Source organism: Columba livia, chromosome 4, assembly GCF_036013475.1.
Source record: "Columba livia isolate bColLiv1 breed racing homer chromosome 4, bColLiv1.pat.W.v2, whole genome shotgun sequence".
NCBI classification, from domain to species: domain Eukaryota; kingdom Metazoa; phylum Chordata; class Aves; order Columbiformes; family Columbidae; genus Columba; species Columba livia.
In genome coordinates, this window is record NC_088605.1 from 60,209,224 (window position 1) to 60,353,402 (window position 144,179).

Consider the following 144,179-nt stretch of genomic DNA (forward strand, 5'->3'; position numbering starts at 1 on the left):
ATCTGCCTGAAGATACAGAAATAAGAACAAAATAATGAAATTCGGTAGTATGTGATCAGTGACCCAAACAGCATAATTCATTGCTCTTTTTAAAGTAAAAGAAAAAATAATCCTTTGTGTATTTCAGAGCAAGGCATATTGCCTACGGAAAAAGAAAATACAGAAAGTGCTCAATGCTTTACTTTGCTATGGCATATTTACTGTTATAATAACGAACAATTCCAATTGTCATCTGATGTATTTTCTAGCTATTCACCTTTTATATACATAAATCTTCAAGAATAAATTCAGAAAAGTAAGAAAGAAGTAGCAATGTTTTGTTTTGTTGTTTTTTTTTTTTTTAATGTTGCACTTGGTTTGAATGGATCCCATTACAAAATAAGGTCCATACATTGCACGTTTTGAACTACATCCTAGGCTGATCATCTTTATTTCAAAGAAATGGAGAAGAGCATAGAAATGTGTGCAAGAGTGATTGATTTGATAATTCGTAGGGAAACTATTCTTTTACACATTCCTCATGTAAGAAACCCCAAACTTGAAACAGTTGCAATACAATGACATTTCTTCATATAAAAAAAATTTCACATTTTAAATTAGCTTAATTTTTCTATAGAAGATATTCTTCCACTTCTGTTCCTTATGATGCTTATATAAATGCAGGTAAAACTGAATTACTCTGTCTTGAGAAGGCCAAGACTGAGTAGCCAGCAAAACAAATGACTAATGTTTAATCAATTCCAAAGAAACTGAGATAAAGCTGCTATAGGATTATGTATTTATTTGTACAGTTTATTATGTTCCTGGCCCAAAGTGTTTTGCTGAGCACTGACATGTTGGGTTACTTGTGTAGTAGAGCATGTGTTCGTTTCCTACAGCTCTGGTAATCATAAAATGGAAGAGGTCTATAAAACAGTAAAGTTATTCCTTCCAGGTGAGGATTGTTTCCCAGGGCAGATGTTACACTTGGTTATGGTATTTAATATCTTATTCCTTTACAGTTTTTGAAAGCTTTACTGCACTCACAACTTCTTCACTGAAGAAGAAAAGACAAACACAATCCATACTTCTCCTGCTTAATTAACTTCCCACATAAAGAACCCAAAAAGATTTACATTCTGTCCTCAATTACACCCAAACTTCCAGTTAACTTAAAAACAAATACTCAGGAGAGAATGAAAGATCCAGGGCAGGGAGGTTGGAACTTGATGGTCTCTGAGGTCCTTTCCAACCCAAACCATTCTATGATTCTATGATTACTTCTTGAAATTTAATTGTTACACATACAAGTAGTTAATCCTAATGGACATCTGAAGGGTAAAGGACTATATGCTGACACTTGAAGTGTCAGACCTTGAGGGTATAAAATGAAAATATGATTCTGTCCTTCCTTGGGAGACAACACACACATGCAATCCTTTTTGTGTGTGTGTGTGTTGTGCTCAGAACAAAATAAGTGATTTTTATGTTTGAGTTCTAATGTCCAAGGCTAAATTTATAGGACTGACAGTTGCTATAGATGTAGTGCTGTTTGTGGAATGATCAAACTTCTTCTGGAAACTGCTGACATAGATTTCTAGCTCAACAGTTTCTGAAGTCAATTTTCTGAGTAAAGTCTCAACATAAGTGCCAGAGCCATTAAGTAACTTCCAAAGAGATTTTATCCTGCAATGTTTTTTTTTTTTTTTTTTACAGTTTGGAGACATTCTGAAGTAAATGACATCTAGGTTTTACATAACATCACATCCAAAACACATTCTCTGAAAACGGACAAGCACTACCTAGAAGAAACAAATACAGGGGATGGACCTTTTGTTCGTCAGTCATTAATAACTTTGACTTCAAAACTCAATTATTTTCTTAAAAATAGAGACACATGCTGCTCCAATAAAGATCCTCAAGTAAGCCCTTCTTAACCGTTCCTACCCCCACTAGCACTTAAAGTGTATAGAAATGAAGTTCCTTCACGCCAGAGACAGAACATCAGCAAAACCTTTTGTGTTGAAGTCACCAGTTACAAAATGTTTTCTTTTTAAAGAACATCCAAGTATAACAACAGTCTCTTCTCAATAGGTTAAGTGATCTTTTTCTCGTTTGAAAGACTTTACTTAATCACATATTTTTAAAAGGTGGTTTGCTGTTTTCCAGTATTTGTTTATAGGGACTTTTGCAGGAAACTTTTTAGTATTTTGTTTTGGTGGTGATGTACTTTTTTTGTTGTTGTTGTTTTTTCTTCCAGAAGGCTTTAAATGTGAGGTCTTGTAAATTAACCTGTATTTTCATAAAGTGGTACACAGGATTGCAGGGCTATTTTAAAAGTGAGGTATAATGATCTATAGCTCTGAACTTAAGAAACTGACATGCATTAGGAATTAAAAAAAATAAAGCTGTTGTTTACACTTAATTATCCACAGATACTGAAATACAGGCTTCAGACAAGTTTTTTTAAAGTTCCATTCTGCAGCACAAGCATTTATTTACATTTTCTTGTCACATATTTTTTAGTATTATTGATAATATATTTTTCCTAGATATGTAAAATATAACTGAACCTTGAATATATATGCCTGAAAAAGCATTCTGACAGCAAATAATCATTATAAATAGTGCATTGGTGGGCCTCACTTGATGCTGAATAGTATCAGACTGTTTATATTCAACAAATAAGAATAAGATACTAGTTCCTGATACAGGAGGGCATTCCTTGTGAAGGTGGCTTTGCAAACAGAGCCGCCTGGTCCCCGACTGATTTTGTAGTGTGGAGCTCTACCGCTGTCTGACCATACACCAGCTCGGTCACCACTGGCCCATGGATCTCCACCCAGCCCTTCACTGGACAGTGGGAATTTGCCCTTTGCCTCTTTGGCTGGGATTCATTTGCTCAAGCGTAGACCTCTACGGTGTGTCTCCATCTGAAGAAACTGCTAGACTCCATTTGCTGTCAATGGGAAAAAGGATGAATGTCTGGGGCATCTTGTTTTGAAGGCAGACAGGTGAAACAGTTCAGATGACCCCAGCCCTAAAAATACCTTTTTCTCTGTTGTCTATTAACAGAGCCTATGGTGCAGTCTACAGTTAAATGATGCGAAGCCTTCCTTATGTGACCTGTTTAGTCATTTAAACCTAAATTATGGCAAATAAATATATTTTTTGGGGAACTTCATAATGGTCATAAACCCAGAAGCAACACTAGCATGAGGACCAGAATGCTGTGAGTACGTATATTCCCATACCTAAGGTCCAGGCTTACTTGAAAATGTTTGCCTTGCTGAGCTTATCATCTTGTATAAAATAGTAATACGGTTTTTTAATTGCAAATAATTTTGTGCTCCCCAAAAGCTAAACCAGGAGTACAGCCACAGTCCTACAAGCAACAGACCACAAAGGTATGGCAGATCTTATTTAATTTTCACTGGCTTTACTGGAAAATGTGGTGACCATTGAAGATAACTTGATACAAAACCTGACATGTTCATTCTGATTTTCATGTGTGTCACTGTCTATATCTACAGGACAATAGGATATAAATTACTATGGTAGCTATTTCTGAGTGTACCCTTATTTGGTAAACACAATATTTGATCTCTCTCTCCCTTCACTTCCTTTGAAAGTGTGTGTATGTCACTGATTACAAATAGCTTCACCTAAAGAAAGAGGTTGAGGAGTACTCTGTTTTGAGAAGTTTCTGTGAAATAAGATTTGTGTCTGTATGATATCATTCACATTATAATGCAGAAGCAGTCTGAAACCTTCCATCCAATTTAAGTGATACCTGTAATAGAAGTTGTCAGTTTGGTCATTGGAATCTAAGTCACGCAGGATGAAAACACGGTAAAATGGTGAACTAACATAGCTGCTTGGGACTGTGAGAAGGAAAAAATAATAAGAGATCATGGGATCAGAGTTGGCTAGCTGTGACTGAAAATTAGAAGCATTGAGCACTGTGTGGTTTCTTTAGTGTAAATGGAATGAAAGCAATTTAGAAAGCTCAACAAGTCTGTCTCCCTGTTGCTCTTTGTAATTCAAAGCCAGTGTCTTTGCTGGTAATTTCTGCCAGAGTCTCCTGAAACCCCAATAGTTAGGAAGAACAATTCTGTTTGTTTTCCTAACTCTATTATTTCTTTCTTCTTACTCATGAACACGAGTCATGGTTCATTTTAGAGAGTAAATGCAATTTGAATGTTATAAGCAGTGACATCTGTGTAACTTGCAGAGGACTCTGAATCATGCCCTGGAGTCACAGGTGGGTCCCCTTTCAAGGAAGAGACCCTGGGCCTGGGGTGAAGGAATGTTGCACAGTTTCTGGCTAGTTGGGGTGCTTGTATGTCCTTTTCTTGGAGATGGGATGCAGTGTGACCATGGGCATGGAAGCTGCAATTTGGTTCTTTAAATTATGCCTTGTTCTGAAGCACTGTGCAATGTGATCTGTCCCAGTCTTGTCTGCTTGATACATAAATTTGAGAATTAAAGATACTTGATCTCAAGGGTGGGCGGTCTAATTTCCACTACTTAAATGCTGCATGCCTTTTTGATATATTGTATTAGACAACTGCAAGAAAGGGAAATCTGACCTTTTCCTAAAATAAAATACTGGTGTCCCAGTGGGCTGTGATAGATGATGCAGTGGTGGTATCAGGAGTAGTACTGCTACAAGGAGTGTTCTTACAAGATTACAATTTGTAGGCAGTGAGAGACAGACAAAAAAGAAGTGATTCAGCTACTTAACTGTAGTAGACACCTGTACCTGTTGATTTAACCTCTGTAGGGTTGGCAGATGTGATACAGGAGCTATGGGATACCTGTACCCACCTGGCACAACAGCTGAGGCAGGAAGATACCTGAAAGCATTGCAGATGGACTAGACATCAGTGCCTAGGCATGTGAATCCCTCTTAAAGTGGTGAGAATTCAAGCGACCTCCTGGTCCTCCTCCTGCTTCATTAACCTCCTTAGTACAACAGGTCGTGCTCTCCTCTTCCCTTACTGGTACTTTATTTCTGCTAGCACTTTTTTTAAAAAGGCAGCAAGGCCAAATTTGGGAATAACGTTTTGGCTGTCACCATTATAGCTGGGTTGACATACTCGGAACTCATAATTTCTGTAATTAATAGAAAATTTTAATGTTGTATTGGTTTTCAGTCCACGTAGAGGGGATATATGCTCTTTAAATTGTTCTGTGGCTTTTCTTAAGGTGAGTGTAAGTGAATAAACAGGAAAACATCACAGTAAGGTTTCCCAAAGTTATCTAAACAAGTGACTCTTTGATTGCATGGTGTATCAAATCTGCCTTATAAAATGACAGACAATACAGCTGATAAAAATGTAAAAGCTCTGGTACAGAGCTTAAGGTCATATGTTACCTTAGTACCTACACAGTAGTTAGCTACTGATGAAGAACTACTGTCAGCCACAGAGGGGGAGTGATTTTTTAAGTGTGTGGTTGATGTAATAATTTATACCTTTGAGTAGTCAAAGCAAATAATTCTGTTTTGCTTTCAGAGAAAACACATGTAATCTTATGCCCATTTTCAAATCAATTATTTTATATCTAAATAAAAAGAGCAAACATATTGCTTCCCTAGATAAAACATCGTTTTACCTCTCAGGCCAAGATGAACGTGCAGAAGAAAATGGGAGATGAGAGCTGCTAATGCAGCACTTAATTTCCAGCAGTGCCTTAAGTGATAAGGATTTAATCTTGCAGAACTCTGAAAAGCTGGGTGAAGTTTTTCAGTGAAAATGTGGGACAGAGGAGAATCTGTGACATAAATAATTCCTGGTTTTGGACAAACCCTTATTGTGAGGACTCCTGCAAGGTGCAATATGGCCTAAAGTCATCATACAGGAAATTTCAATGTCTGAGGGTCTTGTGAAAATATGGTTAGAAACTCGCTTCCAGAGCTAGTAAGGAAAGGCAGAACTACTCAGGTATGAGAATATGACTTGGAATAATACCTCAATAATTCTGCTTGCTGATTAGGTGTGCATTTATTGTCAATTGTTGTTGTGCTGCCTTTTTTTTACCGCAAAACCTTCTTTGTACTTCCTAGCTTTTCTTTTTAATTACTTATTTTCTTTGGTCCTAACATGTAGGAGAATTAAATAAGACTCTCCAGGCTGCTAGTAAGATCAAAATCTGTAAAATGAAATGAAAGATGGAAGCGAAACTTTGTTTGAACATTAAACGAAGAAAAATAATTACGATGAAGATCATAATAATCAGATGAGTCCTCAATTACTGCAAGAATTTGGCAATGAAACTATAAAAAGGAAAAAAAAAAATCCACCCTAGTATTTCTCATTTTAATCAAACTGCGTTGTTTTTAAGTGCTGCCATAAATTGAACCACAAGGTTTATAAATCCTGACTTTAGGCCTAAGTCTGATTTCAGATCAGAAGGTGTTATGTCCACACAGGTTTCCATGGATTTATTTCAGAATAACTCTGATGTGGGAAATGAATTTCTGCCTCTGATGTAGACCAAAACAAATACAATACAAAGAAAGTAGCATTTTAAAGAAAGCAGCTGCAGAACAACAGAATATCAGTAAGCCTGGATTTTGGGTGCTGCAGTTAAACTTCTTCACTTTTTGTACCTTTTTTTAGTGTGTCTATGGTGATATTTGGTTGCTTGATAGAAGGGAGTTTGTAGACGTGAATAATCTGTGAAGCCACTGGAACTGAGATGTGCTAGGAGCTCATAAACTCTTCTGCCTGGGGCCCAAGAAAGGCTCTCTGTAAAATACGATAGGCAACATTAAGAAAAAAAATTACAGTAATATTTAATGCAAGTTATGCTATTAGGATATATTTTTTTTTCTCTTATTGAAAAGCTTTGAATTCACAAAAATTAAAGTTGTCCCCAGGACAGTTTGAAGATAATAAATAAAGTCATTCCTTCAAGTGTTTATGGTGTCTCTCAAGAGAAAAAACTTCACATTGCTGTGCTTATTTAAGGTACTGAGTCTCCATGGCACATGGAAAGACTGAGCTATGCAAAGCTAACTTGGGCCACCCCTGAAATGAAGCAGTCCCTTTAGAGTATGCGACTGCAATGACAAGTTTCATGAAGGAAACTGAGGAGGTAGGAAGGGAGGAGAGCAGAGTGGCCCGCAGGAGCTGCCAGTCTTTGAACCACAATTACCTGAGTAGAAATTGAATTAGGGTGCTGTCACTGACAGAGTTGATTTTATAAAGTTGCTACTCAATCTTGGATCCTAACTGGACTCCGAATTTGGAATACCAGCTATTTTATGTAATGCCTATGATGTCCTTTTTTGGAATAATCCTTGGTGGTGGCTTTGGGATGGGAAAGTACTCCTAAAGCAGTTGGTGCTCTCAGATAGTTCATGTAGACAATAGAGAGCTTCGGTTTTCTCTCTTAATGAGACATAATCCTTTCTCTTATTTCCATAGTAAAAAAACTGCCTCTGTGACAGTGAGAAGATGTTGTTGGTAACTCTACAAGAGTTGGTGGAATGCAGGAAGGTTATCTCTTGACTCACCACATCCCTCAGGTATGCAGGCAGCATTTTTTCAAAACTGCTCCTGTGCTGTAATCAGCATGTTTGCGGCCTTGCAGAAAGAAGGGAGGCATACGTGCTTGTTCATCTTCAACAGGCTTTCATTTTTGCAGTAAGAAAAGAAATCTTACTGGGCCCAAATTACCATCTTTGGACACCACGAAATCTCTAGGCAATTCACTTGTTAAATAAACCCTTCAATGAGTATACATAGAGGTTGCTTTTTTTCTGCAGATATGAGACTAGTGACATTTAGGCCAGTTAGAGACCTTTGTTTTAGGGAAAACATATTTCTCTTATTTTCCACAGGGATTTTGTTGTATTTATGCAATAATTTTTACTCACATAAAACTACCTTTAGTTTTACGCCATTTTAATTATTACTTTCTATTATAAACCTGTTAACAGAAACCTTAGACCTGTACAGCCTCCTCTATATTTGTGCATTTGGGAATAACTGGAATTTTACCACCTTTTTCTGCTGGATTGTAAAAGTGACATATCTTTTCCTTGCATCAGTGCTGCAAAAGCATATTATAACTGAGGTGCAACTGCAGACTAGAGTAGTGACTTCATACTGGCCCTCAACTCCTGTTATGTTACCAGAAGAATAATGCAATTGAACTATAATATGATTTTGGAAAGTTATCAGTGGGGTTAGAGGGAGACCAGATCTATTTTGACTACTGTGTAACTTTCAGAGATATTATGCACATGGCAGAAAGCTATTAACAGGTTATACAAGCTGTGGAATGTATTTTAAAGCAAAGCTGACTGTATAATTATTTAGCTTTGATGAAGCTGCTGATGGTGTCAGCTGTCTAGCACTAATCTCAACACTATGTTGAAGCAGAATGTAGATTGCTTTATTTTTCCATTGTCCCACAGCTAGAAGTACTGATGCCAGTGTTGCCTGATAACACTGTTAACACAAAAAATCACTGCCTGCCACAGTAGAAATAATAATTAAAAAAAAAAAGGCACAGCCAAGTGTATTAGAGACTTCTTGTCCAAAGCTATCCACAGGACACAAGATTAGATATGTCATGTCCTTATGGCAAAGGCTGTGCTTTAGCAGTTTCTTATTCAGCAAAACAGCATCAGCACTTCCTGCCATAGCAGCAAGGTGACTGCAAGGCTTAGTCTTTAGCTCTGGTTATTCATATGTGTCTAAAGATTCCATTGCATGATGGATTTTTCCGTATTTTTATTACTGGAGCTATTACAGTTTTAAAGTTGCTGAAGGTTTCAACCTTAGTTGCAGCCTAAGCTGATCCTGTCTCTTTGTATTCTATTCTGATATTATTTTCCTCTTCTTTTTGCATAGTGCTGGGTTTGGGGAGGTGATTTGAAGTAGGAAAAGATCAAGAGCTGGGAATGTGACTGTGACAATGAAATGTTCTTAAAATTTCCTCCTACTATACTATAAATTAGTGAAGACTTTTCTATGAAAAAGAAAATATTAATCTTAAAGAAAATGAAGTGGAGGTAAAACTAAAAAATACCCCATGTTTTATACCTATAAAGATGACAAATATTTCAGTAACACCTTCAATTTGATTTTAAGTATGCTCAAGTGTGTGGTGGACAAAGTGCTAACAGCAAAGTCAGAACAGGTAGAAATGTTCTTCATGGTTCTCAAATCTTTTTGACCCTAACATTCATGACATGCAAGGATATGCAATTTTTCAGAAACAAGATCTAAGTATGAGGCAGCTGTCAGGGGAGAGTGAGGAATGCAGGCATGTATTGTGCTATGCTCCAACCTTATAAAATGTCCATTTCCCACACTCATTCATACAGAGAGTTTTCAGCAGAAGTAGTACAGAAGTGATACATTGAACTGTAGACTTTAAGTGGAAAGTGCTATCTGCTGGTATGTTCTATATGTTTTTGTTAAAGTAAAATTCAAGTACAGGAAGAACCAATTTTTAAACAGAGGATCTATTAAAAAAAGGATTAATAAGGCATGAGAGTTGTCTCATCTTCTGTTAGGTATTTGGAGTCACACATGCTATCCTTAGGGGAAAATGAAACAAAAGTACATTTTTAACATTAAAATCCTGCTAGCCCTGTGCAAGTGACAGGACTCAAGAAGATGTGCTGTCTGGTCAGCAACTTAGTTAACAAAGTGCTACTTGCTGTTCAGATACCACTGTTGTCTCAGACCCTATGTGCACATGTGCAACTCCTCTGAAGCCAGTGGCGTTCGCACTGAATTCAGATGTAATTGGTGGTTCTGAGCACGATGGACTGGGGAGAGCAGAGCTGTTAAAAGAAATGGAGCCAAAAACTCTTTTCAAAGCTGTAAGCTGGGCAATGTGCGATTGCATATATGAGATCGAAACATTAGCTATAGTGTTGAAATGGAACTCCAGGTCTTCATAAAGCTGCAAATGGTAGTAAAAAATGTATTTTTGGAGATGTTCAGGAAGAACATTCTACAGCATGTCATTGAATATTCTTCCTCTGACATCTATGTATTGAGTAAAAGTCCCCACTATTGCTCTTCCTCAGTAACTGTGTAATTTTTCTCCTTTATTTTGTCCTGAGATGTTGCAACTGTAGTAATTCACGAGATATCTCTGTTCATAGACGGCCTTTGGTTAGACTTAGTTTTGTTTGGCACTGTATTGCCCCATACTTTAGTATAACTATGGCTTTAGATTTTTTTTTTTCCTCATAATTCTTAACACTTTACTGCCACCAGCAATTTTTGCCTGTTTTACCCCGTTTCCCACTTTGTCAACGAACACAACAAAGAGCATTAGTGTTGTTACAATTCCATTGAGTGCAGTGTAACTTAATGCTCTTCTGCCTTAAAAACTGCTCTCTTTCAGTTTTTAATCTGTAACAGAACTTTTTTTTCTTAATTACTGAACTTACTTTTTTTGCATTGAATGTGAAACATCAGAAAAAATATTTTTGAAACTCTGAATCTACATTCCAGCTTCTATTTTAATAATTTCTTGCAGTTGGACGAGAAATCTTATGCTCAGAAATTTCTAGTGAAAATTCTCATGTAGGCATTTTCATGCTGTCTACAGTTCAAATGGTTGCCATCCTACTAATCTTAAGTAGTGTAGAGTTGTGTGTATAATATGTATACGCTGTATAAAGTACCAAGAATCAAACATTTTGTTAGGATTTTGTGCGCATGTTAGGTTCATACTCTAAAAACAAAACACAGAGAAGACTAACTGCAACAAACTTATTATCGCAGTGTCTACTCACAGGAGTAAAAACCTTGCAGTTTTCTGATACATTACAATGTTTCTCACTGTCACCTCTTGTTTTTCTGAATAAATCTAGATACTATTGTGGAACATCTTAGAAAGCTGGGCTGTTTTCCAACGCTACCTGCTCCTTTTCTCAACTAGGGTGGTGACCTGCAGCAATAAGGTGTTACTTCTGTGATTCCTTTTCTGTTCCCAGGGTCTGCTCATCCCAAGTATGAGCAAATTGTGCCTAGCCATGCTTATACAAGTAATGATATATTTTTTGCTATTCAGGGACTGCTTCTTGCATTTTTCTGCTTGCAACAAGACTTTCTGGCAAATTTTGTCTGTTGCTATGCCATAATAATACATAGTGTTACTTTTGTATAGATAGAAAGAAGTTTGAGGTGGGTTGGATCAAGTACAATAATACCTTCACACACATTGGAGTACACACAATTACTTTAACTGATAGTTAACATCCATGGGAAAACCTTTTCCTAGAGAGATGTAGCTTCAAAATAACCAGTGACCTCTGACTCTTCATCTGGCTGTGCTTGGTTTAAAGCTGGGCTGTGTAATGCTAGATAAGCAGAGGAACTACATCACCTTTTGTTGTGAGAGCTTTTTGTGGCCCAGAAGGATTATATGAATGTGTCTGAAAAGCTGAGAAGATCAGGAACAGGTCAAAAAGACAACCATAGGAGGAGCAAATGATGCAATTTTTTTCAAGTTTGTCTGTTCCCCTGAAAAAGTGTGCCCTCAAAATCCTCTTTTCCACTTTTTCCAGCATTATTTCATCAGTTTTCAACATTTTATCTACCCAAAGTTGTGTCTGTGGCAGTATATTTGACAGACTACTGGCTTTACTTTATGTGTTGTTACTTGAATGACTGGTCATGTTGTTTTTGTTTGACCCTGGATTGCTGTAAAGATGCCTTGCAGCAGATACGCTCTGCTGTGAGTTTACCCCACGTAGATGACTCCTTTTAGCCTGCTTGAGTGTTATGGGGTACTTCATCTGGTAAAAACCTCCATCTGCCACCTCCTCTTCTGAAGCAGCTTGCAATTTATCCCCTTTGTTGATGCACATACACACACATCTTAAATGGGTTGGTAGGTAATCATTATCTTGAAGTGGCAGGTGGTAATTGCTGTATTAAAATTCTGTGGAGCTTATTTGCCATGCAGGACTGCAGCAGCATTGTATATACCTTGCCAGCAAGTTGATTAGAGATGCCTTAGGCATCATCTTTTCCAATTTAAAAAAAAAAAAAAAAAAAAAAAAATTAATCACGCTTAGTTTTCATATTAACTTATAATAGGGCGAGGGGTGAGAACGAGACAGTTCTTGCAGCATGCTCTGCATGTTTTGTGTCTTTCTGTGAGCCCAGCCTAACCTCTGTCTGTTTCTGATGACCCATACCTGAAAGAAGAAAAGGAGAAGTAGTGTAATGAATCCACCTTCTCCAGGCAGGTTTTCTATTCTCCATAGAAAAGATGTAAATGAAAAAAAAAAAAATTATCAGAATTACTGAGCGTTCATGCTGACCTTGCTAGCACTAGAATGGTTATGGTAACATAGATTAGCATATGTCGTGATGTTGACATGGTGAAGGTGGAGGTGCTGTCTAACAGAGGTACAGAGTATTTGCATAATACAAAAAAAAAAAGATAAATGACGTAACCTAAGCCTACAAAAGTACTCATCTGTTAGTGAGTCTGTTTCTACACCAGGGATTTTGGTATCTTTATTTGGGTTGACAAAGTGATTTATTCTCCCTTCCACTGCTAACTGGTGTAGTAGCAATGGCAAACCTTGTTGTATAACCAGTGTCCTCTTAAAAGTACAGGAATTACAGCTGTCTGAGGAGCCAATTTTGCGCATTAACCATACTTGTGGTAAGAGACAGAGGCTAGCATGGGCTTTGGTAGTCACCCATCTTTACATAACCGATTGCAACAATTTTACTGAAGCAGTGATGATCTTGCTCAGCTTCCCATGTTACGAGGAAGTCTTTGGTTCTGGTCCGCCATCGGGGCTGGATGAGGAAGCATGTTGTACCTTGCAGCTTTGTTTTCCATAACATTGGGTCCACCTGGGTTTTGGGGACTGAGTTTTGTTGATGTGTTTATATTACAGGTGGGAGAGATGCCTGCCACGTCAGAGAACTGGTGTGGATGGGCAGTGGCACCAGAGCAGCCACAGCAGCGTGAATACCCAGGGTGAGATGTCTGTGCATGCCTGTGTGGTCCAAGGCATTTCTGTTGTGTAGGTTGGTTTGCATCTGTAAATTAAAGACATAATCCCTGCCTTTAACTGTTTTCAATCTAAATCCTGCTGGAATACATGTGAGTATTTAGCAGACTCAAGTATAGGAGTCACTGGGTAGGTTGTGAGACTTGCGATGTTCACTGTGAGTACGAGAAAAAGGGGAAGTGGCAGGTGGGGAAAAGAGAAGTCTGAGGATCCTTCTGTTGTCTGCAGTCACTTGGAAGATATAAATGGCTTTCCTCATTTCAAAAATAAAGTGAAAAATTCCCTATTGTTTGTTACTCACATGGGGGAAGTTTTGAGAATATTACCAAAATTTTACATTAGGAAGCTGTATATGTTCTCTAAAAGAAACCCATTGCTGCTTGTAATTCAGTGGTCTGTTATGATTTCACAGCAAACAGTGATGCTGCAAGCACAAGATGGTGTCAAAAGTTATGAAAAAAGCAATAGACACAATTGACATGCAATTGACTGGTTATACTGAACCCAACAGACAAAGAGGGGTAGACTGCTTTCTAGTTAAAACAGAACAAAGTGCTTGATAGCCATGTAAAAATAAAATGATCAGTACCATCAGCGTCTCTGCAGTTAGGCGCTGAGATGAGTCAGTGATTATTTTAACGCATGAGATCCTGGAATAAGTTTAGTTAAATCACATAGACTCAGCCATGCATTTCTTTCTGCAGTGCAAAAAGTTGGTAACAACCGCTTTCGCTTTTCTTTCATGCAGCTTGCGTTGTATGATAAATTAATTTACTATGTTCCTGATTACTACTGCTAGCTGGTAGAGTTACTTTTGCAGTGGAGGTTGTCTATATTATAAGGGTCAGCATTTTCCTCATGGTTCATGACAGGGATTGTCTTGCAGCCAACACACATTTCTGTGAACGACTGGATGCAAAAAGCTTCTTGTGGCCCTTCTTCCCTGTCCCCTCCTAAGAGAACATGAAGCTGAATTTCTCTTCCATTTAATTTGTTTTCTCTGTTTTTCACATGTAACCTATGTACTGGGAGTAACAGTAGAGTTACAAGTTTTGGTGTACAAATGTTATTTGCTTCAAAATGAGGATCTGCCAAACTTAATTTGATCCATGAAATGTCTGAATGCCTTTTTTTTTTTTTTTTTTTTTTTTAATTTGCTCTTGAACTTATATTGAAAAAAATAATGGCTGATGATCATAGAATGTTTTGGGTTGGAAGGGACCTTAATGATCATCTAGTTCCAACCCCCTTGTCATGGGTAAGGACACCTTCCACTAGACCAGGTTGCTCAAAGCCCCATCCAACCTGGCCTTGGACACTTCCAGGGATGGAGCATCCACAAATTCTCTGGGCAACCTGTTCCAGTGCCTCACGACCCTCATAATATAGAATTTCTTTCTTACGCCTAATCTAAATCTACCTTCTTTCAGTTTAAAGCCATTACCCCTTGTCCTATTGCTACATGTGTAAAACATTTGTAAAAGGTCTCTCTCCAGCTCTCTTGTAGGTTCCCTTTAGGTACAGAAAGGCTGCTATAAGGTCTCCCCAGAGCATTCTCTTCTCTAGGCTGAACAACCCCAACTCTCTCAGCCTCTCCTCATCAGAGAGGTGCTTCAGTTTTTGTGCACCTTCTCTGGACTCACTCCAACAGGTCCATGTCCTTCTTCTGTTGGAGGCTGGATGCAGGACACCAGGTGAGGTCTCACCAGAGTGGAGTAGAGAGGCAGAATCACCTCCTTGACCTGCTGGTCATACTTCTTTTGATGCAGCCCAGAATACGGTTGGCTTTCTGGGCTGCAAGTGCACATTGCTGGTCAATGTTAATCTCCTAAAATGTTCCTTTTTATGTCTAGAAACTTCTACCTGAATAATCAGGAGTTTAAGATCTATGTGAGAAGGGTATTATGTGGTTGTTAGGGTCTGAAACATAGATAAACTATCTGGTGTAAGGTAATTAAACAAAAAGATATAGGAATTAATAAGAAATGAAACAACTACAGTGGAAAAAATCCTGTTTGTTTTATTCTGACAGCCAAATTTACCCCATTTTTGGAGCCATATCTGAAGGCAGAGTTGGCCCAAATCAGGTTTACTTTGCTTGCAAGCAGGTGTTAGAGGAAGGTATTGCACCCGAGCATTTGTCTGTGTCCTGGTTTTGCTAAAAACAAGTTTCTCTTTTAGTGAATTTTGCCTGTCAGCTAAAGCCTTCATATTAACTGCATTTTCCTGGAGAACCAGACACATGTTTTGGTAAACCTAGCAATGGAATGCAAACTTAATGATAAGCACAGATGGACATCTTGCGAGAGGGGCGACGAGAAGAAAGAGACCAAGAAACTGACCAACTGGGTATAACATTCCATTCACGTGAATACTTCATATAAAAGTGGGAGATCACGAGGATCTCGTGTTGCTTTTCCCTTTTCCCTTCTGCTTATGGCCGACATTAGAAGAGGACCTTGCTAGTCGTCCCTGCGAACTGAGGCCTAATGAGAGACTGAATCCAGCTCCTATTGGCTGCGGAGTCTAATCCAGGACTTTGGGTGCCGGCTCTGCAGTTGCTGAGACTTTCAAGATTGGTTTTGTATATTTTGTATTATTTTCTCTATTCTTATTAGTAGCATTAGTAAAACATCTTTAATTTTTTTCCAACTCTCTTCACTCTGTGCTTCTTTTCCTCCCAATTGCCTCTCCTTAGTGAAAAGGGGGGAGAGGGAGGGGGAAGTGTGGGGAGGGGGGGAGAGGGGGTTAACAATACATCTGCCAGGGTTTTATTGTCACCCCGCAATCTTAACCCTCGACAGTCTGTTATTTTATAGAGATCAGTCTATCACTGTAAGAACATACCACTTCTTCCTAAGTACAGCTCAGACTGGCTCTGCCAACTTTGTACTTCAAGACAGTTTTGCTAAAAGAAGTGATATACTTCTTGTTTGATGGTTTTGTGGGGGAATTAGTCTGAAATATTTAAGCATTATGAAGCTTTCTGACCTAACTGAACAGTCTAAGAGTCCCAGGGGTCTCCTTTACCTTTGGCTTTTTTTTCTACCTGGAGAAAACTTAATGTAACAGTTACAATGTGCTATAATCTGTCTCTCAGAGGTCCCATTCCAAAATTTATCTTCCTTATCTTTGGCATGTATATCTGACCACTACTTCCCAAAGGGAAATGTTGAGATGCTCATAGTTAAAGTGCGTACAGATGTCAAATTACTTTTGTGAATGATATTCGACAACTTTCACGGAAAAGATAATCCTATGTTAGAAATTACTGAAGATCAATATTTGGTTTAATTTTTCTTTTTCTTTTTTTTTCTTTTAATGTCTTTCCTTAAAGCTGTTGAAAAATTGAAAAATACAGCTTAGAAAACTTCACTGTAAACTGAAAACAAAGTATTTGAAGAACATAGTATTTTTTAAAAAATATGAGTGAATGATCTAAAACAAATGAAAGAATTTCAAGCAAAAATAAAGAAAATGTATATATATATATATATATATATATATATATATTTACTTTTCTCTTCCAGAGTTGAAGTATTTCTGAAGATGGTTTATGCAAATTCATAGTGGTGATGTGTTCTGGGAATTAAAATAGTGATAATTCAGATGTATCATTTGTATCAAGACATCTTGGAACTACAGCTGTAGTCAACTCTTTGTGGCTTGTAGTCAGATGGCATTTGTTGTTGAACAGTGTTTGCCAGGCTTTGTAGAACTGCTGCAGTGGTGGCATTGAGCTAGCACACAACGGTTAATGAAGTAACCAGAAATGGTATCTTTGTCAAAAGAAATGTTCCTAGAAGAGGAAGATGAATAATATTGCCTCAGTGTTAACCCCAGATCTCCAGTCCCACTTTTTTCTACTGGAAAAAAAACTTTGTATTTTTTTCTTTCCCTTAATTTTAGTTGAGAGTGCACCGAGGGAATGCATCAGGTTATCATGGACAGACTTCAACATGAAGAAGTATACAACTAATTGATTAAACTATTCCAACCTGGAAAAATGATGCCATCTGTTAGTTAAAATGTTTGTTTCTTCAATTTTCTTGCCATACTCAGCCAACATACTGTGCTTGAATCATATTTCTAGAACTGGACCAAGCTGTGATGCCATTAATGTTTTGGAGATGCAGATGCAGGTGAGACCTGGCCGGCTGATGGGACAAGGCTGCACAGCGTCCCAAAGCTGTGTTGCTGCCTTCTGCCTTGGTGGAGCTGTCACTCTGTGAAGGCTGACACTTAGCGTTCGTTAGTCACCCAAAGTATTTCTATTTTATTTCTGTCTACAAGAGCTTTGAATGCTAACCCAAAGATGTTTTTTCTGACTGAATCAGTTTTCTTGATATACATACTGGGGACAGGAGAGAATGCAGAGATAAGCTTACAACAGCTGAATTGTGTAAATGAACAGTTGTGACCCTCAGCTGTTCCAGTAGTTCTGTGATTCAATACTATCTGCTTCAAGTGAGATTTACTACACAGTCTGCATCCACAGAGTTTGTAGCTAGAATTTCATTGTGCTAGATGCATCTGCTAAATGACTCCCAGTTTCCTTTATATGTTATTCCAAAAGGGTAAAATGGGAAAACACACAGACCAGAAGAGGAAAAAAAAAAGAAAAGAAAAAAGTGGGGGGGGAGGTTCTTGCAGGACAGAAAGAAAGAAGGATTAAAAATATGGAAAGAAGGAAATTGGCATTTGCTGTTTCACTGTTCATGTTCATCCTCTTTAACACACCACACACATGACTCCAGCTGAAAAACCTCTCACATTTTTCTATCCGCTGTGGAGCAGCGAGCTTAGTGACAGTCATAAGAACCTTTAAGAATCTTTAAGCAGTTTCTAGCCCCTCTCCATGTCGTGCTTTGGCTCAGTAGTCTGGCAGACCAATACCGCTTAGAATTCTAGGACCAAATGATAAATACTAACTCTGCTTCTATGTATTTCAAATAGTCTGCAGTATCGTGACTTCTGGCTCAAAATGACATGTCAGGAATTGATGATGTTTGGATTTTAATGCAATTTTGAAAAGAGACTTAAACAGTATTTTTATTTCCTAAGTCAAATTTAAAAATTTGTAGCATATGTCATGAAACATTCCCTGGAATTATCCTGATTTTGACTGTTGAGATATTTCAGAGGAGCTACTACAAGTTTTGAAAGGACAAAGCAGAACATAAATCTGAATACTTTCCCTCTTGAATGACCTTAGAGGTAATAAATAAAAAAAGATGTGGTACGATAGATCATTTTGTCTCTTGCATTGTCAAAGTTGGAATAGATTTGTACACCATTGTTTGCCGTACTTATCCAGATTAAGTTATGTCTCAAGGAGCTGGATTTTACTGCCTTATATGCCAAGACCTACAGACAGGGTTATTTCAGTTGAGGTTTGTTTGTGGTTTTTTGTTTGTTGGTCTGGGTTTTTTTTGGAGTTGTTTGGTTTTTTGTTTGTTTGTTTTTATTGTTACTGGGAGTTATCTTAAATGGATTATCAGGAAATGTGGGTTGATTGAGTACACTTTCACAAATAATTGTGGCTTGTATGGCCTGACAGTATGGCAAAACTGTGTGACGATGGGTTTAGACCTTAAAATAGGATTTTTACATTTGACAAATCACAAAAAAAACGAAGAGCTAGAAAAGAAAGAAAACGGCCAGGCTTGGTTTTTTTTCCCACTGCTATTTTTTTCTATATAATCTAAGCATAAGAACTGAAAAGAACAGCTGACTGCCTGAAATGCTACTGTACACTGAGTTTGAGTGGAGTTTATTTTTGTCTCTTTGGTATCACATTGTCTTTGTTTTGCCTAATTTTTTTAACACAGTGATACTGCTGAACTTTACTGATGATACCTTCCATATTATAAGAAACAACATATGTAACTCTCTACAAACACCAAACAAGTCATTTAGTTCTTACAGGTCTCATCAATGAAGAGAGCCTGGATTTGCTGTGTATAAAAGTTTCAGTTGGATTGGTTGCAAATAAACATTGTAAACCTATAGAAATTAAATGAGGGGCGAAAGACAGACAATACATCTGAAAAGATATATTTTATATGATGATTGTTGGATGAAGTGTCATGAATATATATGTGGATGTATTTTGTCATACCAAGGTACTATCCTTAAATCAAACTTTGATTAGTTGATGGTGATAGACCCTTCTTCCCACTTGATTTACAGATCCTAACTAGTATTAAAGAGTGCAATAACAATTTTAATACTGTGTGTTATAAATATAAGTGGGTCAGCTATCGTTTCATGCATAGCTTCTTTATTAATTCAAAATGTCAACTGTAAAATTGATATGTGCATATAATTTTTTTTTTTCCTTGTAAAATGATGTAGTGACAGTGGTTAAAAAGCATCCTGGAAAGTGAGACATCATAAAGAGAGCGAAAGCCCTTTGGGAACGTGACCCTGAGAAGTCTGGGAATCTGGTCAGCAAACCCTACTGGGACTAAAATTCTGATGGCAGGTAGTAAAACTCAGCACAAATGTTGAATTGTATTTGAAATTATTTTTCTTTTAAATGAAGTAATAGGGAAGCAGTGTATGACTGCACTTAAATAAACCTTTCACCAGGTGATATTTGAAAGATAAAACTTCTGAAGAGACAAGACAATGTGTGAATGGAAGCAGCCAGGCAGGCTGGGGGAGTGGCCATCCATTTCTGCACACAACTGCATTTTCAACATAATTAGCTGTCTAATTGAGCATTATAATTTAACTGACACATTTAAACATGTGATTTATTTAAATGCACACTGCTTGTAATCTGTTTATAACGTTTTGCTCTTCAGAATGGTGTCAGATTAGAAGATGAAAGTATCCTTCTAATGCGCAGAAAAAGAACCAAAAAGAATACATTGAAGAGCTCCGAACACGAACAAACTTCTGTATTTTCAAATCAGAAGAAGAGAACAGAGGCAGAAAAGCCATGAACATAAAGTGCTGAGGATGATTGTAAGCAGCATCTTAATTTTAAATACCAGAGAGGTTGTACTACACTTCATGTTATCAGGGTATTGGGCAAAGCTGACTAGTTTACCTGGCAGCTAGGTAGGAAGGAGATTTTGGTAAGCAACAGGTTGAAACTGCACATCTGTCTCATCTGGAGGAAAGAAGCATCCCTTTCTCAACATGCTAGATACTGCCAAAAGATCCAATTCAGTTTGCTCAGAAACAGCTGAAAATGTTTAACCCAGGTACTTCCCTTACAATCTGACGCATTTTTGTGTCTGCAGGGGGAGGTTTTGGACCTGAGGTTGATGGGCTGCACCACAAGGCGATCCCTTACATAGGGATCTTTTAACTTCTGCACTAGTGATGCTGGGATGGTCCTGGCATCTGCATGCCATTTTGTCTGCTCTTTCTGTTTTGCAGTTCTTTTAGCACTGCCTCGGGTATGGCTGGCTCTTTTCATATATGAACAGGGAGAAGGGCAAATAACCATTAGGCTTTGTCAAAATACACAGAGAGTAGCTTGTTAACTGGTTGCAGAGGCATCGACGCTTGCATACTTCCTGGTGTGCCAAAATGTTCACTCTTTGGGTGATAGGTAAAGCACCTGGACATTTATTTTCAAGGAAAAAACAAACTGATGCATACTTGGTTTTGTTCCCAGAATATATTTTTTAACATTCAGGCTTTATTTGCTGAACAAAATAGCTACAGGTTTCCTTTTAACCCAGTAAACTTTTGTACTGCTACACCTCATTATATGTTTTGTGGGGATGAATTTTGAATCTGCTGCTTCAATTATAGAAGCTGCCAACAGGCGTATGAAAATCCACAATATAGAGGCTGAAGCATGCCTGCTTTTTAGCTTTGGAATGACTTTTGCATACTCTGACAGTTTTCCCTTATAAATGAATTCAGTGATAGCTACAGTTACAGAACACAAGAAAACTAATGCAAAATTTTACTGCCAAAATAGGAAAGAAAACTACATTTTCAAACCAGAGGATGGTACAGTTCCTGGCTTTTCTCTCCATCTTCGTCTCCACTCTCTGCCCTCCCTAGTCACTTCATAATTATCAAAAATGGAGAAGAGGAACTGAATGCAAGACCATGCAAGAAGAAATAAAAATGTACAGGTCTTTTACTACAAGGAGTTGCAGCTTTATTTCTGGCAAGGCATATTATGATTTTTATATCACTTGTGTTTATTATGCTCAGCACAGCATAAGAGTTGATGAGAAAAGTTCTGCCCTGTTGTATGTCAGACTAAGAGTTTTAGCTTTGGTGTTTAGCCTAAGTTATTACAAATTGCATTTGCATTGTTTGTTTAAATCAAAAGAATATGTACTAAGCGGATGATATATTGGACTGTTTGGAGTGGGAAAATTACTTCATTTTCAGATTGAACAAGATGAATTCACTTATTAGGAGATCCTGAAGCTTATAAAGATGAGGTTTTTTTATACCTGGACAGGTAAGGCTGGGGTAGGATAAACTCGCCAGATAAAATTAAAACAGAGTATGTAAAAAGCTCTCCCAAATTTTGGGGAGACTCATCTGTCACTGTGGCTCCACTATGTTGGTGCATAGGTTCCTAAACACATGGGTTGCATGTGTCTGCCGTGCAGAAGAGGAAAGGGAACTCCAAAGACTGGACTTTGTCCTCTTCATGGGTAGATGGAGAGTTGGGAAGATGCACAGTGGCTCAGAGCATCACTTCTCATTTCCAGTTCTCCAACAGAGTAATTGGCAGGAGGCTGAATTTCTATTTTGTCACCCAGTGTGTTCAAAATAGCTTTTGTCAGGAGAAGCAATGTTAGAAATATAATGCAAAATACCTTCTATCAAATAAAATTCCTTACTACTTTGACCTTTCAGTCCTTTGCACTGTACTTCGTAGTGATATGCTTCATTCTGTGAAGATTAGTGAAGCCAGCTGTATGAAGAACAAAGCCCATCAAAAACTCTCTACTTTGGCTACAGGATTCGGAAGGGCAGGACCTACTGAGTTTGGGGCACAGCTTCCATCTGCTGTCTTGGTGGATGCCCTCTGCCAGGCAGCTGCTCTAACTGGCTGCTCACAATCTCAGCCAAACTTGTCACTGTATATGAATTCCTCCAAATACCCCAGCAGGTTTAAAAAACCAAACCAAACAAGAAACTGGCTTCTTTTTCTTAGGCATACAGGTAGGAATCAGAGAATCAGTGGAATTACTCCCAAATTACCCATAACAGAATGGTTCCCATTCTAATGATATTGCTTGTTCTTGCTGTATTGTCTAGAGAAAACTAGAAATTACTGTATTTCTACAAAGTCGAGTTGACTCTGCACTAGAGGGCGGTTGATGTGGCAGCACCCAGACCAACTTAAGAAATTGCACCAATGCCTAAAGGCAATCTGGTAACTGGTGTTTGCTCACTGAGGTTTCTGCTCGATTGTGCACTGGTGTGGGCACACAGGGCTGGCTCAGCCGGCTGGTCAGGTCCTCCTTCAAGGTACCACACTGGCATAGCCTGAGGGGCAGGCAGGACAATAAAAAGCTCTGGGATCAAGTGCTTTGCTTGGTACAGGCTTAACTGAGCTATCTGGGTTAATGATCGGTACCTGGATCAAAGAATGAATTATTCATTGAGATTCACTGAGACCTGGGCATTCATTGCCCCCTGGAAATGGATGTGGAAAAATAAGAGGAAATTCTGAATGGCTCCTACATTAGCTCAGAATTTAAAGAATGTACTTTAAGTTGGAGAAAAGGTGAGAAATAAAAATGAAAATAAAGCAACAACTAATGGCAAAAATATCCCTCAGTACAATCATATGTGAGGAGGTGCCTTTAAATCTATGTTGTTTCCAGAAAAACAAATTGGGATATTTTTCTTAGTTTTTCTGAAAGAGTTTAATAAATTTAAGTTAATTAATTATTAATAAAATATATACTCAGATGATTAACTTGTTCTTTCTGCTTAGAGTGTACTTTCATCCAAATAAACATTTATTCTAATTTTTTGTTTATATTAAAAATAAACAAAATCTTACATTGTGTAACTCAAATACAAATTGATCCTGGAGTAGGTCAGGTTTCCCTTTACTTAAATTTCTGTGGTACTTTGACCTATTCTCCAGTAAATGTTCATATTATTTATGGTGCAGCATCTTTCTGTATTCCCTCTTCAAGCCTTCTTTATGCAGAAGGAGTACCTTTTACAGGGATGTATTGTGCTACTCAAAAATGGCCACAGTTAACTTCATGAACTGCTTTTACTGAAGTACAATTTGTACATTGACTCATAAAGCTGATGACCAGAGATATCTATATACTCAGGACTGCGTATTTCAGAGGAAGGTCCCTTCTGTGGTTGACAGGTTGTGCACTGGACAGGATTTGCCTTTGCCATAGAGACAACTGACTATACACATTTCCTACTCTGCGCATTGGCTCCAAGTTTCAGTGGAGTGTGTGTGAGAGCTGTGGGAATCTTTGTCCCATCGAACCTCTATCTGCCACCCTCCCTACAAGGAAGGGCCTGGACTCTCTGGAAAAGTGTGAGCAATACTGATTATATGTTTATTTTAAGGCAAGAGTCTTCAAAGTGTGTTCTTTATAGAGTCCTCCCAATCTCCTCCTGGAAGTGCAAACAAGATACTAACAAAGAAAAATAAAACACTGCTGTTAGTGTCCATTTCATTTTAAAAGAGACTATGATAAAAGTTGAGGCATTTTGTAGCAGAGCTTTCTTAATCTTCGAACTAGATTAAGCGTGAGGGGGTGGAAAAAGGCCAGAATTGGTGCATTTACACAGAGGTGGTTGAGCTGTTTGTTGTTCATATGCTTATGTGTGAAGAATGAATTTGAAATTTACTTAGAAATTCATGTCACTGCTCTTTGTTGTCCTGGAGGTTTGACTTCTAAGGCTCAGGATAACTTGTACCTCCCTGCAAATGTGATGAGGGGGAAGAGGGCAGATTTCTGATGTAGTAGCTGATTTGCACAAAAATTTAAAGACTAGGATAGACAAGACAGATACCCTTACCATACCCACACACTGCCTGCATCTGCTTAATATTGGCTTCATGCTCTTCTTACCAAATGTCACAAAACATGATAAGATTACTACACTTTAATAGATGGTGTCTCTGAAGAATGTATTGTGAACGTGGAAAAGAGGGACTTTGCTTTCAAAGAAGAAACAAAGGCTGACCTCAGCACCTCTCTGTTGAAATGTGGGAATAGTATATGGAGCTGCATTGGTACAAACTGCTGAAGCACCTTGGCAGTGCTCCAAATGAGTGCTCCTACTGATGGAGTTTTTAATACTTCAAGAACACATAGTGTGTGCATTTAGATGCCAATAAAATGATTTCCTGTGGGATCCACAGGCTGCATTTCTATGCTAAGTTACGATGACAGTGTGAGTGACCACCAGCCACCAGTGAAGCATTTCTGCACACATGCACAGAGCAGAGCTTTGGCTTTTCTGCAACTTAATCCCTTCCTGTGGTAAACTCTGTCATCCTTGCTTCTGTCTGTCCCTCTCAACGCTCACATCGTGTCATTGCTGTTGGTAGTAAAGAAGCCCTAAACACCTGGGAGTTTATTGACTGGAACCTGACCTAATTGTGTTCATGACCTGCAAGAGGCCATAGCCAAGACTAGTCTGGTCTCCAGACAAAAAGCTACATTAAACAAACCAAAAGAGAAATCCATGGCTGTAACTATTGCTGCATCTGGCAATTGAGAGCAGAATGAGAAGGGAACTAAAAATCCCATTGCAATTACTGTTGGGTGAGAGTGTAGTTTTCTCTTTCAGAAAATCAAATAAATTTGAATGTATGCCCTATGTAGTCAATGTTGTATGCAACAGGAGGGGAATGAGTCTGCAAAGCCTGCCAGGAAAAGAGGGTGACCTTCCGTTAAGGGTGAGAATAAGAAACTGGAGTTCAGACTGAGGCAAGTGATCTGAAAGAGTTCCCAATGGAGCAGTTAGTAAATTAAAGCTTCGTCTAAATTCTTGGAATTACCCTTTCGAAGGTAGAAAGATTGGTAGAAAGATCTTGTAGAAAGATTTGATTCAGAGTGGAAAAACATGATTTGCACAAAGTTAAGGGCCTGGCAAAACAGAGGAGTAAAGTAAATGCCTCAGGATCCTATTTTTTGTACACATGATACTATGTAAAAGGTATTAAAAAATACTATTAAAATGCACAGGGAGTAATTAAATAGCTAAACATAAATGTGTTAATCTAGGCAGCTGTTTTATCAATTTTTCACATTATAAGTTTTTTATCTAGTGTGAAAAATTTTCATCAGGAAGATGAAGAAATGAGCTGTGAAAGAAAACGTTCTCGGTGCTAATTCTGTCTTGATTTTTTAGAAGTCCTAAGTTTTTCAGAAATGCTGATTAATTCTATTCACATGCCCAGCCTAGCCTGAGACAGCCCAAGTAAAATCCTGACTCTCTGAACCTGACAGGAATGTTGCCATTGTGCCAGGTATCTGGCACAGGCAATTTTGATGGAAATTTACCCTGAGGTCTTGATTTCTTGAAAGCCCTGGGGTATCTCAGTGTTTGTATCCAAAAGCTGAGCAAGAATAACGTAGTGACTCTGAAAATTGTTGCCTCATTCTGCTGATGAGAAATGCAAACACAGAAAACTCAAGAATAATATTTGTGTACAGCATTGCTCAAGTTATGATTGCATATATCCTGAACATGAAAGTGAGATGGTGTAAAACACAATCATGTTTTCACATACACATGGCTTCAGTAAGAATTAGCTTTCTCTCATTTGGAGCTTTCTTGCTTGGTACCAAGTGCTAATATTTCTGCTCCATTTAAAAACAAACAAATCATAAAAATGTCAAACAGTTCAGTTGAAAACATCATGCCTTTTGAAACAAAGCTTAAATAGTGAGAAAAATAGGAGGGATTTCTGAAATCCTTTTTTTTCTCTTCCAGCTGGAAACTGACTGGCAGCTATCAGCAAATTTGGAACAGGAAAACTTTCAGAAGCATTTGCCTTCTAAACTGCTATCGCTGTCTGCAGTCATCTAGGAACCAGACTTCTATTTGCCGACCGCATACGCATTTTGTTGGAAGCATTTTGCTGGAAATACAAGAAATAACATTTGAATTGCTTTTGGATTTCTTTGAGGATTTTGTCTTATTTTTAAGGCCTCTGAGCTGGACATTATTTCATTCTCTCTTATTTTTTGTTTTTCTTCTTAGTATCTTCTTTGTATCCAGCACAAAGCAGAATGCAAAATAATTAGGCAAGTAATCAGTGAGCCTCTGAGTAAAAAATAATATCCCCCAACATTCTCAGTAATTCCATTTTTAACTAAAACTTTGACCTAGAGACAATAACAAATTGTTGTAGTCCTCTCACAGTTCTAGTTTTTCAGTATAACTTAAAAAACTATTCCCACTTAATTCGCAATGACACCTTAAATTGCTTACTGATTTATTTTCTCCCCCCCCCCCCCCCCCCCGCCCCTTAACACTGGTTAAACTATTTCTTAACACTATGAAACGAGCAGAAAATCCCTAGTCAAAAGTTCTCAATGCTAAATTATCTATATGGAACAAATACTTTTAGATTTTTTGCCCTTCTCTGACATTTGAAACCAGACTACCACCTTCCTACAGGGCTGCTTTCTGAAGCTCACAAACAGTTTGGGATTATACAGAGAAGGCTCAGTTTGGTTTCCTAAACAACATTTTCATGCCATGCCACCCACACAGGAGAGACTGGGGCTTTCCTCGCCTCTTCAGTCTCAATATACTTCCTTTTTTATTCCTCTGTCTCCAGTCAGTGTGGCAATGTGTGGCCTGAAGGGTTGTCCTGTGACTCTTTGGATTTACTTGATGCAATAAGCTGATATGCAAATGCCTGGAAGGATTGTCAAGGTATGCTTGCTACACCTAGAAATTAAGGAGGATTTGTGGGCTTGGGAAGGGGAAACTCAAGTTCGGACTTGAATTTTAGGTCCTCCACTTTGCTGTGTGTATGTTGTAGCATTTCCATAAAGGAGAATGCTCTGTGTGTGTTTTGTAGGATTCCTCAGGGAAATACCTGAATTGTAAGTTCATAATGGGAGATACAGCTGTGTCTAGGTATTTGGCACAAGCTCTACTGATGTGAAAAATGAGAGTGCCCTAATATCAGGCATTTTTAGCCTGTGAAACACTGTGGTTCTGCTATTTCATGTGATGCTCGAGTATTTCATTTGCTGGAGTAATGCAGTGCAGCTGACAGGTTATTACAGATGTTGTGAAAAGTCCCAGGTCCTGGTGGTGACAGCCCAGGGGTGGCGGCAGACAAGCGTCACTGGGAGCAGTGTCCTTCAGCTGCCGGTTTGGCCCTTTGCAGGTTGTAGGTGTCGGAGGCCCCGCGGAGCTCGGCTGATAAGGGTTTCTGTTTGAAACAGCAGATAGGTAGTTCAGCGCTGATGGTGAGATTCAAACGGAAACCATTTCACAGTGATGACCTTGGTTATGCTTTAAGATTTTTGCTCAGGAGAAAATGTCTCTGAATTGGGAAAAAAAAGAACGACTGAAGCGAAACAATAAAGGGCTGTCCACAATGCCAGCTGCCATTAGAGGCTGAAAGTTTATTTTCAGAGCATCGTTTTTAGAGACATTGCTTCAAATAATTTCATCGATCTAAAGAAAATGGCAGCTTATACCTTTTTGTTCTGTTTTCAGAGTGGATTTTTATGGAAGAACAGGGCTCTTCTTAATGCTGGACAGATTACGCCCTGTGCTTTCAGAAGAGCTCTCTGAAAAGACACTGAACATTGCGTATTGTGGTTGCATAGTGATACAGTCATTGCTGTGTGATAATAATTCAAATGAAAGCAGCTGGTGGGCTACAAACAATCAGAATGGATTTCATGAGTATGCTGTATGATGTGGGGCAGCAGACAGTAATGGGCCCTTACCAGCTTCATTCCCTCCTTGGAACAGGGCTCAGGTGATAGAGAATTCTCACCAAATTTCCAGAAAGTAATAAATAATCGCTCAAAACCAGATAAGTATTCCCTATCCTGGGTAGAGCTGGTAGCTGGAAGTAAGGTTTGAAAAAGTGATCTTACTTTTTTAATTTTTAGTGGATAACATTGAGAAGTAGTTAATGCAACAGTAATCACTACAAATAGTGTGATCAGTAGCAAGCTGCTAGTAGGTAGGAAAAAAGTTTTCTACATCCAGTCTTCCTTAATTCCCGCCTTAGAAATTTCACAAGGAATTTCACGTGCTCTCAAGCTTTACATGCATGATATCCCTACACCACAGAAGAACCAAGCACCCTTTTTCCTGCATGCGAGAGCATTAATAGCCATGTCTAGTGGGCAAATATGAGTCATAGAATATGGACCCAGGATGCATTATTCTGGCTAGTGGACACATGAAATTTGAAAGGCATTATACTGTCCGGTGTTTTTACTGAGTAGCTGATGCAGACAGCTGGATTGCTGGGAGCTGCCTCTGGTTTGTCTGGGAGGTTACTGAGCTTCTGATTTGATCTTGGAGCCATCTTCCTGTGTAAATAAAGGGTAAGCATTAGTTAGACTGATTACCTTAAAGTATTAGATGTTTTAAGATGTCATGTGTTTCTTCATTAAACAGCCTTTGAAAATTAAAATAAAGGTCATCAGCCCAACCCAGTTCTGTGGTTAATGCCTTTTCCTGGTTTGCTTTGATCTAGTTAGTTACTTCAGGCATTTATAATTTTATTGGGGGGCAGCCTCTGAAATTTACATCAAGGGAAAATAATTCTGCATAGCACACCACCTACTCGTGGCTTTGCCTGTAGCTGGTGCTGTGAAAACTGGCTTGGTTTGGACTGTGCAGAGGCAAGAGGAGGTCCTGCCCTCAGTTGGGCTGTGCGGTCACCTGTGGGGGACAGTCAGTTCCCTGAAAGGTTGGACACGTGGTGCAGTGTCAACAGGAGTATGAGCTACTCAGAGAAGTGAGGGACCAGCTGCTGTGCACATCAGCAGACAGAGGAAGAAGTAGGATGTGTTCAGAAAACAGGCAAGCACTACCAGTATGTAGTCAAAAGCTACAATCTCTTTTGGTTTTACCTGTGTGCATTTAAACCAGATAAGCTTTTTTTTATTATTATTAAAAAAAAATAAAAAAATAATTTTTATTAATTCCTTTATCTCAGTGCAGGTTATTGCAGGTGAGTTATAACTGGAAACATGAGCCCTTAAAAACACTGAAGTTTCACAGCTGTAGTGTCTTGATACTCCAGAATCTCCTGTTTCTCAAAGAAATTTGAAAGCAGTGTTGTACCCTGAGCTCAGTGCCTGCTTTACAAATGATAAAATGTTTTAACTGCTATCTTTTTTTTTCCTCAACCCTGGGTCCTAATTAAGCAGTACGTGTAAGAGCAGTAACTGCAGTAATCGTTTCTCTTTGCACTGATCTAATCTGAAGCCACGAGCAGCTGCAATAGTTATGCTACAAAAGATTTTTCCCCTTTGGCGTATCTTGCACAGGCTGTCCCTCAATTAGGTTACAAGTACTTGAAGGCTATTGATTTTAGTTTTGTTTTATGAGAATGCTCTTATTTTTAACACTTTAATTTCTCAGGTTCGAATTTGAATGAAGAGATAGTGAAACAAAAGTATATAAGCATCTGATTACCTGTTTATCTGGTTAGGGCAGCCCTACAATAACATGAAAAGCCCTTTCTGATTCCAGAGCTGGAGATCCCGTGCTCTGCGCTGTTGTCCTCCTCCCTCCAGATCCTACACAAGATGTGGCTATAAATGTTAATAGCATTTTTTAAGGAAGTGTCGTTGCCACGTTGCTTACCAACATCCCAGAAACACACTGCCTGTATGAAAATTACTGTACTGTGGAAATAACCCAGGGTTTTCATTAGGTTGATTTGGGTGTGTTGCTAGGCAACACAGGGTAACGAGGTGTATTTATGTATGTATTCTTTAGGTAGCTACAGGCAGTCCCTATAGAGATTTCCAGGTAAATACTGTAGATTTGAGAGAGGCTGATCAACTGACACCAGAAGTTAAGCCCTGCAAACTTAACTTTCATTAAGAGGAGTTTTTCAAGCAAGAAATTGGATTAGACCCAGGGATGACGTATCCTGTTTGATTTCTTTTCCCCTTGAACTCTGACAAGCTTTGTGTTTAGGCAGGCTTTTGTTTCTGATTCCAAGTTGCTTTAAAACATTTGGGAGTGTGTCTCGGAGTGTCGAGGGCCATGTGCTTAGCTTGATTGGCTCGGTTTGCTTGCGAGTACTTTGTTCTTCCCACCACGCTCAGGTCGGTTGTGCAACATGCCCCTACTGTTAAAAAAAAAAAAAAAAAAAAGAGAGAGAGAGAGAGGGAGAGAGAAATGCTGAGTAATGCCAGAGGTTTCTCAAATGGCTGATGCAAACCTGGAGAATTTGCATCATCATTCAGCTGGAGTAACTTGGTATGACAAGAGCTTAAATACAAGTCCACGCGGAAGCTGAGCTGGTTTCCAATGCTGGGGCAGTACCAGCTCGCAGTGTGAAAGCGCAGGTGTTCCTGAGCAGTGCTCTGATAGCAGCCAAGGCTGAAACACTTTCGTAGCCTGCTACCTGTGTGTAGGAGCAGCTGGAAAGATAAGAGAGGGCAGAGAAAAGAGACTAAGTAGTTGGCTACACAGAGAGGAGAAAAACCTTGAGTTTCTGCTGCAAACTTTTTTGCCAGCACTTGCTGTGGCACTGAAACATGTTGAGGAAAGCTGCTGTGACCACCGTCTCTAATGGAAGCTACTTGCAGGGGGAATCTAATGGCAGGTTGCCCGCTATGGACAGTGGACAGCCAGCCCAGGAGGGAAAAGTTGTGCTGAAGAAGAAAGTGACTCTTTTGAGGGGCATATCCATCATAATTGGCACTATCATTGGAGCTGGCATCTTCATCTCTCCCAAAGGCATCCTGAAGAACACGGGCAGTGTAGGCATGTCCTTGATTCTCTGGACAGCATGCGGTATCCTCTCGCTCTTTGGTAAGTTGCTTAAAAGTTTCTAATTGGTCCAGAAGGGTGGCTGGTGGTTTATTATTATTATTATTATTTGTCTAATTTTGCCATTGGATATGAAGGCACAGTGTGGAGCCGGAGGACCAATAAGGCTACAGAAGTTTTTTGCTGTGTAATAGGTTGAGTGGAGGGCATAGAGGTACACAACCCCTGTCCCCCAGTGCCTGGTCTGTAAAAACCAGAAATATAAATTATTGTTTCTTATGGGTCCCTAAAGGAACAGGAGAAGTAAATGTCCATTTTATGCCATATAGCATGCTGTATGTATAATGTTTTTCTGTAAGAGGTAGTTTATGGTTTGCTTGTAAGGACACTGGCAGCCAGGGATGCGGGTCACCCTGTTTGAACACCAATGAAATGTTTAGACAGCTCGACTTAGTTCCCCAGAGGCTAGATCAGGGTCTGAGAGGAATAATTCCCACTGAATGTAAACTGTATTGACATGAAAAAGAGCAAAATAATAATGCTAATAACCCCTCTCCCCAGTCTTGTATTACTGCTCCTCACTTTATTCCCCGCTCATGATGCTGCTTTGAAAGACTGAGCCACAAAAAACAGTGCGAAGGAAACAAATTTGTAATGAGAGTTTCATTACTGGCCTGCCTATTGTGACAGTTTTTACTAATTTTTTGTATTCTTGACGCGTATTAAGTTCTGAAGAATGTCAGGTTTTTTGTTCTGTATACAAAACCCCCATTCAGAGTAAAAAAACCCACCCTGGCCTCTGTGGGACAGAGGGTCCATTGACCTACTTAATAAGTTAATCTCGAAGAAGCTGAAGAACTAACATGAATATTGGCTTTATTTAAAACAGAAACAACTTGTTCTCTGGCAGGAGGTAAAGAGGCCAAGCATGGACTAACACGTGTCTGCTTAACAGGTGAAACATGCAAATGCCACCCTGGGTAAATCGGCTCTGAGCTTAAAAGAAACACTGACTATTTACAGGATAAGCCCACCCTAGCCAAACAGAGATTGCAAGAAAGCTAGGACCTGTTTTAGTCAAATGTTAAATAACCATAGTGCAGCATAATCTGTTGTACAATCGTGGAAGTCCTGTCTGTAACCAAAATTCCCCTGGAAAGAAAGACCTCAAATACAATTTGTAACCCTGTCAGAAGACATTGGTCTTTAGATGTAGTAAAACCAGAATTTGCTTGTCATTGCAATTTTTGCTTTAACTTCAATAGTAAGAATTTTCTGACTGTGAAATAAAGCCTGTACAAAAAAAAAAATTAAAAATCTGTCTTTTATCAGACAGGCTTTCAATGTCATTTTCCAGATCTCAAGGTGTGAAGAACTGTGTAATTTGGCAGGGCAACACATACTATCTCTTTTTCTAAAGGGACCAGTTACAGTTATTTTTTTAATCATTTTAATGCCATGGGTGATTTTAATTCTCCAAATTACTTAATTATAGTAAAATCTCATGTAAAGATCGCTTAAGGTCTTATTGAGGCTGTGCGCATGACAGGTATCGAAACACAATTTCATTTCATCTTGAACCTCAACAGAGGAGGATGGGAAGAGGAAACCCATCAGTAGCTGTTTTTTTAATGTGACTGTAAGAATTCCTTTAAGTACATTTTCAGGTAAGCCGAAGAATAGCGGATAAGAGCTGCCACACTTTTGCAAAACCCCAAACAAAGCAAATGAACAAGGGTGGAATTTGTCATAATGTGGTACAGCTTGAATGGGCTTGTGCATGCTATGTAGTTTGGACAACTGTGGTTTTAATCTTAAAGTGTTGCAGCATAAAGGCATGCAGGGATCAGAGCCCAGGCATGTTCATATATGTCGCTGATCTTGCCATGTGGTGTTAACAAACTTTGTTACTGTTTTCCTGTGGCTTCACAGACTCTCTTCAAAGGGCTCGCCTCCATTTACAGGACATGGTACATCTCTTCTCTACTGATGCTGTCCATCCATGGAGCTGAGAACTTGCTGGCTTTGTGGCTGGGTGACAGCTCATTTAAGCAGCAGTAACAGATGGTCCATGGGTGAAGAAGGCTTTGAGTAGGTCCTCATGGTTGCGGCACACTGTTGTCTGCTGTGTGATGGCAGAGGCAACCTTGGGGAGCTCTGAGAGCTGTTACCTGCTGGGAATGCCACTAGCATTTGCTCCAAAGGGGCCTGAACCACTTCTGCATGAACTTGTCACACCTAATACAGTGAGGTGATGATGATTTTGTTTTTCTTTTAGCCAGTGAAGTGAGCCTCCTTCTATGAAAACCATGAAGTTGCCTGTATTCAAGGCAATGTAGAAATGGGGAGCTGCGGTAGCTGGTGTGACACAGCACTTTGTTGTCCCTCTTCATGAGATATGGATGAGTAATGAAACATGTTGATAACAAATAGTTTGTTCGGTGGCTTGCACGTAAATATAACTGGGTATATGTAGAGTTTGGTTAACTGCAGGTCTAGCTGAATGACTTAAAACTTAGAAAATTGCTTGAAAAAAGGTGATTAAAATGTATCAAAAGTAGTTGTGGTACCACAGCAGCTCCATTGTTTAGCTTACAAATGTTTTGAAAGTTATTTCTGTATATGTCTTGTGATGCCACAGTTTAATTCTCACAGGTGCCCTCTGCTATGCTGAACTAGGAACATGCATTAAGAAATCTGGTGGTCACTACACCTATATCCTGGAGGCCTTTGGCCCATTACCTGCTTTTGTGAGAATGTGGGTTGAATTACTCGTCATTCGGTAAGTGTATTGTGGCTTTTCTATGCTTCTTTTCTGAGAGCAATACACTTTTCAGTCATAAAGAAAAATCTCCAACATCTGATGTGCAAAATAGATCAAATATATCTTGATGAATTAGCTGTGTTCTTTTAGTATGGTTGCTTCAGAGAATTTAAGAATGCCATTTTACTCATCACTATTGAAACATTCAAAAAGTCATTTGTGCGTATATGGGGGGGGGGAGGGAAGATTCTAAGAAAACTGCCTGACACAATTCAGCTACTTGCTTTAATTTTACGAAGCTTACTGTATCCATTAATGTCACTAATAATGCTAATACCCATGCCTATATACAGTATAGTGGAAGAAGGAAGTCACCTTTACTTTTTTCAGTCTTGGAACTAGCTTTTGGAATGGTTGCTGTTGTGTGTGGGTACAGGAATAACTCCTGGTGAAGCTCTTGCCTAGTAGCTTTTAGGTTTGTGGGCATAATTTGTTCTCTGTATGTCAGTTCAGGTCCCCATTTTTTGTTTGTGTGGGGTGTTGAAGAACCTACCTCTTGATTACTATGTAAAGAATTAATTGACCAAACAAATCAACATTAGGTCTTTACATATCTAAAATATCCAAATTATTCTTTTGGTATGTAAACCTGTGGTTCTTGCAGCCTGTGGCATTGTATAGGTCAATTACAATAAGAAGATGCCAGATCATCAAACCATATTAAATGAGTTTTCAAAATGTAAATGGATCTTTGTATCAAACTCTTTTATTTATTAATTTATTTATTTATTTATTTATTTATTTATTTTACAGTACTGCTGAGGCTGGAAAGCTTATTAATGTAGGACAGGGCAGCTCACTTACGCAAAATGACTTTGGGCACACTCCATTCCAGCCTAAGGCTAGTGAACACTCCTTTCCCCTTTCCTCCAGAATCAGCAGATTAGTCACAAAAGCAAAAGCCTCATTTCCAATCACAACAATGTTTACATAATATTGACGAGTTCTAGCACAGACGAGTTTAAAAGCACTGACAGTGCCGAGTCATTATGAAACCGTAAATTCTTATCTTGTTTCCGGAGGAAATAATAGTGAATGTCAGATGGTCCCTTACATCCTCCCCACCCACATGTAACCTTCGAATTAACTGTGTAATTTCCATCAAACGTGATGAAAGAACAGATGTCTTAACTGTATTAACTTTTTTGCCAAAAAGGAAAACCAGAAGGAGGAAACAGACCTATATTTTCACTGCGAGAAGCACAGTGCTGTGAACATAGCTATATATCATCACACATCACAAAATCACAGAATATTAGGGATTGGAAGGGACCTCGAAAGATCATCTAGTCCAATCCCCCTGCCGGAGCAGGAACACCTAGATGAGGTTACACAGGAATGTGTCCAGGCGGGTTCTGAATGTCTCTAGAGAAGGAGACTCCACAACCTCCTTGGGCAGCCTTTTCCAGGGTTCTGTCACCCTCACTGTGAACAAGTTTCTTCTCATATTTAACTGGAACCTCTTGTGTTCCAGTTTGAACCCATTACCCCTTGTCTTACCGTTGGTTGTCACCGAGAAGAGCCTGGCTCCATCCTCGTGACACTCAAACTTTACATATTTATAAACTTTAATGAGATCACCCCTCATTCTCCTCCAAGCTAAAGAGCCCCGGCTCCCTCAGCCTTTCCTCATAAGGGAGATGCTCCACTCCCTTAATCATCTTCGTGGCTCTGTGCTGGACTCTCTCCAGCAGTTCCCTGTCCTTCTTGAACTGAGGGGCCCAGAACTGGACACAATATTTGAGATGTGGTCTCCCCAGGACAGAGTAGAAGTGAGGAAGAACCACTCTCAACCTACTAACCACTGCCCTTCTAATACACCACATCATATAATTGACAGAAGAGATAAGTGTTAGAAATCCCCCTCTTAACCTACACCTTACTAGACAGGGGGACCTTATTAACCTAAGAACAAATACCCACAAGAAACCAGGCCACATAAATTCCTCTGAAAGGTGTTGGTTTTTTTTTTGTGTGTGTGTGTGAGGTGCTTCTTTTTTTTTTTTACTTATGACACTGTCTCAGGAGTGCCACGAAAACACTCTTAGTCATCATGATCTGCCCCACACCCAGAAAATAATCATCTTGCATGGGAAGAAACATCAGTGGATTCTTTAATCATCAAATCTGAGAAGCAGCAAGAGAGTTGAACTTGTTACAACTTGTGATAATCAGAGCAGTGCTGCCAAACCTCTGTGCAGAGTTTTATATCTGACTCCTGCATCGGTAAACTAATTGGCTACTGCTATCAAAGAAATTGAGACCTAATACGTATCTAGGGTTTTTTTGGCGGGTGAAGTTGCACAAACACTTCTCAGCTAAGCCATTTTTTCCTCTGAAATATTGCAGGATTATCACACCCATCGGCTGGTGGAGCAGCCACAACCAAAACAAACATTTCCTACTCTCATATGTCTTTCAGCCATCATTTTACAGTCTCGGACACACTTAACTCTGCCCGTATACTGGTTACACTCTGCCAGCATCACGTGCTGTTTAGAAGTGCCTTACACTGTGATATTCCTCATCCAGTACAAGCATGAAATTTTTTCTTCCCAAAAGTCAGGTTGTGGGTATATTACAGACTTTTTTTAGGAAAAAAAAAAAAGAGCCAAGTTTCAAACAAGTGTAGATGGCTGTGTGAACGTGTTGCCTGTAGTGCATAACTATGGTGGTTGTTAACCCAGGTTGGGTAAGAGTGTGCTGCCAAATAAGTGACTCACTCACCTGTGGTATGTGCTGACGGCACTATACCTGCTCTTTTACCACTGGCTTTTTGTGCTCCTTGCCTTTAAATGAAAACTGCTAATTCACTTTATTGTCTGCTCCTCAACACACAGCTGTTAGGGGGCTGCCAGTCAAAAACAAAATACCCCATTCCTTCAACTTCCACCTCAATTGATCCACTACACTGCCAGCAACATCTCCCCTCAAATGTGGGACTATGAGAGGTACTTATTAGAGGTATAATTTAGGACCCATGTTTTTAAAAATAGTGGTGTGGATAGCAGTGACTGCCTCTTTAAAAAGGCCTTTCTTAAAATGTCAGGGAAAAATCCAAGTTCTGGTAGAAGGGACTGAGGAAAAAAAATCTGGGCAAGCTCCAAATATCTGATCTTTCGTCTGATCTAGGACACTTCAAACTGCTTTTGGCATGCTGCAATATTTAAAAGCCAGAAGCCTTGTGATCATCTTATGTAAATTAGAAATATTGCACCAATGTAAAGTCAGTAAATATACATGTAGATCTAGTGCAGAGGATATTCGGTCTTTGAGCAAAGGCTAAAGTTGCAAAGCTAGTTGTTTGCCAGTGCAAGAAACAGTCCTTGTGCATTGAGGATGCATGAGCAACAGCCCTCATTTGTCCACACAGAAACTTTCTGAGGAAGATACTTCTGTTCTTTGCTTCTCTGCAGTTTGCTCCAACACAATGTGTGACATTTTGGTTGAGTCATAAAGCTAAGAAAGCGGGTTTTCTTCAGAGGGTGAAACTCTGTTGTGGAAAATTCCTTTGTCATTTGATGGAGAATAATAACTTCTCTGCAGAATTTTTACACTGTTCTGTAGCATTTTAGCAACTATAGTTTTGTTAACATTCTATAGGGTGAGGTATTTCATGTACCAAAAGCATTATTTTATTAAATGCTGTAGATTTTTTTTTTTTTTTTTTAATGACAAATTTGCATGGACTTGTTTAACTCAAAAATCCTGTGAGGCAGAATCTTATGCCCGTTTCTCCTTATTGTGCATGAGCTTGCAATGAAGAACAGATGCTACCAGCTGTCCTAAGAAGGGCGAGAGTGTTCTCTCAAACCAAATGTGAACAGATCACTGGAGCTGTTACATGCAGACAGCATCTGATTTTGAGGCACAGGGTAATTTGCTGTTAATATGTGTCAGTGCTAAGGCTTCTGGCAGACTTCTAGCTTGCCTCAAAGAGAAAGATTGTGTTAATTTTATAGGTATTCCAAATTTGTAGATTCAACAACTGCATGCCTGCCTTTCTTCACATTTATCTGTTTCATAGTAGGTACTTTCTGTACCTTAAGGATTTTTGCTCTCACTTACAGTGCTGGGAAGTTGTTAGTCAATAAAACGAACAAATATTTTAAAAATTCTGTTTGCATTTTAGAAAAACCCATTTTCATTCATTTTTTTGTTTGCATTGCCTGAGACTTTAGTAACAGCCTTGGGTAGGTGTTTGATACTTATTTCAGTAAAGCAGAGTTCTCAGCTTGACTGAAATTAATTTGCTTGTGTCTGTGAAGGCAGAGATATACTTGGCCACTAAAATTCAGTCTATAACAACTTTTACTCAGGGTTTTGCTCATATAATCTAATTCTGGCTACTTTCACTTCAAGTGACTAAATGAAGATTTCCATTGATACCATTCCTTTCTGTTTATGATTGCTTCACAACATGAAAGTTGTGAGACTGATCCTGGTAAGATGTGTTGCTGAGCAAAGCTGAACTGCTTGTGGTTCCTAGCTCTCTTCAGAAATCATGGTCCATGTCAGCATATTTATAAGCAGGCACCAAAATTAAATACGTTTCAAGTTCTGTGATAGCAAAGTTACAGCAGAATCCCGTATGAATCTTGTTTATGTACTATTGCAGATTAATTTTGTGATTTATTCTTTGTTGTTTTGTTTTTACTCTAGCCCTGCTGCCACAGCAGTGATATCATTGGCATTTGGACGTTACATTTTGGAACCTTTCTTTATGCACTGTGAAATCCCAGAACTTGCGATTAAACTTATTACAGCTGTTGGCATCAGTAAGTATCCAATTTTAGGTTTCAGGGAAGGCTAGAGGTGATGTAATTGAAAAGGAAAAAAAAAAAAGGTAATAGCACGCGGAACAGGTAGTCATTTGATGTGAATCATTACAGATTGACTGTGCATAAAGTGCCAAGGGCATCAGCATGACTTTTTGCCTGGATGTGTGTTTGTGAACATATGCAGTAGTAAAGGAATAGCAGACTTCATTAATGACAGGGAAAATCTATTGCTGAGCCTGACTCTGCCACCTGAATTAATGGTGAAACTCTCATTACTTTTGTAGAAGCAATTTCAGGCTCTAAGAGATGGTGAGCCAGTGCCAGAGATATGGAAGAATGATTACCTGATTTTAAGTGCTTTGCTCTACCTCTGCTTTAGGATGCAATTGAGTGCCAAGTATGATGCCATGAAGAAATGTAGCTGTCTCGAGCGCAGCACAGGCAACATGAGATCATATTCGCTAGTCCCACTCTGTCCTGCATAGCAATAAAACTTATCTAGGCAGTTGCATTTCAGGGAGCAGGAACCCAGCTGGAGAGTTTGGGAACAGTGTGTACAGTTTGGGGAATCATAGAATAGTTTGGGCTGGAAGGCACCTTCAAAGACCATCTAGTTCAACCCCCCTGCAATGATCTTCAACCAGATCAGGTTGCTCAGAGCCTCATCCAGCCTGTCCTTGAATGTCTCCAGGGATGGGGCATCTACTACCTCTCTGGGCAACCTGTGCCAGTGTTTTACCGCCCTCATTGTGAAAATGAATGTCTGTCACTAATCGCTTGTCTTACTCTTACTAACTTTGCAATTAGTGTAAAAGGGACCATTGAGAGTTACAGAGAGCCAATAATTGTCCATGGAAAGAGAGAGGCTATTCTGAGACCAGGAGCTTTACGGTGTACCTGGGCTGGTGTGGGAGGCTGCATGAAGCAGGAAAGCACAAATCTGGATACGAATGGGACTCTGGAGCTGTGTGGTTGTAGCACTCGAGGCATGTTTCCAGTTCTGCGTGGTCACTGGGAATGATGCTCCTGGCACACATGCACACCAACCTGCATTCAGCTGTGCTGGGGGGTGAGTGCAGAGTAGACTTGAGTTATTAGTAACAGATTGTTCCTTTCAGCACGGTCAGTGCACATATCAGAAACAAAAGGACTGGAAAAAAGGAATTAAGACATGCAAAACAATCAAAGGCACATGGGAGACCGCTTTAGTTTTGCACAATGATAGGTTCAGATTACTTTTTGTTTCTTTGGGGTAGAGAATTCAATTAACATTGAAATTTCTAGTCTTCAGGTTACTGCGGCTTTTGGTAGGAGCTCTCTTGATAAGAGTTCCCTTCTTGCCGGGAGTGTTAAAAAATCAGTATGTGACCGCATTTCTTTCCAACTTAATTATGCACAAACTATAGGTTTCATAGGAATAATTGAATTAAGGCATGAATTTTGAGGTCAATGACTTTTTATAGCTACATCTGTCTAAAATATTTCAGTGCAAGATAAGGGTGAAACAGATGTTCAGTAACTTCAAGGTCACTGAGACAGAAGGAATGTTAAGTGAGGACTCCATCAAAGCGTTTTGTTAAGTGCATGTGATTCAAACACAATAAGTGAACAATTTGAAATAGATTTTTATTGCTTTCAATTTAATTAAAAAGCCAGGACTTCACAAAGTAATTAAATAAAGAAGTAGTGTTGCAGGGGGGGTGGAGTTATGCTGAAATAATTACAGCCTAAAGGGAAAGAGGAGCTCACAGCAGACTGTTCCTATGGTGACTGCGGGTCTGTGAAGCACAGGTAGCATGAGCTGTCATTTCACTGAAAGACAGGATTCTTGTAGAAAGTTTGTGATGGTGAATGGGACAATGCTGTGGAAAACAGTGACACGTCAGACTGAGGCTTTATCTTTATTCTTTGTAGCATTCTCTGCAGCGGAGTTTCATTTGTAGTAGCTTTTGATCATATGCTACACTTCAGCTAGAGGATCCGAGAGCATATGACTGCTATTCCTGTATGGCAGGAATTAGCTGTTGTGGTAATTGCTGTGCATGTTCTGTATAGTGCATGTAGGCAGAGTGATAGGCGAGATTTAGGTGGTTTTGAGCTGAACAGACACACTGGAGCCCTGAAGTACTTACAGTCCAATTTAACATTGCCAAAGGTAGTGTTTAGTTCCACTGAAAATTTTAAGTTAATCAGGAAGTGAACTGACGTGCCTTTTGTCTTCTGATCCACTCCCAGTCCCTTCTCCCTCCTACGCCTGACAACATGATGCTCACTGCAGATCTGTCCTCATTGCATGGGTGAAAGGAAGAGCTGTTAAACTCAGTCCTTGGATGAGACTTTGTTCTGTGATTTTACCTTGTCATTTCATACTAGAAAGTGCAGGAAGAGATTTTGAGAAATCTCCAAGTGATCCCCTGCCCCCAAACACAGTCAGTATATTGAAACAATTTCTGACAGATGTGAGTCTAAACTGATACTAAAACCTCCAGCGAGGGAATTTCTAAAGCTTCACCTAATACTACAGCCCAGCTTTTCCTATCCTTGTCACAAGAAAGGTTTTTGTTCATTTGTTTTTCCTTCCTCTTTCCACCTAAACCTCATTTTCTGCAATTTAAGTGTGCTATTAAAAGATTGCATGAGATTAATGGAACCAGGATTATGATGGGGAGTGGCAGGTACTGTTGCTCATCTACCAGCTGCAAACAAGTACTAACTCATAAAGGGGCTACAGCCCATTCTGCTCCCCACCATTCTCCCTCAGTACCTCTGTTGGAAAGGAACAAGGGTCCTGAGGAGGAGATGCAGATCAAATCAGAGCTAAAATTGAACTACCAGAGATGGTGACCTTCCAAAAAACCTCATTCTTGGTTTATCATTTATAGGAAAATGCATGTGCTAGGCACAAAATTCCCCTTAAAATAACATCTGTTCTGAGCAATTTTGAACAACCTATAGAGGCAAATTTTCTGTTCCATGATACGGTGCACTTTTTTATTTCTTGTCTTAAAGAAAAAAATAAAAAAAAACAAAAAACAAATTAAAAAAGCAAAACCAACCAAAAAGTCTAAATATTTCGATTGCTCAGTGGAGAGAAAGATACTTGTTGTTGGGTGGAGGTTCTCATCAGATACCCCAGCTTTCTGAGCCTCTGTGCAGAAAAAGCTACATGTTCTTTTCAAACCTAGAAATCACTTTAATTCACTTGGTATTTTTCAAGTGAATCTTTGTCAGAAAAAAAGCTAGGCAAATGTAGGATATGTGTATCTCAGTTTATCTGTCAGTCTGCCATAAACTTCTTCTAAACTCCGTCAATTTTACTGGACCTTAGAGAAGAGCAGACATCTTAAAGATGTCTAACTACTACAATTTTTATGAAAATAGGTGGCCAGGTAGAGGATAAAGAACCTGCATGTGACCTAGTATAGGAAAGCACAGAAGAAGAAAATGCAGAAGAAAAATGCTGACAGGAGATGAGGCCTTCTGAATGCCCAGCTTTGCTTGGGCTGGACACAACAGCCTCAGGACACAAAGCAGAAGGGGTGCAGACCTCCTCTGTTCTGATGCTGAAAATGGTCTTTTTAGGAGAAAGAGTTAAAAATTCATGTATCTCTTTAAATGAAAGCTTGTAGACTCCTCCATATTTATTGTTTCTTCCAATGAAGAAATATGTTATCACCATTGTGCAGCGTGGCAGTAAGCAGTGAAAAAAATCCAAACAAACAAAAAAACCCCTCTGTATTTATATATTGCTTTATTTGTACCTTTTGATTCTTCTCCTAATGGTAAGCTCAACTATAGTGTTAACTGGAAGCGTTAGATTTTACTGTGCAAAAGTACTGAACTGTACTATCGATATATAACCTGAATAGATATGCAATCTTAACTGAGCATGTTCTAATATTTTCACTTGGCCTCCATATCAGAAAGCAGATAATCAGGTTTCAGCTATTAAGAACTGTGAGAACTGGAAGCAGGTTACCAACTCACAGGCATTTTAGAAGTTTTTACACTCATTTATGCATATTTTGGGCAGTTCATGCCACAATGATGTTTATTTTCCCCCTTTATATGGAGGTCTGCGAAAAAAAAGCCAAATGCCCCAAACTACAGCTATTAGAGAGAGGCAATCTTATACTTGAAAACCAATCCATCAGTGCTTGCTGGCAGATGCTCTAGACCACAGGTTTATAACCATAAATCTGATGTGTATGTGAGTCTATAGTTAGTTGTCTTTTTTTTTTTTTTTCCCCCCCATCATGGCAAATGTTACAGACATTCTTTCTACTGCTGACAGTTTTCAAACAAGCAGTTTAAATTAAGACATTTCTTGACTTGCAGGGGTAGCAAAAACTGCTCTGGTGGCTGCTTTTGTGCCTCCCATGACTTTGTTTTAATTGATGCATTTAATTGATGCATTAGAATCCGCAAATTGAGGGTATTTTTTGCTTTGTGTGAATGCCTTGACCCTAAAAGCTCGACAAGTTAGAGGAGGACTGTTTCCTTGGTTTCCTGCTGAGGCATTAGTACATATATTCCTGAAAAGTAGGCCAAGATGTAATGCTTACTGCTGCTTCTCCCATTAGATTTTGTTATCCATTTAAAGCTGTGGCTGTGTGAAGGAAAGAGACAGTGAAAAGCAACATGTTTGGTATTACCATTGTGTTTTTTTGTTCAAGAAGCCCATTCATCTCACTTTTAGTTAGTTAGTCTTTTCTCCTCCTAAAGTTAGTGGAGGAAGAGGTAAAGCAACTTCCTGAAAGCAACTCACCTCATCTGAGATAGGTACCTGAGAGAGGTGTTAGTACTCATCATCTGAAGGTAACTGTGTCTTCACTGAGCATTTAGCCACACTAGATGCCTGACTTCTAGTTAGCAAATTTGGGGATAAGTCCTACTTTCACTGCACTTTTGTTTGGGAATTATCTGAGTCCTCCTGATCTTCGTGGTCATCCTGCATCAAACATCTGCAACCAGCTTCTTGAAGCATCTCCATATGACCTTATTCCTAGAAGAGCAGTGTTAAATAATGACCACAGTCCAGATATGATTTCTGTCTGAATCCTGGCACAGTTGTCATATTATTTTTCTGCTCTTTCACAGCTTTCATCTTGGCTCCTCTTCTTCCTTGCCTTTCATTATCCAGTTGCTAACACAACCAGTATGGGGCTGGTACATGATAGAAGTATAAGCCCCACACTCATTATGCACATACAGGTGTTAGGACTAGATATTATGACTACAAATTCTCACAGCCTATTCAGTCTAATAAAAACAAAATTTTAAAAAATATCAAGTTGTTCTTGACTCTTCTAAGAATTTAAGTCTCAGCCCTGTAATCTGAACTACTACAACTGTGCAGTTGCCCAGTTCTGCAAGGGACTCCACTTTTATAGAGGACCATCAGAGCTCATGGCATGTGCATGGGACTCACTGCAGGTATAGTGTCCCTTCAGCCTCTCAGTTAAATTAAGGTCCTTGCTTTTGCTATTTGATTAGAAAGAATCAGATGAAACATTTTATTTGCTTGACCTCGCAGTTAAGGTTGGAGAAAGCTTAGCACAACCTGCTCACAAGCAGGTCATCTTCATTTAAAATAGAACCTTTTCAAGCCAGTGTGATTCTTACACAGATTTGTGGTTTGTGATTAACATGTGGCTGGCCAGCAAGGAAGGTTATGAGTTTCTGTGTGAGTTGCTATTATTGCTCGTACTAGTTTTCCATCCAGTGAGATTCTCACAGGTGTGTCAGGAAGGTGATATGGATGCATTAAAAAGCCTCGAGGAGGGCTCTCTGCAGGAAGGATGCTCACATTACCAGGCGAAAAGTGACCTGAGTAAGTTAATAGACTATTTGCTGCAGTGAGCTTGAACTCTGAATAAGCTAGATGTCTAATAGCGGATATTTTCTGACACATCTTCCTTGACATTTTGTAATGGCCTAGTCCCTGTCTGGGCCTTATTGTCTGGGGAAAAAAAACCCCACGATATATACTGAACTTTCCATGAAATTTTCAATAAGCTAGTGCTTGTTTATGGCACTGGATTTAATTTACAACGTCAACACTGTTGGTCAAATAAGTATTTTAAATATATTCTGCTTAAATAACTGTCGTTAACCCTTTTTCACTTTTTGCCTAGTAATGAAATCATAGGAAAATAAGGGGAACCTCAATCAGCACTAATATTCGACAGCAACCTAAAGGGACATTTCAACATTTTAAAAGGTGAAGTTATGTTGGGGGTGTTATTAGGACAATAGAATAACGAATCAAGCCCCTGGGATTTTCTGTCTCCTGCCAAGTATATGCATACACAGTAGAAATAAAGCAAAAAATGAGTATTTGGATCTCAAGTGATACTTTGCAGAAGTCAGGGAGATTTCTTTGTGACTCAGAAAACAATACCTCAGTTTCAAAATATGTCAAAGTGCAGAAAAGGAAAAACATTTTGATCTTTAAGATCTTTTTTGGTGGGAAAATGTACATTAAGTGATGTTGCAAGTTTATGTTGACTTTAGTAAATTGTCCGTTTGCATGTGGGGCCCTCTCTTTCCCAAATAAAAAATTCAGGAAAATACTTTTCATATTTTTTCTGGAATTTTTACTTTAATTTAAAAGATCTAAAAATCTATTGGAATGTAAATTACCAGGCATTGCCTGCCTTTTTGCCTAAACCAAAACTACCTTTGGTTTAAGCTGAGAAGAAATTTTTAGGATACATTTTTTGGCCTTGCTGGTGGACACAATCTGTACAAAAGGCATGGGATAAATCAGCTGGTTTTGCTGCTGGAAAGCTTGTACCATGCCAAGCTTATAGTGCTAGCTAATAAAAAGTAGCTCCCAGACACTCATGGGAAATAGCCACTTGTGCTTTTTATGTGTCCCATGGTGTGTGGAAATGGTTGATGATACAGATAAACTTTTGAAGTAAGGGAGGACTGTGATGAGCAGCTAATTAATTAACTCCATAGGATGACAAGAGAGAGAAGATTATTGAGCAGGCTTCTCTTACCACGTTCACTTTCCTCTGTAGCAGAGTGGAGAAAAAGAGCATTTTATCTGATGAAATGACTAACATTTTCTATTCTTTGAGTAAATACTATTTTGTTTTTAATATCTAAACTCCTTTCTTGATTCTGTTTTGCCAGGATAATTGTTTATATAAGCTAGAATAACTGACCTATTGTTACGCTGTTAGTGCTGTAGTAAAGGCCAGAGAATGCCCTTCCTGACCCAGCAAGCCCAGCAGGTGGGATGTAAAAGCAGTTTTTGCTTATGTCTCTACCTGTTGGTGAGGCACAGACCTGGGCTTTGTTTCCAAGAAGTAAAAATCCTCTGTTTCTTCACCAGTTTCCAACAAGGAGAAGCACATTATTTGCCCTCTGGCCCTCCTGCATCTCTGGTGATACAGCTGTAAGGGAGCAGAAGGAGCAAAAAAGAGGAGTGGGTGTAAATAAAGTAGTGAGTGACAAATGTATGCAGGGCCTAAATGGAGGTGAGAAAGTTTAATGTGACTGTTAATTGTTATTGTGTTCTGAAAATGCAAATCTCTAATCCAGCCAGCACTGATACAGAAATCTGGAGTGACAAAGCTTGGGTAATTAATGTATTTCATCCAAGGCAGGGTGCTGCCAGCCTATGATCTACTAAGACTTAAAAACTCCATGTAACCAAAGTTGTAATGTGGTGCAGAGGCACTGAGGCTGAGAATAGAGAGATGGATGGGCCACACTGTGTGTCAGACAGGTGCTCAACTCAAATGTTTCGTGCAGTGTCTGGAAGGGGAATACGACAAGTGGGAGGGCAACAGCTGGAGAAGGTTATCAGGGTGTATTTCATTTAATGCATCAGGTTCTATTATTCATGCAGGCCTCTCTGCTGGTAGAGAGTTTTGTGGCAATTTAGCAGCACAAGGATTTATTTCTGACTTTTCTTTTTCCTCTTGCAGCGCTGGTGATGGTCCTGAATAGCACGAGTGTCAGCTGGAGTGCCCGCATTCAGATTTTCCTTACCTTTTGCAAGCTTGTAGCAATTCTGATAATTATAGTCCCTGGAGTTATCCAGCTAATTAAAGGTACGAAATGAAAAGTAAATGCTTTTAAAGTACTTTTATCTTTACCCTCCCAAGTCTTTCCCCACCTGCCTCCAGCAAATAATGCTTATAGCAGCAAAATCTCTTAATTAGTCTGTGCTTGTTTAACTGAAGCTCTGTACTGTCATGTAATTGATTAGAAGTGGAACTGCACTGGGATGAACTGGTATTTCCTTCAGCATGCCAATGAGTCTATTCAGATCAGACCCAGGTTTTCAAATGAGCAATGAGATTGTTCTTCTCTGTTAGTTGCCTTTGGTGTGAACTTTGTGAAAGGGGCAGGATTGGTTTTAATGATAGATGAGCATACCCTTCCCCAAAGCACAGGTCTAGTCCAGGCAGAATATGTCTCCTTTAACCAGGCTAGTGCCTGGTTCTGTTGGGTACCCGATATGTGGTGATGGAGGGGGTTTAGAGTTGGGGAATATATATGAAAGAAACAGTATTATGGATGCTGTTCTGCCACTTTGGTGATGTAAACTGTGAAGTTAAAGGTGCTGTGCTGGCAAGAGAAATGGTAGTTAGCTGTTGCTTTCATGGGCTTCCTGCCTGCAAGTACTGGATGCTCAAGCTGCATGTGTGTTTCAATTTCAGGTGAAAAACTAAAGCATACTGCTAAAGGCAATAGTCTGGTGCTAACCTAAGAGTAGGAAGAGAAAGCAGATATAAAGCTACTAGAGAGTGTTCAGAGGGGGGCCATGAAGTTGATGAAGAGTTAAGAGGGGAAGATGTGTGAGAGAAGCAGCTAAAGTCACTGGGTTTGTTCAGCCTGGAGGAGCCTGAGGGGGGACTTCATCACAGTCTACAGCTTCCTCACAAGGTGAGGAGTAAGGGCAGACACTGATCTCTCCTCTCTGCCGAACCGATGATAGAACCCAAGAAAATGACAAGAACATGTGCCAGGGCAGGTTTAGGTTGGACATCAGGAAAAGGTTCTTCATCCAGAGGGTGGTGGAGCACTGGAACAGGATCCCCAGGGAGGTGTCACAGCCCCAAGCCTGACAGTGTTCAAGAAGAGACTGGGCAATAGCCTCAGACACATGGTGTGAACTTTGGAGTTGTCATATGCAGGGACGGGAGCTGGACACAATGATCCTTTGGGTCCCTTCCAACTCAGGACATCCTACAATTCTATTAAGTGTTCGGAAGGCCAGAATTACTCTACAGACTTTGTCAGTGTTGCTGCATAAGCGAGGACCTTGAAAACACACCCTTGTTCTTTGTAGCTGCACCCAGCAGGGACATGGCTGTGCAGGCCTTTCCTTGGCTCTCTGGAAGTTGTTTGGCTGAGGCCATACTGGCAGAGAGACTCTTTACCGACGTATGCTCAGCTACCTGAAGAGCCTCTTCTGTTGCAGCCCTGTCAGCCACGAATGTGAAATGGTAACAAGCCCCAGCTCACTCTGGTTACAATAGCACTAGACAATAACTACACAAAGCACAAGGAGCCATTCAGCACTGCCGATCGAAAAGGGGTAACACTTTTTAATGAATTGGTGGCAGATTTTATCTAACAAAAATTATCACAGTTGTTGGCTTGGTCCCTGGGGATGCTCTTTTATGATGCTTCACAAAGGCTCCCATCTGAGTCACCAGCACAGTATTAGGCTCTGCGGTGAGCTCAGAGTTTCTCAGTGCAGACGGTTTCTGTGCTAAGCAACATACTCTGAAATAAAAGTTCTCCTGTGTAGCGCTCTGCTGATTCATTATTCTGTTTTCATGTTTTTCACTTCCTGTCTGGCAGTTGCAATATTCTTCCCTCACCTCCTTTCATGTGCAAGATTTCTCTCCATTCCCATTTGTCACATTTTTCCTAGACCTTTGGAGCACCCCAGGCCCAGGTTTGGGTGGGTTTTGCTGCCCTTAAATAGCTCAGATAGTGTCCCTGATTCCCCACTGGGACCTTCTTCTGGTCATAGCTCTTCCCTTAACCAAAAAGACTCTGCTTTGGTGTGAAATTTTACCCAGTAAAAACCAAGTAAACTGTAAAGGATTAATTCTGCTCCTTTCTGCTCCTTTTCTGTGGAGGATCATTGCTCCTTGGGAAATATGGGAGGTTCTAGGGAGGTCTTATAAACCGCAAAGCACCTTGTAAATGAATAAGAGCATAACACAGCTCTTATACATTTGCATTTATAGATGTGTAATTCCTAGTGTAATATCAATACAGTACTGGCTATAATGTGGTACATAGTTACTAGATTTTTCAGCGGCAGAAAGGCTTAAGATGCTGTGTTTGTCTACCTTAAAATTGTTGCTTGTGAGTGAAATGAGAGCTGTGTTCCTTCTGATTAAAATGTTAAGCAAGTGAAATTTTCCACAGCAGAAACTACAGACCTCACACTACTCTTTCATATTGATGTAAGTCACTGCTGGAGATGACAGTGCAGTAAGTGTCATGAACCTCAGAATGCTTTGAAAAAAAGGAATAGGTCAAATTCTGCTATTGCATGACTAGGGATGCCACAAAACCTTTTACAATTGCTGGTATTTATGGCTGCAAGGTTTGGATCAGAAATTCAGGTCAAGGGCAGAACTTGAAGTCAGTCAGCTGTAGGGTGATTAAATGTTCCATGGTGCGATATGTTTATTTGTTTTGAAGTGGTAGGTGACCAAAGAGGTTAATTTTCAATATTGTTTTTTGTTGATGTTGCAGGAGAAACACAGCACTTTAAAAATGCCTTTGCGGGGAATGATGCCAGTGTTATGGGGTTACCACTTGCTTTCTATTCAGGAATGTACGCCTATTCAGGCTGGTAAGTTGTTGAAACCTATAAGTATTAATCCTGAAAACAGACACTAATATGCTCTAACAAAGATATTTATTTATATGAAGAAGTGAGTAGCACATTCTACATCTTGTGCCGTTGCACCATGCAGTAAGCATTAGGTACATCTCACTACTGTTCTGTATGCAAGTAGTTATTCTGCAAGCAGCTCTACAAAGGAAAGATTTTTTTTCTTCTGCAATAGGTAAGCATTCACTGAACATTAAAAAAAAAAAAAAAGTCAGATTTTAATTTCTGTTATTAAGAGTAGATATAAAGGTAACAAGAAAAGAATGTTCTTAAATTTTCATTAGGCATTTTGATATAAAACGATAAAAAGGACAATAAAGCCTTAATGTTTGCTGACCAAGTTAGTAACTACGTAAAAAGCAAGTCTGTGTACCGCTACAAAGTTGTGGGTCTCCATCCCACTTGTGTGGACCTCGGCCTTTGCTTTGTAAAAACAGCTTTTGAAAAATAAGAAGCAAACTATAATACCTTCAGTAGAGACCACAAAACAAGGTAAAAACTAGATTCTTGCACCTTTTGCTCTGACAGAATTGGACCTCACTTAACAAAAAGTGCAACTGGCTTCTATAGAAGTAAAGTGCTATTGACTGTGAGCAAAGGTACAAGATTCTGACTTCCAGTATCCTGCTCAGAACTTCCTTTCAACTTCTTTCCCTCTCCCCCACCAAAGTACACAGCAGTGGGTTTGAAAGGTGCTGCCGCACTTCCAATCTACCTCACGATTTATTCATTCTTAGCAAGGGCTCCACATCGCACAGTGCCAACCTGCTCTTGCGGCAGCAACGTGTGGGGGGAAAAAGAGTACAATGCAGAGAGCGGGCTTATTTTGAGATAGCTTTGTCTGCAGGTCTTCCCTTTCCCTTCCATAGCCTCACAGGCAGGCAAGTTCTTTACTTTGCACAAAAGGCGAGGGCTGAGAGATAAGGGGTTTATTTATTTAATTCTGAGGCACAATGGGCTGAGCATTTGAGTTTTCTGCCGCTCTGGAACTCCCTGGTTGCAGGGGCATTATAAACAGGCACACTGAAGTATTGAACAGAACTTTTATATTAAATGGTGGGGGGCAAAACCCAAGAGAGTCCAAAGCCTTTATCTGTGATAGATACATAAGAAAAGAGCCTGGTATTTTGAAGCCTCAAAGAAATGGAACTCATTATGCAGGCAGTCTTTGCCTTCTTCCTACTCTCTCATATAACCACTTCTGTCTCTCATATCTATGTGATGGTTTCTCACTTTTAAAATATTACCCTGACTGTACATTTTTGTATGAAGGCAAATTTAAAAGCTCTTTAATATTATTCATCACCAAGGCCAAGCGTTTACCGTAAAATGCTGCATCAAAAGTAGTTATTCTGTTGCTTCTTTCCCATTTCCTCCCATTTTCCACCTAATATTCCAAACCCCGACAATAAAAATAATCTCTGCTTTTCCTTTACACCTTCTGAGTTTTATTTCAAGGTTCTTATTTGCTACTTATAAAATAAATTAGCAGGAAAATATCTAATTTGACTAGTGGTTCTTCTCAGCTGCCTATTTGTCACCAACCAGAATTGATTGCCTCAGAGCACAGAATAGCAGACACTTAAGTGGAGTGTCAATACCTTTGCACTATCAGTTTCATGGGCCTAAATCAGCCCAATAAGCTGAATGTGAAGGTGTGTTGCAAGTCTTGGTGCTGTGTCCCAGAACTCAGGTAGAATTTTATGTATAGCCTATAAGACTATGAGCTTTTAATGATACAGCTTTAAAAAACAAAACAAAGGTAGTATTACTTATATGCGTGGATTCACCCTGCAAAGAGCAAGTATAGGCTATTTGGTATGTAAAACACTGTGTGAAAAAGGACAAGTAGAGAAAAGAATGCAAGGAAGCATGCCTTTGCATCAATAAAAGGACTGATTCAGGGCTGTCAAATTGTTTCTGTCCAGAAGCAGGACTAAGACCAGAAGGAAGCAGCTGAATGCCTTACTTGTCAGAAGCCTTTGAACTATCCCAAGCCCCTGTTTTGTGCTCTGTGCTCTAGCAGGTTTAGAAACAAATACTGAGGTGGTTGTGAAAGGTGGTAAATCCAGCTCTATGGAATTTCATGCTTGGTCACAAAATCACATTTTTCAAAAGTGTGAGCCCGTGTTGAGCCATTCTGCTAACCCAGATCTGGTCCAAGACTTGTGATAGAGAACAGTTACCAGATTTTCTACCAGATCAGGTATCACTTGTTTATTCACTGTAGCACCTTTGGGTCAGATATAATTTCTCTTCCTGTATCTGTCCTAAAATTAGAAAGCCAGCAAAAGCACTGCATTGACTGCTCTGTTTAATTAGCCGGGATGTGACTTTGTGCCTGTATCTGAGCCAGGCACATCCGTGTGCTCCAGCAATGCACAGACCTAGTGCTAATAAATGCAGAACAGTGGGTTCAGTGACCTGAAGCTTACGGTTGCTTTGTGTGCAGGGCTACGCCTGGTGAGGAGTTCCTATTAATTCCTGTACGCAGCTGGCTCTTGCACGCTGCTGGAATACGACTGGAGTGCAACCTGTACTGGAGGTTGTGCAAGGGCACACAGGATTAGCAGCCTGGGTTTATAATCATATGCAACATGCTAGTGTCAAATCTTTGGTTTTAGGAGGGGTTTTGTTGAGGCTTCGTTTATTTTTATTGTTGAGAAGTCCTTGCAGAGTACCCTGATGAGAATTTTTGTGAGTATAACCTGAAATCATAAAAGGCTACAGCCACAAATGGAATATGAGACTTGAGGGTGCATGTGTGTTTGTTTATAGGATTAGGGTAAGCCATTATTTGCCTTGGATGTCAGTGGAAAGAAAAAAAATAAATCCACACTGACATTATGGCTTTTGTCTTTTTTTTCTGCTCTGCTGTGTTTTCTGAGAATTCAAAAGCAGGCATCCTTTTCCGAGTGTGGGGATGAGAGAAGGTTAAATCTCACACTCTACTTGCTCCAAACATGGGTCTGCAAAGTCTGCTATAATTAACAGCATTATTTAACTAAAAGCACCTTCTTGATTCTAACAAACCCTTATAATATATTTTATAACTCTTTTCTAGGTTTTACCTCAATTTTGTTACTGAAGAAGTGGAAAACCCTGAAAAGTATGTACCTAATGTTTTTCTTGACTTTTGAAAAAAGATCGTAGAATTTTAAGAGCTATAAAAGTAGTGCTTTTCAGAAATTCTGCATGCTGGTCAAGTTGCTTGCTTTCCAGCAGATCTGGTATCTATTTGAATTGCAACTGCCTGAAGATTTGCTGGTTTTGCCCTGTCATGACCTTGTTATGCATTCTGCTTTTATGTGCACAGTAAACTAAGGAGATCTCCAGGGCTCTGATTCTCCCCCTCAGGATACAAGTATCAGTGGCTCCTTTCAGTGGAAGTTACTGGTATCCTGTCAGGGAAATCTTGCCTAAGAAACTTATCTGCTGAAATATTTGGCAGTTTTGCTATGTTTAAATATTAATCAAATACTTAGCTCTAGTTGTTTTAGATGTGTCAGAGTTGCAGGGTCTTGAATACACATAGCACAGCATCCGATCCAATTAAGCCTTATGGAGAATATTGGCGGAAATACATTTCAAACCCAAGATGAATACTCTTACATCACCTGCCTGTAAAGTATGGAAAAAAAAGCTGTCCTGTTACATAGAGTTTGATTACACGGATCTGTTTTGATAGACGTGTCTTGGTACATGTGGCCAGTAATAAAACAATAATGACCTTTTCTAAAAATTAAAGAAAATATGCCTTGTCTAATCAAATTTTGTTCTTTGAGAAAATTAACAATTTATTCTGTTAAAAATTACTGGATAGATTTTTTTTTTTTTTTTTTTTTTTTAATAAGATACCTGTCTGGATAAAAAAAATAACCTACTCTTTAAAAAGATCCCCAGCACAGTACTCTCAGAGAATATGAAGCTATATATCTGAGACATGTAAAGAAAGAAAACAAGCCTAAACAGCTATTGGTGGGGAGCATACGGATGGATTTTAGTTGGTTTCTTGAAAGTCTGAACCAACCCTGGTACTTTTAGTTATTTTCATCAGAGACCTGAAAGTACGTATAAAGAAACTGATGATAAAACATGAAGATGGCAGAAAGACTGATGGATTTCCATTGTTTCAGTGCTTTCAGGTGTCTTGAGTGTTAACAGGCTCTTTACTGTGATCATATATACCAATAAACATGTGACTGAAAGCTGAATCCAAACAAATGCAGGTAGAAAAGACAGCATTAATATTTATCAAGGTGTTTGATCATTAGCATGGGTACCTATGTAAAATTGGGTTCTTCATTGATAGTCTTCAGTACGGATGGAATACCTTTTTAGAATTTAGTAAAACATAAGTTACTTGGCTCAGTGAAGAGCAGCCGGCTAGCGCTTCCCAGTTCTGTGACACACAGGGACTCAGGCTAGATGACCTAATAGTGAATTTGGGTTTAATTACTAAGGATTTGTGTGCTTTATAAAGTTAGGGGAGGCAGACACTTAGGAAAAAAAAAAAGGTTTGAAAAATTCTTGTAGGGTAGACTGACTTGAAAAGAAACGTTAAACTAAATAAAGAAGGGAAGTGATTCTTGTCCATGATTTTGACTGCTTCAGGAAATTCTGGAGAGACGAATTAGGAAACAGAGTCCTGTTGATGTGATCAAAAGTATTTGCTAGAAGCAATATAATTCATAAATTATCATGTGGTTACCATGAATACTGTGTGATGTTTTTGAACATGAACATGTCTACCACCCTTTGGGACTTTTTGTACACTTACATAATTCTGCAGTCTTCTGAACTGCATGGTGATTAACTGAAATTATTGGTATTTTTCATTACAACTATTTTGGTTTATGTTGATTTTTTTTTCTTGTGGTTTGAGTCAGAGGAGTGCATATTTTCAAACTCGTTGCCCTCTGCTGCGTAGGATAGAAAGACATAGTTCCTTATTTATTTTTTTTTAACTAAGCACCCATTGAAGCATATTGTATCACAGGTAAGGAAAGTGGCGTGGGTTAGATTTGGGGGATTTAATTGCAGCTGGGATGTGAGAGAGCAAGACAATCTTTCTGCCCCAATCTCAGGAGGGCTTATCTGTTCTCCAGGTTATCCTTGGAGAGCTGCTGAAGTTAATTGTGCTGCCAGTGAGAATGCAGGATGCGGGGGCGAGCCATGTAGCCTGGCTTGTTTGGTGTATTCTAGGGCTGCTCTAGAAAAAAACATCTCAGTGTTATACACGCAGTGTTGTCACAATGCTGTTAAGGTTTCCCTTCATCACTCTTCTTCTTGGGGTTGTGCTCTTTGAGAGAATGAGAAAGAAAGATGCTCAATATTTACAGCAGGGTGTCTGGGATCAGAGTATCAGGTAAAAACATACAGTTAGAAGAAATGTTGCTAAATAAGCGGCAGGTGATAGCAGGGTGAGTGGACTGCTGCCTGCTGTGCTGACAGAGACCTCTGCACCACCTGCAAATGGGGATTCTGGACTCCATTAATGTGAAACAAGCAATTAAATGAAACAGTTGGAATAATTTTTTATCCAGTTGCCACCTGTAAAAGGCTCTGTTGGAAAGCTGTCCTGCTGAATGGGGTCCTGTACCACCACTGTTTTCAAAGACACAAGCCAAGGGAGTGGTGTGGACTAATCCCAGGGGCAACTGTCTTGTCTCCCACCAAAACTCAGTGCAGGCATTAGGTAAACCTCTCACCATCCCGCTCTTGTAGGCATTTAGTAGAATTCAACTGCTTTTTATTACTTTTTTTTTTTCTCACCTAAAATGCTGACTTTCATTCTTGTTGCATGCCTTATGTTAAAGGTTGTGTATAGTGCTGCAGAGACACTAGGTAGTGGTTTTTAAAAAGGAAGAGGGAAGTGTAGTTTTGAACAACTTATAGTTGGTAACAGCTCTAGATGTGCAATTTGTAATGTTTGTCAGTGGTTAAGGATGCAAATTATTTACAATGACAGAGGTGAACACAGTGATGCCTTATGCATTGTGCATGCCAAGGTAAATGTTTGTCTGAGAATCAGTCACAGTTGCCTATTTCCAGGTGTGCAGCAGCTTTTAAAGTAACTGACAGCTGGTGCTGAGATGAATGATCCACAATGTCCCCACCTTAACCAGCCTTCTGCAAACCTGCAGTCAAGTGCACTGAATGGCTTGTGGGGAGAATAAACAGTTACATCAGGGGGAATGCAGAAATGCTCTATCAGAGACCTGACTTTAAGCTCCTTTTTATCTGGTGAGTCCTGGACTGCCTCTCTGCTCTTGTGGTATCATGGAGGGTGAGAGAGAGATGGATCAGGGCCCTAGAATATACCCTGCAATGCACAGGAAGATGGAAACTTCTGCTTTTAGAAACTGTTTTTCTTCAGATAGGGATTGCTTTGTTTGCCGTGCTGTGTGCAGCACCAGGGGAGCTTGCTGGAGCATAGCAAGTGCCATTGGAAATGCAGGAGGGAGGCAGGGGAAGGGGGGATGCCCGTGACCTTGCCCAGTTGAAAGCCGCCTTTGTGCTCCTGCAAAGTGGCTGCTTGTACAGGCAGAAAGGGCTCCTGAAGGCTGTGGGAGTCTGTGTAGGTGCAGCAGCCTGCCTAGGTGCAATAAATTGCAGATTTCGGTCTATAAATAGGATAAATGTTATGGGCCTGAGGCACTGAGATAGATAAGTGATATGGAATCCCAGATAGAGAAAGCTGACACAGAGACAGTGGAAATGAGCCAAGTGGAGAGGAAGCATGTTTTAAGTTACAGAAGGGAGAATGGAAAAAAGAAGAAAAAAAAATCAGAAAGTGAATACTATTACTTTTTGAACAGATTTTTGGAAGCAGTGCTGATTCTCACTTTGGAAATGTCACAGGCCCTTCTTTTGTATAAGAAAAAGGACATTATTATAACCCCAGTTATCATAGGATGTAAAAGTAGCTGTTTCTGTCTCCTGCTAAACCCCCTTTTGATGTCTCATTTTTAAGCCTGGACTCATTTCTTTATTCTTCTTTGTTGGAAGTGCCTCCCCCATAGAGCATTAGTAGGACCTGAAGCAACATGAACTTGATGTTTGTTTACAAGGAGCTGTGGTTGCAGTGTTCAGCTGTTTTAATGTACTTTTTTTTTAAAGGTGCCTGAAATAATTTTCTTATTGAGAACATGTGGTACAGTGTTGAAATATAGTAACAAATCTGTTTTTCACTTTTTAAAATTATGCTTTGCATATGTATGCCAGGTCAGAAGTGATTGCTGTTTGAAATAAAATACCTGAATAATCCTTGAAGCAGAGCTTCACTAAAATAACCTCATGCGGCCACATCACGTGCAGCTTTGATCTTTTTTATTTTGTTACATTATAAGGATCAGCTCTACTCAAACTGAGGTTGGATTGTATTGTCTAAATAATAAGTGAATGACAGAACAGCCAGGTCTCTGAGAGAGAATTTGTCACCTGAAAATTGACAGAAACCCTGTTGCCTGGAGCAGTAAATGTAGAGCACTGGGAATCAAGCGTGTTGAACTTTCTAACTCATTACTTATACATAGTCTTTGGGCTCATCTGTATTCTGGAGTGTCCACTCTGTGCTCTCAAGAAACAGAATAAGCTTTTCCAATTGAGACCCTAAAAGCAGCTTGTGCCCAAACAGCACGTCCCTCCTCCCTTCCGAGGTGGAGCGGAGTCCAGCATCAGTGCTCTAGTTTGTCAGGAATTTTGATGGACTCCAGATGAGAAAATAACACAGGAGTGTTTTTACATTACAGCAATGTCTTCAAAGCCTCACCAGAGTCAGGGCCAGGTTGGGTCAGATACTGGCCAAAGAGAACCGTGTTTTAAAAAAATTGTGTCCAACATCCTCAGTACGAGCCTGAAGACTTCACAATATAAAGATTAGGCTCTTGGTAGAAGAGAAAAAAAAATTGTAATTTCGCTTTAAGAGAAGACTTGATTTCTAGGAAGTCTCCGATCAAGTGGGCAACTAGAGGTGTTAATTCACAGTCCTTCTTTATCTCAAAATCATATTATTTCTTGGGTAGTGTAAGTTTTTGTTAGTGTCGTTGAACTTAGAAAATGTTTTTCCTTTAGTGGTCTTCAATTTCAGTCACATAAAATGAGAAATAGGAGATTTTTAAAGGACGTGGAGTCAAAATATTTCACAGCAAAAAGCTGGATTCTTTTGTGGTTAACTATAAGCTATTATCTGACATAATCTTTTTTCTTGTGTGTGTGGTGTTAGTGTTTTGGTAGAGTTTTGGGGTTTTTTTGTTGTGTTTTTTTTTTTTTCTTTTTCATTTTTCTTCTTTTCCCCTCCTTCCCTTATTGGGCCATTTCATTTGCAAATATTCTGTTTCTGTTTGTAAAATAACTTTGGTCCAGCCCAGGCAATCTATCATTGTTTAAAAAGTTACACAGTGCAAAGAACATATTATTGAGATGTATAGTGTTTATAAGCCTGGTCTCAGATTGATAAATCATGTCTTGTGTAGTTGAAAAGCCAAGAAATGAATTGCTTTGCTTTGACCTTGGGGTCTGAGATTAGTCAGTTTGTCTATTAGATTTTTCCAGTGTTCTTCTCACTTCATTTATTCCTACTTTTCTAAGGAGCTAAGAAGCAGTAGGTGCATAACAAGTCACCACAGCTTGATGTCATCAGACATTTTGTAAAATCAGGGTACCAAAAAGTTTGATATAATCTGTTCCTATATTTGGTTTAAATAATGTGAGTGTCATATCTAATTAATTTAATATGTACCACTCATTTGTACCAATTAAAGTTTTAAGCCACATTTTGCATGTGTGAGGAATAAGAGAAATGTGGTATTAGAGTTTTTTTCAGGGTGTCTAAGCATCATAGAGATGCAGATGGAGGGGAGGGGAATGACAGCTAAGGCACTAAAACTCTTCCAGCTCCCTACTTGTTTGTACCAGTCTGATTTTTGGCACTGTGCATTAGGATACACTCCCACTTCCAAAAACAATCAGAAACTTGAATTGCACAGTTGCTCACTACCAATCTAGACCAGGACTACTTATTCCTAGTAATCATAACAATGAAAAAATATTTTTAGTGTTGAGGATTCAAGCCTTTGCCATTTCTGCCTCTCTGCCTCTTTGTTCATTTTTGTTATCTTATAATTTAATGACAAGGTCTTCTCTGAAGACGAATATTAATACAGATATTGGTTGTCTTAGGGACCAGAAAATGAATAAAGTCAGAAGTTTATCTCCCTATGGCTATGCTGTCTATCATTTCAAACACATCTCATCGCTGTTATTTATTTTGGAAAGACAGATGATGTAGTTGAAGCACTGAACTACAACCCAGGAGATCTAGCTTAGGCACAAACCTGCTGTGACAACGGAGGGTGGGTTACTTAATCTTTTCTCCACCTGTTTTGTTCCTTTCTCTCCTCCTCTTCTTTGCTCTGTCTACTTTATGAAGCAGGGAGATACGACCTCTTGGCTTAATTTTTGGAGTATTTATGTCCTTTCAAGGTTGGGAGTAAGCCATGGGCTATGAGGAACCAGAAAAAGTTTATTTTTATTTAAAAATCTAAGTTGCCTGTTCCTTGAACTGAAGGCTTTAGCAGATTTATTTAACACTGGGTGTGGCTTCTTCAGGTCCCACTCCTGTAAAGGCTCATATGGTGTCCATGAAACAGGGAAGCTTGTGAAGGTCCCTACACAAACCTGCGAGTAACTAGCACCTGGGGGTGTTCCCAATGGGGATGCAATCTTATTTCACAGAATCACAGACTGTTAGGTTCAATCCCCTGCTGAAGCAGGAACACCTAAATGAGGTTACACAGGAATGTGTCTGGGCGGGTTTTGAATGTCTCCAGAGAAGGAGACTCCACAACCTCCCTGGGTAGTCTGTTCCAGTGTTCTGTCACCTTCACTGTGAGCACGTTTCTTCTCATTTTTAAGTGGAACCTCCTGTGTTCCACTTTGAACCCATTGCCCCTAGTCTTATCATTGGTTGTCACTGAGAAGAGCCTGGCTCCATCCTCCTGACACTCACCCTTTACATATTTATAAACATTAATGAGTAACCCCTCAGTCTCCTCTTCTCCAAGCTGAAGAGACCCAGCTCCCTCAGTCTTTCCTCATAAGGGAGATGTTCCACTCTCTTAATCACCTCCGTTGTCCTGTGCTGGACTGTCTCCAGCATTTCCCTGTCCTTCTTGAACTGAGCGACCCAGAACTGGACACAATATTCCAGATGTGGTCTCACCAGGGCAGAGTAGAGGGACAGGAGAACCTCTCTGACCTACTAACCACAGACCTTCTAATACACCCCAGGATGCCATTGGCCTTTCTGGCCACAAGGGCCCAGTGCTGGGTCATGGTCATCCTGCTGTCCACCAGTACCCTCAGGTCCATTTCCCCTACTCTGCTCTCCAACAGGTCATTCGCCAACTTATACTGGAACCTGAGGTTGTTGTTGCCCAGATGTAAGACTCTACACTTGTCCTTGTTATATTTCATTAAATTTTTCCTCACCCAGCTCTCCAGCCTGTCTGGGTCCCTGGATGGCAGCACAGCCTTCTGGCGTGTCAGCCACTCCTCCCAGCTTGGTGTCATCAGCAAACTTGCTGACAGTGTGCTCTACTCCCTCATCCGAGTCACTGATGAATATATTTTATTTCATATATATATATATATATATATATATATATATATATATATATATATAATATTTCCAAATAAACTTTGGTCAAGCCTTTCTCAAGAAGTAGCTGGGCATAAACACAGTTCCTCCCTTTTAAGTCTCTGACACTGGATGCAGGTATCCTGCCTAGAGATGGGCAGAACAGCTTCAGTACAGGAGTCTGAAGTCTTTCTGGTGTTACTTTGTTCCACTTACTTGTAAAAGATACATTTGACTCCAATTCATTTTCTTTGTGTCAGGCTACAGTGCCAAATTATAGGATTACATTGTGATACATTATGTGAAGATAATCAAAAGAGACAAACGTTAACCTTTCAAATATTTTGCAAAGCCTGTTTGCTCATGTGAATTCATCAGATTACCTTAAAGGGAAAATCAGGTCATTTAAGTGAGCATTTGCATTTTTTCTTCAATATATTGTTTGTGTCTTGAGTTATTTTTCTATATGAGTACCTATTTGCCATCATAGAATGAGCATGTTCTAGTTACTCCCCCCTCATTTTTATGTGCCATTTTAATAGAAATCTTATTCTTTTCTACATTTTGCTGTATCTAACAGCATAACAGGCTACCTAAATTCCCCCAGTTACCTGTTAAGCATCTCAGAAGATGAGGTGTTCAGACACTGGTGAACCTAACATTGCTTTCCACAGTTTAACTGTGTCCTGTGTGAGGGATAAAGTGACAGAATCACAATCATGTCTTCAGAACTATAAAATCCCTTGATAGGCAGCTGAATCTGACAACTAAAGAAAATAATTTACTAGATCAAATATACTTAAACAAAACTGAGCATGGGTTTTGCTGTTTGTAAATTTTACAAAAAAAGTATTTAATTAAGAATGTAATTCAGTAGTACTTGTGTATGTTTGAGAGGGACAAAAAAAGACTATTAATAGCTCGTAGCAGGAGAGCTGGTTCGCCAGCATGAAACTGTCATCAATAAAATGAGCTTTCCTTTATTTTTGCTTTCTCATTAACCTTATTAACTACTTACTGCTTGCTTGCCTCACATTGTCAACTCATTCATTATAGTTTTTTATAAATGACTGATAATTCATTTCTGAAACTATGTATTTCAGTCTTGGATGCATGTTTTTAGGTGTGTTCAGATTTTTGAAATCTCAATCTGGGAACTAATTTTTTGCACTTCCCTAAAAAAAAAAATAATAAATAATGTTTTAATTAAAGGATGCTGCTGCTTCTCTTGCTGCAAACTGAGAGTTCTCTTATGAGTGGGATCCAAATGTTTTGCGTTGCTTTTCTTTTACTTATTATCTTTTTTTTTTTTTTTTTTTCACTAAAATGTCTACTTTGGGAGACTTCAATTGACCTGTGTTTTGGGACACAGGGGTTTCCCAAACTGTCACTTGAAGGCCACAGGTACAACATCAGGCTGAGAAATGCTTGACAAAATATTATGTAGGAGGCAATGCAGTCATTAGCTGTGACATGATACGCTTCATAAATACGACTTGCTGGTAGGAAGGAGTAATTATTACTAAATTTTGCACCTGATCTCAGCTGACTTTTGCTGATAGTTTGGGGCAGCTGGGATTGAAGACCAGGTGGAGAAATATTGAAAATAGACTTTGGCCAGCTACAATCTCAGCTTAGACATAGTAGTGTTGCAGTCAGATTTTTTGTTTTGTTTTCTCAACGCTTCCTAATGGGGATGCCAGGAAATCAATAAGGAATAATGTGCTTTCATAAAAAGCCACCAGGCTTCCTTCAGGACACATTGCTTTTGCTGCTGCACTGTCCTGCAGCTCAGTGAGTGGAATTTTTCTAGTCACATGCTGGAGCAGCAGATGCTGTAGTAGGTTCAGCTGAGTTCTGGCTCCAGCTTCTCCCGCTCCCTCCCTTCTCCATCCCACTCCCTCTGAGACATGCTGCAAATGCCCTAACCTTGACAATCTGTTGGTTCTGTCAAGGATGGATGCAATTAAGCAAGCTACATGTGAGGCATGCAAACATTTGAAGGGCTGCAACTTGCTGGTGAGCCATACATGGGACCTGTTGGTGAGAGGATTTGGTGAGGGTCACTGAATCCACAAAACATTTCCAGCTAGCTGGATTAAACAAAGGAAACTGATTTTAACTATGTTAGCAGCTTGAGTTACAACAGGGAAAAGTTCAGGATGGAACTGAAATTCGGTAACCCACATGAAAATCCAAGTAGTTGCATTCTTTTTTTTTTTTTTTTAACTCCAATTACATTGAACTAGATTTATAGATTTGATAATGTAGATTACCCTGTACTCTTGCAGTGTAAACGTATCTTTGGCCTTGTAATTTTTGAGAGCTCCAGCACACTGACTACCATACATAATATCACTAAGGATGTGGATTCAGTCCTTTAATTCTTATTTTCCCTATTCTACACAAAATCCTCTTATGACACCTAGGTTTTCCTTGCCTTCTGGGATCAATGGGTCCATATCAACAGTGGTGCTGTGTTGTAAGAGAGAGGAAACTGAAAACACACCCGGAAAATACGGTGTACTATTCAGTTTGAGTCTGGAGTGACCCAAAGCAAGCGTGCAGAAAGCCACTGTGCAGACTCGAATCCCCTGCCTTGTCTTTGACACGTGCACTCTGTGTCTGTACATTGCTTTGAGTTCACCAGAGCGGTCTGTGCAGACAGCGAAGGGGCTGGGAAGATGACTCACAGCATGAATTCACCTGTCATCTGGAATAGGAATCACTGGGAGTAAAGGCTTCAACAGCAGGGACAGCAAAAAGGCTGCAGGTTTCACTGGGCACTCCTCCTACCCCTGCAGACAGTTTCAGAGGTGGCTGCTGTATGTGCATCATGCTTGCCCAGGGGCTGCATGTTTTCCTTAAGCATGTAATTGGGGACTGACCTAATGGATACTATCACAATTTATGGTGTCCAGGAATGTGTGCATTACACACTTCCAACACATATTAATATTTCTTTTCCTTTTTCCCTTGTGCAGTTTCTTTTTTTGTCCCCTCCTGTGGTGCAAATCCAACACCATGAGAGAGAGAGAGAGAGATAGAGAGAGAGTATTTTTGGGTGCAGTTTGCAGTCGCTGGTATCTTTGTCATTGGAAACTGCTTTCTAAACATAAATTTAGCTTTGAATTGGTTCAGCTAACTTCCAGTCTTTTTATTTCCTGCTTCTACTTCATTATCTTTCTATTTTAATCATGTAAAAAAAACCCCAAGTGTTGTTCTGTTTAGAAATTGACTGCAGTGAAGACCTACCTGTGACAGGGTTTGAACTGATTTGCCAGTCAATATGTGTAAATTAGAAGAGAGACTGATATAATCTATACCGTCTGTAAAGATTTCAAAGATGTACCTTGATCATTAATTAAGACAATAAGGATGTCTCATAAAATTACAATTGAGGAGACTAATAATTCACTATCAAATGAAGACAGGCAAGGTCACTTGTATAATTACTTATTCTAACATTTATATTCCTTGCATAAAATGCTCTTACACAAAAGTGGAGCTGATGGCTATGGAAATACTCAGGATGAGGAAATGCAGATTTCATACCTAAGCTTTGAGGCCACACTAGCTGCTTGTTCTGTTTAAGCTTTTTAGTATGATTTATTATTTCATACATTCAAAGTTAACTTAGAGCACATGCCTGGAATGGGTGTTTAAGGAAGAGTGAAAAAATGGAAGCACAAAAACAAATGCTGCAGAGGCAGCGTTAGATCAGTATTGCTGGGCTTGGTTTTAGTTCTGGATATGTATATTGAAATTAATAGGGCTATTACTATTATTTTTCTCCTAATTATCTGCTCTAGAAGCTGATTCTGATTCCTTTTATATCTCAAGAATGTAATAGCGATATTGCAAAGATGCTAGCACAGAAACCAGGAAGGTAGTCAGCTATCTGAAAAATCAAAGATGTTCAGCAAACGTAGCTGGAGGATGGAGGGAAAAAGAGAGAGGAAACGATAAATTGCAAAGGTAGAGGCCGTAATGCCCCACTGACATATGCCAGGAGACAGGGCTGGTAGTGGTTCTGTTCCTGTACATGCTGTTAGGAGGAGCAAAGTAAGGCAGGACAGGAGGGCAGACTGCCTGCCTGCTGATCTCTGTGCTAAGCCCCTGCCCACATTAAGGAAATACTTCAGAAGCCATTGCTTTGATATGTGTGTTTCTGTTTACATTGACTCAGGGTTTAAGATAAAAGGCACAACTTGAAATGAAAGTGACTGAATGAGATCTCTCAGAATTTTGGAAGCACTCGAAACTTTTTGAAGATCATTTGTAGTTCTGCAGACGCATCGCTGGGGCAGGCTCCCACGGAAGTAGAGATCTCTGCTAGAGGAGAGAGGTTCCTGTGGGACCACTAGCAGGAGGGAGGGGTGAGCAGGCATGTGGGCTGCCGTGGTGCACAGCCTTTTTCTGGTCCTAATGTAGTAGAGAAAGGGGGTCTGGGCTAATCTCTTCTGCAGGGCACAAGGCTATTTCAGCTTTTGGTTTTAACAAGTGACTATCCTTGTCAATGTAATGCTGATGATGTAAGGTGTCATAAACTAAGTACAGGGTTATTGCTCAGAGTGTACATAGAAGAGACAAACATCTACATGGAAGTGAACACTTAAGAGGTAAAACCTCAGCCAAGTTTCTTATCCTCTGCCAAGCCCATGGCACCTCTTCTGAGGAAGCAAAGTTCAGGGAGCTCAGCTGGGGCTTCCTGCCCTCCCTTCTCCTCCTCCACACCCTGCTGGAGTGCTGAAAACCCCGCAGGTCTGCAGGAGCTGGCTGGCTGTCACAGAGACTTGCAGCACCTCTGACCCTGAGAGTTTCACATAGCTGTGGTGGCTCCGAGGGGTAAGGATGTGATAAGTGTGAGTGCTGTCTTCGGCCTGGGATAGTGGCTGACCTGGCTGGTCTCTGTGGTGGCTGTGGTGTTTGCATTGTGCAGCATCACACCCCTACAGAGCAGGTTGCTTGTTTCAAGCTCTTGTGGCTCAGTTTGCTCTCTGATGTGATAACCTGCTGAGTGCAAGTTGTGTTTGCTTTGCTTTTTTTTTTCTTTTTTGTTTGTTATGTGAATCATTGTTACTATGAATCAGCCTTGCTAAGGAGGTAAAACAAACGTTCACTCACAGTCTCCCTGGGTAGTTGGCAAAATCCTAATCTGCTTTAGCAGCAGGCTAATGTAGTGTAATAACAAAGCAATGTAACCTCCTAAGTTTCCACTACCCTGCGTTATTCTTCATTTTCACCACTTCAGCACCCAAAATATAGGTGAGCCTATTTTAACATCTATGTCTCTTGCACCAAGGGACATAGCACTACCAGTATGGAAGGGTGACAGTATCCTCTTTATGGGAACTCTGAGCTGCTCAGCAGAATATTAATTGCAGGAATAAAAAAATGTCTTGTGAGACTGATGTACTGCCAAAACTCCAGAGCTCTAAAATGTACTGTGTTTTACATTTTAATTCTTTTTTGGTGGTTCACAAGCAGGTGGCCTGACTCAATTTACTGACAAAGAGGTGAGACAGCAGTGCATTGATGGTAGAGAGAAAAGTGAGTAAAGTCACCAGATCAGTTATAGGCAAGTGGAGAAAGAAAGAAAAAAATTGTCCAAGTAGGAATCACATAAAGCTGTGTCTACACACTTACAGCATCAGCCACAGCACCAAGTCCTTCATGCCAAACGTGCTGGGCCAAATCAATGAACGTTTTCTCTGCGTAAGAATTACTGGTTCTCAAACCAGTTTTTCATTTAACTATGATGTATTGTCTCTTTGTATGCTAATGTAATGCATGAAAACCCTGATTGTACTGATAACTGCTAACAGCTGGGCCAGGTAACAGAATGTGTGAAATGTGCTTTTTGACAAGCAGCACAATCACTGCAACTCCCCAGAGACCTTGGGCCCTGGGGGTGATGTACTCTTTGTGAAATGAGGGTGTGGCGAGGTGATGCCAACTTCACCCTTGGTGCTGGCATGGCACCAATCATCTGCAGGACGCACCTGGGGTGGCCAAGCCCACCAGGGTACCCTTCACATCTAGAAAGAAATTGTGCATGTTTTATGCTACTTTTGGTGTTCATACTGCTCTGCAGTGTAGGTAAAGCTCTCGTGGGTTTTCCCCTTCACACTTCAAAACAGGATCCTGGTTTCCTCTGACGTTGGTGCTTTTATTTCCTTATTTACCAACGCTTGGGCATTAGCCAGAGGGGCGGTGATTCTGAGCACTCACCTTAATGTTTTGGTCTGAGATTTAAATTCCAAATAGCATGGAAATCTCACTGCAAATTGCAGAAGAAACCAAGAAAGTCCTTACAAAATTGCATAGGTGCAGATAAGTCTTTGTTCATGGGTGCTGTCACTGTAGGTCACATCTTGTTTGTAGAAAAATAAGGGAGTTTCACAGCTATTTTTCCCGTGAATTGTAAAAGCAAGCCAACACCCACTAGCTGTGGGTAGTTACACATGACAGAGATTGCCTGTTTATTTCACAGTTTGATGTTCTGATCCATACTGTGGAGCATCCTTTCTTGGTTGCAAAAGATCTAGAGCCTCTTTGTGCCCGTTTCTTTCCTTTTCCCTTTCATGCTGAACCTCAAAAATGACGAAGTGCAGAGTGCTAAGCCACCATTATGTGAGCATGGTGTTATACCAGAAGTGGGAGCAGCATCTTGCGTGACATTAACAGCAACCTTTTACTAGAGCACCATCTAAAACTTGTGGAGGCTTACACTGGCAGCTAAATGACAGAGAAATGGGAGAACAAAATGCAAATAAAGAAAGGGACTTGATGTTCTTTATTGTACTTATGTGCATCAGATTGGAGTTTTATAACTGCACTAACAGTTATTATCATGTGCTGAGTTATTAAAGGTACTTATCCTTTAGAACAGCGTGGTCAAAATGTCAATAGCAATGTATTGTCATACACAAGAAAAGAGATCTATTTCACTTGTCTCAGCTAGTAGAATAAATTATTCAACTTTTACACTGTCTTTTTGGATGAGACATTCAATGGGGTTGTTTTATTTGATTGCTCATCTTTAATAAGTAGTGAAATTGCAGACTTGTATTTAAGATATGTAATAGTTGTCTCTAAACAAGACAATTTGGCTTCGTGTATCTTTCCTGTAGATGATCATATCCCTTTCTGTGTGATTACAGAATTTCTATCAAAGGAGGCTATAGGCTGTTCTCATCCAGTGAGCGTTCAGATTCATAATCCCCTACACACCCCTTCCCTACATGATAGCTATTTTATGTGTGTGCTTATGGGTTTACCAGTGTTCTGAAAGTGGGTCATTACAGTGTAGTGTGTACTTTGATATTTGGCTGTGTGTTGGAATTTTAAATACGCAGTGACAGTGATATTTTATTTAAGGAAAGAATATTGTTGACTAACAGCCCATAAGGGTTTTCAATCATTTAAATTACAGTACAGCCTATGTCCATGAACTGTAAACTAAGAGGATTTGTATAAGATTACAATGGCTCCAGAGGAGCTGTGAAGTGAATAATCTGCATTTTACAAGTTGCACTGCTGTGGTCTATTATGTCAATCCTCATTCACTTGTAAAACTTGTTGAGCAAGTACTGTTATTTGCATCTTCACCTTGTCATTATGTTTTGTTCATCACAAAAAAAAGGGACTATAGAATAACAATGGTATTTAATTTTTTGAAGTGTGATGGAATGAAATGTCCCTTAGAAGGGTAGTTTTGATATCATCATTTGAAAAGATCTAACAGCAATAAAGAGACCTCCTCCATAGATAACGAGAATAGATAGAGAAATAGGAGCACTGTAGTGTGACAAGAGGTTTAACTTCCGTGTGGGGCCATTTTTGAGAATGAAGAATGAGATTCATTTTACAGTGAAGGAATGACAGACATTTTGATTTTTTAATATCTATTTATTACAGGGAAAAAAAAAAACGGCTGCTAGGCAAAACCAGATAAAAGTAAAGATTTATCTACAAAGAACATGGAAGACCATGAAATTTCTTTTCCTTAGGCAAAACTTCATTAAGTGATGAGCTTCTTGTGGGTCTAAGGATAAAATATTTCTACAGATGTGAAAAATAAGTTGAAACACTTTAGCATTCTTGCTTGGTGCTTGTGAAGGCCACAAGGAGACTCTTTCTTAGGCACAGGCTATCCCAGACACAAGTAAGTCCCAACTGTGGTCCCTCTGGGCACAACGTTGATTGTTATCAGAGTCAAGATCCTGCCCTAGAGCAGCTGCCCCTGGACCATGATAAGTTACATATTTTCTCTTCTCCTAAGAAAATAATTTCCCCTGCAGTGGCCCAAATCCTGCCATCTGCTTTGCGTTTACTTTGGTTACTAGAACAGGCCTTGTAAGCACTTTTGATGAGCTAGTACATAAATTTGTCCTTTTCCACAGAATTGGTGTTTTCTCTAGGCTTATGTTGAGGGGCAAGTGCCAGGGTGGCTGGTACTGGACAGCGTGTGATGGAGTGCCAGGGTGTAAGGCTTTTGATGGCATCGTTAAATGTTAGAATAAGAGACCGTGCAGTAAGTTCTGTGTAAACCATCATTATCACTCTGATTTTAGCATAAAAGAGTACTGCAGACGGTACACTGTACAATGTGCAATGGCAAAGATGAGTCAGTCTTAAAATACTATGTCTCATTGACCATCCTGTCTGAAATAATTGCAAAAGATGAATAATTCTTTCTACCTCATACCACTATCCAATCTAAAATACCTTGAAGGAACTTGATTTATAGAAAGGTTTCAGCACTAACTCTCTAAGGCTTACATTTAAAATTTCTCAGATTGGACACAGCCTTACCAGAGATTTTGAAATTTTTTTTATATTTCTCTTCATGGCATCACTTTATCACTTTTTATTATATAAAAAAAAAATCCCCTCTGCATGTGATTGTAGTTCAATTATTAGGAAGTTTTAGTGAGAATATATTTCAGCTTACTGGTGTTTCTTTTTTTTCAAAACAGTAGAGATAACAAAATAGAAAAAGTTGATATTCCCATTTGAACTCCATTCAGGCACCACCAGTTACAGCACACTGCAAAGGCATATATCAGCTCACACTTGGAGCTTTCTGGATTTCTCTTCTGTCAGAACTCAATCGTTTCTTATTGCTATTTCAGTGTGCTCTATGGCCTGTCCCACATCAGTAGCCAGGCTGTCCTTAGCAAGAGCCTCACTTCTCGCTTTCTGCAGAGAAAATTATTTATCTGCTGGACAGCCCCCTTCATGGCAGTGCAGTATTGTTAAGACATCTCCTTTTAATTTTGTTTCAACCCTTTCATATCTGTTAAAATGCCAGTGTTTCAAGGCACCCACAGTTACCATTTTCCTCATTTTGAATTCCTTCAGAAGAGGACCCTTTCTTGGAAAATGATATTTTAGTTTCCATGGTGCTCTTTGTAACAAGTAGCTGCTCTTTTCATCACCAAATGGTGCAATTTCCATTCATGCTGAAATATCAATGGTAACATACAGCAGCAAATTGTTCCTTTATGATCCTTGGCATTGTGGAAACTCTCCTGCTCAAAATTAAATGTCAAGGAATTTAACAAGTATGAAAAATCTGACTCCTTTTATGCATGCACACTGAGACACATGCTCCTACCTCCATCTCTCTGTGCACCTAAGCACTTGTCTTCCCTTGTTACCATAAGGAGTCATTAATATGCTGCCAGTAATGCCTCCTAAAAAGTTCAGATGTGGGGCCAAGGGGGTGATTTTCCCTCCTGCACCCTTGGCACATGCTGAGCAAGTTGTTTTGTATTCTGGCCACTTGTTCCCAGGCTCTGAACTTGAGCAGCTCATTTTGGGAATGATAGCAGCCTCACCAGTCTGCTCCCTTGCATTACTCAAAATGTCTCTTTGCTATTTGCCTTGCCGTAAATCAGAAACATACGTCCTCGATATAGACAACAGAAATACGTATAGATCAAGGCAGAGTTTCACTTCCACCCTGACTCTGCTGCCTGCAAACACCTGGGTGCCTGCAGTGGTCTGGGAAGGCTGGTGTGACACGCAGCATGGGCTTGGGTGGGATTTCTTTTGTAACCACTGTAATCTCTTTTCCTGGCAGTGACATTATTGGTATGTGGTAGCTGTTGGTTTAGGTTTCTCAGCTATGACTCCTGATCCATTCCTGGCAGTGACATTATTGGTATGTGGTAGCTGCTGGCTTAGGTTTCTCAGTTTTGACTCCTGATCCATTCATTTCCCACCTCAGGTTCCCTTATTTATACTGGTAAATATTCCCCCCTGGCTCCTGCCAGCACTCTGCTGACTGCTGTCTCTGTGCTTCACGGGACAGTGGCCATGCAGGACAGCATCTCTGCCTGCTGGTGAGTCTGCAGGGAACTTCAGGAGACTCTGTCTTTCCTATGAAAATTGATTTTGCCCAGGGAAATTAGACCCTGTTCATGAATCAGGTGCTCAGAGAATGAATAATTTCAAATTCCCAGGAGAGACTCCTGCAATAAATAAAACTACTAATATACAATTACATCTTCACACCCTTTTTACGTTTATTTTTAGTCTGAAAGTGAGGTGGGTGTCTGTGCAGAGCAGTTGAGAGGAAGCTAGGCCTGTGCTAAATCAGGCAGCTTGGAGGAAATGCTTTGAGTCTCTCCTCTGCCCCACTCCCCTTCATTTCCATGTATGAGTTTGATGCAGGCAGGTGTTTTTGTTTTTACAGCCCCATGTCAGGTTTGTGGTTATAGCTTCCTGCCTCCAAGCAAGCACCGTGATTTACGATTGCTTCTCACCGTAATCTACCCTACTGGCAGAGCTGTGAATGCTTCCAGCAAACAGGCCTCAGAAGAAAATAAAATGCTGGAGCCTGTGAAAGAGCAGAGGTGCTCCCTTCATCTCCTGGCTGAGCATGAGCTAGTAAGCAATAAAAGTAAAATCTGAGTTTTTGCATCTCTGGTGGAAAAGGTCAAAAATTCCTAGAGTACATGAAAGTTTCCCACAAATGAAACAAATAGAGAATGTAAAAATGCTCATGGTAGGTAGAAGCATAGAAGTCATTCATCAAACCCAGGAGTGACAATATATTTGTATTTGAATTCTCTGAACGTAGATTATACTGCTTTTTAATAGGCAAGCTTTTGTGAAAGAGAGCAGCAGATACCATTTTAATTACAGATGCAACCAAAGCCACACCTTTATTGCAATATACTAGATAAGTGAGCATCTTCATCTGAGCATCCCCACTGTCGTTTCAGGTTCTGAAACACCAAATGCAGATCCTTTGCTAGAGATCCTGCTCGGCTGCTGACCACATTTCCAGACAGCTGACTTTTCAAGTCATCCTGGCTCTCTGATGCACATCTGAGTTCCCAGGGCCAGCCTAGCTCCCAGGGGTGGCTGGGCCTGACTATTACAATGGGAAAGAAAAGTCAGCTTAGGTCCTTGGGACCTTTACATCCTTGGGAGGGATGTGACCTGGAGTGAAGTTACAGTGCAAAATAAAAGCCAAGTCTGTTTATACATCTGTTGGCAGCAGTCATAAACTTTGTGCCATGAGGTTGCAAATGAGATAATGGGAAGATGTTAGATACTGGCACTTGAGACGGATGTGTGGAAATGGTTTATCAAAGAGTTGACTGAGAAGTGACATGAGATGATTTATTAATATATCTTATGTTTTAAGTCTGTGTTCCATTTCTTCTTTTAAAGTGATATTTTTTAAAATTAAGCCCCCATTTTACTTGCATTTCTTATTGTTCCAGCAGCTATGTGTGCTGCCTCTTGTGCTCACTTTCTGGTTCCTATCAGTGCTCACGTGCTTACTGTACAAGAAATGTGCATAGTTAAGCAGAGACAGTGTGCCTAATATTTAGTGCTGTAACATCAAAAGTCCTTTGTGGATTTAGCTGTCACCTTTAATACCTGCTGTGTTGGCGTAGTTTTCTTTCGGAATGCCAGGAGTGCTGTCCACTCTTTCTGAAAAGGCTCAGGATCCAGCTGGAACGTGAGAAGTGTCCCTACCTGGTAGTCCAAGTTTCAGAGGAATCAATTCCGCTCTTCAAAGAGAGGTGTTTCATAAAAGGCATTGACTTGACAAATTAAGACTTTGGGCCCTGACATAAATGAATGCGGTGCTCTGGTGAGATCTGGCTAGCCAGCCTGAGTCAGTACATGATGTGACTGCAGCCAGGTTCACATCTCTATTAAAATAAAACAAATTGCCTTGCAAGCCTAACGATTACCCTTAGTCTCTCAAGGGCTGTGGACAGATCTGATTCTGCTTGGGACTTCAGCTAGGAGTGTTTGGCTAGAATGAGATGTTATGGATCAGTGTTACCCTGTGAAACTGGTACCTTTCTAGGTCTTAATTTTTAGCCAAGAAAGTATTTACACTAATTCACTTTTTAGGAAACCCTGCTGGAAAGGGTATTTAAAATATGTGAGAAGTTAATAAAATCTACTACCCTTCCCTGCAACCTTCTAATTCAGTTTGACCCTTTAAAGTCAGTTGGTCATAGTGGACTCCTTCTATAAACTGTAACCAATTATAAACCAAACCAGTGAAGTCAAACACTAGGAAGAAAACAAGTAGTTAGACACAGCGTAAGCCTTTTTCTTCTCCTGCTAGGAGAGAAGGTTTTAAAATGCAGACTGTGGCCTGATTCCTCACTCTGTTATCCCAGTGTCATGCTGTTGTGTCGACGCTGATGTCAGAGGTACAGAACCAGTGCATCGGAATGGAGAAAGAAGCCCTTTAATGCTCACTCCAGCAATAACATCCGTGGACTGTGTGGTGGCATAAATGAGAGCACAGCTTAATAGCTAGTCTTTTTTTTTTTTTTTTTTCCCCCAATTCATTTCTGTCCTGGAAAATCACAGTCAAAAGGAGATGAAGAGAAGTTGCATTACTTAATAGTGTCTGAGCTGCAAACCCACGAACAGCAGCTCCGGGCTGGAACATAAGGGTGGAACATATTGGGAGGCAACAAAGGGGGAGAAGCGGTGATCTGCTGAGGAGAACCTTTGCTGTGATAGACAAAATAATAATAGCTCATTGCTGAAATCAGTCATTGCTAACACTCCTGTTAACATTCACAAATAGGTGGATTTGAGATGTGCTGTGATGATTCCCATCCCTTTTGCCTCTCTGTTCCTGGCTTTGATTCTGTGCTGGGGGGTGGCCTCCTTTTGAGTTTTGCATCCTCCTTTTCTCATAACAGATGGGTGAGATTGTGTATTTTCACACATTGACATAGTGAGAACCATTGTATCCCTTCAATGTAACAGGCTGGTCTGTTGGCTGCTTTTCACATGAAAAACATGCATCAGAGATAAGTAAGTTTATATCAAAACATCCTGCTTTGCTGTCCAGGGTTTGGGATTGCTACAACTCACGAAATGACCACCTGGGAATGGTGAGAGATGTAGGCTGGGCTCTGGAATGTGGCACTTACTAAGCCAAACCTGGACGTCTTCTTGTCTTGCACTGAAGTCCTGGGAATACGAAATTTCCAGGGCTCTGTTGCTGCTTTCTGTATTGTATTTGCTTATTTTTTTTCCAGTATAAGGTTATTCTGACTTCTTCTGCCAAACTTTGGCCCTATGGACAGCACAATGGATGATTAGATTTTTTAAGAATGCCAAAATCTGGAAATAGTTCATTTGGAAAATTGCTTAACAGATTGCAAATGGTGAATAAATTATTGCACAGAGGGACTTTTGAAAAGGATCCTCCTGTGGGGGTAAATTTTCAACTAAGGAAATATAGCATATACAGGTCATGTTCACAGAAACCAAGCAAATAATTGCCTGGAAACCATGTGAGGGAGTTAAGACTTTTCTTCTTTTTTTTTTTTTCCCCTTTAATTTAAATGTAACAAAGTATATTTTACAATTCCTATAACACAGTAAAAATGTGGTTTATCTCATCTAATTTTACCATTAAGTAATTGATTTTCTTAGAACTTCTTACTGATATTCCTGGCTGGGTCCCATTGGCACAGCTTTTCCTAGGGCAGTCTACTCAGCCTGAGCCTTTGTAAAACCTGGATTTAAAATGGACACAAGGAAAATATTTTGGCACAGCTTCTAAACAACAAAGGATGTGGTGACAATGTATTTTATATTTGAGAACTCAGCTGACTCAGTGGGGCATATTTGACTGTGTGCTTGTTGTTTTGTGGAAAGAACAGCCTGCAGTGGTCACAGCTCTCAGCGCTCACTGTTTGCTGTTATAAAAGTTGTCATTAAACTGGGATATGAGCTGTAGACTTCTGGGAACGTTCCTTGGTTGATTTGCTGATGTTGTTCTTCTTATCCCCAGGTTCTTGCTCTGAGTTTGTTTTCCTTTTTCCTTTTTTTGTCTCCTCCTCATTGCCCTCTGCCTTCCCCTGGGTCAGCCCCATGTTTTTTCTTTCAAAAATATTAACATTTTTAGGAAGTAGTGCAGTACCAGAGCAGATTATAAGACCTGTGGTTCTGCAACACTGAAGGTCAAATCCAAAACCCAGTGGATATCCTTATTAACTGAATGCTGTGTCCTGGCTTTGGAGTCCTTTACAGGCCCTAGAAGGAGAAAGTTTCCTTCTAAGCCATATACAGCACAATTTGGCAATGCATTTCAGCCTTCTATAGTCAGAAGATGGACTAACTCTATTCCTAATGCTGAGTTTCTCTGTGGTGGTAGACTCACTAGTGACTTTTTTTTCTGTTAAGAACAAGGTAGATGTGCTCTTAGTTTAAGCTGTTGTGATTCTTCATTGCAATTGCAGAGATTCGGCTTTGAATTGTAGCTGGGAATGGGTAAATCTTAAAATGTGTGGAGATTCATTCAACTCAATTGTAAACAACAATCAGATGCTTAGAAGCCATCCTAATTGTCTCTCATCTGATTTTATAATGACTTTTAAATTATGTTGTCAATATTTTCCTGATTCAGGTTTCCTCATATTTTTTTTTCTTTTGATACTGATTTTCTTCAAAGTTCTGGGAGAAGAGATGAATATTACAAAAGTCTTTCCTGGCAGTGGCTTGCCTTTCTACCAGAGGAGCAGCCTGCTTAAATATTGTCTTGGGGGTAATGCATGAGACAATTCCAAATCATTGTATAGGTTTGAGGCTGATGTCAGCACCTCAAGGTCTGCTCACAAAAACAGCTGATTTGAAAATAATTTTTCTTGATTTTGAAATCTGTTGAGATTTCACTCTGAGATGAAATGCAAAAGGAAAGCGCTACCCTACAGTAACCACTAGTCACTTCAATTCCAGTTCAAGCCCTGGGCCTGCTTTAAGTAAATAAAATATTACAGTCTTCCATGCCTGAGCACACATGATGCTATGGCTTTTAAGCTATCAGCTATTCTGAGGTCTTTGCTGGTTGGATGAGATTTCTGTCTTTGTTCTAAGACTCTTTTCCTAAGAAATATTCTACTGAAATGGTCAAGTTTCCCGTCAAAAGTTTTAGCTTTGGTGAAGCAAAATCTTAGAGTGAAAAATATTTTTTTTTCTTGAATTTTCTGACTACCTGTAGTCTAAAACTCTTGGCTAGCTGTGTGCCAGTTGTGGATTTGCGTTATATCAGAAACATGACTTATCACTGTGTTAACACCCCATGTTGTGTTTGATTCATAGGATGCAGAAGTGAAAGGTGAAATCTGCATTGATAGAGGTAATTTAATGGAGAGTAGAACTTAGCTAAGTTTTTATTTTTCTGATTTGGAAGTCTAGGAGAATATCTAAACCACAAGAAAACTGGTACAGCGATCCTCCAAGGAAAGGATGTAATCCAGTGGTATTACAGTTTTTATTACAGTGCAGTGACTGTAGTTCATAGCAGAGAGTTTGATAATGGTATCCTGTTACAAATTGGGAACTGCCTCTTAAATTTGATGGATAGAAAAGACATGATTAAAGCTTTCATTTAGTACTTTTACATATGGTTCCTACCTATCCGTCTGTGCTTTCAGATGATTCAAGGACCAAGTGTAGATCTGGACTGAAGTGTCAGTGAGAAATGAACCATACTGTATTACTCATCCCTGGAATCTTGAAGCTGGCTTTTCATTTTTGTCTAAATCTGTCACTGCCTAATCAGCAGCACTGTGAGAGGCTGTGTGCAGATGTATGGCAGGCTTCTGAAGGCTGCCCCTGCCGAGAGACAAAAGGAGGTGCAACCTGGCCACTTGTTTTGCTCAGAAGACGAGGATTTGGGAGCTCAGAAGCCACAGCAACCCTTGTGCTGCTCCAGGCATGAGCTAAGATCTGTGGGCTTTTTAATGAATAGTACTTGCTGACTAGTTCCAGCTTGGTGGGTTTTTTGGTTTGGTTTGTGTTTGGTTTTTTTTTTGTTTGTTTGTTTGTTTGTTTGTTTTATCTCTTACTCTCCAAGGGGGCTAGTGCTTTTGAGCATAACAAGGCAGGACTCACAGTGCTAAAAATGGTCACGTTTGGAAGCATGTTTTGGTGTGTGTGTTTGTTTGTTTGTTTTTAATTATTATTTTTGTTTTCCACGCCCTTAGTTTTGATCCAATGTTTTCTTTTAGAAGAAATTAGACTAGGATTTAAATTAGAAGTTAATAAAGCAAGTAGGTGTTTGGTAAGAGTTTGAATGGACAATGATAGTTTGCTAATTTTAACAATGTGGTTTCATTCATTCAAATGGCATTTGTGAAAATATTACAAATTTGCTATTTTTGGCAGGCAACATTTTTTTTTAAGTTGGAGTAATTCTGATTTATCCCATAGTTTGGTGAGTGAAGCATTCATCCGTGGGGCAGAAAATATAATTAAAATCTCTGTTCTGAGAGGCTTTGAAACCACCTATTCCTACCTTAAATCAGATGCTAGGTGAATTGAACTCAATTTACACCCAGGTCAGGTAAGAAGCTTAACCATACTGGTTGTAAAATATCTGGCAACTGAACTACGAAAAAGGTCTTTTGCACAGGCATATTATCAACACACAGTTCTGCAGTATTTCTTGCGTCAGTAACATTGTGGTATTTTCAGCACTTGTATTCTGGGCTGTTTGCTTTGATCCTTGCTGTTGCATTCTCCATCAACGAGCACATCCCACCAGCTAGGGAGTTAGTCAGGGCCCCAGGCTTTACAGTATCCAGGGAGCGACTGGACAACACCCTCAGACACATGATGTGAACTGTGGGGTTGTCAGATGCAGAGGCAGGAGGTGAACTCAGTGATCCTTGTGGGTCCATTCCAACTCAGGACATTCTATGCTTCTAGCTGACTGGCTGCCCTCCTCCTTGTGCTTGAAGTAGCTGTGGGTTAATGCAGTATCATCGTGTCTGCCCAGATTTGGTGCTGCAATACAGCATAATCCTCTTGCCAGCCTGTGTGTCTAGGTTAATCACAGTATTTGACACCATAGTTTCTAAGGTGGGCAAGATGTGTGACAGTGATACTGTCCTGCTTTTTTAATGTATTTAGTCTTGGTTTAGAGTTTCTTTTCAGCTCCATACAGGCATTCCTTTCAGCGGTGCCCAACGATAGGATGAGGGGCAACAGTCACAGACTGAAGCGTAGGATGTTCCATCTGAACATGAGGAAAATCTGCTTTACTTTGAGAGTGACAGAGCACTGGAACAGGCTGCCCAGAGTGGCTATGGAGTTTCCTTCACTGGAGATGTTCAAGACTTGCCTGGACACACTCTAGGTGAACCTGCTTTAGCACGTGGGTTGGACTGGATGGTCTCCAGACATCCCCTCCAACCCTAACTATTCTATTATTCCAACGAAATGGATTTCTTCAAGTAATAAGGACCTGTAGTGAAGAGGATCCTTAAGTTCTGACCCAGCTGTGTTTCTTTGAGGAAAAAAACAAAACAAAAACCACAACAAAACACAAAACCAACCAATGAACCAACCAACTAACCAAAAAAAAACTACAAAAACAAACCAAAACCAAACCAACAAACCAAACCAAAAACAACAACAACCCAAACCAAACAAAGCTCAAACAGAAAAGAATGTATCTTTGGGTTGGTTTTCAAAACACCCTGTCCTTTGAGGGCTGTGGTCATAGTCTCTTCTGGGACACCAGAATTCCTCAGTCTGTCTCTCTTTTCTCCCACCTGAGAGGGTGACCTTCACAACAAAGCTCTCTAAATATAGCAACCTTCACATCTCTTCAAAAGCAATCTTAATACAGATAGCTGGAGAGTAGTGCCTGTGAAGCAGCAGCTCTGAGCTCTCCTCAGAGGGAGTGCACATACCATGTCTTTCCCACTGCAACTCTCAGCCTCGGAATTAAAGGACCAAGCAATAGTTTCAGATCTGAGTCTCTTCTTGGTGTGATGCAGACATTAATGATATCAAGCAAGGATATAAACTGGAAAGAGAGTAGCGTAACACTTCAGCGTACAGTTTTGGTTCCTATCTTGAGCATTTGCCTGCAGTGCGGCTTCAGACAAATTCACTGTGCCTCTATTCCTCTTCTTTAAAATAGAAAGAATTTTGCTTTTCTGCTTTACCAACTGGTGGGACATGCTATATAAAATTTCAGCATTATTATTTATTTGTATTTTGTTCTGTCTTTTAGCCAAGATGTAGGGGTTTTGTGATGTTCAATACTATTTGTGCTGTGCTTACACTATGAATTTGTGCTGTTCTTATTTCTGTGTCATATTCTGCCCTTATGTATCCCTGGATAGTGGGAGAGATAATTTGGGTATAGTGAGGTGTGCGAGGGAAGGATTGCACAGGGGACAAAAGGTCAGAATTTCATATTTTAGGCATTTTGGAGCCTAGGGGAAAGTGTTGAACCACCTCCAGGTGGGAAGTTATTGAATGCCAGGAGGTATGTTGGAGATGCCACTGTGATTGCTCTCCTGGTAGGCAGAGCTACATCACCAGTATCTATCATCTGCCTTATTGCTGGTTCAAGCACTGCTGATAGCTGCTGCACTCCTGTTGGGCTCAGCTTGAAAGCCAATATGGACAGGCAGCTCAAATGGGCCTTACTTCTTGTATGCAAAGCATGGGGACCACAACCTCTTGGCGTCTGTAAAGGATTCCTCCCTCAAATTGGTTTCTCGTCTCTTCATTATAAACCTATTTGCTTTGTTGAGATGGTTTCGTTTAGATGTGTTATTTTTACTGGTAGTTTCTAATTGTGATATTTCGGGATCACCAAATGTGCAGTCACCATCATTAGTGGCTCCTTCTTATGTTATTTGTTTCATGTTCAGGGAATAGCAACCAGATTGCAAAATAATGAGCTACCTTGTGTATTTCAGAAATATACCCCTCGCAATATGCATTTCAATGATTATCGTCACAGTTGGCTATGTGTTAACAAACGTGGCTTATTTCACTACAATCAGTGCTGGGGAATTGCTGCTTTCAAAAGCTGTAGCAGTGGTAAGTTATGGAAGAATAATACAAAGCTATATCCCTGCTGCAGTTGTGTTTGTTGATATATTCTTTTTTTTTTTTTTTTTTTTTCCAGGGGAAAAAAATGGGGGGACACATCCAATCAGGCTTTTCTATGGCTTCTTTTTTACACAAAATATTAGCATCCTTGTGAAATTAGTCTGATTTTAAATTGATGAGTGGGATTGCACTTAAGGCCATTCACAGCATTTGTAATGCAATATTAGACCATATTTATATATCTGATATAACAAAGTCGATAGAACTTAATTTTTATAGCCAAGTACATACTTGAAAATTTTTTTGCTAAATTATAGGCTGAACTCCTGGGAAACAGATAACACAGATACCTGTGGAAGGGGGAGGTCTGAACTATTTTTTGTAGCCGGAAGCAGTAATGCTGTCTCTGCGCAACATGCATCCCAAATACTTAGGACGGGGTTTGCTGTGAATACTGGAGTTTATTTGGGAACAAGTTGCAAGGCAACCTGCCTTGGAAATACTACTTTGATTGTTCTTCCTGAATTGTGGTGATGACACTGATTTTTATATTTATGATATCTAATTCTCAGTAAGGAAATAAAAATTTCCATTTGATTTCCAGTCATGACAGTGCCCATGGCTATTTCTGTTGATGTGGCATTTAAAAAATGACCAAATTCTGTAGCTTGTAGGAGATTTAGAAAAAGAACATTTTGAAAACATCAAGAAAATTGTGTGTGTCTCTTGTGGTGCCCCGAACTCCCAATTAAGACTCCTCTGGTAACCTACAGTAATAAAGCATGAATTGATGGACTATACCTCTCGGTAGCACCAACCGAGTAAAATGAAGGCTGTAGAAAATAACATGGAGTATGCAAATCACACCTTTGATCCATTCAGATTGAGTCTTCTTTTTGGACTCATAGTTATCCAAACTGACATAAATCAGGGCCTAATCCCACCTCCACAGCATTGCCTCAACTGGAGATCTTCTAGGTGCAGTCAGGAGTATGGGTGGGAGACCTTGTCTGCAGTAGCCTTGGTATCACAAAATAGGAAGAGACAAATGCACAGCCCATCTTTCAATGAGGGATGCAGAAAAGGAGTATAAACAAAACTTAAAATATTTATTAATAATTTGTTAATAGAGTCAAGTTGCTTTCCTGTTTCATGAAAAATCTCTGTGTGTTTCTCTCTCCTCTAACAGACCTTTGCTGAACGACTAATGGGAGACTTTTCTTTAGCTGTACCAGTACTTGTTGCTCTCTCCTGCTTTGGATCGATGAATGGCGGCATTTTTGCAGTCTCCAGGTGAGCATTGCTGGGGCTGAAGGACATGGGATATACACTCAAGGAAGCAGGGGGAAGAGAGAGTAGGATTCATTCCTTTAGTAGGAAATGAAAAATTACTATAATGTTTGCCAGGTGTGGGGCTTTTTCTCACTTTCTTCCTGTTGGGTTTAGTATCCTGTTATTAAAACCCTTCATTTTGGAAATGGATCCCCCTGAACATAGCACTTAATTAATAGCTGCTTTGTTCATGTAAAGAGGGGAAATCTGAGAGAAAATATTGACTAATATCAAACCACTGATCACAGTGTAAGGTAAGGAGGGGACATGTTCAGAGATGACTTTGATTTCTGCGTATGGGCTTCTCCTGCTGTCTTTTCGTGCAGAATACCTCAAACAAGCCTAAGAAGTGCTGCTGTGCTCTGTGACTTTCATGAGATGCTTTGCCTAGTCACAGTAATGAGCACATTTAAAGTCTGTCCACATTTATTTCCCACCAGGATGTTCTTCGTTGCATCCCGCGAGGGTCACCTTCCGGAAATTCTCTCCATGATTCATGTCCGCAAGCACACTCCTCTGCCAGCTGTCATTGTTTTGGTAAATCATACAAACAAATGTTCCTGCACAAGAATTCTTATTACAGGCTTGCTCTGGAGGATTCAAGCAGAATTTGAGCACTGCTTGAGTCTCATTTATTAATGTGTATGTGGGCTTTGGGCAGGGCAGAGGACAGTAAAGAAAGGAATGAGGTTTGGGAGTTGTTCTTTTTCTATCATCTCCTTCATGCTATCTTGTCGGGTAGCACTTGACTGCCTATCACTGCAACCTAATTCATGTCTTATTGCCCTTTATTTCTAAGGACCTGCTAGTGATGAGCTAGTTGCCTTTCAGAGAAACAAATTCCAGCCAAACAAACAAATAAAAAAGTGGTACATTTAACTGAAAGTGCAGCTAAACACCAGCATCTGGGAGCACCCTAAAGGCTCATTATACTGCCTTATATTGAAAAATGCAAACAATTATACACTAAGACAATGGAAGGGAAACCCTCAGCAGTGCAGTGTAGCAGTGATTAAAAAGTGAGGGAATGTGTGTCTGGGCAATAGTCTGTGAATCGTCTAAGGAAAACCACCAGTATTGTAGTAGAAATCCTATTACTGACTTGTAAAATAGTGGCAGAGCTAAATGTTGGCCATATGTTTGCATTGTAGACTAATTTGTGTGGCAAAATGTTAGGACAAAATGTCAAAAGGCAGACCTCAAATCTTGGTTTGCACAGTCCCAAAGAGATTTCAACTTAACATGCAGTCTTCATGACCGCAGGTGTTCAGCTCCTCTTCTGGGACCAGTGACTGTAATGTATCCGGGCAGACCTCTGCATCTATGGGGAGTTCCAACCAAAGCAGAAGACGTGTGCATCTATGGATGTACGCTAGTAAGACCAGGTGCTTCTACTGGAATTTAAGTCTGTTTTTGCTATAGATGCTTATGAGTTCACTGCTGAAGTGCCAGCTGAAGTGTCGAATTTATATATACACATACAACTGGGGGCATTCATATTTTGAAAACTAGGCAATGTGATTATGGTAAAAAGTTTTAATGGAATTAATTTTATACAAGCATTTACTTTGCTTCTTTTTTTCTCTTTGGGTTGAAGTAGTCATACCTTTGGGGTAAAAATATTGACTGTTTTCTGTGGAACGAAATGCACTGAATGCACTAATGTTATTTTTTCTGAAAGACACTTTCTGGTATTGCATCTTGTCCTGTTAGACTAATGCATTGATTTTCTTTGAAAGAGTCTGATTCTTGTATGAAGATGGCTTTCTTTCAGATAGTAATTTTTTTTTTCTTGCCTTAGAGGAGTAGTTGCAGAATATATTGTGTCTAAGGCTTGTTAAATACAATTGGACTTTTAGGAATTAAGAAATCTGTTTATGTATTTATGTCCTGATATTTGATAATGTGTGTGCAGCACTCTGAGAAGTAATGCAATCCGATTGTAACTCTCTTTTCATTTTTTTCTTGATAGCTCTCCTTTGCTGTCTGTGGTTCTTCCTTGTATTATCATGCTTATAACTAAGATTTTAAACGTTTAGGGGGCAAGTGTATCTAGACAAAATCTTGTCCAGTATAATTCAGTGGTAAAATTTCCTTCGACCTTTACAGAGAAAGAGGTTGCTTTATATCTCTGTGTAAAGAACCAGGCACTTTATAAGTCATTAGAGATTGGAAGCCAGAGATCCATATTTGAAATATTGATCTTTCTTGTCCAAATCCATGCTGTCTTCACTGATTGTTTGTTTGGTTTTTAAGAAGAATAAAAAATAAAACAACAAGAAAAAACCTTTTTACTGCCTCACAGAAACCTCGTGTCTCAGAACACCTTTTTAATGAGGAAATCTGTTTATTCTAGTGTCCACTCTCCTTGCTGTTCAGTAGTCACCTGACTAACAGCTAAATGTTTCTCTCTGCTTAGAAATGTTTGCATTTCCAATGTGCAGTGAGTCTACACCCTCCAAGCCTGAAAAGCACACTGCAAATATAAGCCAGTCTGCCCAGCTGTCATCCCATGGTGTGTAGCTAACCCCTACGGTGCCTTCTTTGTTAAGTTCCCCCCTTGCACCCTTTTTCTTCTTCCACAAGACACCTGGAATCTTTTACTGTCATATGACCAGATGTGTCCAAAATTTAGCTGCTCTTGTCATTTGCATCAGTGATGAGTGAGTAAAACTGGCTTGAGCTAACATATTTGTCAGGTCCCATGTGAATGGTGCCTAGGGTGCTCAGGCATTTTGGTAATGCCATGAGCTGCATGCCTGTGTGTTTATCTGAGTCACAGGGGACAGATATGTACAGATCACATATGGCCATCCAGGACAGACATGTATTAACCTAACGGGACCTCAGAGGACAGCTAGGTATGGATTACACACCTGATTGCATGACAAAGTCAGGCCTGAAGTCTGTGGCCCTCAGGTGTCCCTGCGAAAGGCTGTGCCACCTGTCCCCATGGAAAGATTTGTCATCACTGCTGTAAAATAATAGAGATCAATTCACTAAATCCCTCTTATGCTCTGAATTTCTATTGCAGCATCCTCTCACAATGATAATGTTATTCAACGGGGATCTCTACAGCCTTCTAAATTTCCTCAGTTTTGCCAGGTGGCTTTTTATTGGACTGGCTGTTGCTGGGTTGATTTATCTCAGATATAAACGTCCTGATATGCCTCGTCCATTCAAGGTAACCTCCTCTTTTTACTGTTTTACACGAATCCCCCTCCATTGTATCTATTGTGTACTCAGACAGTAAAGGAACATTTTCTGCTGTACAAAGCTAAGCTCTTTTTTGAGAAAAATTGAGTTAATGGAAAATAATATTTCGCACTGAAGGGTCTCCTTGTGTTTTCCTGCAAGCTCCCCAGAGCCACCCCAGCTGTGGCATCTTCTGAAAGATGATTCTTGTCCGTTCCCTGGTGCCTGTGGGACAGCGCCTGAAACTGCTGTGCCAGAGTAGAAGTTTTTGCTCAGTTTTGCATGTCTGTCACGTTGAGGCAGTGTGGTGCAAGCTGTGTGAAAACACCTCTACTCCTATGTAGATGCATGGGCTTCAAACTGTAAATATCAGGGTTATGTGTGCCAACCTAATTTTCAGCCAGTCCTCTATTTAATGTCTACTTTGATAAAGATCTTACTAATTTTACCACCAGAATTCATATCAGGCATAAGCATTAATATTAAATGTTTATTTAATTGCCTATCAAATACAGAATATGCCAATTTGTTGTGCAAATAAGTTACCAGTGCTATTATTGTGGTATTTGGAACTTGCAATTGATTTGCAGAGGCAGTTATTTTGAACCCAGTAAGAAAATGCTAATAGTCTGGCCCATTGAACAGTAGCTGTTTTGGCCTTGGTTTTGCCACTCTTTTTGCTTATTTTAAGTAGCATCTTACAAAGTAAGTTGTTCCATAGTGTGTCCAGAAATATAACATCTACCATGGAAAAAAATGAAGTCATTTATCCCTATTTATATATTGCCAAGAAGCCTATTTTATGAAAAACTAAGAATGTGTGCTGTTGCATTCTTGTAGGTATGTCTGTAAATAAAAAGGTCAATAGCACAATCAATTTTTACTTTATGGGAAAAAAAAAAAAAGCTTCAACAGTGTACAAAAGAGGAACAGTATTGCTTCAAGGCACAAAAGGAGGAGAATAATCCCCAAGGAATTCTCCGATTCTCTGTTACACCAAACATCTCACAAGCCATGACAGTAGGTGTTTCCCTCAGAGAGGTGCTAACATAGTGATTGCACTGGTGTTCTTGAAAATTGAGAAAATTTATTTGATATTGTTATTTTTTTGTACTTTCAACAATGACGCTGATAAACCTATCAGCCATACAGTCAAAAAGTGCTCTTTCAGTAGCTATCAGTTGCATAATGCTATCAAATATCTTTATCACGGGTCAAATTGGTGTTTAATTTGCTCTCTTCTTGCCAGATTTTGATTTTTACCTTAGGAAAAAAATCAATATGTTCTTAATAGCTTTAAAAGGTGACTTGAGCTCCTGGTTGTGTTTTAAAATGTTTTCTAATAGGTAATTATCAAAGAGGAAATCTATACCGCAGTTAGTGCTGCTTACTTATCTACTAGAGGATTAGAGAAAGGACTTTTGTAATGTAATGTATTTACAGCCCTCACAGTTTAAAAGATGTAAAACGCTGTAGTGTTTACTGTGTAATTAAAAGACTCCTGTGGTACTTACTGTATAGCACTCTGTGTAGCTTGGTTTCTGTGGTCACTGTCATCTTGTGTGCATGTTGTAGATACCCTTATTTCTCCAGAAGTATTCTGTACTGCTGGCTTTTATCCAATTTACATTTCATGGAACATTAAATGCCATTGTCATTCAATAACAAGGTCAGTGTAAAGTAAGATCTCCGTGTGGTTATGTTTCAGGTGCCTCTATTTATTCCAGCATTGTTTTCCTTCACCTGCCTCTTTATGGTTGCACTGTCACTTTACTCTGATCCAGTGAATACAGGGATTGGATTTGCAATAACCCTGACTGGAGTTCCTGCCTACTACCTCTTTATTGTATGGGACAAGAAGCCAAAGTGGTTCAGAAAGCTCCTAGGTAAGTCCCAATGGGATTCCTCTCCTTTGTGCTGACTCCAAGAATTTCTCAGGGCTCCCTGTGTTGTGAGATGCTCCCAATCGATCCTCTCAGCTGCTCTGATTTGGGGATGACAATGCAAGTTTCTTTTCGGTGCATGTGATTGCATTGTGCTGCCAGTTACAATCAATGTCTGCTAACTAACAAGATACATTTACAGCTAAAATGATTGACTTTGAATGACCAGATGCCTGTCCCTACTGCCTCATTCTCCCTTCCCTCCCCTACAAACATCTAATTCCTTTTGAATCACCCATCTCCCTCCCCTGGCTCTTGATGTATGCTGATAGAGAAAGCATTTCACTCCTAGGAGAATTGGTTTGGAAACTTGAACATCATAGTTTTGATGACAGAATGGGCTTGGTGCACCCTGCTGAGATGATGTGTCTGTGGACCACTGAGGAGTATCTGGAATGGGACAGGCTCAGGCAGGCTTGGTGTGGGGATATTGTCCTCAGTGGTAGCTCCTGACAAAATGAGAGCAAAATACACTGTCTGACACACCTTGGTGGAAATTATTCCTGTGCTTCATGAAAAACGACTCAGAGGGACATGGCTGTAGTATTTCATACCTGAAACACACTGAGAATAATTTTTATGCCATTTCTGAAAGTTTTTGAAAGCATTTGTCGAAGTTCTGATATGTTGGAGAAGTGGTATTTGGAGCATTTCAATTAGAAAGAAGTCAGTATCATTTATTACAGCTCCCTGTTCTACTCTTTTTTTTTTTTTTTTTAATTACTCATTATGATATGAACTTTCTAAAATTGAGGTAATTTTAAAAACCTGAAACAAGATTATAGGCAAAATATTTGAGGAATGATGGATAATTTATTTAAAAAAAAAAAAGGCAAAAGAAAACCTCAAATCATGAAAGTTTTAAGCTAAAAATAGTATATTTGTATAGGTGCTGAATTAAAAACACACATTGTCTTCTGTGCTTCAGTCTTAAGGGATGATTTAAAATGAGCTGCTCACAAAAGAATGAGCTTTTCTATATATATATTATACAATACCTTTTATATGTACTTTCTATATATATGTAAATATCGGTTATATAGTTATACCCTATACCCTAGGATCTGTGAATTTGCCTCTCGATTCATGCTGGAAAGTCCATAGACAATAGAGCAGAAAGTATTTAAGGAAAAGATGTTAGTTTAAGACTAGCATACTCTGGTCTTCTTAATTTTGTTTCGATAAAGTTATAAATTACTTGCAATGTCCTGGGAATGGGTAGAAAGCTCCAGTGCAGATGAAAACACTTGTATGCAAAAAGACATTCTATTAAATAGTTGGGTTTTGTCTGTTTATAATTTCTCAGCCTTGACATTTAGGGAGTAGGATATTTTTCCTTATCAAACCCAGGAGATTTTTGGCATTTTCTGTGAAGTCTCAGAGGTTTTGCAATACAGTTACTTGAATCTCTGGCCACAGGATGCCAGTATTGAACTACGTTACTTGGATGAGAGAAAAAAATATTCTCTTTAAGGTAGACTGGGTAGATGTCAAGCTTTTTCTGCCAGCTGTGACAACGAAGGTGAATCTTCTAGCTTTTCAGATAATATAAAATTCTCCTCCTAGAAAGGAGGCCTGGTGCCTGTGTAATACAAATGGATGGATACAGTGTACTGGTTTGCAGGGAAAAGCAGCGGATGCCAATCAGTGGGTGAAACAGCTGCCTGCTTTGCAATTATTATTCCCAAAATAACAACAGTAATGACAGAAAACTGATGTTGACAATTTTGAGGTGGAGCAAAGTGGAGATTTCCTTGTTAAACGAAAAAGTACATTTTTTTTTTTTTTACCTCAGAAGAAGCAATAAACCTTCTGCGTGGAGTCATTAAACTGGCATTTTTTTGTGAGTGTTAAGGGAGCTCCTCTGTATAGCCTGAGAGCATTTTTGAAAGGCATTGAATGAGGATAAATTCACTTACGGTACCTCTGTGAGATATAGAAAAGTCAAGTCATTGGGCAGCTGCAAGCTTGATATTCTAACCTTGAAACAATAATTGTAATTTACCAGAGGTAGTTTTTTGCCAGATTAACTGGGTAACTTTATTTGAGAAGATAACTGATTTTTTTAGACAAAAGAGAGTGTGGTAGATCTAATCTACTTAGATTTCAACAAAGCACTTTGTGTAGTACCACACAGGGAGTCAAAGCCTATTAGGCTGAACACAGCATCATGCAAAAAAGTCTATTCCCAGGCTGCTTCATTTGCGCAGCTCAGTGCAGGAACAGAACCATGTGGGACCCTCTTTACCCATTTGCAAAGTCACCTTACTGGGGAACTTGACTTGCTCAGCTACCCAGGCATGCTTCGGAGATGAGAGATTACTGCTGCTTGTAAACCCTACATGAAACATGTGCTACTTAAGTAAAGGACAGTGCTTATCCAAAACCACATGGTTACAGACCAGGCCCACATAAGATTAGGCTGGATACTCAGAATAGGTTTTGTAAGGATCAGAGGAGAGGGATGTTGAACAGCTAGTATGAGCAGTGGGGTAAAAGACCCAGCCTGAAGGTGAGTAACAGTTATGAAAGGGGTTTCAGGCTCCTTACAGTAGCAGAGCCCTTGAACGGTTTGCCAAAGAAAGCCTCTCTAAACCTGGGTGTCCTTTTTCTGTACATTTTGACTATCCTTAATGGCATTTACATTGCCCATTCTCCTTACCAAATGACTGTATGGAACAAAAGGTAGCTTTGTAGATTTGGGGGTTAATAAGGGTCTGGGTGGTATTTTGTAGATAGAATCACATTTTGTTCTCTCCTCTTCCAAAGAAATTTTGCTGTAGCACCAGATGTGCTGGGACAAATAATTTTCAGCTAGTGCAGGCTTCATTTGACCTCTGCTTTCTTGCTTTTTGTAGAGCTAATGTGAAAATGAAAAAAGTCAAGCCTAGCAAATCCTATGAAGCAGATCAGTGTGTAAAAGGATGCGGCACCAGCATGAGAATGCTATTTGGTCTTCCTCAGCTGAAAACCCAACCTTAGACTCATATTTAAAACATCTGTTTCTTTACAGTGGATTGAATTGTGAGGAGCTTAAAAGTTGAATTCTGCTTTCTTCATAATCTGAGCCCATGCTGGAAAAGAGATCTGTTTATAAATACAAAATATCTCTTTCACGGTTATTTAAAAACACCAGAGGATTATATTTGTTCTCTCAGGACATAGTGTTATATGCTCAGCCTGATTCTCTTTGTCCAGTTTGTGAGTTTGGGATCCACAGGAAATCATTTCAGCATTTTGCTACCAGAGATTTAACACCCCGTGTTATACGTATGTAGTAAATTACTGTTTTCTTTTATCACCCAAGCTTTATGTGGTGCCTATGTAGACACCATATCTGGGTTTTTTACAAAGGTTGTCTCCTGGGACCTATTTACAGAGAATTCTTCTCTTGAAAGGGAAAATTAGGGTTTTGGGGATTGAGGGAAGTTGTCTTTACTGTCATGGTGTCTTGTCTTGTTACAAATGTGAAGCTGGTCCTGTAACTCCAGGTACATACTGCTCAAAGCAGACAATGCAGACATACTGACTGAAGCCAGATTGGAACACTTGCCAGGGGAAGACACTTCATTCCCTGCTTTATCCCGTATATATTGCAATCAAAAAAACAAGAAAACATCCCAGCCCCCCAGCTTGTTTGGTGGCTCCTGCATGGCTTCATCCCAGCACATAGCAAAACTACCATAAGGAAATGCAGTAGTGGCAGACACCTTCTGCTGCAGTGAGTGCCAGGTCTTGCCGCAGGTGGCTCGATCCAGTTAGTCAAACTGGATTTTAAAATCACAGCCAGCTCTTGAGAGGCCCAGGCTTTCCCTCTGCTTCCATGCCCTTTTCCAACAGTTGCTACACCATAGGTCAGCTTGACAGAAAGCCTGTTCTTCCTCCTTTGCTCAGCCTCAAACCTAGAAGGGGTGGGGCGGCAGAGGCGAGCTCCCACTGGCTTCCTGCTGCTGACTTTCCTCACCCCAGCTGTGCTCAGCCCAGCTCTGAAGTCCCCGCTGTGAGCAGGGGAGGGAAATGTGGCCCCTGATGCCTCTCAACCTCTCTGACCCCATCAGTTTGCAGTCTAAGGGCAACCTGGCTTTGCACTGAACTGGTGACCTCCAGAGAGAAGAGCAAAAGATGGCAGGGTCTGCCTTAGACAGGAGAGCAGGAAAGTAGTTTTGGTTCATATGTTTTGTGAGTTGCACATTTTACCCTCCCAGCTTTACACTGGTGTAGATGCTGACATGTAGTGCTAGACAAGAAAAATCAGAACTTTCTGTTGCAACTCCTGTTTCTTTAAAATAGTTTGCTGATGACACTAAGCTGGGAAGAGTGGCTGACATGCCAGAAGGCTGTGCTGCCATCCAGCTGGACCTGGACAGGCTGGAGAGTTGGGCGAGGAATAACCTAATGAAATTTAAGAAGGGAAAGTGTAGAGTCCTGCATCTGGGCAGGAACAACCCCAAGTTCCAGTATAGGTTGGGAAATTACATATTAGAGAGCAGTGCAGGGGAAAGGGACCTGGGGATCCTGGTGGACAACAGGATGACCATGAGCCAGCACTGTGCCCTTGTGGCCAGGAAGGCCAATGGCATCCTGGGGTGTATTACAAGGGGGGTGGTTAGTAGATCGAGAGAGGTCCTCCTTCCCCTCTACTCTGCCCTGGTGAGACCACATCTGAAATATTGTGTCCAGTTCTGGGCCCCTCAGTTCCAGAAGGACAGGGAAATGCTGGAGAGGGTCCAGTGTAGGGCAATGAAGATGATTAAGGGAGTGGAGCACCTCCCTTATGAAGAAAGGCTGAGGGAGCTGGGTCTCTTTAGTTTGGAGAAGAGGAGACTAAGGGGGGACCTTATTAATGTTTATAAATATATAAAGAGTGAGTGCCATGAGGATGGAGCCAGGCTCTCCTCGGTGGCAAACAATGATAGGACAAGGGGTAATGGGATCAAGCTGAAACACAAGAGGTTCCACTTAAATTTGAGAAAAAACTTCTTCTCAGTAAGGGTGACAGAGCACTGGAACAGGCTGCCCATGGGGGTTGTGGAGGCTCCTTCTCTGGAGACATTCAAAACCTGCCTGGACATGTTCCTGTGTGACCTCACTTAGGCGTTCCTGCTCCAGCAGGGGGATTGGACTAGAGGATGTTTTGAGGTCCCTTCCAAACCCAAACATACTGTGATACTGTGATGAAAAAAAAAAAAAAAAAGGTGGCAAGAAAAAGATGTGGTAAGAGAATGCTCTTTTCTTATTCTGTATGTAAATTGACTGTGCCATTTATTAATCAGTACCTTAAACAGAAAACCAGCAAAAACACCATAAAGAAATGAATGTCCAGAGTAACAAGAAGACAGCATGATATTACTTTGGATGTGTGACCTACTTAGACCTATGAAGCTTTATAATCATTGTTTCCTTTGATTTTTTTTTTTTTTTCTTATTTTGCTTAGGCAGATCTTGGCACAGCTGAATTAACTTTTTTTGAACTCTCTCAGACTTTTATTTCAACATTGCAACTTTGTTAAAACTAAGCAGTTGTGCAGGTTACTCATGTTTTAAGATAGCCTCTAAATACATGCAGACCTTTATTCAACAACTTTATAACTACATACCCTTCTGCTATTATTGTATATGCATATCTTTGGGTCAGAGGCAAAGAAAACATAGTTAAAAAGAAAAAAAAAAAAAAAGTCAGACATTTAAATAATATGTGCACCTGGTATAAATGACCCCTGTGAACTGTATGTGCAGGCAGGCTGTATGGCAGCTAAGATAATTTTCCTGCCTGTTTCTGCCTTCTCCTCCACTCACTCTCAAATTTCCCATGTGTTTGTGTTTTATCTTTGCAGACAGAGTAACTGAAATACTGCAAATCCTCTTGGAAGTCATCCCACCAGAGGAAGACCAGAAATCATGATCTTCACGTACAGCATTTAGCGTGTTGTTTCTTTTCAACCTGAGGAAGAGAATAGGGAGATTTCTTCCATCACCTAATGCTCTGCAAACTGGAAAACAAGTCACAGCTGAGATGGTTACTCAGCAAGTCAGTTGCCAGAACTGTATTTTATGATGTTGCAAAATCTTTTTTAATGTGGTTGGTTTATATGTAGAAAACAAGAACTTATGCTTTGAGAGAACTCATCACTATTTCTTTTATTACAGTGTCATATTTTAACAAACCATAGGTTCATCAAACTAGGATTTTGGTCGCGTTGTCACTGAAAATAGATTTAAGCAACGTGTGAGTAATAGTCAGGTGTACTATGAAGAATGTATCCTGCTTGCTGTCCCCGAAGAACCCAGCTCTCACCAGAGGAAGGGTGAGATAAAGCTGCTGAGTTTCACTTACTAATGTTCTTTGAATCACTTCATTTGGAAGCCCAGTTTGACTTCTTTTGGCTTGCTGGGAGCACCAACAGACTGTTGCAGAAACACAGCGGTTTCCACACCTTGTGGTGGCAAGTTCAAGGTTACTTTATTCCAGAGGTGTTGTATGATAGCTGACACGAGCATCTTCTGAGAATTCATATTTCTGCCAGTGGGGCAAGAAGATTTTAGCCTGATGGCAGTAATTTCATAGGGTAATTTTGTAGTTTCTACCAGTCTGGAAATGATTACGATCTTTACTAATGTTTCTTTGTATATGTGTGTATAAGAAATACAGCAACTGAGTAATCACCTTCAAAAGATTCAAAACATTTGAATGTGACCTCCATTGCTGTATGAATATTTTCTATCTGGAAGCATATGGACCTGCAGTTATCTGTCAGGTAAACCTGACTTCAAGGTTTTATATCATTCTTGGGCAGAAATGAATAACAGTCACTGGTTATATAATCAGTGTGAGTACTGTATGGACATGGCGATAAATGCAGGACCATTTTATGAACAAGATATAAGGCAAGCTACAACAGATTTGTTGATTTGAGTAGGCTATGTGCCTAATCTGTGGGCTTTTCATTCAAGCACACTCCAATTAATTGGACTTTGAAATACCAAGGAACAGGTGCTCTACCAGTGTTGTCTTCCCAATTTTATCTCAACTGAAACAGAGAAAGGCTATCAAAACTGATAATATCAAACAACAAATGTTGTTTGAGCTGAGATTTGGCTCAAGTATGAGCTGAAGTTTTGCCCTTTTTTTAAAAGATATTTTTAGATAAAGAAATTTTTTAATGCTTAAAAATTCAGTTTTATATTGTTAGTGAAAGACTACTCAACCTTAAGATTAAGGTTCGTTATGACTCTTTTAAGAATATAATGCCTAAATATTGAATGCACTACTTTTTGAGCTGTTTTCTATCAGCAAGCAATGAAAAGTTTTATGAAACTGAGCAACATTACGCTTCCTAAATTGGGAGAAAAGCACAACTAGTAGCCAGACCACTACAGTAAAGGGAGACTGTGTATTATATGTGTGCTGTATATATACAGAATATCTACTGTTTTAAGGGTGTACAGTACAATGTCATAAAATTTATATGTTCTCCTTCCTTGTATTTCTATGGCGGAATTTCATAGAAGTAGGGAAATGGGAGTATGATTATGTAGAAGAGCAGTAATTTAAGACACAGAGAACATTTTGCGAATGAATTTTCTTTATAAGTTTTCTGTTTACACTAACTTAAAGTGTTTATTTGGAACTTTTTTAGGCACACATTTTGAGAGAGATTTTTATGCTGACCGTGCACATGTTTAATTAGTTATTTACATTTGGGTCAGAAGTCTGCTTTTGAGGTCCTCTTCTGCCACCCCAGTACCACTGGGGTTTTGCCTGTGTCGTCACGGACCATCTTCAGAGTATAGACACTGCATTTTCCTCTGATAAAAATAAACTGCATGATGCCCTCCAGGAGCACACCTGACTGACTCATCCGCTGATGGTTGCTGAGTGCCTGGGATCCCACCAGTGCTGGTCCAAAGCAAAACCTCCTGAACACTGGTTGTGTGGGTGTCAGGTTTTCAACACCAACTGTTTAGTTCCAAGTATTCACTCCTGTCGTGCCACATTACTTGAAAGTTTAAATGGAGGCAGTGTTAACTTGTTGAAATAAATGGGCTCTGTAAATATAAGTGAATGTTGCTTTATTTTCTTGTGTTTAGAAATGTTTCTGAGGCCTGATCTAATGACCACATTTTACTAGGTTCATTTCATGAAAAAAAAACAAACTGCAAAACAAAAAAATATTTATTTTGAAAATGCACAAGGATTCTAAGTTTAGGTTTAGTTACTCTAGCATATACAATCCCAATAGAAAATACTGTAATGGGGTTTCCACCGTGCTATAAAAGTCAGTATTAAGGACTTCCGTTACACCTGGAATGGAGGAAAAACATTTTTAAAAGTATTGTCTTCAGACTCATAAAGGAAACTCTTCTAGAACAAAGGATAAGCTTCATCTATAATTTTTCTTATTAGGGCATGAAGTGATCAGGTCAATGAAACTACTTCTGGGAAGAGTTTTATTTCCTTTTCTTTTTTCTTGCCCATTGCACCTTTTTATTGACTGGACTTGGTCAAAATATTCTTTCTCTTTATGATCAGCAGATGCTGCTGTTTTGCTTCTTTGAACATGTCACTTTCCTGGGGTATAGGCAGAAGTGTCACCAAAGGGAACAGAAGTGAACACGTTAGCAAATACTTGGGAGGTTTAGTACAACAGCTCTTAGAGAAACCGTTCAGCATCTGAAGCCTCTGAAGATGCTGACCTATCTTGGCACCTCCTGAGCTGGGCTGCTGTGTGCCCTAAGGTGAAATTTTGTCAGAGGGGGATGCATTTTGATTTCTGAAACCTCCTCCCAGCTCTGCATGGTCACAGTGTGGGCAACCTTTTCTCTGGCGTTACGTGCTGCAGATCTGTCTCTGTCATCATATGGGAGCCAGGGGGTTCCTTCCCTACATCAGGAATACATCCCTGTCTGGACTTAGGGTTTTCACAATTCATTTTTACTGTTCCAGGTAATCTCCTTTATACACAGGAATCAAAACAGGTGAGAGAATCTCATTTTTTTAAATGAAATGTCTGCGGTCTGATAAAACTTGAATTGTATATGTCACATGAAATACTCCCAGATTCACCCTATGGAGTTTTTCATAGATATTGTGCCCTTTTTGCATCATGCTTGAACATTTTTGGTACAAGAAAAAATACACTGAGGTCTTTGACGTGACTGGCAGCTGCAAATTTTTTGGGCTGCTTTTTGTCCCAATGGTGTGGAGTTGCAAAGCAGGGATGACAACACACCACCAATGGGCAATACCTTCCCAGGGACACGGCAGCCACCAGCTGTGACTGAGGAGCCAAGATGCTTTAGTGAGATGCCTGTCCCCAGCTACTTGCCTGTGACTTGTCAATCAGCTCCTAGGCTACAGCAGTTTGCCGTGTAGTGTTTTAAGTTAACCTGAATTGATTTTGGGCTGCCTTAAAATACTGTGCTGCCCATCAATCACAGTGTTTTAGGAGCTGGCTCTGGCGCCTCTCAGCAGTGAAGAGAGGCAGGTAGCTCAGAGCAGTGGCCTCAGCAGCTAAACATCTATTATCTCTTAGGACCGTGTGTATATATATATATGTATTTGTATATATTGCCAGAGCATGTATCCAAGTTATATTTTTATGAGAAAACTTCTAAGGACTTTTAGAAAAGCCATTCAAAACAAAGCAACAGTCGTAACTTTCATGCCACATTTAAAATCTTTTGGTAAATTTTCACTTGATACAGAAATTGCTGATTATTTTTACTCTGACTCATGCATTTCAAAAGTTGCCTTCTAATCCTAGTGTACAGTAACAAAGGCATTTAATCTGATTTAATATAAATATGCATCTGATCGATATCATAAAACAAGGACCAAGCTGAATTAGAGAAACGCAAGCCTGAGGAAACTAAGCTGCCCCAGGATGAGATACATCCCATGCTGAGACAGGTATTTAAGGTAGGTGAGATGAACTGATGCCTGGAATTGCTCATGGCTCTGTTTTTCTTGAGGAAGGAGGTGCGATGACTAGTTTAGGCATGCTTCACATGTAAGACAGCCAAGCTGGAATGAGTAGAAATGTAAGTTATTGCAGCCAATATAATAACATTACTAAAAGCCTTTATGTTATAAACTGATTGATACTGAGGATGACAATTAACATATAAGAATGACCTTTTTCAGTTCAAATTTCGATACAGGTTTCTTTTGACTAGAATACATTTCCAAGATTGTCCAATTTGAATTAAAAACAAACCAAAAAACTTTTCTAGCAAGAAGTTAATGTGTCTTTGACTATACATATAGGGATGTAAATATGAATTTTGGGGTCAAGCAGTAGGTATATATCAGGATCCAGAGAGATTTTAGTCAATATAGCCCTCAGAAAAATGAGTGCTGATCTTTCTTCAGGAAGAAGTAGATGTTTCCTTTTTCCAAAATATGTATCAAATAGCATATTAATGTTTAATCCTAAGGAAGTGCACTTGTGCCCATGCCAGCCTAAGGATCTGCGGACTCCCTCTTGGCATGGCTCTTCCTCTAGCAGGATCGGTCCCCAGGAGGGGCTGGCGATGCCAAAGGCAGATGGAAGGGTTGGGATATCCTTGTGCCCAGACAGATCTTGTCTGCAGAAGATGGCATTTCTTGCCATTGTTTTTGTTTGTTTTCCTTCTGACACTTCCCTGCACTGTTTTATTCATTTCTCTGCAATGATGAGTCTGGGGTAATTCAACAATGTCTCCTTGCCTTAAACAGCTGCTGGTGACTTGTTGAGACTTGGCAAACAAATGTTAAATTTCCTGCTTGTCTTCAGAAGCCTAGATATTTTTCTTGCATGTTAGTCCACTTTTAATTTGATTTCTGTTATTTTGCCAGGGAACTGATGGGGAGTATGTCTACAATTGAGACACCAAGCCTGTTTACATTTGCTTTCTTTTTTCCTTTTTATTCAAAGGAACTTTTGAAATATTTTTTTTCCTTGAAGTGCAAAGACCCAAATGGATAAAACACCTTTTTCCAACAAAGGCTTGACTTTATCAAGAGTTTGGAACCTCTTTACATTCACTGTAACAGGAACATCTATAGTGTTGTGATCTAAACCAAAGCTTTGATGTTTTCTAAATATCATATTGGTAACAATCCAACATGGTTATGAAAGCATTGTGGCTACAATCAGTTTAAGGCTTCTGTAGCTCATTCTCTTCTCACAATGGAAACTACAAAACTTTCCCACTGCTAAGCTTTTCTGCAGGCCTTTTTCTGCTCCCAGGAATTCAGCTAGATCTCCTTTGAAAGGGAAATACCATTCTTCCCTTTGGGGTGCACCTCACCACCTCGAGCTGGTGCTTTGGAAGAAGACAAGTGACCGTAGCTGCTGACAGGTGCCTTGCTGAGTCCAGAGCTTGTTCTCTTCAAGGGGAGCTGGAGTCCTGGGTTTTAAAAAGTAGCTGGCTTTTCTGGCTTTTGCAATCACCATTTATACTTGCACTTACAATATTTTATAAAATTGTTACCTAGGAACTTTGGTGTGGATTTTTTTGTTGTTGTTGGTGGTGGTGGTTTGTTTGTCTGTGGTGTTTTCTTGCCTTTTGTTTGTTTGGTTGGTTTTTGTTTGGGTTTGGTTTTTTTTTTTTTTCCCTCCCTCTTAGAAGAAGTTAAAATGTCATGGGACAGTTTTCTAATTTTACCTCATATTGTTTGCTCTGTCTCAAGAAAGCTATTTGATGCAGTTTTAACTGCCAATACCTCTTTGCCACTCAGTCATTACATTGTAATTGGATCCAAACTACATGTATAATTTGCTGCTAGCAATGCTGGCTTGTCTTAATTATGACATCCAGCTGATTTCTAAGGATACTAATCAATGAATATGCATAGCATAGTAGACAGACGTGTAGATGAATAAGTCTTCACGAGAACCTGAGCTTTCACGGTACCTATATATCAAGCTGTCTGAAAGTTTCAAGGCAGGCTCTCTGACCTAAAGTGGATGGGAGATTTCAAAAGTGCTTGTGACACAGCCCAGGACATGGTGTGTACAAAGTCTGAGGTACTTTAGGCTGTGTATGTGTGTGCATTCTGCTACACTTGGCAAAACTTCTGGAAGAAAATGAGGAAAGTCTTAAGAGGTATAAATATGAACTCCTAGGCACATGATTCTTCTCAGTATTTCCCCAGTGCTTTCTCCTGCATTCACCCTGACTGAAGGTTACAAATAGCTTTTCACTGAAGGCATTTCCTTTCAGCGTCTTCTCTGCAAGCCAGTTTTTTGAGACATCTGTATTTAATTTTTGGCTAGGTGCTATTCTTGCCCATCCACTTTCGATTTTTTTAAGCCTCATATTTTTCCTCATCTCAAAACTGTCATGTCTTAGAAAACCAGTTTCCCAGGCTGTAACAGTACTTTTAAAAACTAAAATGATCATGAGTTATGGTCACATAAGGATCTAACACCTTTCCAAGCAGCTCTTCCCTTCCAGGCTCTTACAGTTTTGTTTGCAGATTGCAAACAGAGGATCTCAAAGCTTCTCACAATGAATACTTGGCTCTTCTACAGTATCTCAGGTGTGCTTCAGTGTTCTAATAGAATCCTTGCACTTGCACTCAACTACTCCATCAGACATCCTGACATGGCCAAATTGCATTAGAAAATTTGGACACATGCCAAACCCTGCTGGAGGTTATTAAAACTCTGTGGGGATATTGACAGATTTATGTGAACTGAATAAGTATGTGCACAGCAGTGAAATTTACGATTGGCCATCTATATATACTTAATTATTGACATATTTTCAATTACCAACAACTTCATTAAAAAATATCTGTTATCCAGACATTCTAGCGGGACACTTCAGAATTTTTTTTTTTTGTTTGATTGGTTTGCGTTTTTTTTTTTTGGGGGGGGGGGTGGGGGGTGGGGGGGGAGTGGGGTTAGATTTGGAGCATTACATTCAGTGCAGTTTTCTCAGGTGTTCTGATTACCAGAAAGCAAGGACAGGCAAAGAAGCTTTTAAGGGAGTTTGTGCTGTATTTTTATTTAACATACTGCACAGTGCAATTCAATATTCATAAATTACTTTCGTCTGCTGTTAGTATTTCACAGCTGTTTGCTAATTCATGTGCCAGATTTAAATGAATTTTGAATCTGAATCATTTAAAATGAATCATTAAATGCTGGGAGATTTGATGCTTGTTCCACATGCAACAGCTCACTATTGAACAAAACTCTAGCACTTTGTACTGATGCTAAAGTCTAGCTACCTTTGATTTTATAATAAATATGTGAGTCAGAGGCAGGATAAATCAGATTCTGTACTGTCAGCTTGGCAGAGATGATTGATCACAGCTTTCTGGCAACACTGCATTTGACTGCAAGTCTCACGCAGCCCTACTTTAGATCATACAAAGGCATCTGGATGATGGAAAGCACTCTAGCTTAGAAAGTAGCATACAAAGACGCACCAGCGTCATGTATATCTAGTCGTATGTGTACTCTAAAATGCTTCAGGCTGTAGCTCACACTAATAATTATCTCTTGTGTTGAATCCACCTTGACCCGTTGTTATTCCTTTACTCATATTTTAAACAAAAATTGCTTTCAAAATCCTTTCCAAAATGGAAATGTAAAGCCTTTATCTAAAGCAGACACATACAGGTAATAAAATATCTAGTCTCTGCACTCAGAGTTGCTGCTTTTAAAAATGAAATCATTATACATTAGTCAAAAGGTTAAGTGATCTTGCAAACACTCTCCCTTATTACTGCTTTAGAAAAAAAATAAAATCCTGTCTAATCGGGTATCAGAAACAATCTAGTCCTACAGATTTGGGTTTGGTTTGTTGCTGTTTGGCTCTTGACGATGGATGTCTGCATCAAAATTCTGTGCTTGAAATACAGTCTGAAAAGGAACAATTCCCCTGAGCAGAGGGTGAGCGGGAGCAACATGTGGCCATCTCCCCTTACCGGGTGTATTCCAGAGCGATTTGTGTGGCTGTTGTAACAGGGTGGCTCATTTGGAGCCTGTGCTTATGAAGAAATGGTATTTCATTTATGTTATGAATGCGCTTGTGTACAAAACCTGGACTGGTGCAGTACAATGGTTGTTTTTTTTTCCTCACAATTTTTTAAGATGTCATATTAGATGTATTTATGTTCAACTTGTATGGCTTTCAATTGGCTTTCTCTTATAGTACACGTGGTTTTCTGTATATAGATACATATGTATGTATTGTTTAGGGCTCATGATGCAGAGCTTCATTCCTGTGTTGCAAGTTTAAGAAAATCCATAAAGTGTTATTTAATGCATGTCAACTTCATTTTTAATACTATTTCTGAAGTAAATTGCAGAAAGCATATAACCATCCACCATGGAATAATAAATTGATATAGAATGTGTGGGGAAGAGGCAATAAGCCAGAAACATTAGAAAGCTCAGCGCACCACTCCAGTAACACAAAGCAGTCATAAACCTGATGCTGGAATTGCACACAGAAAATGGTGTACACCAGTAAATCTGGCCCTAGTAATTTTATTGCAAATGACATACAAGCCAGAAAAACATTTAGATAATTGAAATTAACACTTTTAACAATGATCTATAAAGCAGTGAATAATAATTAGGAAGTCCTTTCAAGCTCTCTGCAATAAATTTACAGTACTTCAGAATCTATTTTTCACTGATATAAATGAAACAAAATAAGACGGATCCTCTTCTCCTTATGCACAATTAATAGCAACGTCTTTATTGGTGAGGTATCATACCAGCCCCTGATTTGCCAGACACCACAACTGTGCCTGAAGTGAAGTCTCGGTATTTTTAACTTGGAACAAAGCTAGATGGAAATGGGAAAGATAGTAAAAAGGAACTACTGGAAAAAAATAACACAGATCATTTTTTTGATTGATGCAAATCTGCACCTGTGTTTACTCATATCAAAGAGTCTGTGCATATGAACTCTTGTGAACACAGCTGCAGCAAACTTTGAAGTCCTGTGGAGAATTTGGCCACTGCTCTAAGGTTTCAGTTAGTCTTTTCCAATACTCTAAGAAGAAGCTTTTGATTTTGTACTTCATCTATACCATATTTTTCAACATTGCTCTTAAAATACAACCATTTCCTTTCTTTCTAACTAAATTGATGAATGAGAATATTGACTCTGTCAGGTAATAAATCAGCTTTTTGATGTTGGATCAGTTGTTTGAATCACTGACTGACCATATTATTGGTCCCTGTCTGTCATTGCGATGCCTCCCAAAGGCACCAGATGCAAAGCCTGGTATCTGACAGCCCAATCTGGGTGACAAGGCTTTAAAATGAGCCTGGGAAGGAGTCTGGGTGTCAGTGGGAACACTTCCTTGCATGAATTTGTGTACAGGGGTGAAATGTTTCTCTGTGGATTAGAACCAAAACCCCAGCTGAACCCCTTTAAAAATGGAGCTTCTTCAAGAAGTCATTGCAGCTGGTCTGAAATAAATTTTGCAACCTGTGTGGAAATCTGGCCATTGCTTTCCAAGCTATCAATCTAAGCTCCTTCATGAACACCAAATTCATTTAAAAAAAAATCAGATTTGATAAGACAATTTCTGTAGGGGAAGCAGCAGTGTCGGGAGAATGACTGAAATATAGTTTTGTATTAAATTCCCTTTTTTTACCAGATGATAGGGATGCTTCAGAAGTACACCTGCAAACATTTTAAAAATAAAATCCAATCCTCCAGACTTACATAAAAACTTTTCAATCTAATAAAAATGGATAGATGTGCGTGTATGAGCGTGTGCATGAGAGGGAATAAAACATTACAAGTGGAAAGCACCGTGTAGAACAAGGCTCTGTGTCCTAACTCTGAGCTGATGACCGTCGACTGTGGGGAAGGAGCGAGTGTCACCATGCTGCCACTGTTTTGGGACAATGCTCACATATTAACACCTCTCTTCCTGAGTGCCTTCAGCACCAGCCTTTCAGGTGCTGACACCATGGAGAAATTTGGCTGGAGTGGGATTTTGCAGCTGGGTGGAGGAAATCAGAGGCATGAGCTGCAGAGCACCAGCAGAGGCGACTGGAGCCTGGAGCAAGCGTATGCCTGGGAAAGCCTTTGGCTCCTGTGGAGATGGGGCTGTGACTTATACCACAGAGCTCTCGAGCAGGGAGCTGCTGGTTCCTGCACTCACCAGACCCAGGAGTACTTTTGAATTTAATGAAAACAAAGTCTGGGTTAAAAAACAGGTGGCTTTCAAGATCCCACCCAGAAACTGGCATTCGTGTCAAATGTAAGCTACCGGAAGCTTGCAAACCATGAAGTCTTTTATACCAAGCTACAATGGACCATATAAAATAAATAGGGCCCAAAACTGAATGTATCAATGCTGCCAGTGTTTTGTGTATTTCTGTGCTCCTGTCTCCATGGGGGATAATTCCTTCAACACCCTGGAGAGGCAAGCTTATCTCTCTCTCTCAAAAAAAAAGACTAATTTCCTGAGGGCAGTTGTAAAAACTGGAAAAAAGAAGAAAGTTAACATTAGGGAGGCAGATTAAACTGAGGATTGGGGCAGTACACGGACAGAGTCATTGCCTGAGAGAAAGAATAGGCAGTTTTGTTCCCATTAATTCCAAGTCATGGTGACTCGAAGAGGTATCTGCAGGCTTGAAGTCCTCTTAAAGAAGAATGCCAGAGAAACAGACCTATCTCTCCTTGCCAGAGAAAACCTGTGGCTGATGGATGAAAGCTGAGGGCAGGTAACAGATGTCTGGGACAAGTTATATTGACTAGAATTGAGCTGAACAGAGGTCAAAGCTGTTGCAGCATTCATTTGTACAAATACAGAATGAACATTCATATAAACCTTTCAAGTTCTCTGATTTGCCTTCCATGTTTTTCCCTATTTTCATTCAGGCAACAAATGTATTTGAGTTTGGGTGACTTGCACTATGAGGCTTGGTTTGGCTCTAAGTGTGTGACCCAAGATGTTATTTTTTTTTTTCTTTTTTTTTTTAGATAACGTAAATGAGTGATATACAGTTCTATGAATATAAAAGTTGCTGAATTTGCTGACATCTGGACTAGGCTGTTTAATAGCTGCGGGGAACATGGCCTCAACAAATGCACTCACTCTTTTTTTATGAACCTATCTAGAAAGAAATTTAGATAGCCATTTGTGTTTGTGCTAATAGTGTGCAAGTTTAAAGAATAGTAGTTTGGGGTTTTAGGGTTTTTGTTTGTTTCTTTTGGGTTGTTTTCCCATTTTGACTTCAATTTTCTTCCACATCAGAACTAATAATTTTGATACAATATGTATTTCTAAGTTTTGTGAAAGGCAGCAATTTTTTTTAATGAGTTGTGTAGCAGATGCTATTTGGCTTTGGCTAAGGATGAGACACCTAAAAGGTAGCTGTGCCATATGCAAAATGCTTTAAAGAAAATAACTGAGTGTTACTGAGCTCCCACATAAATGTTCCCAGCAAAATGTTCCTCTCCAGGCTCCAAAATGGTTGTGCTGAACCTCATCAAGTGCCTGTTTGCGACAGGTCCCTTTGCTCACAGCCATGACTGCCCCTTGTCCAGAGCTGCTCACTTCATCTTGTGAAAGGTTCAGGCAAGGGGTGAAGAAAGGAGCGATGCTCTCTCAAGGTAGACTTAGTGGACATGAACCTTCAGGTACTCACACAAATCCCATCTAGTTCAGACGACACAGGTAACACACAGCCCAAGATGAGCCCCTTGTTTTCCAGCTGGGTGCCCACCAATTCCCCTGCAGATGCTTCCCAAGTGGCGCAGAAACCACCCTCCTCTTCACTTGTAAAAGTGTGATGCCTTCCCCATGGGGGTAAATCTCCCTACAGTACTGCTTTTTTTATGTCACTTCTGTCCTGCCTTTCTTCACCACGACAATTTAGACTGGTAAGGCTGGTAGATCCCCATCCTGCCTTCAATGTTATGTGAGTCGAATACAAATTAATTTCCTGGCATGGTTTGTCCCTAATACATGCACAATGAATTTTTTAATGATTGCACCAACTTTTTCTACTATTTTTGTATCACTTAACAAGTTTAAGTTCTCTGAGAACCTACTGATATTCAAACATATTCAATCAATATTGTTTTGAATTCTTTAGCCTATGTTTAAGAAATTATTTCCATGAAACAATCGTGGTTGGTTGAGACAGGCATGTAATATTATTTCTGTTCTACTAGGACACCTATTCCAAGCATTCCCGTTCAAATGTTAATGGAAAGGGCACGCACGAAGTGGTTCAGTTACAATTATGCTTTTGAAATAATAAGAAAAATATATTAAAAGACAGCAACAGATTTTGGCCATCTCTATTTTGGAGCATTTAATTTGATATATTTTGAGCTTAATTTTCAGACAAGAGGAACTTCCATAGCCTTAATTTAGAAACTGTGGACTTTATTTGGAGCAGTAATTTTTCTTCTTTTTTTTTTTTTTCCCTCTGAACAGTGTCCATATTGCTTTCGGATTCCAATGGTGCTTTGGAATTTTTGCCTACAAAGCCTGCAATTCCAGGCCTTCACTAAAAGGTTTTCTTCATTAAAAAAAAAAATAAATTAAAAAGACTTTTTAAAAAATTATCTGCACTCTGGATAGAGTTTATATTCTTGGCAACACTAGGAGTAGACCAGGAGCTATCATTCCAGAGACAGCTATTGTCTAGGCACAGTTATGGATTTTACATTTACTGCCTATTTTGCAGAAATCCTTTACTCCTCATTAAGAAAATACAGGTCTGATGAGTATCATGATACTGCTGCTCTTTTATTTATGCTTCTGTTCTTTCAAAAATTGATTGTAATTCCATTTTAGTTAGTTTCTCCATATATTATATATGCCATATTCAATGTGCTTCTTTCAGACAACAATTCGTGTTCATAAGTTCTAGTCCAGGAAATCTTATCTTTCTTCAATTCTGTCTGGTTTTCATTAAGTTTGTTTGTAGTAATTGGTAATGCTGAGAGTCCTGCATTTGGTCTCTAGTTGTCTTGCTGTCACATATCTTCAGTATTGTTCTGCTTTCCTTGGTAGACAGTGTTCATTCTTGTACACTGCTCCAGGGTTTCCTTACAAAGAGATTATTATCTCTGTGGAATGCTTTTATAAATTTTATAAATGTATCTATTAATTTCATTTTCTTAATGATATATAGCTGGTTCTACAATTAAAAAGCACAAATGATCCTGTTTACTATCGCTTTATAATAAAAAAAAAATGTTAGGAAAGGTTTGTTTTTATGCTGCTTTAAATTTCATTCTTATTTTTCCTGTAAGTTGTTCTACATGTTGTACTGCCAGATGTAGATATTCAGCCGTCTTCCCTCTGTGGTGCTGGAAGTCTTCTGGATTCTCTAATCCCAGATGATACCAAACTCCTTACTGAATGTCTCTGTATCAAAATGATGATTCAGACTGGATTACAGCAAAATTGTATCTGATGCAGAATGGTTCAGAAATTGCTGGTACTTAGAGTACCTGTTAATATTACCCAAACTTTACATATTCAAAATTTGGGTTTGTTTTTTTTACATCTACATATTTTATTGTATTTTTTTTTGCATGTCCTCTAGCACAAAAAGACTTTTCTTGGCAATCCCTTTTGTTGTCTCTCTTTTTATTTTAGGTATCAGACAGAGAAAGGTAAACCTGCACAAGGGCTGCCTCTTTTTTGCATACATTTATTTACATATATACAACAAAAAATGAGTAGTGCCTACTCCTGACCTTATTTTTTTTTCTCCTTTAAATTAATCAAATGCAGCAAACAAGTTATATTCCAGCTACATAAATGGCCTTCCGGAAAGAAGATAGGATCAGATTAAGAGCTGACTTCACAGCTGTGAATGCTGGATCTTCAAAGCTGTATTGCTTTCACTTGCCTCTAACAATTTAAAAACTGAGCATTTAGTGCAAGGTTTGAAGATCACTGTAGTCACTGGAGAGAAACTGATCCTTCCAGGAGGTGATGTGAGCTATTCTGGTGTATGTGGGATGAATTTCCATCTGCCAGCCCTCTGATTTTAGTGGAGTTTTGTGTCTCCTGTACTGCTGGACCTTACTGCCTTTCACACCGATACCCTTTGACACAGCTCACAGCCGCTGGAGAACGATGGGGTTTCTCATCACTCCCTCTGGAGGAATCTATTTTTCCCCATCGACCATGGAGAATAGCCTTAGGGTAAAGAAGAACATAAGCTATACATTGAACTTCAGGGCAGCTGAAAATAGATGAAGTAAATCCCACCCTTTGAAGTAGTGATAAGCCTAATGAGAGTATCTATCCAACTAGCAGTACATATGCCTGGGTAAGCAGCCAGGATAATGTGCTGAGGGAGGAAAGCACCCCTCTAACCAGTGGGGAAGGCAGAGAAGGGGGTGCTTCAGCCCTGCTCTCAAAAGGTGACTTGGTGGCTGTCACTGGAGCAGGGGGAACAACCTGCCTTTTGCTGATTTTGTAGTCAAGAAGTCTGCGAAAAAGTAGTCTTTTCTTTTTCACAGATAACCGCAAAATCAAAAATTTAAAGAAGAAGGTGGAAATATCCAGTGGTCAGTGCCAGCACTAGCAGATTTTAGTTCAGTTCTTCCCTCTTCTGCAGTGCTGCTGAGGACTCTCTCTGTCCCTTCTCTGGAGGCTGCTCTGCTCCACCTCAGCCCCTCGCGTGCTCTCTGCAGGCAGGGGTAGCAACCAGGACTCCGAGAGGAAGGCTTTTACATTCATGCTCATACATGATTTTTTTTCTCTCATGCTCTTTCTCTCTGGTATCAACCAGTGCAAAATGGTGCAGATGATGACTTGATAGTTTGTTTTCTGAAACAAATTAGCACTTCAGAAAGAAATCTACTGTTTGGTGCAGAAGACGGACAGTATTAAAAACATGGAATCAGTAAGGATAAGAGAAAAATCTACTGTTTGTACAGAAAAAAAAAATGCTTTACAGCCCAAATCTATTACTAAAGGTTCCCATTCATCCCTGGCAATGAGATCAATTTGTGCTGAAAATTCAGTCCTATATGTGTGAATTGGAAGTGATCTTATTAGTGTTTTGCTTCATCAGGTCTGATAAGCTCCCCTATCTGTTTCAGTTTAGCTTCTATTGATTCACTTAGGAGATCAATTTGGCTTTCATTATTTTTTGGGGGGCAATTTCATTTGTCTCAGACTGAAATTATGGAAAAAATGTAATTTAGCAATGGTTTTGTGTGTGTGTGTGAACACTCGCTTTGAATTTGGCCTCTTGCTTCTTCAGTTCCTGATACTGTAGTTGAATCAGGCTTTGGTGGCTGAACTCTGGTATAGCTATGGAAAGAAAAAAAATAATGGGTAACAGAGACTTTTTGAAGTTCAGTTCCTGTCAAAGCTCCATCTGCAAGTCAGGAAGGGCAACACAAGCGCAAGGATTCATGTTTCCAGAAGAGAGTGGGTAGTGGCTGAAGAAAATGACAGACAGGTGGTGTCTAAACTCTGGACGAATGTCAACTGCAAATAAAGCCATTCCTGTCAGGAAGGAGGATGCTTTCTTCTTGTTCTATAAAGTTTTATCAGGTGTGTTAGGTAGTACCCGTAAGTGGAGGGGAACAGGGAGGAAAGGGCTGTGAAAAAAGCCCCTTTCTCCAAAGTATCCACTGACGGTTTCAGGTCTGCCTTACAGCAGTGAAAACAAGAATAGCTCCTGGAGATATGGAGTGGAGAAGACATCCTGGCCCACACGAAGGTTCAAGTTTTGCACTCACACGGGGTACATACTCCACATTTCCCATTGGCACTGAACAAATCAGGACAATGCCTCTTATGGCAGGAGGAAAAGAATGTATAGGCAGGAAACTACAGTCATGGTGAATTTGAAACAGTTTCTTAGTACTGTCATGGCAACTAGGCACTGCTGCACTTCTTGTCTGAAGTGTGTGAAGTCATTGAATAATCACAAAAAGAGGTATGAGAAAGGTTGTAATAAGTACCACTGCTGCATTATTTTTCTCTGTTGAGATGTCATAGACTAGTTACATTTATTTATAGCTTTATTAGCATAAATTCAGCTTCAATTTTTCAAAAGCTATTTTGTTATAAGTCTACTCTGTGTCTTCGCTGTTGTTCTCACTCCACAGTCAGACGAAGTTATTAGTAGAAGGCTGATGAATTCAAGTCATTAAACTGAGTATCTCTCATTCAACTGAAAGGAACGCAGGGTAATGAATTAAAAACATTAAAAACCCCTTCCAAATTGAGAGATATCTCTTTACTACAGATTTGAAGACTCTGAATCACCTAGCAAAGACCAGTGGCACTCTCCATGCCCTTTGTGAAGTAAAAATTGTAAACACAGTTGTCACAATTTCTGCTGAGGTGAAAGAAGTCTGCTGGCAAGGATTAATCTGGCCCAATGTGCAAGATTCTGAAAAGTTTCTAAGTGACTCAGGAGGTCAGTGGATTCCCTGTGGTCACTTCTCAATATGTCCATAGATGCCAGTATTCTACACATGCAATACAGCTGAGCTGATAAAATCCTGTTTCTAAAAGGCACCATATATTACAATCTTGCACGCTGTCTGCTTTGTCAAAGGGAAGTTGAGGATATAAAGGTCAGGGTTTCCTTGCGAAACAAACTTGTTAATTGCTACAATCCCCGCTGCAAAGCTCGTGAAACAGCATAGGGAAACCTCCTTTTTCAGGAGAGCCAAATGCTGATGCCAATGCTAAATTCTTTGGAAGCTACCTATTCACCTCAATAGCTGTCAATAGGCAAAGAGGCTAAAGTAGAGTGTGAAGTATCTTGCATTTCCAATGCCCTCACTCCACTTGGAGAGACACTTAGCAACAGACCTGAGTACAGTCAGTACTTCTGCAAGAAGCAGGCATGGATATGCAGGGAGCAGGAGACCTCTTGACATGGAATCTAACAGTGCCACCTCCTCACTCCCTGCAAAATCCTGCTTGGACAAGCCTGAACTGATGAAATACCCTGACGTTTAAAGCTCTTGAAAACATGACATGAAGCCTTCCTTCCTTCTTAAAATATTGCCCTTTATAATGCAAACTTTTGTAGAACTCCTAATCTCAGAGAAAACTTTCAAATCAAAACACTGGGGTGCATTATTACTAGTTACTCACCATTTGCATTGATTAAAATACTAAGAATAGTGATTATCATTACCAGGCTGTATATTTTCTTTCTGGCGGTATGGCAATTTCCGCACCCTATGTGTGCTATTCAGATGGTTCTTCTTATAACACTTACTCAGATTTGCTGATAGATGTGCAATTAACAAATGCAGTCCCCAGCTGAGTAGTCCATTCCTAGTTAGCAAACTGCTTCTGCCACCTATAAATAGGTATGCATTTAAATGCTTTCCCAGGTGGGACTTAAACAGACAATGTCGGACAGAGTGTGGGCCTGGCAGAAGGGGAAACTTTTTAACATGCTGTACAGTAAGTCACCATTTATCTCTCTTGTGTGTAACCTCTTATCTGAAGGAAGAATTTTTGTTTAGCATAAGTGACAAACCATGTTAATAACAAGCAAAAGAATAATGTTTCTGTCTTGCACTTCTGCTACATTGAAACTTTGCAAAATTGGCTTTTTGCTTATCAAAAAAGGCACAGATTAGGAAAAGGAAAGGGAAGAAAGAACCGTTGGAGGACTATGCAAAGATAAGTCACATAGCTGCTATGAAAGAACAGCTCTCTTGCTGGAATGTCAAATTAAAAGAAAAAAAAAAAGGAAAAAAAAATCAATGGAATAAATTCTAAAAGCCATCTGGTCCCTATATGGGAGGAATTAGAGTAAAAATGCAACTATCTGCCTCAACCTTTAATCTCTGGGAAAGGTGAAATTTTAAGCCATGATATCCTCCATTACTCATCTCATTAGTCATCTTACTATTATAATTGGCATTGCTAGGCTAGCTGCCTGCATTCCAGCTTTTAACCTACCCCCGGTGAACAGGGAGTGGAATTAATCAGCTCTCTCAGGAGTGGCTTTCCCTCTGTGAAATGTCATCAAAAATCTGAACACATTTTGTGAGAGGGGGAAAGATGTTGTTCTGGAAGACTTCTTTCAATGTCAGTGCATTTCATAAATGGGTCTCAGGAACTGGACATTTTCCTAGTTATGCTTATGAAATAATTTACCATCTCAAATAGCAGCAGAATTCAGCTCACAAATAAAATTACCTTGCTTTCCTCCCTTTTTTTTATACCTCTGCCTGTTGATTCACATGTTGCTCTGTTTCTTGGTAGGAATTTTAAATTTGCAGACTAGCATCATGGAAAAATTTGGGCTGAAAGGGACCTCTAGAGGCTGTTTGGTCCAGCCTCCTTGTCTAAATTGGACGAGGTCTGTGCTCAGGGCTGCTCGGGGAGTTTTGAATGCTTCTAAGGATGGGGATGGCACAGCCTTTCTGAGCAGCTTGCCCCAGTGTTTGACCACCCGCACGGCTAAACTCTGTTCCTTGGTACAGCTGGTGTCGTTGGCCTCCTGTCTTTTCACTGTCCTTCCTCCAGGAAGCGTCTGGCTTTCTCTTCCTTAAAACCACTCACTAGACAGCTGAGGCCTTCTTGCCTTCTCCACACTGAGTGGCTCCCTCAAACTCTCCTCACAGACCCCCCCAAGCATCTTGGTAGCCCTTTGCTGGACTTGCCCCTGTATTTCCAAGTCCTGCTAGTATTGGGGAGTGCCTAACTGGGCACACTAGTCCAGATGTGGTTTGAGAAGTGCTAAAAAGAGGAGAAAAATCACTTCCTTGGGTTGCTGCCACTGATCTTACCAGTATAAGACAGGTTGTGGCCAACCTTCATCACCAGAAGAGCATGCTAATAACTCACATTGGAAGACAAGTGTATACCGTAAATGTAAATTGGTGCTGCTAGAGAGGAAGAAACATAATGCTGAACAAAGAAATGGTTTCCAGTACAACACACTAATTTCAGTTGTCTGCAATTGTTTGAAGCTTTTATTTTAGGGTGAAACCTTGCAATAGTCATAAAGATCAATATAAGACACTAACTATAGACATCTGTACTTAGGGGATATTTCCAGGGGTGGGAACAAGCAAGCAACCCACCTACAGGGTCTGAGTTACAATATTGAGATGCATTTGCAACCTTTGAGCCAAACCAGTGCCTTTGGGCTTGGTTCTTCACTGTATTTACAGACAAAACAAAGATAACCTCTCCCCTTTAAGTTAAATAAAAGATTCAACATATCCATCCACACCTTCAGATATGTGAAACTGGGTACACATTTTCTTCAAAATGGGTGTTTTGATTATCTCTCTCTCCTCCAAGGAACTACAGTGTTTTGTCCAAGGTGTTACAGACCTTTCTTCTGCAGGCTAGATATATACGTGCAGAGGCAAATTTAGCCTTGAATCAGATATATTTTTCTCTCACAGGTCTAACTCTACAAATGATATTTTAAGAGGAAGAACAAAAAGAAGGAAGGGACAGGTTGTATCTAACGTTTGCCCATATATGTTAGAATGCAGGAATAATCTGGTCACTATCACAGACAACTCTACTATTGATGTCTGGGTTACAAGGGTCCACAAAACATCCACTCCACTTGTCACCAGCCTCCACAGGTCGCAAATCACTCTGATACCCAATAATCAACATAAGACTTGTGGTAAGTGAATCAAAGGCAAAAATAATAATGAAGCACAAGAAGCTGCACTGGAGAGAAGCCAGAGATGAGAAGAGAAAAAGACTGAGATTGGGTCCTATGCATATTTATATGTGTATGTATGTGTATATATACATACACACCAAAGTCATAGGTCCCTATGGCACAGCATTTTGCCAGGTAGAATGCTCAGCTGAGCCTGGGAATTACTTTGTACTCCACAAAACAGAAAGCTACAGCCCCCATCTTCTTGTCCTTGCCAAGCCAACAGGATATAAAATCTGTCTAGACATGAAATCTGGCTTACAGTCTGATACTGAGTGTGCAAGCAGGACAGGGAACTGAGCATGTTAGGAATTAATACCACTAAGAGTATATGAACCTTTAGGCAGTGTTTGCAGCACTCCATGGGAAAGCAAACCTCTCCACTGCATGGCACAACACCACACATGCTAGGCAAATGTGGCCGGCAAATAAGAGGATTAAAATGGCAGACGTGCCAATCCAGACCCCTGTCAGTCTCAGGGTAATAAGCAAATATAATCTTACTTTCAGGATTTGGAACGCATAAGTGATATTCTAAAAAAAAGGCAGCTGCTGCTGCTGGTAGAATAGTTAAGACAAGTTTGGATCTTAGAACCAAAAGAGAATGTAGTTTCATTTGTAAATATAGCTGTCAGCACCACCACCTCTGTCCTCAACTGTAAGGCAAATTTTCACATCTCCTGAATTTTTGGCTTGTTTAAGAGTTTTTGTGTTGTTTTTTTTGTGTGTGTGTGTGTTTGTTGTTTTGTTTTGTTTTGATTGTTTGTTTTTGTTTGGTTTTTGTTTTGTTTGTTTTTATTTTTATTTCCCTACACACAAACAAACAAACACACACACAGACACACACACACATGCATGTTTATATATACAAATGATGAGTTGTTTTTATGAACAGTATTGGTAAGGAACAATTAATTATTACCCTCAGGCACAACTGTAATGACCAAACCCAGATCCAGGGTTAGAGAAATGTAGATCTTAAACTTCTGGTGCTCCTGAGCAAGAAAAAGTGTATATTTTATCACCAGTTGTTGAAATTTATGGCATTGAAACAAAGCGCTAGCTGAAGGCTGACTCAGCAGAATGTATTTGCAGCATGGGCAGAAGAATGCCTAAGTTATTTTTGAGGGGGAGAGCATGTCATCTATATTAATATAGAGGAATTGCCTCATAAGTCATCTCTACAGTTGCACTGCACTCCACTAGTGAGAAGACCAGAGTTCAATGTTATACTCATTCTGCAGATGTAGTATCCTTTCAGCTGTTTTGGATCTCCATGTCATTTCACACAGGCGAGTTGAAGTGACACTCAGATTAAGAAGAGGAGCAGTTTGGCTAGACCATTAAACCCACCATTAAATCCAAGTGAATTCTTCAAGGACCCTACTTCTCATACTCAGAGGCTGTACACTGTTGATTATGACTCCAGTGAAAAACTTGAAATATGGTGTATTTCACCAAAGGAGGAATATGAGAAACATATAAGTGTGGGAAACACTGCACCGTTATTAGTGTGTTGCATTGTGTAGACCAGCGTTTCAGACTTACTACAAGCGCTCTGAAGAAGTCAAAACAGGAGAACAGAGATAAGGGAAAACTGATTTTTTTTTTTCACAGTCCTGAGATATTCAGAAGTACCAGAGCTTTGTGGTGTGGATTTTATGTTCTATTTTTTTGGTTTTGTCTTTGTTGTGTTTTTTTGTTTGTTTGTTTGTTTGTTTTTTGTTTGTTTGTTTTTGTTTTTGTTTTTGTTGGTTGTGGTTTTTTTTCTGTGTTTGTGTGGGCTTTTTTGTTTGGTTTAGTTTTGGTTTGGTTTTGGTTTTAATTTTACAGAAAGAAAGAAGTATGTGTGTGAAACTTCCAGTGAAAAAAAATAGGAGAAACTAGGGAAGAAAACTTATTGATAAATTCATAGCGCACCTCACCTGTGGCAGCCTGCAAGTGGGATCTGTTCCTGGGTTGGGCTCTGGACAGCAAAAGTGCTTCTTCTACTGACCCTGGCCAGGCTCCTGAGGGTTGCTCCACCTGGCTGGAAAGCAGTCACACTCCTCAGGACCCCTCTCACCAAAAACATGTTTCTATTTAGTACTTTGTGTTTGATGAAGCAGATACATTTCAGTGAAAAGCTGTTTTGCTGGAAATTCTCTCTTTGGGGTATTCTCTCAGGCAAGCTTTGGCGTTTATTAAGACACTTCTCTGGTATGGCTTTGCTCCAGCAAGATGTGGCCTCATTCCAGTCTGCTGTTAATGACAGTACAGAAGTGACACACACCAGTCTGCTCATCATTGTGCAGAAGAAACAAACTGCACAAAATAGTCTATTTAACAATAGGGAAAATGTAAACCTGACAGCGTTTAGAAGCAGACTAAATATAGTCAGGCACTGGCAACTGTAGGAAGCATAATGTAATCACACGTTCATGCTTTTACTGAGCACAAAATTCATTTGAGAAAGAGAAGTGGAGAGTGCTTCACTCATAAGTGGTATTGCTTGTAAGGAGACAGTTGATTTCTCAGAGGATTGCTTGATGAAGGATTGATGCTTTCTTCCCTCAGTTTTATTTATTTATTTTTTAGAATAGAAATTCTTGCTGTTACAAAATATAACCTTTCTTTCCTAAGTAGATGTTTCATTCTTTCCAATAGGTATTCAAGGTTTTAGCACTTTGTGACAACACTTTGAAAACTAAGAAAATGCCCTTTAGCTCCCAGTGTATCTATTTTGATATTCACTGCTTGCACTGTTTGTATGCTGACCATAACCACTACCAGAACAGAATCAAGATGCTGACGACATGCTTGAGCAGAAGGAAATCATATAACCCAGGATACTTGGTACGATACAGCACTGAAAATGACTGAAGAACACCAGAGAAAGGAACAAGCTGTAGCTCTCTTTTAGAAATGACTTGCCTTTGGGTCTCCTTTTCTCAGAGGACTGAGCTGCCAGAAGACCAAGAAGACCACAGTTATGAGTCAAAGAAAGATATCTCTACAGCATCTTCAAATATTGGACTGATTCCTTTGCAACATGTGCTGTTCTGTTGGTTAGTCTCATAATAAAAGTTTGAAGATGGTACTTAAATATGGAAAGAAGTGCAGAGAAGGGCAAAAAGTGTATGGTGAGGAACTAAGTGAATGTGTTATGTATGAGAAGAGGTTTGGAGAGTACAATATCTCCAGGCCCAGAAAAAAAGTGACAGAAGGGGATCTAATTGCATTATATAGTCCCTAAGGAGGTTCATGTAACAATGTATGACAGAATGTGTTCACACTTGAAGGGAACGGATAAATAATCCATAGACTTTGTTTAAAAAGGAGGAATGAGAAGTTTAGACTATCTATGAAATCCCTAGTATTTCTCCCAAAAGGCCCACAACAGCATTAAACAGGCTAAAAACTGAACTAATTATGTCAGGAAATATATGTATATATTCACATATATATCCATGTATACATAGAAGTATATTTCAAGGATTGGATGTATTAGATGACCAGAGATTAAAATAATTTTTTAATCTGTCATAAATGTTACACAGGCATAGGTATTTCTGCCTATTTTTTTTTCATCTCCTTTTTTTTTCATATCCTTTTTTTTCACTTCTATTGTCTGTGAGCATGATGCCTCAGAAATGCTGCGAGACTGCAAGACAGAATTGACCCTTTCTGCCCCTGGGGAGAGATAGTGTGTACACTATTGCGCCAAAAACTCTCAGAAAAAAAGGCCTCTGTTTTACAGAGCAGGAAGGGAGACCTCATGGTTGATGGTGATGGTCTTCTTCATTAGGAGCGAGAATACCTGTGCTGTTCTTCCAGTGCTCCCATGTGAAAGCCAGTGCCCAGGGATGGTCTGAATGGGGAAGATTATGAGAAGCCAGACCTGCCATTTCGGTGTCAGGGGTGGTCCCAAGGCCAGTCCCTCTGAACAGAGGCAGTTATCTGCTGAGCTTTAATGGTGTGTTTGCCTTCATACAGATTAGAGGCCTTGGGACTGGCAGGGGTTTTGTTACATGCTTCTTTTATTTACTCTCACTAAGAGGAAAATAAAACTTCAAACATGTGGCAACCGTGTGGTACGGAGGAGAACAACTGAGCTAAGACAGTCTGTGACAGCAGGGTCACACCATTGGAAACTACAATTTTTTTTCAAAGTGTAGACAAATTGCTATTGTAATATGTTCAGCTATAACAAATGGCAGATATGCTTACAGAAGATATAACAATGATTGCTGCAGACAAAGCAGTAACACAGCTGAGATTTTTCCACTGTGAAGTTACCCTGACTTTGTCGATACCAATGCATTCCCCAAAGTCCAGCTGCACCCAGATGACCCATCAGTATAGCGTGTCTCAGGCAAATCAATTCCTGTAGCCAGAGGCACCCAAGGGGCAACTGCACTTGACTCAGCATTCACTTTCCATCTTAAATCACCTTTTAAACACAGATCAGGTGAACCTGTGCACTGCAGCAGCTCTAACCCCTGCCCCTCTATGAAGCCCAGCAAAGATCCCAGCACACTCCAGCTTCCCCAGTCTTTGCTAGGGGACCACATGGGACCACGCTTGCTCAGCTGCCCTGGGGACCAACCTCCAGTGCCTCAAACCTCTCACTGCTTGTAAGACTTGCAATTCAGTAGGACTCGCACTTCTCAAAACTCTCAACTAGTGTTAGTAACATAGATAGTAATCATGAGCCTTCTCTGTGGGCTCATCAATGTAGGAAAGGCAGAATAGCAATATGACCAGAGACCATTGGTATTCTTCTCTGAATGTTTTCTTTGGATACTTTAAGAGCATACCTGTGGCATGGTTACTCAGCTTCTGCAGACCTGCATCCTCATAAAGCAATAGGAATTCACTGGTCAGTCATCCTCCTCAGATCTTGCTCGTATGTTGTAGATTGCTGTGAACAATTGGGAGATACTTGGGGATGAAGAATGGAAAAGGATTGCTGGTCTAGTTATTTGGGTATCTTATATGCAGAGGTTGCACACCCATAGGACTCCATTATAGGCATTCTGTAAATTGATCACGTTTAGCAAAATGAAAATGGTTCTGCAGACATGTTTTTGTTAGCAAATTTGTTCCAATATTATAAGGTTATTTATGTTGAACTATACAGGTACCTTGAAATATCTTGAATTTACAACTGAATTTTCTGTGCTAGCAGGCAATCTATTTTTTTCTCCTTAAGAGGTTTAATTGGTCCAAGCAGTTAAAATGACCTTGTCAGAATGAGTTGTTCTCAAATATCTTGAGAAGTGCACAGAGTATGCTGCTAACTATTGCACCTCATTAGACAGAGCATCTAAACCTGAAAAGCTCAGAACTAGTTGACTGTGAATCATAGAGGACCGCTCTTCCTACGCTTCCTGGTTGTACAATACCAGCAGGCATTATAATGAGAGAAAATTAACTTTCCACCACAAAGCTTTAAATGCTGCTTTGAACTGTATATCAAAACAAACTGTATATCATCTGTCACTGAGGTCCCTTTCCATTGAGTAGCTGCTGGTCCTCAGAACTGGCACTGCCAAATGTTCCTGTGCTGAACAAAGAGGAAACCAGGGCCTGGCCACTGGTCCACTGACGGTGCTTGAAGGGTGACATAGGTACCATGTGTTAGATCACAGCCAGATTATGGGTTTGTTTGGCAGAATTGGAAACTTTCTAGGGGACATTTAATACTTTTTGGTGTTAAATCTCAGCTGATGTGCTGATTGCTGTTTGGCAATGCAATGTTTACTCTGAGTAACAACAAGGAAGGACTGGTTCTCACTCTGAAAATGCAATTCCCATATGTATAAGGTGTGATTTATCCCTGATTACATGCTCCTGGAGGTGAAAATCAGTACTGTTTAAATGCTGAAATCTTCAGACACTGCCTTTTTGAAAAAGCATCAGGTAACTGAAGTATCCAAACACATATGGAACAGAAGCACAACAAAACCAAGGATATTCTTTATGTTTTTTTTTTTGGCACATGTATCCTGGAATCAATTTTATGCCTTTATGTTTGTTCTTTGCACACCTGAGATCTACACCATGTCAGGCAGAAACTTGGCATGGAAGAGGTCAGCAAGATGCCTAGACATGAACTGATAGATGTGCCTGCTCATAATGGTGAGACCCAAGTCCCTTCACAGACCTGCTCTGACAGGACCTTCTCTGACAGGACCTTCTCTACCCTGGTGCCCCTGGCTGCATTCAGAGAGCCCAAAGTGGAGGATGACTTCCAATGGTTCTGATGGATGGAGAAACCAGCTACTGGAGGAGAATTGTGTGGTGTGTTCAATGGCTAAGGTCACTCCGTGTGTGTTAGCAGGCTGTCACTCTTCAGTACTAGGATGTTCCTGGGATTTATGGTGGCCATGAGTAGGGAGAACCTCTGAAGGGACATAGCCAGTATCTGTCATAACCTTCATCCTACAGGCAAATACGTCCTTCTGCCCGCCCTCTACATTTAACTCTCTCTTCGGTCCCTGAGACGAAATGCACTAACTTCCTCACACACTTTTACACAAGAACACAGGTGAAAAAACATGCTAGAGCATGTGTTTGAAACCCAAAAAACACAAAGCCAGATTGTGCTGAAAAAAGTCCAGTTCAACAGATTTTAGGGAGTATCATGATGCTGTAAGGTTCCATCAGTCAAAGTCATGCGGCACAAAAAATATATTGAATATTTAATTTCAATTTAGTTGAAGTAATTTTGATTTGAGGTAGGCTGCATAACATCTACTGAAAAAATAATTTATAGACATTAATTGTAAGAAAGAGAGAAACTTTTTGCTTCAAAGGGTCCATCAGCAAGCTGTCTTTCCTGTTTTATCAGTAAGCAAAGCTGAGAGCAAATAACAGATGGGTATGTCCCTTAGCACCACCAATGAATGTTCATGTAATATAGCACAATACCCCTCCAGTGTGTTGTGTTTTTTAACAGTAGTAGTAGATGAGGGCCTGGATGAGTAACTAGCTGAGATCAAAGACCCTTTTTCTCCTACTGAGAACATGGCAGCAACTGGCATTCGGGCAATGACTGCATTATTTTGATGTCATTGTTGAAGCAGGGACAAACAGCTGTGGCAGACATGTGGAATGGATTTTAGGGGGTGATAGGAGTATGAGGAAAGTATTTAAGTCTGGATCCAGATCCCCAAAAGAGAATGAAGTTACAATTTTCTTACTGCCACATCAACAAACAACCCTGTTCCATCTGCAGAAAAATTAAGATTAAATTCCCAAGTGGGCTTAGTGCTGCTGTATAAAACTTCCAAGCCCGGGGGTGATGCAGAGGGAGAGGCAGTTTACTTTGCTGAGTAAGCTGATAGGGAGCTGGGATACCAGAGGGGGCCGGGCCGGGTCTGATCAACAACCTCCTTGGACACACAGCCCAGCCCAGATATCGCTGGGCTAATACAGCCGCTGCTTTTACGATACCCCCAGTGAATGGGATATCTCTGCATGGCTTTGGAGGTATAAAGTACTAAGTCTGGGGCTTGTAGAAGCCAGCATGTTGAATAGGGAGCTATTTAGCCAGGGCAGCAGAAAAGAAGAGGAGGGTTTAGATACCTTACTCAGAAATGAGGGATGGAAAAGTGTTTGTGCATATTCTGGGTTCACAGATGTGATGGCTGACTAGGGGGTAAAACTGAAGCCTGGTCAACATCTGCGCCCCTCCAAACAAGCAGAGAAAGAAGAGAGTCCAATGAACAAAGGAGAGGCCGCTAGTGTTGCTCCAGGTGCTCTGAGGGCTTGAAGAGATTTTGGGTTCTGCCATTACTGTGAGAGAGATGCTAACTCCCTGAGTACAAGGCTGGAGTTCCTTGTTGATTTAATGTTGAATCAGTTTTTGCCAGTGGAGCCACCTAGAATCATAGAATTATTTTGTTTGGAAAAGACGTTTAAGATCATAGAGGCCAACTGCTAACCTAAGGCTGCCAAATCCACCTCTAAAGCAGTTCAGTGTGTCCCCAACTGGTGAGGGAAACTCCGGCTGGAGAATGGTCCTGGGGATTCACCATGGCACAGGCATTGGGTGGGTCTGTGTGCCTCCAGCCTGTAGGAGTTCTGTGTATAACCAACAGGCAGCTTATAGCTCAGTATTTTCATCATCTGAATTTCAGGTGAGGGCACTTTCAGTGCCAGATGGAGCGCTAAGTCTCATCTGGAAAAATCTACTTCTTACTTTCCAATTACAAAATGTACAACTGTTTTGCATACATTCACTACTTGTTTGTATATGCTTAGCTGCTCAGCTATTATTCTAGCTGTGTTTGATAGAAAATACCAGAGGGACAGATGGTTAAATAGTGCAAATTAACCAATTCCTTTGACGTCAATCAATTTCTACAACCAGGGATTCTAAGGTCTTTGAGTTAACATGTCTGTATTCACATACCTGGGATGGCTTAATAAAAAAACAATGTAATATATTTCTAAACAAATGGAACAATGCAAATCACTGTGATGCTTCAATTGCGATGGTTCAAATGTGGACTACGAAATGAATTTCAGAGCCATGGGACTTATTCTGGCTTGCTATTCAAGTGGTCATACAGTTTACAGGTAGAAGTGGTGTTTGCTTCACCTTTATCAGAGCTTCCCAAACATTTCAGATGACCATACACTTCTATGTTAGATTAGATGTGAGTTGAGTTTCACTTGGTTTAAAATTTGGATTACTAAATCTGAAAAAGAAAGAGGAGTTTGCCTTGAGGTGATACAAATTCAGATTGAACTTTTATGTGCTTGGAAACACTAAAATTCAAAGATATCACAGCCATTCAGATTACAAGTGAATTAAATTTTTACATAAAAATCTTTGAAACCAAACCACAGGTTTTTTTTTAGAACTCCTGAAACTGAAGAATGAAGAATATTCTACAGAGTCAATGCACCCATAAAGATAAAAGCAGGATGATGTATTTCTAAAATACAGTGTGTTTTGAAGCATAGTACTGTAAAAAAGCTGTTGTGGAAGTAACAAAAGAAAACCAAACCAAACAAACAACAAAAAAAAAACCCCACAACCAATCAACCAAACAAACAAAAGCAAAAATCAGTATCAAAAGATCTAAATATAAGTTGCATACATTATTCTGGACTGGAAATACTGCTGTGTGAAATAAACATGAGGTGCTTTAGTGGCAATAACCAAATACAAAAAAAAACAACAAAAAAAATCAGCCACAAAAACATGAGACAGCAGCAGAAAAGATGCAAAAGGATTTGGGGAATATATGCAGATATAGACAAAAAATTATTTGGCTTTTGTTTTTGCAGGTCTTTTTACACTTACGTTGTTGAATGCATATCAGAATAGTTGTAAAATTCCTGTAAATATGTAGAACTGTGTTCCATGGAATATTTATCATTCTGTCAGACAGAAATCCTTCTAAATGTATTTTCAGTAGCTGTTTGGTTTACTTTAATTTTTTTGTTCATTCAAAGGAAAATTAACTTCTCATGCATGTGTGCCATAGAGTATCCTGCATTAAAAAAGTTCCCCTGAAGAAGCAACAGAATCTGAATATTTAGGTTGCAAATACTAGATAACTGAACACTACAACATTATCGATAAGTTATTTGTATCTGTTACATATAAAAAAGACAACTGAGGAAAAACTGGTGATAAAACACTATGTGGGCAGGGGTTCTTATAGTAAAAAGAGAAAAGCATGAGTGGTTTATGATATCTTCAGCCTCCCAAGATATTTATATATCTCTATCATATTTTTATAGTTTCTACACCTTCATTATCCTATACCACTGTGAGGGGAAACATAATTTTCCTGCATTTATGGTTGAAGTGGTCAGTTTAGACACAGGTTTCTGAGGAAGAAGGTCCCCATCAGTGTCATATTTTGCCCATAAAAATGTCTTCTCCCTGCGTGCTAAATCCTGGTGTTGTGGGTGACCAGGGAGCCTGAAGATATTTCTTCCAGAACAACAAATCTCCTGAAGTTTAAGAGAACTTCAGGGGAGAAGGAAAAATAAAAAAGAGAGAGAGAGAAAAAACTATTTAATTTTTTTTATTTATTTTTCAAATCAAATTCAGTTTTGACATTCCTAAGGCATCGGTTTATATTGTTTCCATTTGGAATTGTAGTGATAATGGTTCAGACTTTTAGTGGCAGCTTCAATACTAAGAAATACTGAGTTTTCAGTTTTCAGACAGACTCGTTTGTTGAAAGACTGTTTCTCATAGTCCAAAGACACAGACCATGGATCATTCATTGCTATCAGTGGATGACAGAGCAATGACTGCTTTCAAAGAGTCCTGACTTGCTTTTTTCCTCAAAGAAAACATTTCACAGCAATTCTTACTGCTGGGTTGGAGAAACCCTGAGAACGAGCAAACACTGGGACACTGCTCATGTGTACCTCCTTCTTTTTTTTCTTTTTTCCCCCTGTCTCACTGTGGTTTCAGGTTGCGGCGATTTGCTGACCAGCTGCGCCCATCAGAGCCGCTTTTCCCTCGGTGCTGGGCAGGGTGTCCCGGCAGAAGCCACTAGGTGGCAGCATCGACCCGGCCGCGAAGCCCAGCGAACGTGGACATGCCTGGGGGTGCCTTCAAAAATGTCGCTGCGGTGGTGACCTGCCTTTTTGTGTAAGGAATCAAGCGGATTCTTTCTGTTCTGCCGGGCTTCGTGCTCCATGTGGGGAAGGGTCTCAAGCACGAAAAATTATACTGGCGTTTTTTAGGAGGGGAACTGCCTACCAGAACTGCTCTCAGGGCAAGGGATGTGCCCACCCTGACTTCATGCAGCTCAGGTTGAAGACTAAGAGAAGCAAAGGAAATCAGAACGATCTCTGTAACAGATTTTGGTTGGTTGGTTTGTTTGTTTGTTTGTTTTTAACTCTCAGCTTACAGTTCGTTAGCTTGTATCTTTTGCATACCCTGATTGTATGTTACAGTATTGAAGACAGATCATAGCTAAAGAGGAGGGTTATTAATAATAGCTAAGAATGAGCTATATTTCGCAGGAATAGTTATATTTTCATCACCATAGCTGCTCAAAAACAGTATTCTTTCAGAAAATACAATATTAAAATGGACCCAGGAGTGCAAGCTCCTGCTCTTCTTCTTGGCATTTAGAGAGTACTTATAATAATAGGAAAATGGGTTTTAGTTTCCCAAACCACGTTACCTGTTTTGTTTTAAAATACATTTTTCGTTAAAAACTCCTTTCCATGTTTGCTGTCCTGCTGACCTTTCAAAGTCATTTAGAGTGGCAGGTATGGCAAAACAGTATGATGAGAAGGGTTTTGAAGATGTCTGGTTAAGTTGAGCAGCAGCTGTTAAATGATCAGAGGGGAAGGCAGGGGTTTTTGTCCATGAATAAATGTGAAAAGGCAATACTTTACTGAAAATTAGTGGGGAAATAGAAAGGATTCTTGTGTGTGCAGTCTGTATATTGCATAGAGCGTAGTGAATGAGACATGGGTCAATGTGCATTTTTCCAGCCATAGCTTGCTGAAGTGTTTCAAATTATGGGATCATCTTGGTTTTAGTCATATTCTTCTTAAGATAGCTAGGAAATTACATAAAGACTAACACTAAGAGTATGTTAAAAACCCAGATACTTTGCTCAGAAGGCAGGTAGTGAGAAAATTAAGGCTTTATCTCAGCCATACTAATGAGATGCAATTACATTGCAGTCTTTAATTACATGATCACTTGGACCAGATTTTCAATGCATACAAATTGCTGTAGCTTTACTGAAGGCAATGCCACTGTACACTAACAGAGAATGTGACTCCTGTTCTTGAACAAAGCTATTTTCTGGAGAAGTACATTTGTTTGCTTGAATTAAAGCAGTACTATATACAAAGATTTTAATGTCTATTTACTTACATGTGTAGAGGGTTACACAAACTTACTAAGAGCAGTGCCCCAGGAAATGTGTTGTTTTATATTTCATCACTGATCATATACTTAAAGGCTGTATCATTATCCATACGCACAAGGGGCAGAGCCCTGGAACCCATGTTTGGCTGGCAGCTGCCGAACTGTGCAGCTTCCCCATTCCCTTAATGTGTAATTTTATAAGGCTGCCCTGGAGCCCTCTTGGAATATTATAGCAGCTTTTCTTTCATACACCTCTAACATGGCAGAATGCAAATATAGTGCTATTAACACCTCAGCCTATTTTTGTTTCACATCAGCAGTAAAGGGCAAAGAAATGAAATCTAATATTTCCAGTCCTCCCCATACAATTACCTTGATTGTAAATACAAAATGGTTTTGGATTCCCTGTGCTAATTTGATGCAGGTTCCCTGTAAGCATTGAAGCTTGCTATTAAATGCTGACCAGTTTTCAATGGCCAAGCAGTCAGTGGCCTGGCACAAAGCTACCAGCTTGGTCACATCTCTTTGACAGCCCAGGCGCACCTGGAGGCTGTGCGACTGGGTATAAGCAGCAGACACTGCAGAGAGGATCCAGGTAAACCCTGCACTTGCTGCCATATGCATGCTCCTCCTGGGTGTCTTGATTGTTTTTTCACAAAAAAATTAGGTTTTTCAAACTTCCTGGAGCTTAATTAATAAACATGACAACTAAGTGAGAGTTGGCACAAAGCCCCTTTTGCATCCAGCACACGGGCATAGTACGCTAATTGTAGTTATTTACATTTGGCATCCAGCTGACTGAACTAACTGCACAGTATCTTTTTTTTTTTCTCTCTCAGAGTAGAGAGGCTATTAAATTAAACAGGTTAATGTGGCTGCAGCATTTCACCCCCTGCTATCCCCGCAGCCATAGTAAATCTGCCACCTGTTTATTTCCATAAAAATTCAATTATGGAACCACCAGTTTATTCTTCTTATGTGAGCTATTAACTTCAGGCAGTTTCAGACTCAAAAGAAGTGCGTTGCCCATTCCTTTCCAAAGCTCTTCTTCCTGATTCTTCTCTTTTGCTGGGAGCTTTTTGTTTACTAAGAGTGCGTTCCAGCTCCACATCGCCTGAAAATCAGAGAATAGATTTCTGGTGTGGTGCCTTGCCACGATGGTGAAAAGCTGGAGCTATGTGTGCACACACGCATGTGTACACGCATGCACGCACCTCCTCCCAAGCAGCGGGTGTGTGCGGCAGCGCACAAGCAGAGAACAGCTAGCTGTTAAGACCACAGCTGCAGCAGTCAAAGGAGGTTAGGGAAACAGGCTAATGACTGCTATGGTAAACCAGGGATCTTTTAAAAAATCACGTTTTTTTTCTCTCCCTCCCTTCCTCTTCCCTGATTTTCTCCTATGAGAGAAATAAAACTACCTGGCTGTAACAAGGAGACGTTGACTGATGTCCTCCCTTATATTTGGGCCATGAGAGGTAAACTACAGTCTTTACAAGATCATCTTTGAAACTCTTGTCATTGAATCAGATGCAGGCAGGAAAGGACAAGACTGGAATAAGGCATTACTTAGAGCTATATATTCTACTTGCAGAAGGCATCCCTCCTGCTGGGGGAACCCCTCATGAGCAGGCAAGGCACCATGCAGGGGTCAGAGACCTGGGCTGCTCTGTGCAGTTTGGAGGTGCTCACGTGGCTGCAACAAGAACTGGAGGTGGGTGGCAGGATGAGGCAGGGCAAGGCATGAAGGAGAGTGGCCCAGCAGACTTGTTCCGTGATATCACTTCATTCCCTCAGTGTCCCCAAGAGAATGATAACACTTCTCTGTTTTATACAAAGTTTAGAGAGTATTAGATGAAACATGAGTATCACTGTTTTCTCTTTTATTTGCATGAATCCCACAATTCTTGCAGCTTGCAGTTTCAAAAACGATCGTGGCCTTTCTCTCCCTTATTTCTGGTGGGAAAAATAACTTGTAAATATTATTCTTCCAACAGTCTAAATTCTGGTCAGATGCCTGATTTTTTTCTGTTTCATCACTGCTCCTTCCTCTCCCTCCTTCTCTTTATTTTGTGGTAAAAAGCTTTTGCTTCTGCCAAAAGCAACAGTTTTAATGGGGAGCTTAGAGGTCAAAACTCAGATAAAGAAACAGCGTGTGACTCAGAAATGAAGTACATATGCTATCATCCTTGGTTCTGGAATTGCCGTTAGTACAGACATCATGTAAATGAAGGAAGTGAAGGTGTATGCTGTGGGTGTGTTTAAGGCATTAAGGGGAAAAGAAGCAGGGAGCTCTGACTGCAGAGAAGGGAAAACCATTTGGTTAGGTCTCAAGGCCAGAGGATGGGATCGTTTCATTTTGAAAGTTGCTGTAGTTGGAAGTGATTCTTTTGGGACTTAACAAGAAATTTGGGGGCTTAGTTTTTCCTGCCTCATGTCTCTCAGTGCCCTGGGACACTGCAAGATGTCACAAAGTCTGTGATTTCTCTGTTACATCCTCTGTGGCAGCATTTGGTAGAGGTACAGACTATTCTGCGCTGAGCAAGGCAAAGTACACCCGGGCTTGTGGAGCTCCTGAGACTAGATTTATTAACCAAGATGCTGTGATAAAAAAGCAAGTGTTCCCCCCGCCATCCCCACACCCCCCACCAATAAAGAAAAATCCTGCAACCAAAAGAACATTGGCTTATAAGAATGTTGACTACTAGTGTTGCCTGTTGCATTATTCTTTTTTCTTTTTACAAATGTAGACTCAACCACCTTGCAAACGTTTTCAGACAGGCTCCTTCAGCCTGAGGTCAGCCTTGGCTCTGAGTCTGCCTCCTCATTCTGCAGTGGACTGACGGCTGCTGGGGTGGGCGCACCTTCCCATTGCACCTCTTGAAAAGGGAGGACGTGCTTGCTTCATCCTGTTTTCCATGAAAATACTAGCTATAAGTCAGATGTGCCACATTTGTCAGTGAAATTCTGCTAATACCAAATTATATGGATTTTAGCTTGCATATTCAATAGCCTTTGAGACAAAGACTCTGTCTACTTTCATGTGTTTTTTCTCAGTTTTGCGTAATTATTTATTATGTGTGACCAGTGCATTACTCAGGCTGTGTTACTTACACTAACAATCTCTGGAAATCTCCATAATTTTTTATTTTACTCTTTTCTCCTTCAGAGTTATGTCCTTAGGAGGAGAATTGTGTTGTAGACCTTTATGAAACCGTTTAAATTTAGAAGAACAATGATATTTTCAAAGGATAGTTAACAGATGGGGAATGGGTTTCATATGTATTTTATAGTGTTTTCTCAGATTCAGCCACAAGTGCCTTGTCTTTGAATACTAAACTATTCATCTTAAACCCAGTTAAAACAGTAAGAATTTTTTTCCTTCTGGCTGATTAGATTCTTCCAAATAAAATCCCAGTTAGTTTCTTCAGTCCTGACTATCATCTTAAGCAAAATTTCACAAGCAATTTATGCCTATGCTTCCATTTAAGAGTGGCAATTGACCTGAGTGGGGTTTATTTACATGACAGAGTTGAAGTCTGCCTGCTGGTTCAAGTATTTGCACAACCATGTTCAAGTCAGAGCAAATGTTTGTGCAGGAAGGAGTTCTTGGCAGGAGTCAGAGTATCAGCATCTTGTCTTTCTGCAAAATATGAGATAGCGAACTTTTTGCTGTTTTTATTGTTGAACAGTAAGGGCTTATTTTAAAAAAAAGAAAATTCCGATGTTGTGTTTGCTCTTGCTGCAGGTGATCTGATGTGGCATGGACAGTTAAGAAACTCCTGGAGTCTTATGGCTATGTCATTAGTATTATTTTACCACAAGCTATATGAGAAGGATGGTTGAGGAAATGGTTCTAAAAATCAAAGATCGCATTACAGTTTCCAAACCTGTCCCATTTGGGGGATTTTAAGGTTTAATTGGTAGCTTTAACATCAGTCCTTCATAAGGAAGAATAACTAACCTTTTATTTTACCATTATGTAGCAATGGTCATTGTGGTGGAGGAGACATTTCCCACATGATCCCTGAGCAAAGAAATTATGTATTGTGTTATATATGTTCCTTATATCTTTTATAAGGAACAAATGACCAGGTAGCCCTGTGAAGCTTTAAAAACTCAAAATTATTTGCAAACAATACACAAGTACTATTCATCCCTGTTGAAATGTGGACTTCTGAAGGATAAAACCTGCAAAAGTGAATGACCATCTAGTGAATATAGGTCCTAGGGTCTATGGGGAAGCAGAATGTAACTATCCAAACTAATACGTGGTCAAAGGAGCCAGAGTCCCATTTTATTGCGGAAAAACTCTTTCGTTATGAAGAGTACTACAACTTTGGGTTGGTTTTTGTTTTTATTTATTGTATTGTATGTATTGTGTTTCGGTTTAGTTGTCTCTGTTTTGCTGTAGAACTTCATCCTCTTAGGGTCTTTTAATGGTTCTTTTACATACATTGTACTTCCCAGTCATTAGTCATTATCCTTTCTTGAGAACTAATCACCTAAAGAAAGTATTAATGCATTTAGTAAAAGTCCAGATTTAGGTATCATTTTTATCTTAATCCAAACAGGAACTGAGTAACAAAGGACATTCAGATGATCTGAGCTTTACCGATTCCCCTCAGAGGTTTCTAGAAAAGGGGATTTTTAATTTATCATGCCTAACTTCCTGAGGGGGTATTAATAGATGTTACAGAATGGAAATATGTTACTGTTTATTGACACTGACATTCCTCAGGCTGCCTGTAGGAAGCCTTCCCTCCTATTATCTTCCACTTAAATTTATTTATTTTCAGCCTACCAGATACATTTATTGTTTGCTGTCTGCAGTGTTTTCACAAGCAAAAATTTATTTTAACCTTTATTTGAACATATTTGCTCTTAACCAATCCATACTGTGTGCTTTTAGTCACCATATAGCCTAGATTTATTTATATATATAATTTATTTTCCTACTTTTGTGGGTAAACAAAGTCCAATGGTCAAGAAAGAATATGTGATCATGCAAGTGGTGCTGGCTGTATCTTAAGCACTATCCTGATGAATAGGTGGCTTTCATCCAAAATGGAACAACTAGAAGATCTAGAAGAAAGAACATCATAACATCCTGAGAAGATTTTCCATGGGGGAAAAAAAGAAAAAGAAGGAAGAAAGGTCTAAAATTATTTTGAGGTTGCTTCTTATAGTTAAACAAATTGTTTGGAAAGGAGAAAGGTCTCTTTTCCCTTGACTGTGTCAAAAAAACCAAAGGATTTTCTCAATTAGGTGAAAGAATGCAATTAATGGCTTATCAAAGCTCCAAAAACAGAAGAAGTCTTGAAATTCTTGAATTCACAAGTCAAGAGAAAGACACACAGTTACCAACAGTTCATTGATTATATTTAACTGTCCTTCTAAATGTAAACTGAAGTTTAACTATATGAGAAATCCACGCTAATGAAAAATTGAAGTTTGAAGAACATGATACAAGCATTTTTAAAATGTCAAGTATAGACTTGAGGAGGGACTTTATTTTTTTTCCTCTTTTTTTTTTTTTTTCTCCTCAAATTTAGTTACATCAGGTAGCATAGGTTACAAGAACAGGTAAAATGTTTCCATTAGGAATATGTTTCCTATTTTGACTCTCCACGTAATTGTGAAAGCAATGAACTTCAGAGCAATGAAAGAAAGAACAGAGAAAATGTGACATTTCCAAACTGCTATTGGGCCCACAATTTTAAGAGTTGTTCTTGTTCCCATTATCTTTAAATTGTCTTTTAGCAATTGGAGGAGAAAAAATTGCTGAGCATTCAGAGCATTGCCAAACCTACTTTTTCTTTCTCTGAGGAGCAGATGACACCATTCTTACGGAGAATCTGTGAATGTACCAGTGAAAGGTTACTTAGGAGAACATCCAAACAACTGCAGGATGACTGCCAGCTCTAACAAACAACCATTGACAGGCAGAACCTGGGGTGTTTGTGGGCAACATCAAGGTGTCAACAGCCTGACAGTGCTTGTCTGTCACTCCAGAAGGAGCTAACATGTTCTGAAACTTATGAGCTTTAAGGGGTAATGACAATAAAGACAGTCTAGGAGGTCAGTTCCTCTGTGTGTCCCTCGCTGGTACCAGCTGCAGGCTAAAAACTGTAAGTTTTTGATCAGAACTTTGTAGAGGTGTGAGGATGAACAGTGACACAGAGGACTGGAATGTGCAATTTTGTGTCTTAACACTCTGGTTGAGTTTTGGTATTTGAAAAGCAGGAACACAGCCGACTTCAGAAGTTCAAAGAGGACATAGAAATCTCTTTTTCTTCTTCCTTCCCCTGCAAGTTTAATTAAAAGCTTACCATCAGTGGTAATATTCCTAGCATAATTAAGCTAAACGAGTTACTCCTGTGTGCTCTCTAGGAGCAGTGACAGTCTCTCCAGATCAGCTGTGAGCTGTGGCCTAATTATCCTCTCCCATTCATGGCTGAAGTGCGGGCTGAATCCACTGGCCTGGTGCACCTGTACAGCTTTAAGTAATTAAAAGACTAAATGCTCTCTGCTTTTTAATTGGCTAGGTGAAGTGATCAGTAACTGAGGCTGATGGCTTCTGCCTGTGGATGTGAATGAAGGAGTTCATAAAGCTCCAGGGAAAGCCTATCTGCTCAGGTGGTGTGTCCCTGGTCCAGGCAGAAGGAGTAAGGTCAGAGAGCTGAATTCTTGCTTCCAGGCTATGTGGCAAGATGGCAGGCAGAGGTGAGTGGCATCACAGGATAGATTTCACCAGTATTGCAAGGCGGAGTGGTCTTGTAAGGAAGAACTTTCGGGTGATAGTTCTCAAGTTCTTGGAAGGCCACCAGGCAAGGTGTCACACTGCTCCTCAGAGTGGTTACAGCTGAAAAGCCCTTATCTACTACCATTTAGAAATGAAGCCCCTGGTGATGCCTTAAAGCTGAACTTTGTGAGAAGCTTGGGCAGGATTTTAAGGTGGGTATCCTCACTGATTTTAATTGCTACAAGATATTGTGTAACTTATCTTTTTATCTCTTTTTATTAATTTGCGTGAAGTTAGTATGTGAATATGACCTTCATTTGATCTAGTCGTACGGTGTCCAGAATCAGAGCTGGTTATGAGTGGAAAACTTTGAGGTTTATGTTAATCAGTATGAAGCAGCATTGTCTTATATGAGGGACTTTTAAGACCTGCTAATGCAAAGGCAGCTAGAATATTGACTTCTAGGAGTTGCTTGGCTTTTTCAGATCAAGTGTTATGGATGGTGCTGCTTGTGCATCACAGATGTGTTTTGTATTAACATGCCACGACTGCTGTTCTTTGTGGGGGTGTCCAGAAAACTACTGGAGGTGTTTCTCTCTAATGAATTTATCTCAATGAGTAGCATGTTTTATGAATATGCTGTGGCTTTTGAAATTAGAGTGATGATTGGTCCTTTTGAAGTTGAAGTAGTGATTGGTGTAGTGGCTACTTAGGTGGCAATCCCTACAGTGTGTTAAATGTTGCTGACTTTTAAACCTGCACTCTAGTTTCTCAAGAGAAAGACTTTATGCCCTGTCCTTATCTTGGTGTTGATGGCAAATCTATTCTAACTTTCTGATTGTCCCTTTTTTTTTCTAACTTGGTAAAATGTAGTGCAGAAATATCTTACAGACTTAAAAGATTTTTCATTACACATCTGCTACTGGGATTTGATTCTTCTTCATCCTGGTACTCTTTTATCTCTGAAAACTAGCTGTAAAAGGCTATTAAGCAAGACCCTTGATCAGAGGTAGTGTGTCAGAGGGCATTGTCCCTCAATTGCATCCCTGAGATGAATGTGGAGAGGACTGAAGCAGCATCTTGCTGTCACTCTCTTTCTGCAGACTGGAACTGTGTGAGCTGGGTGGTTGTGTTAGGCTGGAGAATCTCTGGGGAAAAATCACATTTCCATCCTTGCAATAAAAGCTCTGGTTTTATCAGTGGTGACAGTACATGCATCCTCCTGCCAGTATGAGCCTCTTGTCTAAAGGTTCAGTGTATACTAACTAACAAACAAACCAGTGAGGACCACCACTGAACAGAATCAGATGTGCTGGAAGGTGCAGTGGATGTACTTTGCAAACAGTAGGTGACAAAGACTGAAACAATGAGCCATATTCTGAGAAAGCATAAATATTTAGTTTCATGTGGTCAAGTTGCTGCAAGGAGTAGCAGAGGGTGGCAGCGTGTCTCTAAAGTTATCACAGAGGATCTAAAAGACTAGAAGGAGCTAAGAGGACACCAACAGATATCCAGAAAGCTTTATACCAAGAGGAATTTTAATTTATCTTCCTATTTGAGTGCCAGAGAAAGGTAATGTGACCAGGACAATGATTATCTAGAATTTTTTTTGCCTTAGAGTGTATATTATGTATTGTTATCTAGACTGTCTTTTGGGCAATACTTGGACCCACACACAATGCATGCAATTCAGTCAGAATATTTTTCTCCTAGTCTCAAAAAAACTGTAAGTAAAATTATTGTTCAATGAAAAGTTTTAACTTATATAACTCTTATATGAGATTCTTTACAGCATGACTATGAAGCTCAAGCTGTAGGCATATTTATGCCAAGGGAAAAGTGCATAAATACAGTATAGGTCACACCACAACAAGTATTTCTTCAGCCGACAAAATTGTGTTTGATCTAAGAAAAATTTGCTCTGAAATTTTTGCCTCTTTTTTTCCCCCCCTTCCTCCTAGGAAAACAGGTCTGCAGAATGGAGTTAAACTACATTCTGTCATGTCAATATAGGGTCTATGTTAACACTGGGACATAATGAGAGTTTATTTTCATATAAGCTGTGCCTTTATTGCAACATTTTTTCCTAATGCAGGCCATAGCCTTGGAGCAAAACTGCTACTTCATGGGGGTTGTGAAGTAGCAAATGTTTTGTTAGAGATGTGGTAAAAGCATAGAACTTGGTTTACTTCAAAGAGCAGGGCTTCCAAGCCACAGCTCCTGTGAGGCACTGCTGCACCATAAAAAATATGGAAAGGAATGAAATAAGGCTTTCTGTGGCAATTCAAATCCGAAGGATGTCTTTTGACAGTCAAAATTAAGATGCCTATTTGGACTGAAATAACAGAAATATTTTTCTCTAATTTATGAATTTTTTTGTTTCGTGTTAAAACAACAACAACAACAACAACAAACAAAACAAAACAAAAAAACAACAAACCCACAAAACCACGCAAACCGAACTAACAAAAAAACCCCAATAATAATAACAACAATAAACTAAAACCCCAGCATTTAAGTTATCCTCCAGTACAATCTGACTGTTGCCTTACTGTGTCAGAAGCCTTCCTTTACAGTGACTCGACCTTTCTCTTCTTAATATGTCACCAGGATAACCAGGTGGCTATACAATAATTTACTGTCAGTTGTTCGCTTGTTTGTTTTTTTTAAACAATTGTAAAAACAAATGGTGTAGAAGATATTTATAAATGTGGTTTTGATACTGACACTTTATTGACAACTCTTTTTAAAGGGTTTTGAGAATCTTTGTGGGAAATTAACTTTATTTGGAACTATATGTATATTACCAAAACCAAACTTGTAACACATCTTAACCTGGAGTATTTGTATAAGCATTTTGATCTGTGATTTCTCCAGAGAAAAGAAGCATGTGCCCCTCTGTTCTGGCCTGAGGAGATCTGTGTATATGGCACATGGTCTGTGATTTCCCAAGGAGCTTGAAACATGCTGATGAGAAGCTTTTTCTGCCCAAGCTGTACCTACGTTTTGGTTTCAAAGACCTTTAGTCTTGATGTCTGTCCAGTTAAATTTACATGAGGGAACATTCACTGAACAACTATGAAGATCAGTTAAAGCTGTTGTTTTTTTAATTACACCAGATATTATTCTTCCTCCCTTGTAATTGCTTTATACAGAAACCTCTTCCCAGATTCACTATAGTTATTCTTCTTTTTAACCCTTTACATGAAAATCACATTAAAATGTGTATATTTCTCATATGCAATATTTAGACAATAGCCCTAAAATTGAAGTGATAAAGCTCCTTTGCAAAATACCTTCTTTTAAATACTTTTAAAGTAACTTGTGTGTGCTTCATGCTAAGTATAATCTTTTGTTATATATCATGCCATCCTTATTTTAAATAGCATAGCACACAATGTGCTTATAATGATAATTTAAAAACAATTTTTCCATTCTCTGAAATGGCTTGAATCATTCTATAAAATTTCTGTTATATATGGGTATTTCCAAAGGTGTCGGAAGGTCAGAGTTATGAAGAGTTATCTGTATTTTAAAGATCAGATGGCTAAAAGAATGCTTTCTTATGGTCTTGGAAAGTGTAAGAAAGCCTTAGGTTCCAATTTAAATTTGAAATTTACCTTTTTTTTTTTTTTTTCCTGTTATTGAAAACATTCTGTTTTCCCAAAAAATACATTGTGTTTTGGTTTTTAATCTGAAATTTTCCTTTCACATCTTCAATGTGATTTGGGCTGGGCAGGTAACTGCTAGAAAATGTGTTTAAGCAAATTAAGCTGATGTGGAAAAACAGTTTTGTTAGCTCATCCTACTGAGATTGGTCTTGGTGACTTCTCATTAGAAGCTTATGTAGAAATTACTTGGTTGTTACTAATGGAAGAGTATTTTGTAGATGTGCAGAGCTTTTATTTTGGAGGATGTCAGCTGCAGGGAAACTTTACAAAGTCCGAGGTAGGAGTGCTCAAAGACCAAATCCCTGCATTCTGCAGAATTTCATATGTGGGGGACCTTGTGCTTGCAACACTGTGTGACAAACTGTAGCCTATTTTTAATTGATAAATTAGGCTAAGGTGTGTTTTCTGTCTTTATTTGGACTACGAAAATATCAGTGACAGCATACCTGTTGAAGTCCTGGCTTTTAGACTCAGATTAAGGTCCCTGATTTGTCACATGAATTATTTTTACTGTTCATCATTGCTTTTAATTTAAACAGCACACTGTACTCTGTATTATCAAGGTTAGTTGCCCTTTGTAATGCAGAATCATGCCATCAATTCTAATCTATCTGTAGTCTATAAAATATAGCAGGAGAAGAGGAGAAATAGCTTCAGTGTGTGTGTTTTTTACGAGGTAGTTTGCAGCTCTTTCATTGATGTAATTAAGTCAAGCTAAGAGCTGTGGAAAGGCTATTCTAGATAAAGGTAGCAGAAGGCCATGAATGCAGATTTTCAGAGAGCGATGGAGTAGGTAGGGAGTTAAGTACACAAGCTGACATCCTTGCAAACAAGTCTATTCGGGCTTTACAGTGTGAGAGCAAACTAATCTCAACAAATGAGGCGACAATGGAAGTGTTTGGAAGCGCGAGCTGATGTAGTCCTCTTGCATGGGTGTTCGTGAAGCCTGAGCAGCATGCTAGGATAGAGCGTGCAATCAAGGAGGGTATTTCACCACCCTGGGAAAGAGGAAATTAAAGCATCCATGTGAGTTTTCTGCAGAAATGAAGTAATGCCAGAGGTTTGTACAGGTGATGTTATGACATAGGCAATGCATGAAGTTTCCAAATGAAAAATGATGTTTTAATGCATTTCATATGATATGAATAAAGTGCAGCATTGTGTATTGACTTCTGCTATTCTGAGAATTGCAGGAATAATATACCAACAAGCAATTTCTTTCCTGATGGTATTTGGAGGTTGGAAACTTTGTATACAAAATATTTACTTTCTGGCAGTGTGGTGGATGCACTTGGCCTGCCACCCCCTGCGCCCCCAAGCCAAATTGCATCCCAGTGACAGGCTGATTATAGATGTTCATTACTCCCTCTTTTCAATATTTTGAGATTAATGTTACTGATATCATCCTACTTTAATTGCCAACTATATATAAAAAGGATTTTAAATGTTCTAAAAGAGAGTCTTCTACTTGTAAAAGCTATATAACTTTCTTCCTAAACTTGAAAAAAAGATTGAGATGTTTTTGCAGATAAGGAACGGAAACTATTGGAGATGTTTGAGTTTTTTCCTTGATTGAAATTATCACTCATACTCTTGTTTCTACTTGCTGTTATTTAGCCTAATTTTTTTTGTAGTCAAAAGATGTGTTTTCTTTTACTTTATGTAAATTATCATATCATCCCTCCATTCTTTAAATGTGTTTGGACAGGAGCAAGGAGGAAGTATAAGAGTTTCAGGAGGAAAAACAATTACAAAATAAGGAAACAGGTTTTTGTTATCAGTTTACAGATAGTTAAAATGTTATTTGTTATATTGTGAAGAAATTGATGGTTAAGACTGCAGGAAATATTTAATTGAGTATCGATTTAAACCCAAACTGATGCTTACTTAAGTAGCTGCGTTCTGTTGAACCGTCCTTATCTTGGGCTTAATATAGGTTTTCAGACAACAGTGTTAATTAGTTTGTATATGACCTTTGTCTTTTTTTAACTTCTTGGAGTATCAAGATAGGGATCTTTCAGAAGATCAAACCTGGCAGTGTTTGCAATATGCTAGTATAAGATTATAGCTGTGAATTATGATAATTCTGATAATTATATAATGATAATGCCATTTTATCTGGCATCTTCAAATTGCAGTTGAAGGTCCTTTGTAGTGTTTATGTATTTAAATGTTAAGTTGTGTAAGGATGTTCTTGCGTATGTGCTCAATGTCCAGATGATTTAGAACATTGCTTATGAACAAGGACTGATGACACTATTGAGATACATAGTCACATTTAAGTTCTATTTTTCTCAGATCTTGTTTAGAGGTTTTTTCATACGGATTTGGTGACCATTACTATAGTGCGGAGAGCAGAGTGAGAGGCCACAGACATATTCCACAGCAACATCCTTGTTTTCTGAATCAAGAGAAACCTATGATTATCTGTGACTACTTTTGTGTGTAATACCCATTTTCAGACCTGTACGTGGTGAAACTGGGGAAGCTTCATATAGGTGGAAGAGTCTAAAGCAGTGTGGTCAAATAATGATGTATCAAAAACTCCATATCTGCTATTCAGTGGGCAAGAAACAAATCATCCTAATGTGATCAGCAGGGATGTAGACTGCTGGGTTAGGGAAGGATACTTCCTATTTCCTTACCTCTTACCATAATCTGACCTTTTTTACTGCCTCTCACACTGAGATGTAGGGGAAAGGGAACCTGAAATGGGAGTCTCAGTGGAGAAGTTTTGTTGGAGATTTTTCCCATGTATCCAGTCCCAGGGAAGCATGTGCCTGAGAATGAAAGACTTCTGTTCACTTCTCGGGCACAAAGATTTTCTTCCTGACAAACCTCTCCTTTTTTTTTTTCGTTTTTCTAGGTAGAGAAAGAACTGGTTCTTTTTCTCTGTCCCCTTTTTGTGAAATGTGTTTGTCTCCTTTAGCTTTTCATCAGCTTTTGTCAAGTTATCAGTTTTGCACATGGTTATCTTGTACAGCTTAGCTTCTGCTTTCAGCTGAGAAATTAAGTATGTGAGTTTAGTCAAACCTTAAAACAGGGGTGTCAAACTCATTTTCACCGTGGCCCACATCAGCCTCAAAGTTGCTTTCAAAGGGCTGAATGCAGTTTTAAGACTGTATACATGTAGGAGTAGTTACATATAAGGCATATGAAAGCATTACATATACAGTGGAAATACATGCTATGTGTGTGTTTATATGTATATATGATATTGCTCTACAATTTACTACAAGAGCAAATAGTTATTCAGGCATATTTACAATAAATTGTCTCTTTCTGTTCCATTGTTTCTTCTCATGGACCAACTGGACTAGAAACTGATGTTTCTGGCAAAGTAGTTTGCAACCAGATGGATCAATATACTAATTCATGGATAAATTAAACCTTAAACCAGTCTAATGTTCTCATGTGTGCATATGCAAAAGTGATCACTTGACTAATAAACACAGTCTAAGTTGATTTGGAATGCTCTGTTTGAGTACTGTGAACCAGGAACTGCCACAACTATTTGCCACATTAGGAACAAAATATTTCCTTGTGTTGCACATATTCAAAATTATAAATGTAACTACTCCTACATTTATACAGTCCTAAAATCGCACTTGGTCCTTTGAAGTCAATTGTGAGGCTGACGTGGGCCTCAGTGAAAATGAATTTGACACCCCACCTTAAAATATTGATTACAAGCATTAAATAATTAACATTACAGTATGCACATGAACCTTAAACTGTTTCCAAAGTAAAATAACAACTTTGGAAAGTATTGCAGGGTGACATTTGTAAACATCAAACAGATTTATAGGCTTCTGTCTGTATCATTTCAGTGTCCAGTTAGATTTTAACAAGCTCATTACATCTTTCCTTTTGCTGCACTTTCTCTGAATTTCATCCTTACTGGTAACCACGTCTGCACAGATGAAAACATAACATATGGTCCCAGGGAGCTGTTTCCAAATTCTGTCTTTCTACCATGCACAATTGGCTAGCTCAGAAGACACTACATATCTTAAACTATGGAAAGCTAGATTACAGTTCGTACATTTTATAATAAATTTACTAATCTCATAATGCTGACCACTTAGAAATTCACCTGTTGTATGCATGTGACCAGTTACTACCCTAACCAAATATGTAATTACATGAATCATGTTTACCACTTTATAGATGTGAAACAGATTGGCCCAAAATTGAGCAGCAGTAACTTATTGTCATATCTTCTTCCTCTGAGCACTTAAAAAAAAGGTGGGGAAGGAAGGAAACTATGACCTCTGTGAGTTTCTGTAATAAGCTCTCAAAGAACTGACGGTAGAGAACTGAAATTCTAGCTCTTAGACTTCTGCGGTAACCTTTTTAATCTTTCTTGTTAATAGCAAGATGAATAATATAATGACTTCTCCTGTTAGCTGTAATTCAACAGACACTCCAATAAGATGTTTTGCTAATTATGATGAATTAATGTTAAACCAATCATGTCTAAACTGGCAAGTCAAAAGATTGAAAAAGTACAAATCATGTTTCAGATAGAGGAAAAAGCAGTTTAGAAAAAATAAAGCCCAGACTTTTCTTCATATTCCATTCATTTTCTCAAGTACATTTATTAAGTTATTTTGCCTTCAACAACCCCAGAAAACTAAATTTGACCTAGACTTAATCAACTTAAAGTTGAATATACATTTCTGTGTTCAACAGCTAGATATCTCCTGCTTGGAGTACCTGTCAGGCTTGGCATTTCTATGCTGAGGGGAGCTGAATAATGACTTAACAGAACTAATGCAGCTATTTTGTCATCCTGAATATTCTGTATTTCCCTAAGCCTTTTACAAATGAAGCTTAAGAGCAGAAAAACTTTCTTTGCTTTAACGTATATCTTAAGTTTTAGGGAAAATGACTAGTGTTTCATTCTTACTCGTATATTATCATAGTACTCTGAGCCTTTTGATTTGAGAAGATGTTTGTAATGCCTGCTCTGAAAACCCATTTCTGTTACAAAAGCAAGAAGTTCAACATATATTATACTTGCCCAGGAAGACAGTATCTGTACGTCTGCCCACACATACATGTGTTCTTTCTACCTAACTTTTGAAAACATCTGTGCTGTCACATACTGAGTGACAGGGAAGAACAAGGCCCTGGAGAAGAGCATGTCTGATATCTTCAGATAGTTCAGAATAATCTTGCAATTTAATGTGGGAGTACATAAGAACAGTGACCTGATGCTTCAGAAATGGCAATTCATAATTTATGCTGGATATATGTGCATAACAACAAACTTGAATAATACAAAGATCGCTTTTCTTTTAGTAGTCTGATCTATTCCACAGTTCTTCTTCAACTACCCACCTGACATGTATAAGCATAAATGCATGTCACATAAACACAAATAAAACTTCTTTCCCACTTGAATGCAGGATCCGGTGGGTAGTTTACATGAAATGTTTTTGAAAACATGTATGGAAGTTTTGGGGGTTTTTATCCTTAATGTGCTTTGTCTGTAGAAGGGCAGAACAGATTTTTTTTTTTTTTTTGATTGATCACTCATGAGACAAAATGACACTCAGCACTACACTGGTATCAGTGACCCTTTCTGAAAGAAAAAGGATGAGCAATATTTAGTGTTAATAACTGAGTGCAAAGTGATGCAAATGTGCACCTCAGTGCTGTACTACATGGGTAAATGAAAATTCCAGGCACAGGCCACCTTGGTGTTTTATTTATAGGTGATAGATTGGCTGTAAGAACTAGTCACTGTGGGAAGCATTGAGGTCTCTTTCTTGGTGAGTAGATTCAGCTTCAAAAGAGAATGAACTACTCTGAGCAAGTTTTCACTCTGAAGGTCAAAATTTTGCAGGAGTCCTAAGGAAAGTGCTTGACCATGGAACTGAGAGGCAGAGCTGCTCTAAGCCTGGCTTCTCTGGTCATCCCTGCTCTCTCCAGGCTGCCTGTACTGCTGCAGTGGAAGGACTTGCAGTGGTACCTTCTGCCTTTTTTTGTTTGGTCATTGGGACCTTATGCTTTCAGCTGGTGGGTGATACTATTGTAAAGCCCAGCCTGCCCTTGGTGTGTGGAACTGAGTGACAGTGCTTTGGAAATCACCAACTTGATGTGGTAAAACAATTGCTTGTGAAACTTAAAGCAAACTTGAAGAATGGGCATTTGGAAACCTGTGGGACGGTTGGGTGAACAGGATGATGAAAAGAAGACAAGAAAAACTCATTATTCTTTGCATGCTGCCTTCTTGATATCAGATGTATCAGACTTAAGTGTAATTTCATACTGTAAATGTATGTAGAGGTTTTGCTGGACTGGTGATAAAGGACAGTGAAAGAAAACGATGTATATATATGCTAATTGAATTGTAATACACTAACCAACTCACATGTAATAAAAACACACAACTCATGTTTGTTTCCTTCCAGAGCAGTTCTGTTATAACTTCATAGCTGCAATTTGGCTAGAAAAAATTTGTATAAAAAGCAGGTTGTTAAATGCATTTTTTTTTTAATGTTACTTACTGCTTAACAAGCTGCTTTGAGTGTACTTTCTCTGATCTGCTAAGAAAAGTACAAATTTGACCTGGTGTTTGTCCAAATCACTTATATTAACATTTTGGTATACTAACTCCCTGTGTAGTGGTCAGGAGACTTTCAGTTCTCTGGCTGGCATATGGGTGCTGCTAATTTTTACAAGCTGGGTTTGCTTTTGGTGTGTTATGTGATTCTTTTTCATCAGGTTTGTATTTTCTACTAGGTTTACCTAACTGTCAGGAGATATGGAGCTGCAGTCCCTACATGGGTTCTCTTTGTCCTTGTGGGAGTTCTCAGGAACCCCAGAAACCTCCTTTAATGCCCTCGGTTGTTTCATGTCAGGAGAATCTGCAGTATTCCTTCCCACCTTATTCTGTGATCTGACAGGTTTCACAAACTATTGTAATCATGGCTTGCCCAGATCTGTGCCTGGATGGGACACTTCAAAGACAGTGTAGAGGATAGAGGAACAAATGCTGCTAGGTTGTTTGGAAATCCCTGATTTACAGCACTGAAAAAGTCTCCTTCAGCTGTAGGGAATTTGTTTTGCTCTGGAGGATACATGATTTTAGGCAAAAGGCAAAACAGATGTTGCTGGTTGAAGTAATTACTGACTATCTTTCAGCTTTAGAGGATTAGATAGCTCTAAACTCTGAAGACTGGGCTGCTTATGTTTGGGGAAAAACATTCTACAACCTAAGTTCTCCTTTTAACGCTGTACAAAGTCAGCTGTGGTGTTCATGAAGAAGCATATACTAAATAGTTTTTCCAAGTACTTGGGGATAACAGATTCTATTGGCATTTACTGTATTGTTTTTTCTTCAGTCATCAAGAGAAAATTAGCATAAGAAAATACCCTACTACTTGTGAAACTTTTCAAATTTATTCTGTTATGAGTTTGTGGTGTGGTGTGTGTGTTGTTTTTGTTTGTTTGTCTTAAAGTAGTGCCTCTTTTTGGTAGAAATCTTAAGGTATCAGCATAGCTGAAAATTCATTTAGGGACTTAGCCTCTGACTTCAGATGAAAGCCTTATTGGTCCAGTTTCTCAAAATTAGCTGACCCACCTCACAGAGGCTTCATCAGGAGTTACATGGTCAGATGCCTTTGAAGACCTGAACTTGAGCTATTGTGTCGCATTTCCACATTTATATTTTAAACAAGAAACATCACTATGTTGTTAGTGGCAATAGTATTATCAGAATAATAACAAACAAATGCCTGCAACCACTGCGAGTGCTTGGGTTCAGCAAAAGGATCCTTGTCCTTGCTCTTGTACTGGCACTGAGTTGTCCCTGTGGTGGTGCGGGTGTTGTTGCCCCTATGGGGACGCAGATGTCCTTACCTAAATACAGCATGTGGGACCCTTGGTAGAGCTGAAACTCTGCAGCCCTCTGTTTACAACGGTCATCAGAGTTAGCAATGGCAGATCTAAACCTTGCAATATATTCAGCTACTCATGGAGCCCTTCAGTCTAGGTTTTGTGTTGCTTGGAGTTAAGTGAAAGATCAAAGAAAAGGAAGGGTATTATAATGAAGTAGGGAAGTCAGGGTACCTTGCTGAAAGGATGGACATCCATCCACAAGTAACTCTGGTGTCTCAGAATTAAGATAAGCTACCATTATTATACACTTTCCAGGGTTTTCTTTCTGCGTTTGCTTGATTCTTTGTGCCATGGCTTGTTATCTCGTGTCAGCATCACTTACTATCATTTCAGTGAGTGGTCTGTGTGGAAGCAACAATTACACTGCAAGCTGTGTCATTAGATTAAAAATGTGAAGTTTTCTGCATTTGGTGATGGCAGTAAACTCCAAGTTACTTTTTTTTTTTTCTTCAGCTCATTGTTAGTGAAAATTAAGATGAACGTTTTTTGTAATAAAGGAAATATAATAATCTGGAAAAGAGTAGCCTTGGAGGTATTTCCCTAGAATTCTAGCAAGCTGTTGTACACAGATTAAGAACACAGATTGAAACTTCAGAGAAATGTCACATTTTCATTTCACAGCAAAATGCTAAAATGCAGATGACAAACATTTTAGCTGTTGTTTTATTTCTCTACTATAACCTCCAATACACTAGAAAGAAAATAAATTTTGGGAAATACTGTGTTCATTTCCACAACAACACTCAGAACTACATTATCCACATGATGTCTGTATGTTCGTAGCACATTGTCTTCTGATATCCATAGTCATCTTTCTGTCCTTTGGGACATTTTTGACAATGACAAGATGGTTTTAGTATGAAATTCTAAGCAAAACCAGGTGATATAATAACCTTAGACACACACTGACAAACATCCGTTGAACAGTTTGCTTTGCTCTTGTGATGACTTGAAAGAATAAAGCAGGTGGTCAATCACTGAATTTCATCTTTCTGCTTTTTCAGTAGTATATATACTATAATTCAGAAATTAACCCAAGTAAAGGAGTGTACTCACTAGGTGTGTGCATTGGCATATTTGGGGTAAAAGTTGGTTCCAAGGTAGCCCTCAGTCTTATCTTAATATGCTTCACTGCAAAACCAAATTCTTGTAGTACACAGGCAAAATAGCAATGTTTTGAAAGAGTTTTCCAATATGTGTGAATCTCAACCAGAATAATGGTAGTTTCATGTTATACTTTGTAAGGGCTGTGTAAATGTTTTAGTATTAGGCTGCAGAAAAGATTGATCCGTGATTTAATAAAACTGTGAGAGGTAAGGCATGCTTTTCACTGGCTCATGATCTGTCCTGTATTTTGCATATCCTAAACAAGATAGTGCCTTAGAATGCTTGTGTTTAATTCTGAAATATCTGGGGTCTTGTGAACACACACAAAAAAACTTTGAGTATAGGCAGACACTCCTAGTGGAGTAATGGGTAAGTTGTTGTTTGGGTTTTTTGTTGTTTTTTGTTTTGATTGGGATTTTGTTGTTGTTGTTTTCTTTGGTCCCTCACAATAACAGCTTGTACCAATTCCCTCCACAGAGTGCTGCCCAAAGACATGGTGGACTCGCTCTTGGTTAGGGGCAGAGAGGCTTCAAGTTTGAGGATTTGGGCTTTTGGCTATCTTGGTTTAATGATCTTGTTCTGCAGGCTGAGGCCAGGATGCTTTGCAGGGGGAGATGGTGTTCCCTGTTTTCTTCCTGTAAGTGTTTTGCTTATTTGTTTTGGGACTGATAGCTTTAATGCTAAGTGGGTGGAAGAGGAATTGAGGATTTGGGGGCATGTTGAGATCTTACGAAGGAGAAAGTGTAGCTGTAGGAGTGTGTGGAGACAGATCCTGGGGGAGAACATGGATAACAAGCAGCAAGCCTGTTGTCTTTCTCCTGCCAGGGAAGTTCACGTGTCAAATCAGCTGGTCTCTTATGCATGAGCCATATTTGAGCTTCTTTTATCAAAACTGCCTTTTTTGTTTTCTTCATGTGAATGCCTGGCAACATGGGCTCTGATTTAAGCATTGTTATTTGTGCTTTGCAGTATCTGGAAGCAAGGTCATACATAATGAAGCTAGCCAGCTGACTCTTTTTTACCAAGGTTTGTATTAGGATATATGCACATCTCAATCTATCTAGAAAGAAATATTCCTATTCCATGGATGCTATTGGGGTCAAATCATGCATATAAATTCCTCTGCTCTCTAAATAACCTTGAGGAAGTCCACTGTGTATATAAAACTCAGAAAAAATGGTTTAAAGGCTATATCAAATCAAAATTGTGACTCCTTACAGGCAAGTTTACAAAATTCACAAAGGTGTGAAGTCCACTAGAATGTGTTCAAGTTCCCAGTAGCTTCTGTTGTCTTGAGTTTGGGTCCTGAGCATTAGGAAAATGGACCTGTGGACACTATGGCAGGAG

At 39.5% G+C, this 144,179-nt stretch overlaps 1 protein-coding gene across 2 annotated transcripts; it reads left to right on the top strand.

The window, feature by feature from the left end:
- The first annotated feature begins 29,923 nt into the window (after positions 1-29,923).
- On the top strand, positions 29,924-93,974 carry SLC7A11 (solute carrier family 7 member 11). 2 transcript variants are annotated; one of them, XR_010472387.1, is made up of 13 exons: positions 30,217-30,979; positions 33,593-33,719; positions 38,424-38,539; positions 46,489-46,614; positions 49,289-49,388; positions 52,495-52,539; positions 79,311-79,434; positions 80,636-80,739; positions 81,219-81,315; positions 82,042-82,163; positions 83,813-83,962; positions 85,682-85,859; positions 91,751-93,974. XR_010472387.1 is itself a non-coding variant. In XM_005499885.3 (12 exons), the coding sequence occupies exons 1-12, from the start codon at positions 30,703-30,705 to the stop codon at positions 91,816-91,818; spliced, it is 1,512 nt and encodes a 503-aa protein (XP_005499942.1). In that variant the 5' UTR covers positions 29,924-30,702; the 3' UTR covers positions 91,819-93,974. The 2 variants fall into 2 exon arrangements, 1 of the variants encoding a protein (XP_005499942.1); XM_005499885.3 differs by lacking the exon at positions 82,042-82,163 and having other exon boundaries at positions 29,924-30,979.
- The last annotated feature ends 50,205 nt before the right edge of the window (positions 93,975-144,179 follow it).

Bases quoted from the DNA above. Each gene is read 5' to 3' on its own strand.
- SLC7A11 (XM_005499885.3), top strand. From the start codon at position 30,703: ATGTTGAGGAAAGCTGCTGTGACCACCGTCTCTAATGGAAGCTACTTG. The intron at 80,740-81,218 runs GTGAGCATTGCT...ATTTCCCACCAG, and splicing joins GGCATTTTTGCAGTCTCCAG to GATGTTCTTCGTTGCATCCC. The intron at 85,860-91,750 runs GTAAGTCCCAAT...TTATCTTTGCAG, and splicing joins GTGGTTCAGAAAGCTCCTAG to ACAGAGTAACTGAAATACTG.